The sequence below is a fragment of the Polyodon spathula genome, chromosome 1 (assembly GCF_017654505.1).
Source record: "Polyodon spathula isolate WHYD16114869_AA chromosome 1, ASM1765450v1, whole genome shotgun sequence".
NCBI lineage: Eukaryota > Metazoa > Chordata > Actinopteri > Acipenseriformes > Polyodontidae > Polyodon > Polyodon spathula.
The window spans coordinates 63,146,675-63,260,785 of NC_054534.1; the positions used below are offsets into that span (position 1 = coordinate 63,146,675).

The 114,111-nt window shown below is 36.5% G+C and overlaps 1 protein-coding gene across 1 annotated transcript; it reads left to right on the plus strand.

The window, feature by feature from the left end:
* Positions 1-9,209: 9,209 nt before the first annotated feature.
* Positions 9,210-70,471, plus strand: LOC121320704 (vascular endothelial growth factor C-like). The gene is made up of 7 exons (XM_041259281.1): positions 9,210-9,700; positions 35,978-36,191; positions 38,730-38,920; positions 40,256-40,395; positions 63,613-63,722; positions 66,971-67,298; positions 69,981-70,471. Exons 1-7 carry the CDS (start codon positions 9,584-9,586, stop codon positions 70,096-70,098), a joined length of 1,218 nt encoding a protein of 405 aa, XP_041115215.1. The 5' UTR covers positions 9,210-9,583; the 3' UTR covers positions 70,099-70,471.
* The last annotated feature ends 43,640 nt before the right edge of the window (positions 70,472-114,111 follow it).

The window sequence follows — 114,111 nt, forward strand, 5'->3', positions numbered from 1 at the left end:
GCAATATGTACATACATTCAGTTTGATGGCTCAGTCCCTCTTCAATTCAATACTAGGATACTTTCCATTGAGACTTATTCCCATACAAATGAAATCAGCCATAAGAGTGCATTCATCTTGTTTGTAACGGCTGGAGGGGCACTTGAGGTTTCTCTGGGTTATAGAGGAGCCCAGTGTGAGTAATTTGCTCGGGCAAGGTATCAATAGCTTGTAGGTCAAAAGTCAGGATAGGCCATGACCCAAAAACATACAATTTCATCCCTTAAGTTTAGTTCTATAGACCTTTCTTCTTATGTTTTTTGGTTCTTATTTCCTCCTTCTGCTGCAAGCTATACTGTAGCAGAAGCATTTATACTGACTTGTTTCAAGGGTACTGAAAATGCAAATGCTATTGTAAGTTTTCTCTATACAAGGTTATAAGCTAAGTTTCTTTTTTTTATAAATGCATCATTTCCATAAATAAACAAATAAATCTTGTCACATAAAATAATACATTCCTGAGATATTATAAAGAGATTAAAACAGAAAGTTGATGGAAATCTGGCCTGATTGGTATTTTGAAGGGGAAAGCTGGGTCTTAATAAAAGACTATCTTAAGGATAAAATATCTCAACCATAAATTCAGAGAAAGTTAAATGTGTCCATAATTTACTACTTTTCTATTTCTATTGAGAAAAAAAAAAAAAAAAAAAAAAAAAAAGTATATGACTTGTTATTCATCTATAATTTAAAAAACTATAAAACTTTGCTTCATTTAGTTCTGAAGATTTATTTTTTGCATCCATTAGGAAAAGCCCACAATTATTTCCATTGTATCACACAGCATTTACCAAACAAATGTAGTAAATCTATTGTTTTTAATTTGACAAATGATAAAACCAAGAATAAAGCTTTGCTATGTAATGCAATACTTTGCTTTACGTGACCACAAAACATTTGATTTAAACAAGATTGTACAGAATCTAGTAGAGCATGCATATGTACTGTAAAGTACCAAAAAACAAACTGAACAGTCCACTGAATCAAGTAGAGAAGCTGGTTTGGGTGCCACAGCTTGATTCATTGTCATACTTGTATGGATGGAGAATCTGCTACTGTGATCCTCCTACTCCTTGGAAGGGCACATTGTAAGGGCTTGAGATCACAGGGACCAACAGGTGAAAGCTGATTCTGTTCATCAATAACATAACACAAACACATAGACATGGATTCAAACAGAACTTTGCTGTTATCAAGACAAACTTACCATTTGTTTTGTTTTTGTCATGTAATTTTGTGTTTCATAGTGTTAAAATGTATCAAAAGAATACATAATTGCATTTTTTGCATCACATACATCACTTACAAAACTGAATACAGTAATTACTATAACTATGAAAAAGGTCACATAGGGTCTATTGAAATGACCTGATAGTAGAATACTAACTATGGGTAATTATGTGGTCAGTACGGAGGACTAGAACCAATTTCAATGAACCAAATACCTCCTGATATTCTACAGATAGGTTTTAAAGATGTTCTCAATTGCAAACACAGAGTAACAGCTTTATGACCCCTTCAGATCTGTGAAGCATGGGTATAGGTTGATTAAATCAGCCCCTAAGTGTTGGTCTAACTTGTCACTTAAGGTCTGAGCCACCTGATCGATAAGTGGGATTGAAGTGATGAAGTAACATTTGAAGTGACAATTACAAAATATATATATATATATATCTATATCTATATCTATATATATATATATATGAAGAAAGTTCCATTGATATTTCAATAGGTACATCTTCAAGATAGAGGCTGCTTATTATAAATCTGCTTATGTATTTTCCTGTTAGGTCGTGTTACAGGTTTTGCTGCATTAATTCTGTAGTTTTTTTTTTTTTTCCTTCATTGTGGTGTGTTTGTAAAGGTATATTGATTTAATCTCCTAGAGAGGTTTAATGTACATGCTGTAGAGGATTATGGAGTTCAGCCAGTAGGATCATGAGTTTTCAGGCAGTTTCAGGTCATTGAGTTATGATTTATTGTTTAGACTGAACAAACCACTTTTAAAATTGAACTGCATGCTATGAGCAGGTGTAATTCCCCAAAGACATCCCTTTCTAAACCCAGCAGATGCTAACATTTAAAGACATGGTATCAGATCACATCATCTCAGATCCCCTCAGGGCAAACAAACAAACAAAAAAAAAAAACTGTTCCTCTGTACAGTCCTGTAAAGTAGCTCTGTGTATCTTAATTACGTTATTTACAGTGTGCATATGAATGGGACTTGTATGGAAAAAAATAATAATCCCCTGAATCCCCTTCCTTCTGCAGTATGAAAAATAACCTTAAATCGTGCAACTAACACTGAACATCAATACTTAATAGTAATCTTTAAAGGGTACATAAGGACCTTTTTTATTTTATTGTGTTACATGTTCCCATGTGTTGCTACAACTGTTTACTTAAGGTGTGTGTATTGTTTTTATTACATTTTGACCACTTATTTAAACATTTACATTGCATTCCCTACCTTAAGATGGCTTCCCATGTACCTGCATGGATCTTTCCGAACTACATTTCCCATCATCCTCCTGCTCACTGGTAAATCCATCTGAGTTACATATGTGAGCAGGAGGATGATGGGAAAAGTAGTTCTGAGAGTACATGGGAAGTCATTCTGAGGCAGGGAGTGTAATGTAAAAGTTTAAAAAAGTGGTAAAAATGTAATAATAATATATATTAAAAAAAAACAATACAGACACCTTATGGAAACAGTTATAGCAATACATGGGAACATGCAACACAATAAAAAAGGGTCCTTATGGACCCTTTAAGAAATCTACACACATATATCTATATATCTTTATACCTATACCATATATATCTATATATCTATATATATATATATATATCTATATATAGATATATCTATAGATAGTTATTAATATATATTATATATATATATATATATATATATATATATATATATATATATATATATATATATATATATATATATATATAACAAATATGACATCTAATGAAATATACAGTTGGATCAGAAATTTAGTTAATTTAGAGTTAAATATTTCAACAAGAATCATTACAAGATATCTTGTCAAACTTTGTCAAATTTTATTCAGGTAAGGTATTTTGTTACTACTACAGCCCGTGTTGTTAATAAATAAATAAATAAATAAATAAAATCAACTTGAACTGTAACTGTCAAAGTGAACACATACGGCATAGTACTGCTTTCCAGAAATGCAGCTATGTTTGATTTATCCATGTCTTTTTTTTTTTTTTTTTTTTTTTTTGCAGTAACCAACATTGATTTATTCAACACTGTTGTGTCTGTCAAAGTCTGCACAGATGCTTAGGAAAATGTATTCTTAGCAGGAGACATTTTGGCAGGCTGGGGGGTAAAGCTTCCTGGGAAAATTGTATTGAAGTGTCTTCAAAACAAGATTAGCCTTCACCACAAGATCTTTGCTGAAACAAGACTGAACTGAGATGTTTTAAAGCTGACAGGACTCCATGAATTCCATTTTTAACTAGGCAAATGATTCTGAGAGCAGAGGCTATGGTCCTTTGGTGCCCTTTTATTGTTGCAGAGTTCCATCGGGGCAATTCTTATGTGGGAACAAGCTGTGCATACATCTTCAGACAACTAAGAGGTTGGGGTCCAATGGTTTTAGATTCTGTAAGAGCCCTCATAGAAATTCCTATAGGCTTCTTCCTTCAGTTGCAGGATTGACTCAAAACACTTTTGGTTAATACCATGTGGCACTTGATCCTTGTCATTTGTTTCGAGTTTGCTGAGGTAGGAGCACTACTTATTCAGCAAGCAAGCTCAGTCATCTGAGAGAATTAAGTGAAGAATTAACCCACTTTACAAATGAGTAACTTTTCTATTGCATTGTTAGGAAAGCTGACCATCACGTCGAGGTACTGCAAATCTCTGAAGAACGGCTGCATCCATAAACTGCCTGTAGTTATTTAAGAATGTATGTATAATACAGTTATTTTGTTTGGCAGGAATGGGCTAGTTTAACAGCTAATTAACTATTTTGAAACCTTTTTGGAGGCTACAAGTTACCCAGGCCTGATTGTTCCAATCATGATCTTAATTTCGTAATTGGACCAACTTGATACTTGGGTCTCTTTAATCACAGACACATTCACTACTGAATCTATATATATACATATATTTAGTAATTATTTTTAGCAAGATATAAATGTCACCAATAAACTATTTATTTATATTTTCTGAATATAAATGGAGAGTGTTTTAATAAAAAAACAAAATAAATGCTATTTCATTTTTACATGAATTGGAAGTAGTGTAACCTAATAAATGATCTTAAAGAAGGCTTTTTTGCATTAGTGAGCTCAAAACATTGTCACCAGTAGTAGTATCCAACACATGTGTTTAATCTAAATTAGTAATGTATGACTGTCAGTGTATATTCCTATCAAGCATTTCCCATACAGGGGTTTTATCCAACCCGCTTAAATGATTCAAATGCTTGGATGTGGGAGCATGCCTTGAGATATTGCACGGGTTATTGGATAAGGGTTAGCCACTTCACATGAAAATATGTAATTATATCAGAAAGTCAGAGATGTTCATATGAACAACATAATGACAAAATGATATTAGCTTGAAAGAAGGTCATGAACTTTTAATAAAATCAGACATTAAATTAGCCTTTAGACCTTAGAACTCTACCCTTGTAATAAAGATTGTCTGCATGATTTCTTGATGCAGATCCACATAAAATACATTGTAATAATATGAAGATTTCTAGCAGAAAATGTTTTTTTTTTTTTTTTTTTTTTACATGATGACCCCACATATAAAAATATATAAAATACTGTATATTTTTGGCAGTGTATATAGTGATTATATTAAAGAGACAACTTCCCAATGTTTCGGTATGTTTAACATACCTTTGTCAAGGGAAAGTGTGTTTGAAAACATTGGAGGTATTTATAAGCTTTTGATATGGTAAACACACGTTTATTTCTATTTAAATATAATGTCATTGTGGTGCCATTCACTATATAGCTAATGATGTAACGATCTCCTCTTTCTTTTTATTTAAACCTTCAAGCATGATGGTATCTAGTCTATTGATCTGTTTATTTTTTTATTCTTTTATAGTGTACATTATCTAATTTTATTTTTTTCTAAAACCACAAACTTTAGGTCATCCATTGTGTGTCAGTTCCTTCTAAAGTGTTGAACTATTGTTGAATTTACTGTTTTATTTTTTATAGTTGACAGGTGGTTCTGTATTCTTTTATATAATGATGTACCTGTCTCCCTTACATATTTTATTGTATTATATTTTATGAAAAATATAACATATACAAGGTTGCTATCCTTGCATGATTTATTTATTTTTAATTTAGAGTGGCCAATTGTTATTTTTACTTATTTCCCCCCAATTTTGAATATATTTTGATCCTCACCGCAGCGTTCTCAGGGCATGTGAGTGTCTGCAATCGCAGGAAGAGGGTTCCCGTACACGGGCACAGAAGGTTAGAGGTTTAGGACTTCAGTCTTAAAAGAAAAAATATAAAACAATTAAATGAAATGAATGCCGAAACAATAATAGGATAATAATAAATCAAACTATAAAAAATAACTAAATATGATGAAATGATGCAATATTCAAAAAAAATCTTGAATGTGAAAAAACATGATCACAAACAAAAAAAAATGGAGCTAAATAATGGACAAAAATGATTAAACCGAAAAATTAAAAAAAAAAATGAGTATATATATGGGGATTAAAAAAATGAAAAACAATTAATGAAATTATGGATGTATGGGTAAAAATATGAAATGATAAATAAAAAATTATGAATGGAAGTATGAAAATATGGTGTGTAAATGCAAAATCTCACAAGCCTGAAGTCAGAATTGCTTTTACTCTGAGCAATCAAGAGCAGAGGTGGGGGGGCTACCGATCCCAGGGGAACAGAGATCAGTCCTGCTTTTTATCCACTCTGAATGTGCTCGGTGTCTGGGCAGTAAGGTTCGCTGTTGTGTGATGAGGAGAAGGAATCCCTGCTGGTTTCCCATCCCCCACCCTGGGATCATCAGAGCCAAAGCGACGCTCCCTTCGGAGTCCCCAGCAAAGTTCGGCCTCTTTGCACAGCCCAGACGCAAACTGGCGCCTTCCAAGCTGTGTGACTCATCCTGCGCTTCCAGCGACAGTGCTTTAACTGGATAAGCCAATCAGGGACCCCACATGACAGATTTTTAAAACGGAATATTTACTTTGTTTATTTGAGATTTTAAGTTTTATCTTGATTAATATATTAGCACACTTTACATGTGGTTTACAGGTTTCAATGTCCCTTAATGTATCCATGGTCCCTTTATGTTTACTGTGGACTAAAATGTCAGCCAAATTTGCATCCCTTCTAAAAGCTACAAACGCTGCTTTTGGAAAAAAAAAAATTCATTTTCTCTGAATTATGAAGCATACGTAAATGCTTCCAAACTATTTTTGAAATGTTGGGTAATAATTTAGAATATGTAATTATTAAAGGTACTCTCTTAACTCCATTTTCCCTTTTTATAATCAAGTAGTTCATTCCTATTTAATTTTTCAACTATCAACTTTTCTCAATTCTCTCTCAATAATTTTTTCTTAAAATATCCACTTTTTTAAAGATTTATTTTCAATTCCTTTCTCTATTTTATTATTATTATTTTTTTTTAACATAGCTAGCTAAGCTAGGTAAGCTTTCAACATGTGGCTGCAGCTGCCTTTCAACTAGTCCCGCAACAACACAGGTTGGGTTATCAATTGTGCTAACAATCATTCGCACTAGGTGTTTATCTTTGTGCATTTTTGGGTTACGTCTAACCAAATCTGTTCTTGGATTTTGATACAAACCCTTTTTTATATAATCTATCTGCCAAAATTCTCACTTATTTTATTATGCCATTGTTATTATTACTTTGTACTTCATATGTATTTATATTTTGCAATTCAGTCCCTACTGCTTTTATATAATTACCTTTGTTCATTACAATCACCCCAGAACCTTTATTTGCTGGTCTTATAATGACACTGTCATCCTATATCATTTAGCACTTCTTCTTCATGCTTAGTTAAATTTAGTTTACCTTTGCTTATGCCTGTTACTATTTCATTTCCAACTACTTCAATATACTTGTCTAACTATTTGTTTCTTCCCTCAGGAGGAGTCCAATGGTGCTTTTCTTTAAATTTTTGTACTGAAGACCATTGACTTAAAAAATATTTCATAAGCACTTACATTTGTTTTTCATTTACTAGTAAGAAATTAATTCAAACTGAAAATGTTCAGTGAGAGGTGATTGAAAAAAAGAATATTGATTTCTAGACTGTCAAAGCAGTGTACTTCATTTTTTATTATGAAACATAGCAGCATTAGTAGCTCCCCTGTAGTGTGTGTCTGCCTATGCAATTTCCTTGTCTGCAGACATGCAGCTGTGGATAAGTGAAAGAGTACCGTAACTACTTTTTTAACTTTTTTTTTTGGTCATTCCAACATTCCACTCATTTATGCAGCCAGTATGATGGCCTACCATGTTTGAAGATCCACAAACTTGATGCACCAACCAGAGACACCAAACATTAACACTCATGGGGTTTCCATTCAGGGCAATTTACATGTGAAATGGCGATGCGCGTGCACGTTTGGGAGAAAAAAAAACGGCCAAAGAGAGGGATAGGGTAAATATCATTTACTTGCGTAAATGACAAAAAACCTGCATGGAAACCTGCATTTCCACAGTTCTGTGCAATAATAATAACCTTTATTTTTATATAGCACCTTTCAAAGAGGACCACCAACACAAAGCGCTAGTATTAAAGCAGCTGTCTGAGAATGCCCTTGCTGTAAAAACTACACTAAAGTTAAACACGAAGAGCAAGTGAGCTGCTTACTAAATGTCTTTAACTGAATTCTCCTGCTTTTGATCCCAGCTATTTCCAAAGACAACGCGTGCAGGAACGAGCAAGGAGGTGCTGTTTGGGAGAAAAGGGACGGTCCTGCAGAGCAATGCTTTTTCTGGCACAGATATGTATGTGCTGCAGTGCCTCTGAACAAGGGAGTTGACAAATACAGTGATGAACTTGTATGCACCCCAAACATGTTGCCAACTACCCTGTACTCAGCTGAGTATCCCTAACCTGACGGTTTTCAGCCATGGTGATCTGCAATACCTGTGTGTTGGTCAGTTTCATTTTATACCTCTCATTTAATTTTTTATAAATGAGTCATAAGATAAATTAGTTGAAATGGATTCAATACTAACGACATGCCACCCAGCCAGTGACATTTAAAAACCAGTTTGGGCAAGAACGCTATTAACCAACCAGGCATGAGGTATTTTGCTTTATTGCAGCAGCATAGATTCAGTCGTGTACCAGTCCTCTGCGCATGCAAACCAAATTTTCACAGAATTTTACTATTAATCTTCAAAAACAGCATGAGTACTCCTCCAATGTTGCTTATTCTGTGGAGCAGTGATGGTGAAATATTTTTGCACTGTCCATCCTCAAATCAACATCTCAGTGGCATTCATTATTGCTATTGAATTAAATAACAACAACAATAATAGTAGGAACAGTTCTAAAAGGGTATATTAATTACGTATTCTCAATAATAAAAGCTATGGTTTGCTGCCATTTTGTTATAAGTATTTTAGAAGTATGCTAGCTTTAAAATATGTGTTTATCTACAGTAGTTAGGCGCTGTACTACACCAGCTTTGTATGTACAATATCATTATTCCAAAATCCTGACATTAACATGGTTCAGACTTACATTGTAAGAGTGCAGAGCACATCCTTTATGATTTGAAACTGAAACACAAACAAACAACAAAAACCAACAGCAAAAAACAACCCAGACTCAAAACTGTTTTTGTTTCATATTTTTGTAACCGCATGGGGTTTGTATAAGAAGCCTCCCGGAGAAGGCGCACGTGTCCCAACTCATATTTCTTTCCAAAAGTTCCCGATTTATATAAATAGTAGCAGATCAGCTTTTAGTAACACTCCGGACACACAGAGAGAGAGAGAGAGAGAGAGAGAGAGAGAGAGAGAGAGAGAGAGAGAGAGAGAGAGAGAGAGAGAGGAGAGAGAGAGAGAGAGAGAGAGAGAGAGAGAGAGAGGGAGGGAGAGGGGGGGGGGGAGCGAGAGAGAGAAAGTAGCTCCTGAAACCAGGGGGAGGAGAAGGCGGCTGGGGACACAGTAAATTGCAATAAACATGCCATTCCCCTCTCTGTGGATTTTAACGTGATGTGAAGTTTCAATAAACTGGATCTCCGGTATTGTTCCAGTGGAAGTTTCTCTTCACTACAACGCGTGAAAACTTATAAAGTTAACGTGTATTTCTTGTACAGAAACCATCGACACTACTTGCATTTTGAAATCAGCGCCGATTATTAAAAGAATATATCGGAGGCTTCCATGCATTTTAAACTAGCCAGGAGAACACTTGCAACCTCGAATTATCAAAACCAAGTGAACTTTTATTGAAAGGATATTCCCCAGACTGACTTTATCTCGGATTGTCTAGAGTATAAAATGCACTTACTGGAATTATCTCTTTTGCTGATCTTTGCTATATTGCTCCATAGAGACTCTGCTTTTGAATCAGGTCATGATTACTATGATTATGAACAAGATCAAGCGGATACAAAGGTAGGTTGAAAGTCGCGATATTGACGACTATACATGTATCTATTATTATTATTATTATTATTATTATTATTATTATTATTATTATTATTATTATTATTTGTCAATAAATATGCCTCTGCCTAACGGACGGATCAATAGATTCATATTAAAAATGTCATGTTCAGCTGGATGCATTTATTTGGGAAATGTGTTGTCAGTGTATCGTTTATGTGATACATTATTTTTAAGCGGTACAGAAAGTTTAAGTATTGTGTTACCAAAGTTCTATCTAGTATTATATTAAAATGTCCATATTTTAGTGCAGACAATTTTGGAACATGTAAAATCAATTGAATTGTACCAACGGGCATTTAGAACACTGGATTGCCATACTTTACTCAGTACCGTAGTTGACTGGTGATATTACAATATATGGTACATTGTCAAAATGGACACTGCCAGAAAGTGGTACGCTGGCAGATTGAATGTGTCATGTCAGATTTTGGTGCACGTGCAATCAATTGGTCTTTTGATATCGTCAAAAACAGGTACATTTACCGTAAATTATATACATTATTTTTATGCAAATTTAAACTGGAAACAGACAACCAAATTCTGTAAAATAATAATAATATTAATAATAATAATAATAATAAATAATAATAATAATAATAATAAACAAATCAGGAAGTACAAGACAAAATGAGACGTCACAGCGAAGTTGAACAGCTAAAAACAAATGCACATGTCCCAATATATTGCATATGATACATATTTGCATACTATTTTGTTAATGGTGGAAAAATATCATAAATTACATTTTAAAAGATGTAAAAGACCAAAAACAGCAGTACCAGATTTGAAGAGGCATTTTCCGACACACCGGCAAAAAATATTTATTACGTGCTGGGGGACTAAAAGGACACGTGCCTTAAAGTTCTACATGGGTTTGCCATCATGCTGGCTTCATGGACTCTTTGCAGTGATTACTGAGTACAGTAGTTAATCATACTTTACACGTATGTTCCAAGCGATATTAGGGGCATGATGTACAAACAACTGTAGCATATCAATGTCAAACGGGAGTGGAGTTTCAGCAGATCTTAAAAAAACGTGAGGCACAGTAAAAAGAGAAGGGGGGATTGTCAGGTGTCAGCGGGTCAAAACCAGGCAAAACCTGAATGTGGGGGAGTTTGGAGTACCAGTATGTGGTAGACAAGAAAGTGTAAAATAATGACTAACATGTTTCTGTTTAAGGTAGTTATTTGGTTACTGTAGTTATTAGATAGCAGATTTTTAGGAGTCTGATCCACTCCATACATTAAAGAAAACAAGGAATTACCTTTTTTGAAGTAGTTAACTACACGGAAGTGTTATTCTTTTTTTTTTTTGTAATTCACAATTGCAATTCATTGAAATAGCGTTTAGCATATAAACCTTACCCTCAATACGTTCCTCTCCGAACTGAAGAGGTAAAGTAAATCTTGTTGAAAGTGCTGCGTTAAACAATATGTATTGCTCATGTATATACTGGTAACAGATAAATGCACTGTAAGTTGTTTTAATTAAATTACTTACCATCATTTGGTAACTGTTGTAATAATGTTTTCTCACCATCCAGGTTTGCATTAGCATAGGGTTAATTCTGTTTATACATGTATAGAGTACAAAGCTATAGCACTCCGTTCTTGGCAAAGGAACCCCAGACATCTCCATTTAACTATTTATGTCTACAGTACAGTTCAGTTCCAGATATTTGTGTTCCCAAATGTTATAAAAAAAGAAAAAAGATTTCCCAACATTCCTAACAAGGTAACATTATTTTGTGGAAGGGAACAATGTAAAAGGTTAACATTGCAAATCTTTCTTGGCTGCATTTGAAAACTGAAGTGATTTTACTGGGCATGATGCTTGGACAAGAACCAGTTTGTAAATTCTTGAAATCAAAGTATGCTGTGAAAAAATTAAAATGACATATATGTATTTCCAAAAATGTTTGCCAAAAAGTCTTACTTGTATGAGTCATGTTTGAACTTTAATAACATTTAAGATTATTATCATCTGCTTGAAAAGCATATAACTGAAAACAGGAGAAAGAGTGAAAGGCCTGTGCTGTGAATATTGGTCATGGTATTTACTGGACAGAGACTCTACTGTTAATTTTGGTTACTTACGTTTGCATGAGTTTGTCGTCATTGGTTGTTTTTTGTTTTTTTAAGTACTGTGAATGTAGGTCATGGTTGTAATACCTTTTGAAGGATATTTTACACATTATTATTATTATTATTATTATTATTATTATTATTATTATTATTATTATTATTATTATTATTATTTTTGTTTATTTAGCAGACGCCTTTAACCAAGGCAACTTACATACGCTGTGTACGAAGGTTATTTTGACTTATCTTTTTACTTATCTTAAAACTGAAACCTAATTTTGATGGTCATTTGTTTGTCTGAGCTATTGAAGGCTTTTGGAACTGCTTTTCTGATTTTGAGGAACATACATTAGAATTTTTTGTGATTCAGTTTGCTTTTTGTTATTTGTGGTACACATGTTAGTAATATCTTAATTGTTGATCAGTCAAAATTGCATCCTCACTGTATATCAATACTTTGCTTTTCATATTTGAATAGTTCTTGGTTACTGATAGTTAATATCACACTATTTGAAATCAGTGTTTTACTGTTAAAATGGGGAACATAGTTACCTCGTACTTCAAGATCAGCTTCCTGGGTTGGGCTATTCCATTTTGTCAAGCAGTATCAAATCAGTTTGTTGTTTCTTCATCTAGTACAGTTGCATCATATTGGATACTGTTCACAAAATGTTGTAAGGATTTTTTTTTTTAATAATTTGGAATGCCCTGTTATTTTACCCCTGAATTTCCCCACAATTTAGAATGTCCAAGTACGGTCCTTCATCATAATAGTTTGCACAGCAGCTCAGGAGAACGTGAATGCCAGTGTGTGCTCCCATGGGAGCTCAAGAGTGGATGTCAGCAAGCAACTGGCCTCTGGAGGACAAAGGCTAGTATAGGGGTCCTCCACCTTTTTTTAATCATGCCCCACTTTAGCAAGTTGTTTTTACTTGGAGCCCTCCCAACCGCTACAATAGTGAGAATTATTAGTCATATATCAGAAATAAACCAGTCACATTGAAGAGACACCCTACACATGATACATTAACATATACAATACTGCCACCTAGCTTTACTAATGCATTTGTTCAGAGCACAAAAATCAAGTCTACTAGTACTACAAAAATACACCTTACCTGTGGTAGTGATGCTGATGTCAGTCAGTGAGAGATTTTGCCTTGTCTGGTACTGTCAATCAGGTCAGTGCGAGGCTCAATGTTTGAAAGGGAGAATCACAGCCTATTTCTGTACTTTGTCTGCAAAGCTGCAAGTTTGAAAAATCCAGCTTTGCACAGGTATGTATAAGAAAATGGTAGGAGCACTTTCACTGCAGCAGTAGACAGCTCTGGGAAGATTGGCTGAACCCACAGAAGTGACGAACGGATCTCGAACCCGGCAAGAGATCCAATCTTCTTGGAAGTAGTCGAACAAAATTATCACATTTAGAGTTTGTAAAATCTAATTTTATTTAGATTTACTGACTCACTGACTAACACTGACAGGTAAACAAAGCAGTGGAGGGAAATACAGAGTGGGGGAACGCAATTACAGCAGGTAAATACAGTAGAAACAGTGGGAATACAGGGCGGGAAACACAAATGCACAGATTGGTACAATATATTACATTTTAAATGTAATTGCGGTTTGAAAAAACAGAATATGGCATATTTTTGGTGAGGCGCTGCAAAAAACAATATCTGCACTGCTGCCCTTGATTAACCTCCCCAGCTAACAGAGATACGAGAAAAACGTGGACACATATTCCAGCCCATTGGCACCTCATTCCTGTCCCACCAAATTAAGATAAACAATTTTCCCCTGCAAACTTATAGTGTTACCCCCCAGGGTACAAAGTGCCATACTCAGCCAGTTGCAAGGGCAGTTGTTCATTCCAGTCCCTGGGTCTCACTTACTGATATACATAGCAGCTTTAAAGCCATGTTTATGGCCACAGTCGTAGGATACACTTTTGCTGACCTCTTAGTCAGCATTTTTACAAAAAAAATGTTAGCCTTCTTAAACTGTAGTACTGTAGTTTGTAATAGATGTGCTCTTTATTGCATTACTAGGACGACTGGCTGAATCAGACAATTGTGCGGTAATCGGGAGAGGTGTGTGACTTGACTCTGCAAACATTTAAAATACATGCTGGTTTGTGTACCATCAAAAGTGGCACGTTGTTTGTTCCTAGTACCTATTCAATGGCATGGTGCAAAAAGACTAATCTGATTTCCCCATGGAAAAGATAATTTCATCAGTGCTCATGCACCGAAATTAGAACGGTCGGGTGCTATATAAGCATTTTCATAACAAGTCGGTAAAGTTCTTAAATTTTTTTCTTACATCAAGGTTCTGCCTATAGAAAAAAGTACTGAAACGGCTTGATTATACAGGTGATGTCAGGGAATTTATTAAATCAATCGCTGCATCTGCTGCAGCAGTGCATAATTTGGAACAGAAATATGTCCAATCATTCCGTTATTGGATGTAATCACAGATATATATCATAAGATCTGTATGTCTGTGGCCATATACAGTAATATCTATAGTATATAACTAATATTTACCCATCCTTGGGATCTGGGATCCCCTGTGCACAAAAAGTTTCAGAATCCTCCACTAGCAGGGCTATAAAAAGAGAAAAAAAAAATATTCAAGAGACCACACAAGCAGTCAAAGCTACATAAGGAGGATTGTAATGTAATGTGTGGTAGTGTCTCTACAGGAAGGAGTCACAGTTAATGCTTCTCACTTGTGATTCTCCATGGTGGCTGCTGTGCCATCCACTGAGAAGATTAAAACTACAGATTGAAAGTTCAAGACCATGGTCCTAATGAAAGTCAAATACCTGCAGGAAGACTGTGTTTAATGTTATGTATACTATTCCTAATTCTGATGTTACTTTAGTGTGCGACTATAGATTGAATCCATTTTTGTGATTTGCTTCACATGTCCTGTTTTTCAGTATGGCTCAGACTTATTTGCAAATCATGACAGTGAAAGAGTTGGAGCTTTTGTAATTTTTTACAGCATGCCAAGAGTTTTTTGAAATGTTAAACAAAATCCACAGACTCAGTCCAAGAGAGGCTTTAGGTGAGCCCTTAAGGTTTGTGTTCTTTACAACAATGAAAATATTGAAGGAATTATCTTTACAATGGAAATGTTTGCATTTCAGTACATTGTAAGAAACAGACAAATAAGGTGTGATACAAGAGCACTGAAACATTGTGACAGTGGGACTCAACAAAGAGTTCAGTCCCAGTCCTGTTTTTAAAGGAATGCTGGCACGGACTGCATTAATTGAGATGTAATAAGAAACTCAATTAACAGGGTAGACTAACTGAAGATGGTATTAAAACCCCACAATGCATCAGTAAAGGCACATGGTTTGGGTGGAAACATGTTTCCTCCTGTGTTTAAAGTTTCCGTGATTCTGGTTTCTGAAGTAAGTCTGTCGCTTGTTACAACACTTTGTACTTAGAAACATGTTGGTTAATGCAGCCACTACTTTGAGGGATGAGATAATTGCAAGGGCACCCACAGTTATGCTGCTTGTCAAGTCACTGAAATTTTTCTGCTTTCCATTGATTGTTGCTGAATAATTGCACACCACTCTTAAAAGGCTTATGTATGTCTAGTCAAGTCACATGTGGGAAACCTTCCAATTCTCCAATTTGTTGGTCAACCTGTGTAATGAAATAACATTTCAACTAATATAATCAGCAGGTTTTAAGAGAGATGTCTGCAGAGGAATGGTGTGCTAAGCTATCAATTAATCTTACAAAATAACACTTTGGCTCATTGATTTCTTATTAGAAAACCACACACAACTACAACCACAATCCAAGATGGCACACAGATTATTTCAGTTAAAGTGCCAGAAGATGGCAAACATCCAAATCTGGTCTGGATCCTATTAGCAGTAAAGACTTGACATTAAGGGGATGTGGAAGACTGTTCCTCTGATTTGACAACAATATCCAGCACTTTATGGATTATAAAAAACATATATGTTTAAAAAAATCTGACATATTAAGTGAATATACATAAATGCACAAAGAAAACAAACAAACATACCAATGCAGTATAGCACAGCTACACTGTTCTGCTAAAAAAATTGGTTGGATTACCTTATCCAATGACCTGATCAAATTAATCTTTAGTAGCTTCATTTGAATTGTGCTGTTAAGCAAAGCGTTGTGAAATCTCAGTTTTTAGTTTTAAAACCAAGCATTGTATTCAGTTAAGGCTGCAGTCAAAGTAATTCTTCTGAAAGTTGTATGGAGCAGGCCCAGGTGTGGGGTTTTGAGATCTGTCGTGTAGGAAAAAAAAAAAAAAACACAAAAAAAAAACAAAAGTATTGTTCACGACGACCTAAGGCATGGTGTACGGATTCCGTACCACATCATGGATCATTATTATTGTGTTACTTGTTTTACAATGTGGGCAATAATCCTTACACTATCAGAGCACTAGAGCGGCCATTTTGAAAATATCTTTGAAACGACGGACATTAAGGTTAGAAGTGTACACTATATTTTTATACTTACTTTTCCAGATATTTACTCCCTGATAGACGCCCTCTTTCTCTTATCGCTGAATGGTTACACAGTGTAAAGTAACAGTTCCTCATTCATTGACTGCTGTAGAGTGCAATGCACACATACAGTGCCTATAGTGCCCTTTGGGTTACAACCTGAAATCTTGATGCATTTAAATGGGATTTTTTATTCCTTTGATTTACACAACCTACTCAACACTTTGAAGAGGCAAGATAATTTTTATTGTGAAACAACAGTTGATAAAAAAAAAAGAAAATGAAATGAAATGTCTTGGTTAGATAAGTTAAATCGTCTGTTCAATTGCAAATCAATAAATCATCACATTGTGGATTATCTGTTCTGAATTGATAATATTAGCAACACAATGATTGTTAGTACTTTTTAATTTTTTTATTTAGTATATTTGTGAATAAATAAGTCATTGTACATCTGTAAAATGATGATTCATAAGAAAACAGTACCTAGAACAAAATAATTGTTGTTTATACTCCAGGAGTAAATTGGTAAAAATGCAAATTTAACTGGAGATTGCAAGCTGTATTACAGTATGGCATGCACAGAATTTCACTTCCTGGCATGCTGCAATATAAGCTGTGCTAGCCCCACCACCACATGGAAACGGTTCATTTACTATTTTCAATGAAAAGGATGTATGGCTAATGACTATGCTGTGGTCATGATTTTTTTTTTTTTTTTTTTTTTTTGAGATAACGTAGTAGTCTTTTTTTGTATGATATTTAATGTCCCAACTGGAATGAAACCAGATATTTAGGGAGTGAAATGAGAGAGAATTAGCAGAGGTTTTTTGAATTTGAAAGAAGGTAAAAATTGCAATAGACATGACTTTAGCCCTTGTTAAAGATAAGCAAGGAGTCTGAATGGATTTCAATCAAAAATGTATGATGGTATCAGAACAACATTTACCAAATAATTGTATATGGTATTCAATCATATATGACAGCAGGGCTGGTTTGTTTCATCGTGCCGCTTGAGGCAAAGCCTAGTATGGCACCCTTATATCAGTCAGGTAATCATTATTTTATTTATTTTTCAGCTTGTATTGTGCAATCGCTCTGTGTGCTTGTATATAACCTGGTTTCTTCTTTGAAAAATTGTACAAACCATGTACGGATTTTAAGAATTGGGTTTCCCACGGTATATGGGTTTTTGAAAGAACTGTTTCATAATTTCAGTTCCATCATCATTTTAAACAGTAATGTGAAATTAAATGTACTGGTTGAAAATTAATGTCTTGGCAAAAGTATTAACGCTCCTTTGATATTGCAGACTGGCTTTTTCTTGCTTGACGTCTATCATACAGAAGAACACAATACTATAGGGAAATAGCCAACCAAAAACGGTAGGTTGTGGGGCAGATACTAATGTTAGAATAAGCAAAACAGACCTTTTACAAAAGGATATAGGCTGGCTTTTTAACTTGGCAAACATTATGGATTGCAGTTTAACATTAATCTGTGCTGTTTTGTTGGGTAACACAAGTTTATCTAAGGTGAAAAACAGAACTATTTACACAACAATATTAAAAGAACACACTGTCAATGTACCGTACGTTTTGAAAATACAAACTTGTACAAAACCATAGCAGAAAGGGCAACACAGACTTTGTCACTCCACAACTATCTACTTTTCTTTCTTAAGAGTAAGCAAATATTATTAAACATGAAGGCAGCAAACATCGTTGGTATGCGCAGCAAGTACACAAACACGCAATACAGTATTTCACAAGTTTTTCATTACTATTATTAATATAGTTCTCAGTTGTAATTGAGATACGGAAATGGATCTGTTTAATAATCCTTATTAGAGAGTAGAAAAAATCAGAGGGAAACACCGGAAACCAGAAACCCTACACACCTGTCTGTTAAATGCATTGGTGATGGTGGGAGTCTGTAAACCTGAACTGTCTCAGCCTCCTGGTGAGCACAGAGCCGTCTGGCCACCCTAATAACAATTTATATAGGTAAGTAGGAACATTTAAATGTGACAGTAGCTTAGCTAGTCAGTAAAAACAAAAAACAAAAAATTGTTTTTACTGCTGAATTCAGCGCATGTCCAGGTTACATTTAAATAGTATTACATGTATATTTATAGATCAGTAATAGTGCTAGTGTGATAGGCAAAATTCTGATTACATTTTTTTTATAGAATCGGAATTGAAGATATTTTATTAACATTGGCATTTACTGTCAAAAACCGTAAATCTGCATAAATTAAAATTATTAACTTACCAAATTCTTGTCCTACCGTTTTTCAGCTTACTTTTTTTAACTTCGCACCTCCGTTATGGATGACGTAAGCCAGTCATAAAGCAATTTTCTCTGGGCTATAGAATGTGATAATAGATAGAATAAAGTAAATGTATTATCGATCACTCCATACTATGTGATAGAGTGTGTCTGGATAGGATTATTTGGTGCGATGCCAGTTATCCTGGTGCTACCGTAAACGTGACAGGAGCAGTACGTACCACATAATGTAGATTCCTTGCTTTAGTTAGCTGAAGTTGTCGCATTTATCAAGGCCTTCCTTGGGGCCTGTACGACAGCCAATGTTACAACCTACCCCAGAGGGCAGAATACCTTACAATACCACAAATCAAAAAAAAAAATCCAACCGAGAAGATGAATCATGTGAAATGAATAATAGTTCTGTCTAGGTTTAGGCATAACATTCAGCTGTTAACCTGGGAAAAATGAAGTCATTGCGAGGACTGTAAGAAGTGGGCTCATGTGACACATAACGGTATTTTTCAATGCTCAACTTCGTTTGTGTTATCCTTTAAAGATTATCCATCTTTACCCTTTCCCTTTGATCCACACACAGGGAAGAATGTAAAAAACAAATCAGTAAAGTGAGTGAAATTGGGGATGGGGGCTGGTTGAGTTAAAATTCTAACATATAACACTTGGAAACTTATAAAACTATAAACTGTTACCATTCCAGTCTTATAGTGCTCCTTGTTAACTACAGCAATCTTAAAACCAAGCAAAATGGGATGATTTACGGTTAATCTTGCAGTTCATAAAATCTGGATATATTGCATCTTCAAATTTTTGATTGAGTAAAAGCGAGTCTGAGAATATCATTGTTGATTACCAGGCAGAAGAGCTGAGTTTTATGTGACTTTAGATAGTCTTAAAATAAGCAGGCTATGTATAAAGGGTATAGTAAGGATGGATGCATGGATTGAAGTCTGGTGGTGTTCGACACTGTAGCTCTTAGGTGGCTGCATGGTTGGTCTTTAGCGTGAAAAGAAGCGGCCGGTTGATGGCTGGCTATTCTAAATTGGGAGAAAATGATAAAAATGATAAAAAACAAAATTGCTGGCTACTAAATTAAAAAATAAAGTAATAATAATAATAATAATTAGGGAGTGGCACATTGATATTCGGGCAGTTTTAAAGTTCTGGAGTTTATTTTAAACAAAATAAAATAACTACATTTTTCCTTATTTAAACCAAGCCAAAGAACTGTAAGGCAACAGGTGGAATATACAATATATTTGGATAAACCCATTAACTCTCTTTCTACCATGGAGTCTTCCTTCCGTCTCAAAATAAGCATCCAAGCCTTTTATGGTGTTCTACTCAATAGGAAAAATACTTAAGCGTCCTGTTGAAGATATGCAATATGACTCAGGACAAATGCTTCAACAGTTGGCACTGTAGTTTAATTGCTCTTCCATATCAAATAGGAATGCAGTTTGATGTCTTAATGCTCCATTCTTCCCTTGTATACTGCTTTCAATATAAATGTATAGTACAAGGTCAGTAGTGGTTACTAAGGCTTTAGTCCAAAACAACAAATTAAGTTTAATTATGATTTCAATGTATGGGTAATTTACTATAAATTCATAACACAACAATATCAAGAATGGAAACAAATGTTAGTTATTTATTGGAATCGTAATAACATGGTGTTATATATGGAGGGGACTGTGCTTTAAGAGTACCAGTGTTATACTGTAGGGTAAGTATGGACTGTATTCTATTAACTGCTATGATGATTCATGTTGCTGCTGATTATTTATCATCACTGAGAGAAAAGCAAATCAAGTTGTTTTTGTGAGTCACTCAATTCTAACACAAACCCTCTAAAATCTGTCTAAAACACAAACCCTCTAAATCTAAAATGAGAGTAAGCATTTTTGGTCGATGCATTCGATTTCTTGATGTTTTATCTAAAGTACATTCCTTCACCCTTCATGTCAAGTTTTCTTGTAAAAAAAAATCACGTCTGCAATCACAAGTTACATAACAAATGGGCTAACTGCCAAACAGAGTGCAATCCCCCAGCAGGAATAACATTGACTGTAAGTGAGGCAGTTAAGTGTCAGATCTAAATACCACCATCATATAAATCATTCAAATAATAATCTACCTGGGCTCATAGAAATATAAACTAGAGAGACTTTCAGTGTAACTTGGGACCATATTCATAATCATCAAGCCAGTTAAGTTATATTATGTTCCTTGACTACCATCATCTCTTCAGGATACATCACAACTGTTTATATGTCCTGTTAGTTTAATCTCAACTGTCTTTCCCTTGGACACATCGCATTTTCCATTCTACTGCATGTCTGTGAGGCATGGAAAAAAAAAAAAAGTTTATCCAAAAACAAGCTTGCTCATTATGCAGGCAGAGTAAGCCAGGAAAGCAAAACACATGTTTTTATTTATTTATTTTTTTTTTTTTTGGTGAACATTTGGTACAATTTGTGTGGATGTCTGTGGTTTCTAGACTCCTTAACAGTGTTTTGTTTTTGTTTTTGTTTTTGTTAGTTTAATCCTATAATTTGTATACCTGGGCAGAATAACATATTCCACTTTTTTCACCTCGTAATATGTTGTGTACTCTGTAAAACAGTGAATATGCTTCCCTGTTAATGAGGAAATAACAAAGCATGTTCTGTTCATGGTGCTCAAGCTGTGACATTAATGTTGCTCCTTAAACTAATAAAAGTGCAGTCACTTCTAAAACAGGGAAGCAGGAGCTGTGGACACAAAAGGGTAGTCTGAGAGTGTATCTGTCTTTGGGACTGTAATGTGATACCTGGATTACATTTATTAGATTTAACCACTAATCCCTTTATAAATAAAGTGTATACTTATCCTGTGTTGAAATAACATGCTTTGGCTGAGTTTTTATCTCCCTACACATTTTTACCCTGAAATGCATTGTTTATCTTAAGGTTGTGGTGGCTGATTAAAGTATTTAGACTTTTAAAGCATAATTTAGTGGCTGCCCTGCCATTGTTTTTAGTTGTTTTATAGAATTTATCTGTAAGACTGTGGAAGCCCTGTCTGTAAATAGTGTTTGTTTTAGCTGGAGTGTATAAATAAAGATGTATTATTTTGAATATGTTTGCCAAAATCCATGTGTTGACTATGGCCATTTTCAGATTGGATAATTAGGTGCTAATTGGGAATGGCCACATGTATAAAAAGGGAACTAAATTATTTGTTTGGGCAGAGGAGTCAGTGAAGGTTAATGCCCAGCCTGAACAAAGCATGAAAGTAAGATACAGCACACCTTGATATCATTGAGTGGGGGTTTGAGTTGTCTTTTGATTTGTTGTGTTTTGTTTAGCCATTTTAGTTTGGTCCTTGTACCTTGTTCATTTGTTTATTTATATATATATATTATATATATATATATATATATATATATATATATATATATATATATATATATATATATATATATATATATATATATATAAATTTGTTATATTATATATATATATATATATATATATATATATTATAAATAAATTATATATAATATATTAGATATCCTATACGAATAATCTTCATTCCACCTTGTGAATAGGTGGTTCGATCAAACTCAAAATAAAAAGTTTATCTTAAACGATTTTAATAAAATTTTCTAGAATATTTTTTCACTTGGAAGTTGTGGTGTAGGATGTGTAGATAAATGAAAAAAATATATATTTTAATGCATTTTAATTCTAGGCTATAAGGCAACAAAAGGTGAAAATTTGAAAGGGGGTGTAGACCTGGCAAAATTTTGAAAGATTTGCGAGAGGGCGAGTGTAGCGCTCTCTCTCTCCTCTCTCTCTCTCTCTCTCTCTCTCTCTCTCTCTCTCTCTCTATATATATCTATATATATATATATATATATATATATATATATATATATATATATATATATATATATAATAACTATATAAACCATAAATCTTGTATCAAGTCTTTTGACTAGTCATTCCTTTGACACTGGCCAGAGCAACTTGTCTACCCATGAAAATGTGTTGTTAGCATAACAACAGCCATTCTTTACATCTAATCAGAAGCATGTCATTGGCACCTAACTTCTTACATAGAGTTTATCAGCACTCCATGAAATGTTAAAACACAATCCCTCTTATAGTACAGTAGGTTTGTGTTAATTCATTTCCATTAGTCTGAATATATACTTTGAAGTCATTACTGCAGTTTGAGAATGACTTGTAAATTAAATCTGAGACACTCTTTGGATCATATTACTGTTAGGAATGTAATTAAACATCCCTATAAGGGGAGCTTGTATAAATTATAAAGTGTTCCACTGCCGGCTCCACACTGCCCACTGCTAACACCTCTACAACTGCTAATATCTCATAAACCACTGCATTGTCAAAGCCAGAATCCAGTTGAGGTAGTGACTTCATACTAGAAAGATTTTATAAACCTTACATGCTAAACGTGTTGCTGACTACTTGTGGCAAAGTGGCTGGTGAAGGGGAACAGGTGTAGCGGTGATGCGATGCAGGAGTGACAGGCAGACAACGATATCCAGTGAAAAAATACTTTTATTTGTAATCCAGGTCTGGTGACCGTAAAATAATAAATCCCCGGCTATACACAACAATGTGTAAAGTGCAGGGATAACAGAAACAGGGCACAGTCCCAAACAAAAACAAACACACTGTCACCAGTCCTGGGTGAGTGCAGTCGTGCTGGTGGTGAGTGCAAACACGGGTATTTCGTGACAGTAGTGTAGTGGTGATCCGGATAGTGCTGACCCTCGGCGACAGCTCCGGAGGTGTGCTTTAACTGTCTGGTGGTGCAAAACACAGACAATTAACAGACAAAACACAACACAAAACATGTAACACGTCTTTTTTCTTTTATTAATGAGAGCTCCCCTCTTGGTCCTTCTCTCCCCAGGCGTTTACCCAAACGAAGGAAAAGATCAGCGTTAACCTGGCCCCTATATGTTATCCCGCATGACATCTAGGTAAACGGTTGCAGCTGCCTTATTGCTTGCAGCTGCTTCTCATTTACCTTTCAGGTAAATACGGTCTTACAACAGAGTCTTGCTTCTTTCCAGGCTGACCGACTTCCCGGTCCCAGAAACGAACTGTCAGGCCAGCCCTTCCAGATACTTCTCATCCCGTTTATAGCGTCGTCACCGGGAGGGAGGGAGATTTTTCACCAGAACTCATTATCTTTCTGTCACACTACGATATCTACCCATTTCACACAGACGAGTTATGACGGCTCAGAACTGGTACTGATGTAGCATTTTGGTCTGTGTGAATTGTGATGTTGTTTGGTTTCCGTTGCCATGAAAACGATCTGTTGACTGACAGGTTTTAATGTTGAATTCACATGATCCCATTGGCTGTGTGAAAGGGTTGTGACGATATTGTACCGGGATAGATTACTCAATTCCATGCTGTGTAAATGGGTATTTTAAATAATTTTTTTAACGCCTCTGACACGGCTTAGTAGCAGCATTTCTGTATGAAAGGGGTATTAAAATACCATATTAAGGTCAATGTGACTTTTTTCTGATGTGTCGAGAAGGTACGCTTGAGTTGAGTTAATGTTTGTTTACAGTACATTCGCCTTTGATTATGCCCCCACTAGATTGCAACAGTTGGCTGATTTTTCGCTTCCTTGATTGTTCAAACAAAATTCTAAAATGTTTAACAGCTGTAATTTTCTGCACAGAGGCAATTTTACAATGCAAGCTCATCAATGCCAAACGCTGCGTCCACAGCGTTAAATTTTTAGTGGCATTTGGCATTTAGAAATGCATAAACGTGGTTGCCATCACTTTTTCTACGTTGTTTACTGTCCAAAAGTACAGTTCATTATATGCAGCAAAAATCTGCTTGTGTACCAGATTTTTACCTAATAATCAAGTCTGTTTTAACCACAACAATTTGAATGCATTGTAAACAGAATTATCTTTAAATGAAAATGTTTGTAAAGGAAGATGCCAAGTTTAATGAAAGCCTAATATGGTCAGATGAAACCAAAAGGAATGTGTTCAACTAGGAAGGCATAATTTATAAGCAGAGTTCAAGCAGACGAGGTAAGAGAAAACTGTAAAGCAGGAATTATTTTATTCTGTTATTATTAAATTATTCTGTTTTGTCCTCTGAAGAGAAACATATGTAATCACCCCATATGATACTGCCTTGAGCGGCAACAGGTTATTTTTTGGCGACCAAAATAATGTGTTCCAATCTTTTCAAAGGTGTTAAAAAAAAAAATGTTAAAATCTGTGTGACGCCCCTGTGTGTATTTGTGTTATTTTGTATTTCTATTTGTTGTATTATTATTTATAATGTACTGTTTGGTGTATTAAAAAAAACCCACAAAAACCCCACAATTTTTATTATTGTTATTGTTTACTGCCTGGGTTAAAATGCCCCATCAAGATAAAGATGTAAGAATACGTCGTTAACCACGAGTGATTATTGACAAACTGGCTGTTGACCAAGCATATGAGAAACCCCATGCCGAATGTGGTCAGGGGGATAAACTAGGTAATTGATAGCTAGTTAATCCCTCGGTCGCAATATAAAAACAAGCTGCTTTAGCTGAAGAGTATTGAGTGTATGTTCAGAGGCGGAATGAGATATGAGTTGTAAGACAAGAGAGTCAAGAGGAGAAAGCAATTGCTACCCATGCTGGTTTACACCAGCACAATACTTGTTTTTGTTTCGTGTCTGTGTTGTCTGTTTGTTTTATTTTGAGTGTGGTGTTTGTTTCTGTTTTGTTCAAACCTTTAATTAAAGCGCTTACCTCGCAATCCTGTGTGTCAATTCTCTTCCTAGTCTGACATCACCACAAAACCATCTTGCCACAATCTGCTCTTGCTTTTGTGATTGATTGATTGATTGATTTATTTATTTAAATTATCTGGCAAGCGTTATTTATATGGAACCAGTCTACTTTCTTTAGATATTGCATACATTTAATCTGCTGCTTCTTGCATAGCTTTAGTAAGGTGGACAGCATGGAACTTGAATAATCCATAACATGCAAGAATTCCTCTGTCTGGGATGCCTTGTCTGATGTTGCTGTTCAAGTCTGTTAGTCCAGTTATGACGTAGACTGGTAGACCTTTCCTCTAGTTAGGAAACTGAACATTGACCAGACAGAGAGCAGCTGTATGTTTCATACTTCCTTCCTGATGGGCTTCTATGGTGTGGAGATGAGAGATGATTAAATCTCCCAAATTATGTTTCAAGGCGATATAATGTAAAGATTTTATTAAAGCTAATATTGGTAATATTCAGGAAATTCATAACCCAAGTGTCACAAAGACAGCTGTGGTGGGTGACGTCAGACCAGAACCAGGAACCAACACAGAATAAACAGAGAGACATGGAGTTTTGGTGAAGTTGAGCGCTTTCTTGTGCTCAGCATTTAATAATTAAACAGCAGAAAATAAAAGGTTGCAAGACAAACAAAACACAGGACACGGCACTGGTAGCCAAAACAAAGATATGAAACAAAATTGATTAACACTTAAATAAACAGTGAACTCATAGACAAACAAACACGGTGAGTCAAAAGAGTTATTTACTTTCCTATTATAACCTCTGTCTGCAATCCCATTCTCCACTCACCGAACACACAACCCAGAGTGAGTGAAAACATGCTGCTTTTATGCAGCTGTACTGAGACTCGACTGCTAATCAGTCATTCAATTGGAGTCTTGTTACAACTGCACGTGAATTAATAAAAGTGCAATTCCTCGCCACACCAAGTCACAGTTGCATAAATTAATTCATGTTTAGATTATTTAAGATTTTAGTGATTTTAGTAAATCGTTATTTTCAATATTGTATCCCGGTTTTTCGGAATGGTTAAGAAACTGTTCATGAGAATTTTGAAATCTGCAGCAACACTTCATTTTCTACCACTTTCAACACCTCCACAAGGACAATGCTAGTTTTTTGCACTGTGTGAGCACTATGGCAACCCAAAGTACATCATAGGATCAGTAGTCCTAAAACATCAGTAAAATACAGGACAAAGGGTGGTAATCTGGGTGCAAGTTAATATAATTCCCAATATCCTTAATACTCAGCTGTTCTAACTGAAGCAATTCATTTAATTTGCACAAACAGGAAATTAGTGTTACATGCATTTGTATTATAAGAAGTAATTTACAATAAACTACTGCACAATTTGGCTGGGACCATGTAGAAAATGTATAGCTATCAGGAAATTAGTTCAATTCGAGTTTGTTCTAATGAGAATTGACTATTATATATATATATATATATATATATATATATATATATATATATATATATATATATTATATAAAACATTCTTAAGGTATACTGTATTATAAACCTGCTTGTTTATAACTCACTGGTAAAGACTGCCACTCTCCAATTAAGTATGTATGTACATTTGTTTAGACATACACTAAAATACTAAAATATAGGGATGCAAGTCAGATTTGACTGTTTTTTTTTTAGTTTTATTTTAATTAGATTGCCCATTACTTTCCCCCTGATTCTCTCCCTAATGTAGAATGTCCCACTAAATTCCCTCGCTGCAGCAATTCCCCACACAGCTCAGGAGATCTGAAGGTTAAGTGTGTGTCCTCTGATCCCACGACCAAGCCAATTTCTTCATTTACATATAGTAACTCGAGAGCGGATATCAGCGAGTTACTGACCGTCTTTCACTTGGTACCTAGCAGGTATCGACCACTAAAGTGCGATGAGGAGAAACAGTCCCTGCTGAGTGCCAGATCCAATACGATGCTCCTTCCAGAATCCCCGGCGGAGAGCAGCATCTTCGCATAGTCAGGGCACGAACCTGCGCTCCCCTGACTGTATGACTCACCCTGCACACCACACAGTCGTGCTTCTATAAAACGGTCCTGCTCACAGATGTTTGTCCGCATTATCCCATTTGTTGGTTTTGCAGCTTCTTTACTGCTTATTCCAGTTTCACAGTGGGGCGGGACCTCAGCTAACACTTGATCTTCTTTCAATACTTGTATTTGGCTGTTTTACTCAGTTTAGCTTCATTATTTTTTATTAAGTCTACACTGAGTAATTTAACAGATGCAACAGACTGAACAACCTTTTTTTTTGTTTAACTCAAAAACTTCCAGCATCAGCTTTTCAGGTCTTAATGCATGTCTGCATTTTTTAACAAAAGGTTTAGGTTAGGGTGTTCACCAGTACTAGCACCAGCACTTTCATCAACAAACCTAAAAAGAACACAGCCCTAGACATCTCAATACCCATACGTATGAAGCAGCAGTTATCCCTACTGAGGACAGCGGGCAAGTCTTGTCATTAATTTCGATTTATGTTCCAATATTAAAAATATTAAGGGATGTCAGTATTAACCATCTACATGCAGCAGTGTGTGTGATGATCTCCTGAAAATGCCAATGGCTTATTACTGAGACTGCTGACTCTTCTTTATTGTACTGTACAAAAAGAAATTGGTTTCTGTTTCCGTTTATTCATTTTTTGGTCTTGTTCAGTTGGGAATTTTATGCAAATGTCGGTTTCAATAACGGTTGCACATCTGTACTAAAATAAAATGGTTTAATAGTTTGAATGTCTTTCTTGTCTTTAACTTGCACATAATGACCTGCATGGCTCAAGTTGTGTAATAGTCCCTTCAGGCTTTGGGACCAATACAGTACCCTGTCTAGTAAATGACTTATATGTCAGCTATTAACATTTAAGTGCTGTCAGCAAGACTGGTCCATTATCAGAGTTAATTATATTTTTTAAAAGAAATGTGTATTAAGGTTATATTTTGGACTGTATTGCTTAGTCTGCTTGAATTTCCTGTGGAAAATGGACCACTCTGCTTAAAATGTAATTGGCTGAACCAATCATGTAAAGCATTTTGTATTGTATAGCTCTTACTTTTTAATAATCAAAAACAATGTAAGAAATTATTGTTGTTACAAGTTTAAAACACTGTTGGTTCTGGTTGGTGATAGCATTTTGTTCTGCCATTGATCCCATAAATGGAATCTTCTAGACGGTAATCACTAAATTACATAAGATGCACTTCATATTTGGCTTTAGGTCTGTAAACATGTCATCTCCTTCACTTTTTGTTATCCTCTGCCAGAGACGGTTTGCTTTCTAAATGTTAACGCAATATGTCTCATAGTAACCCCGCCAAAACACAAGCATTCTGCATCAGTCCTTCCATGTCAGTTGGCATGAAAATATGCATTTTGTGTAACTTATTTACAGGTGTTTTTACAATGTATTGTGGTAACATTCTTCTGTACATTCAAGAGGCACAGGATAGCAGGCAAACAAATAAGTAGGAAACCACAGCTAAAAATAGATTACAGTCGTTTTGATTACAACATAAATGTGTGAGAATGTTTTTTTTTTTTTTTTAAGGATTTCCTTCAATTGAAGAGAAAGGTCAGATATAGGTGATATACCTTCCTTTCACGTGATTAAATAGTCTTTGTTCTTTCCATGAAGTACAGTGAAATATATTTCTTGATGTAAGCTCAACGGTCAACTTCAGAGTACATGTAATATTTGTTGTTCTTGTGATGTGAACTCACCTAACTGTTTACATTTTCCTTTGAGCACTGTGTGCAATGTAATGAACTCCTAACACTGGGAATGTAAGGGTTGATTAACTTGTAACACTGGGTTAAGGTTGTGACCCCTCTGCAATTGGCTGGAGGTTGTGAGAAGTGGCTTTTTGTTTGAACATACATGTAGTACAGTCAAGAAGGACAATTATTTAGCATTTACATCTGAGCATGTGAAACCTAGATGGTGGGCCAGATTCACAAAGCTTTTACTTGTGAGTTATGTGAATGAATGAAAACATGTATGATATCCATGGAAACAATTCTGTACTTCGAAACATGTTTGCGTTTTGTTTTTTTTTTTTGTTTTTTTTTAATTTTTAACCTGCATAAGCAATTAATAAAGAATACAATTAAGAGATGAAGAAATTCCAACATCAGTTCTGAGTTGTTGATAGAGTATCGGACATCTGAAACGCTAACAGTAACTATTGTAAAATCCGTATTCCCTTTTACAATGTCATCCTTTTTGCTTTGTTATTTCAACATAAATATACTTCTACCATGTTTACATGAACCACACAACTCGGGAACGTTTTTCACTAACTCCAGTCGACTCAAGTTGGCTGGCCATGGAAACGAGGTATTGTTAAGCAGATTTTGTTTTACCATTACATAGTTAAATCAATGTAATTTTTTAATATGTTTTAACTTTTTTCCATAGTAACACAGATCTATATGATACCTTTTTTTCTGTCCCAAAATATTTATTTAGTTATACTGTATATTAGTGTATTTGAAACTACAACATGCGTTCTCACCTGCTCTGTATACACTTGTCCCATTGATGTACAAGTGCCTGTAAAAAGGTTTGAATGTACCAGCACCACAGAACAGGTTTTGATCTTCATCAGTCCTTTAACCACCATGTCATTCATGCTTAAGCTTACAGTGTTATTTGGAAAAGTAAACAATGATGAAGAAGGGGATTGTTGTCGCAGTACAAAGTTCACATTTTAACTATGGCAATTAGTGGGTAGTGATTATGAATATTTTCCTTCTTTTCATGACTGACCAAATAATCATGCTACAATTCCTTATTGTACTGTTGACAAATTCTTTAGAAATGAATTATATATATATAAAAATTATTATATATATATATATATATATATATATATATATATATATATATATATATATATATATTATATTATTTTTTTTTTTTTTTTTTTTTTAAAATAAAGAAAACATTGCCTTAAAAGGATGTTCACTAAACACTTCTGATTTAAGTTTTGAGTAACTTAGTTTGTGGTTGGACTGAAAGGAAACCTTCAAGAGTATTATTGGGTAAAAACAATAAAAGAACAAGTAAACATGGGAATAGGAAACAAGCTATGTGTGAATGTGTTTATAAATCTGAGTTATCTATTGTTCCTGGTAGGAAACAGACTATGGATGTTATCTCAGGAATAGAATAAACACAGACATACATGTTCTCAATACAATAAAGCAAATATGTTATTTGTTTTTCTTTTTACAAGACTTCATGCTTCCTGAACAAACAAAAATAAATAATGTTGGTGGGGGTATGTGTTTCCGTTGTTAAATATGTTTAGAATATACAGTGCTGCACATGTGTATCCCTGAAGTAAAACTCAGACTGTAGATTTGAGATGACTGTGTAGTAAATTCTAATGGATGTAAATGAAGTTACACATTTTAAAATATTCTCCTATGTAAATGGTATCTTGCAATTCATAATATGGGGGTTATGTGTTTACGACTGTGTTTGTACTTAATCCTTACTGTACATTTTAACTTTCTGTCTCTCTGCCTGTATATTACACTAAGTTTTTACATATACCTAGAAAAGCCAGTTCTGTACATTTGTAAGCTAACCTGAATATCATAATCTGGGTGTATACTGCATGAAGGCATCTGGCTGGCTGCCTGTACTCTGTGTGAAACCTACATTTATATGTGTCCATACTGTACAGTTAATTTGAGGTCACGGGGATATGCTTTTTTTGTGTTACTGATGGCTCTAATTAATAATCCCTGTTAGATGATCTTGTGTGAAAAACTAACCTTAGAAAAAGCAAAGCAGGTTTAATGCCATTACGCACCAGACATGAGTTTTCAAGATACTTTTGCAGCAACAAGACCATAAATACCTGAAGTGACACAGACGTGATGTGCCACATCTGTAAAACTATAAAAAATTGCTATTGGCAAGACTGATCAAGACAGGTACATACTCGTCAACATTCTGAGTGTCTTCTTTGGCAGTATTTCAAACATATATAGCAACATCTCATGCATACCAGGCTTATCCATTGCCTTCAAAATGGACTACCATGTATTACCATTCACATCTGTAACTTTATAATTGCAATGATCTTTGTTAAAGCTCTGGGTATTTTTTCACAGAAAGTATTATTTTTTCTTCTGTCATTTTGGATACTTCTTCACCCTGCTGACCCATGTGCATTGAAGCTGTTCTCTGATTTGATCAATTCCTGAGTTGACGTGTGAAGAAATTGCAAAAACTAGGATTTATTTCACATTGCTCCAGTGTCGTCTGTAGTGTGAAAGAAATAAATGTGTAATGTCGCTGCACATTTTCACTTGTTGCATCGAGTCTGCTGTGTAGGGGCCTGTGGAAGGGGTGTGGGTAATTCACTGACCAGGAGACAGACAGGTGTATTTGGAAACACCACACAGGTGCCCAGTTTTATTTTAGACCGGTTCTTATTTCTCTCCGGCAGAGGGCACTGTTGACCGTGGGCTGCCTATCAACGATGATAGACAGCACCACGGAAATACCACAGCTGGTACACGAACAGCAAATGCACTCGCAGGTGCTCAAAGAAATAATAATGAAAACAGAAGGCGAAAAGAACAAGGGAAAATAAAACAGTAATAAAACTACAAATAAAAGGTGCTGCACTTGGCAGCGTTATCCCGGTCGCCGCTACCCGCACGACCCGGATCACCGTCCTACTCTGTCGGCTATCTAGCCTGCTCTTTTACAATACGCCGGGGTCTGCCCAAGGGTTCCCCGCTCTCTCTCTTTCTCGCTGTGAATTTCTTTTCTCCCGGCTGATTCCCGGTCCTGAATCAAAGCGTCCGCACTCTTGGTGTGTCTAAGTGGGCAGACCTGAGGAAACAACAGAGCGTTATTTTATAGGACCAACAATCACCCAAGACCCGCCTCCCAGCCATTCAGAGAGGGGGAAAGTCCACACACACCCTTTCCCACCTCCCCGTGTCATTGCCATGACTCACTGTTGGGCGACTGCCGCCCTCTTCCTGCAGCCCGTGAACACGCCAGCAGAGTCAGCACAGATCTCTCCCTGTTACAGGGCCTTTATAATTGCTTAATTTGAGTCAATTATTCAAAATCCACTTACCAAGTTTTGAAAATCACTCTCCATGTTTACGAAGGTTTTAAACAACTAACAGCATTTTCAGAGCAATATGTAGGTAGGTCTAGGCTAAACCTGCTGTTTGGATATAAAAAAAGGATCATGTCTAGTTTTACCATCTAGGGACACAGATATTTATGTGGTTTCAAGACCTGAGAGGAAGAAAAATTACTTGAGTAATGCAGCAGCTGTTGGCCTAAAAAGTCAAAAAATATATTATGCAAAACATATTCATTAATCATAACCAGTGATGAAAATGCATCTCATGTTAAGGAAACAAATGTTTGTTATTTTACACTGCACAGTCTCTGCATTTTCCTTCCAGTAAATCACCTGCTATAGCAACAATTTCCAAAGAAATAAAGTCAGTTACAAAGACATTTCAGCTATTTCGTTCTTCAGTGATATAGCACCGTGCTGCTCATACAACACACTTTACGCAAAATAAAATAAAATAAATAAATAAAGCACTTGGAGTTGGGACAAAGCAGGTGATTCACTACAGTTTTCTTTAAACCAATTGTTGTTCATTGTTCTTCATTTTTAAATGAAAAACATAGCCATTGTGTAACCACTATATGGCACTCTGGGGTGTGTGTTGTTGTGGGCTATTGCCACTTGTCAGCCGGCGGAGGACACAATACAGCTGACGAGTGGCAATATACCACAACAACACACACCCTATCGTGTTATATGGCTCTATTAAAAAACAATTATTGTATATCATCATATTGTTTTACTTTTTGAAACTGACAAATTCTTCAGTGCAATATATTTCTTATTACTGGTAGTAAGAATTTTTTATTTGATAAACTAAAGAAATGTAAATGCTATGATTAGTAGATTTTGGGGTTACATGGCTAATTATGCGTACTAAATCAGTGGAGATAAGCACGTTTCCAGGAGTTATTTTATTGACATCCCTGGAGTCGTAAACATTATCTTTTGAGTTTTATCACTCTGCAGTCAGTCATGAGGGCAACTGGGCATGCTTCCTGGAATGTTCCAGACAAAAGAGTATCGGTTTCCATCAGCAGCCGCTGACAGTCTGTATAACAGCCGTCATGTTTTCACACTGAGAATGAGTGTCCCAAAGGGGCTGCATGTTGCACATTCACACTACAGTGCTTGTGTTTAATACTAATTCCCAGACCTGCTAAAATTCTACTTAGCTTTTCAAATAAACAGGATTTTGACTGGTCCTAATTGAAGGAGAATTAGATGTTAAAATGCTGTGTAGACAGAATCAAGATAAAATTAGTACTATGATTAATAGCCGTACACAGATAAAATTACAGTCAGTATTGCATTAAGACAACCAGAAGAAAGTGCAGCTCAGTTATTGAAGAATTCAATACCCACCCATTATTACATAAAGTAATGTGACTATTATATTGTTAATTAGTAGGAGCAGTAGCTGGAAAAGAGGTTAAATATTGACCTTTTTCAAAATAACTCCCAGACCTTGCACTGAAAGAGGAATGTCAATTGAATACAGGACGAGGAACATCCAAGTTAAGCAGGCCTGCAAGGTACAGGTCAGGCTGTAGGTGTTGGAGTTGTTTTGATGGCAGATGAGTTACGTTTTGACACCAGGCATAAAAAATAAAAATAAATAAAAAAAACGAATGAAAGGAAATATTTGAATCTAAATGTACATACAGTATATTGAACAACTTGCAGCAGAGTTAAAAAGATCAAGCATCAGAATTTCAGAAACAGTGCTGTGTTCTTTCTTATAAATAGGCAAAACTATATTCTAAGAGAGATGATTTGTAAAATCTGTTTGATATATTTATTAAGTTATACTATATAGAAGATTACAACTACCCAGTGATATCAGAATGTGGACAGAAAGAGACAGTATGATAGACCATACATATGTTTTTTTTTTTGTTTGTTTTTTTTTGTAGAGTATTATTTTAATCAATATTGAATATTTTCCTAGGTTGAATACAATACCTTTATAAAAGACACTATATAATGGTGTGACCTCTCAGTAAAATAATATGTTTTCTATTCAAGAATTAATTTATTATGTTGCACCTTTTCTCACCTGCCACTTTTTCTTGTTAATGTAATGTTGGGATTTTACATTTCCAGACAAGACCAAACAATGCGCCATATATTAAAAGAATACATTCAGCAAGTAATTACAAATGACTGGCATTGTCCATTTACAGAAGAAGAAGAAGAAGAAGAATCTTTGGGTCAGATGGTTCATTATTCCTTTGAAAACTCTCTTTTGCATTATTTTCTTGCACTGCAAGTCATTGATTATATAAAAAACAAAAATGTAATTTATGGCACCATCCCAGTATAAAATACATTCAGTATAATAATATAAAAGGCATGCATACATTATGCACATACAGGAACTGGTGATTTCCTTATTAGTACTCAATTAATGCAAGTGTGCATTACTATTTAAAAGCTCAAGTCACTCAGAGGTCTACCAGGATACGTGTCTACAACTAGACAGAATGAAAACAGCTGTGGATGTGGTTAAGTTGGAAGGAAACAGGGGAAGCTGATATACATCAGTAGATAGACTGCAAGATTGTTTAGGAAGAAACCATTAATTTGTAAGAAAAACAAGCAGAATGGACTGAAGTTTGAGAGAGGCAGAACACAGATAAGTCATCCATCCTGAGCAGTAAAATATGGACTGATGATAGAAAATTATATGCAAATAGTATTCTGATCAGGGACTACAATGAGAACTGAGTTATGGTAATAATATTGTTTTTCCAAACTTGAATAAACAAGGATAACAGAATGGGGAGAACTATTTGCCATTTACTTTCTCTGCTAGCCAGTTATTTGTTTTATATACCTACCTCTTTATATAAAGGAAATCTCAGTTCAGTTTCTTTATCAGTTTGCAGATGTTTCTGTATCATCCCAGATGACATTGTCAGCTTTTTCTCTCTCTCAGCAGTAACTGTTTTTTTTTTTTTTTTTTTAACTGAAGAGATGTTATTAATACACACACGTTTTGTTATGTAAATGAGTAGAAAGATATGAAGGTAAACCTTTAATCAGGTTATCCTATTCACACTACCTACATCTTGTTTTGAACATTTGGTTGTGAATTAAGTTAATGGCAAACGTGTAATTTCAACACATGTTTATAGCACATTATTATGGTATTGTGGATAGGGAAGAGAAATAAGGAGAATACAGAAAGGCCTCTTTCTATGCAGAATTACACATTTCCAAGGCTGGTTGTGTTTTAATTAAAAAAATTGATCATCAGTACAATATTCAAAATTTCACAGACTCCTCATCTCTGCTGACGATTTAATTAACTGATCTCCTGTGTTTCTTTGCTAGGACTATCCAGAACCAGAGCTAGAAGAACAGTTGCGGTCTGTATCCAGTGTGGATGAACTCATGAAAATAGTCTACCCAAAATATTGGAATATGTTAAGATGTCAGTCAAAGAAAGGCGGACATCTGCAAGACAGAGAAAAAGCTGCCTCCGACGCAAGGACTGAGGAACCCTTAGTATTTGCAGCAGCATTTTACAATCTTGACATTTTAAAAAGTAAGTTTATTGTAAGATGAGGAGATAATTAGACTAATTTTATTTCAGAACTGCAAAAGAACATTTTTCACTTATTGGAGCATATGCAACTAGCAGATTTCCCTCTATGGTGTACAGAACCATTTATCATATATGTTTCTGTTCTATATGATAACCATTCCTGGTTTTTATATGTAAAATGAACAACATAAAAAGCAAAAGATTACCATCTGAAAGATGTGTACTCCCTGCTGTTATCAGGAGAAACGCTGCTGAAATTTGAAACATTTCCCAACAAAATGACATCAGTGGCCAATATTGTTTATTTTCCAAGCCAAACAATCAGATCTCAGAATTACAGTAAAAGAGACCCTGATTACTGATCCTACTGCCTGCCTAGTGCCAAAGCCATTATGAGATTTAAAAGTGAAGTGTTGTAATTAAACAATACACAATGAACTCTAACCTTATATCCCAGCTATTTTAGTAAGCGAGGAAAGGTCTACAACTAAAAAGATACTGTAATGGGATATTGAAGATCTTTGAGTATTTTACTACAAATGTTGCCTTCTAGAGGAAAAGGGGGGACATGGTTATAGTATTTTTATTTGTTTCTTCTCATGTTACATATATATATATATATATATATATATATATATATATATATATATATATATATATACACACACACACACAGTACCAGTCAAAAGTTTGAGTACACCTGCTTGAAACCAGGTTTTTCACGATTACCTATGCTTTTAACTGTATAAACGTGTCTATAAACACTTAATATTTCATTATATGATATGTGTACTTATATAAGCTGATAATTATAAGTGAATTGCATTCAAAAATTTAATTTTTAAATGAAAATGTAAATCTTGTCAATTTCAATGAAATGGTCAACCAAAGCAAGGAGATTTCAGTCTGAAGCCCAAGTCAGTTAAAAGTCTGAAATGTGTATAACACGGTGTTAGAACACTGGCCTAAGTATAAAATTGTCTTTGTTGGTTGTTCTTTGAGTTAACTAGCATGTTACCTAGTTAACCTTTTGTCACCAATTATTGTTAACAGGTGAGGGTCCATGATTACTATAAATATAGGTAGCATAGGCACAAGTTTGTCATTCCTGAATGTAAGGGAGCAGAAATAGCAAAATACGCTCAGTTAAGCAAAGAAAAAAGACGCCTGTAATTACTTTAAGAAATGAAGATTAATCTTTAAGATAAATTGCAAGAACTTTGCAGGGTCTGTAACTGCTGTGGCCAAGACCATCAAACGATTTGAAGAAACTGGCACTCATGAGGACCAAACATTGTCAGACAGGCCGAGGGTGACCTCAGAATCAGAGAACAATTTCATTCGAGTCACAAGTCTGCGAAACCGACGATTAACTGCCCCTGAAATACAAGCTCAGCTAAATGCTACTAGAAGTACAGATGTTTTAACATCAACTGCTCAGAGGAGATTGCGCGAAGCTGGCCTAACTGGAAGAATTGCTGCAAAGAAACCATTGTTAAGAGTGCAGAATAAACGGAAGAGACTTGCCTGGGCCAAAAAAGTCCATGGCAAACTCAACCAGCATGGCTATCATACCATATTTCAGAGGCATGCCATTCCATCAGGATTACGGCTAGTTGGGCTGTCCTTCATTCTTCAGGAAGATAATGACCCCAAACACACCTCAAAGTTGTGCAAGAACTATCTGGCGAAGAAGGAAAGTGAAGGACAACTCAATTTAATGACCTGGCCTGCCCAGTCTCCAGACCTCAATCCCATAGAACTTGTATGGGACGAACTGGACAGAAGAGTCAAGCAAAGCTACTCACAAGTGCCATCTCTGGGAACTGCTGCAGAAGAGCTGGGAAGACATGTCGGGTGATTTCCTGCTGAAACTTTTTAACCGAATGCCTCGTGTTTGTGAGGCTGTTATTAAGGCATAAGGTGGCTATTTTGAGGAATCCAAGATTTAGAGACAATTTTCAATTTTCTTGAACATTGCTTTGATACTCCTTATGTTTCGTTTTGTATATTGTAACATGTGGTTTGATTTTCAAGTATTTACAGAAACGTATACGACGTAAAACATTGTCAACTATATAAAAAACCTAGTTTCCAGCAAGAGTACTCAAACTTATAGAATGTACTTTTTAAATTTGAAACTGTTTTTGTAAACTATACTAAACTGTCCCACCAGCACACTCAGATCTAGTTCATTTTTACTGCGGCTGTTGCAGTGGTCTGTTCCTATAATATTGACTGCAATAACAGTTAATACTCGAAGAAAAGTGGAAAAATCACTTTATAATAAGGGACGTTTACATTACATTAGAAAATAATTAATTAAATTATGATAATGCTTGCATGTACATTGTTTGTTGTTTACTGCACATATATAATAGCATATTTTAAAACCAAATCATGTGCCCGTTACGTAGTCATATATATATATATATATATATATATATATATATATATATATATATATATATATATATATATAGCACTATTGTATTTCAACTTATTCTTCTGTCTGATTTTTCAAAATGCATTTGACAGGTATTGATACTGAGTGGAGAAAGACCCAGTGCATGCCACGAGAGGTTTGTTTAGATGTGGGAAAAGAGTTTGGGGCAGCAACAAACACCTTCTTTAAACCACCCTGCGTGTCTGTCTACAGATGTGGGGGCTGCTGCAACAACGAAGGACTTCAGTGCATGAACATTAGTACATCTTATATCAGTAAAACAGTAAGTTGTTACTAAAATTAAAACAGTATTCTAAAACTTCACGCATGAATTGTGCCCTCTTCATTCCTTTGGAACCTAGAGTTCTTGTTTTGTCCTTTATCTAACCTATCTTAGGAGTTCAAAAAGTGTAAATGCTGTTTGTTTTGAGCCCAGAGATAATTACAGTACAGCATGTTGCGAACGAACGGAAGCCAATTCATTTTTTTTCTTTTCATGCAAATTAATTAAATTGGTGCCTACATTGTATAAATGAGAAACTCATATGTGCTGTATACATAAAGGGCTATAAATTAGCCTGTGAAGGGAAGAGTTACTCCCAGTAAATTAGGTGGTGTCAGTTCCTAGGTCATGTTGTTAGGTCAAGCCATCTTGTTGCTACTTGATCATTATCAGTGACAAGAGTTTTAGTTTGAATATTTATAGTCGGGACGGTGTGTCAATGCTAAGTTTTTATGTCTATAAAACTGAGTTGATCTGTAATTCTATGGCTGTGTAGTAAAAGGCAAAGGGTCAACAAGATTGGTTTTAATGACCATTGTGAATTGTATAACAGTGCGTGAAGTAACAGCCTTTTCAGTTAAGAACTCTAATAAATAATAGATGGAAATCTCTTGAGTAAATTCTTCCAAATACAAATTGTATGGGCCTTTAAGTAATATATTGATATATACTTACTGTAACTGTTGAACTGAAATTGGTTATTGATAAAATGTGAATGTTTTTGACAAGTCATTGGAGTCAATATAGTCAATAGTCACTTTTTATAATGTGAAAAGTGCAATTTAATGCAAACCTTTATTTCTTATTGACAAAAATGTATGTTTGCAAAATGAGTAACAAAAACTGAAAAGGTTCACTTATCAATATGGGGTTATTGGATCTTGTGCATGAAAGCATAATTAATTAGGATACTCACAGTAACATGGAGTAACTTCATAACAGTAAATGGGAGAAAATAATGCCATAATATCTTTAGACCCATATTCCCAAGGCTTGAAATACTTTTAGGAATTTATTCTTGAATGAGTTGCTAATTAAAGTAATGCTGCTGTCTTGAACACATTTATATAATCACTTGTGGTTGACACAGCTATGTGGGCTCAGGCAAACAGTTTATTTAAACAAAAATGACACGATAAAGAAATTACTATGCTCAGCCATTGCTAGCAGTGTTGTTTTCAAACACACTTTGTATTAGACTAAACAGCATTGATTAAATAAACTAATTTTTTGAGAGTCATGGTGTTTGCAGACAGTTATGTTCCACAAGAATGTCAAATTATGGTTCTGTTTTTAGTCATGTCATTGATTTTGTCCTATTTTGTCCTCTTCTAGTTGTTTGAAATTACAGTACCACTGTCTCAGGGACCAAAACCAGTGACAGTGAGCTTTGCCAATCATACATCTTGCCGCTGCTTGTCCAAACTGGATGTTTATAGACATGTCCACTCAATCATTAGACGGTCTCTACCAGAGTAAGTTTCTGAATCTTTCATTTGATGTTGTTATTCTGTTTTTATTTCTCAAACAAGTAACTGTTTGTTTATTTATTTTTGAGAATGAATGAATTCTCAGTTTAAAAATATATAACCATAACTCTAAAAGCTGAAGATTGTAGCTGTCTGTGTTTTAATTCCAACACTGCAGAATTTATAGACTTTTTCAGTTCTACTGCATTTCCATGAAAGGCCATATGCAACTTTGAAAAAGAAAGATTAATACTTATTTGTTGTAACCTGGTGTCAATCTCCCTGAACCCGAAGTCATTGCATTTAGGTTGTGGTTTGCTTTAATAGTTTCCTTTACATTGAACATGTGTATATAATTAAATAAGATACAAAACAGAACAGTATTTCTGTAGGTTTTACGGCAGATCGAGGCCTTGTATTCAGATATTTTTGAAGCCTTAGAAATGGAATGCAGACAGTGAGGTACTAATTGTTGCTTAACTTGCCTGAAGCAACCATAATAAATAAGGGAATAGCTAAACGGAGGCCAATTTACATGTTTAAATTTACATTTCTTTTTTATTAAAATTGAGATTCCCATTATGATGTATGGGCAGTGTTGTGGAAGTTACAGTTACAAATAGTTATTTCTCAGCATAGTTTACATTTTACAGATAATATTTTCTTCGGTTTGGTTAGGCTGCAGCTCGACACATTTTTTGATTAACTGTTTTCCATGTTCTAGCAAGATGATACAAAAAGCGCGTTCACGTGACATGTCAGGTCTTGCAATATTAGAGCACTTTCTGATTTGCATGTTATTCATTAGCCATAGTTCTTTTTCTTTTGTACATTAACTGTAAGTTATTTTTTTTCTGCCTGAATAAGGAATCATTACAGTTTCAAGTTATTGATTATCCTTCCTATTTAAAAAAAAAAAAAAGAACCAGAAGGGTAACTGCCCCCAACCACTTCTAAATGTGCAGAGTGAGAGGAGTCAATCCCATTCCAGAATTAAACCTTGGATAAGGAGGAATTTCCTATAAAAGGGCAGTTGACATTTTGCATTCTTAGTGCCCCAGTGGGGCAGTTATGAAGACATCTGTCTACCAGAAACTTGAATAGGTTTAACAGAAGTCATTTTGTCCAGTGGGACCTGGTCCTTTGACAGCGTGCCAAGATATGATTGATAGATATATACATTTTCTTAAAGTGTTTACTAATATATTTGCCTATGTGAGGTTTTGGTGTTGAGTGCAATACTTTCTTGAAAACCAATTAGTGAATCAGTTGTATTCCTACTGTTATGTATTTATTGCCATACTATTGCAAAGGTTGCTGATTACATGTGTATTTTGGATTTGACATTTTGCAAAGTGCAATTTTTTTATTGTGTTGTCATGCTTACAGAGTAAGTTTATAAAAGCACTTACTTCCTTGTGAGGATATATCATTTAATGTTTGTTAATTTAGTGCAGACATGTACAGTGAACTTCCTGTTACACTGTTGTTACAGGTTATGATAATGGAGAAATTCAAGCCAAGATCTTAATGAGCTTTCCATCTTGTACCATATTTCCATGAACCACATGAATAGAAGAGATTTGTTTAAAGATAATCGAAAATAATGTTATTATGACCACATTTATCAGGGGACAAATAATTATTTCAATTTACACCAACTAAAATAAGGTTGTGCAACAAACAGTTTCATACCTATATTCTCGATCGCCTTCTTATATCATTCTTTTCTTTGTCATCTGCACAATCCTTTCTCTTCGCTTCTGTTTTCTCCAGTTTGTAATATGTTTGCGTTAAAAAAAAAACACACACATTCAAGGTTAGCTATATTAAAAAGAGTTTCTATTTTTGTCATCAAAGTGGTCTTGACCTTTAACTTAAGTATTTTTGGGGGAAATCAGTAGTATTTCCTGCCCAACTCATGTAATAACTAGGGTAACTCGGAAAAGCATAGAAGTGCTACCTTTTTCACCAACTAGAGCTGTCCACTAACTCGAGTTGTGGGAGAATACAGGCCAATTTGAGTTGACTCGAGTTGGCTGTCCATGGAAACGAGGTATTGGACATCCAACTGTCATTGTTTTACCAATTCTATATACATTTTTGTCCACCTGTTTGAGCTGACAGTTCCTGCTTCAAGCATTTCTTAACAAGGTATTATATTATCGGTTGCAGGTTGTGAATTAATAGAGCAATGACAAAAGCTGTAGCATCATTCAATAAAGCAATTAACTTAACAATACTTGCATTTAATTAAAATATTTTAATTAAATTACACAATAGTTTTATTTTTTTTAAATCGTTACTTTTTCTTTCTTTCTTTGTTTGTCTATGGGCATGAAAAGCACTTCTAAAACTTCTGTTGTATTTTCTGTGTTTGTTCAGAGCTAGTTTTTATCTGATAGATTACACAGCATCATAAAGGCAGAACTGTTGCCTTTCACAGTGTAAATGTTAGGTTTTGAATCTATAGAAATAAAAATGCATTTGCCGTGAAACTTGTTTTGTTAAAACTGTATACAGTATTTCATTTAGAGTATTAAAGGCAATCAATAGTGTGTACAACCAATTTCTGTTTCTCATCTAATCTGAGTCCCAGGACATTTTGATTTATATTATTTATTTCAAAAGCTATGCCACAGATTAGTGAAAAAAAGATAAATGTGCTGTGTGTTAAAACTGAACACTATGTTGTCAAGGGCTTTTATACATTAGATAAAACATTGGCTAATAGAAAACTGAGGGACACTTGTAACACTTCAGGGACATTTCTGTATGTCTTGGAAGTATTTTTATTTTAAGAGCAAGGATAATCGTTGTTATCTTGACATTGTGTTCCTAAACAGGTTTTATAAACAGATGGCCAAACTGTAGTGATCTTCAGCCACAAATCGTTTCCCTTGTCACCATAGTGTATGCTAATAAAGTAGATCCTTCTGATTAAAACTGGCATTTACACAATTGTATTGGTAAGTTAAAATGTCTGTGGAATCCCTTTATAAATACTTCCTCAATGTTTTATTCATTTGCATTTCATTCCGAAAAAAATCATTACTGTCAAGATGATTTGCAATAAGAGAAATTTTGGGAAAATGTATCTCTCATGAGGTTTTAGAAATTCACTATGTGAAAAAAGCAGTGTTCTTTAGACAGTAACATGCATTTGGTGTTTTGTTTTGTTGTTATTTATCAGGAGCGTCTGTGGGAATTTAATGAACCTGCCTTATCTTAACTTACCTTAACGTCTTCTACTCGTCTCTAAAACTTTTTGTTCTTATTTTGCTCCCCACATTTGACCTCCTTGCATGCACAAGTTCTTCTTGACTGCACACATCTGTAGCCTTTGTTGTTTTCTAAAGGACAAGTAACATTGTTCACACATTCCTGAGACATTTTTAAAGGCCCCCTAACCGACTGTCACTGATTTTACAACATCCTGTCATGTTCAATCTGCAAAAAATTTCCTTAACAGTAACACTCTATTGTTGCCAAAACCATTACTGTAATATAACAGTTCTTGGGCGCTTGCGACAGGGTGCACGTTGCCAAGGAGACTCAGAGACCAGGAAGCTGTAGTTAAGCGCTCATACATGCATATTTATTTACATTACTCAAAAGAAACACATAGTACAGTCCACCACAACATTCCTTCACCAACACAATTCTAACACCCATATCACCCTATGCATACACCTGTGGCTGGAGTCTTAATTAGTGGAGCCTTATTCAATAGACGGCTCCAGCCATATTCCCATGTGTGTTTGCAGGGAGGATTTTAACTCCCTCCCTGCCACCCAGTACTCCCCACATATACACACTCGTGCACTGGCAGACCTTTCATCCTGCCGTGCTGCCACAGTGCTGTATAGGGACATTGGATAGGGTTATTACTATATTTGATGGGCTTGACAAACATCATCTCTTCCATCTTCACTAAGAAAGCCTGGGTTAATATGGACATATGGCTCCAGTCTTATCATAAGGGAAGATAACTTTGTAGCTGTCCAAAAAGGTGGATGGCTTTTCTCCAGGTTATATGCTATGCTAACTATGGCAGATTTATCAACTTTTTGAAAAAGTTTTAATTTCTTTTTTGATCATATAACTGGTATTTTTCCTGGCAATTGTAATAATTTTAAACTAAATAAAGAATATGAAATATCCTGATTAGAAGTCATGAATTTGATGTTGGTATGTGTTTTAAAATTGTGCATATTTCGTAGAAACCAGCATCAGTCTTCATAGGTTTCACCAAAAAAAAAAAAAAATAAAAAAAAAAAAAAATAAACAAGGCTACATCTTTTTGTTTTTCATCATCTATTGGATAAGATAAACTGTTAAATAATAATGTGATTTAAGCTAATGTAAAATCCACATAGTATCCAAAATAATAAAATAAGGAGGAAGGCTTTCAAAAATCCAGACTTTGCACAGCCTGTTGAACTGTTTTTGTTTTTTGTTTTATTTTATACATTAAATACCAATACTTAATTTTACATAAAACTATAAATCAACTTTAAAGTTTAACTTTAGAGTTATAAAAGATCTTGTGAAAGAAGAATTGAGCTGCAAATAAACAAGAGAAAAAAACCCCAAAGAAAATAAAGGACTTTAAGCTGCTCCAGATATGTCATACGCCATGATGGGTCTTGGAAGTTGTATTTACTTTCTGTACTTCCTCTGTAATCCCTGATGGACATTCCTACATATTGTACATTGCAGCTTGTATTCTACAAAGTCATGTTGATCACTCGCATGAATTAGAAGCTGTGTTTAAAGATAAGCCCCTTCAGCATAATAACCAGAAAATAGCTTGAGAGAGTTCACCCTAAGCGAAGACACCTATGTGAGATTGGATTTGAAGATAAAATGGTGATTTGGAGATTATAGGCGCATGATTGAATCAAGATTGCTTGTAAACCAAGCAGTACTGCTGCTGAAGGCATCCAGAATTTCCAGGGAGTTAACAAAAAACTACCACTGGTAGTAATGCATATCTTAAATCCTGCTGTAACAAGAAATGGGATTGTAAGTCTAGTCCTTGAAAGACAGAAAAAGACTAGAGTAAATGGCGCTGAAACATTTCAAAGATAACCTTGTTGATGTTTTTTTTTTTTTATATAGCTTTTTTTTTTATCAAAGATTATTGCAACAAGAAAAACAATTTGAGAGGTTATTCTGAACTTTAAAAACAATCTAAGAATATGTTGCATGTTTGTTAAAACTGCCTTAATTTACTACATTTTTTGGATGGTTTAGTGTTTCTTTTTTTTTTTTTTTTTTTTTACTTCAAAGAGAAATCTCTGTTTTGGTTGGAACAGGGAGCCCTGTTAATTGTGTGTGTACTTGTTTTTCAAAATGCTTACTGTTCCACTTTGATAGATTACAGAGCATTGAAAAAAATGTGTTTTCTTTAAAGATTAGTTTAATGCAGTAACAATTCACAAAATAATTATGCCTTCTATAAAACCAAAGTAGTAAAATGTGTATCAGATTGCTGGCATATCTTTACATTTAAACTCAATAATTGCATTATTAGAAGTTTGTTTTGCTGAGTGTAGTTTTGAGACATAAATAAACTACGGTATTCCTTTGAATTTAAGATACACTTTTTAAACAATTTTTTCTTCTCAAAAAAGACGTGCATCTTAAATGCGGGCATAGCGCGTATATTAAAATCGCCAAAAAAAGACATGCCTGTCTGAGAGCACAAACAGGAATGTGACTGACTGCCAAGAACAGAAGAACAAAAACAGTACTGCCCGATCTCAAATCACGTGTGACATACAGGCAGCCACTTATAAAGAAGCATCAGATGCTGTAATGAGAGAGAGAGAGAGAGAGAGAGAGAGAGAGACTTTTAAGATCCTTTATTTAAATATTCCAAATAAAATCCATTAAAATTCAAATAAAGGTAAAACACAACAAAAGTTAAGATTCCTACTGCTTCAGCAAAATTTAAAAAATCCTAAAATACATCGTGTTCTCCTTAAAAACAGATTTTAAACAAAATAAAAGGATCATTAAAAAATCAATATTAAACAGTGTTTTTTTCTTTGTTGAAAACAGATAAAAGCCAAAAAAAAAGCCACTGTAAAACAAAAATTAAATAAAATTAGAACAAAAACTGGAGCTCCCCCTCCTCACTCACAGCACACAAGGCGTCTCCCACACACCACCTCTCCTGAAAGTCCTCCAGGTTACTGACCAGTTTAAAATACTCAAACTCTACTCTGATCTGGCTGACCACGAGCACCCTGAACTGAACCACTAAACTGGTCAGTCCAGAACCAGAGAGTTGATTTTTCCTTGTCTTTAAAATAGCCAATTTTGCCTGTCCAATTAAAAAATTAATAAGAACACACCTGTTTTTCATTTTAAAACTGTATAGAACCCCAAAAATAAAAAGCTCCTTACTAAAAACGACCCCTAAATTATTCAGGATTCCCTGCAGTAAATTAAAAAGTGGCCGCAGCCTCTCACACTCACTGTAGGCATGAAAGAGAGTTTCCTCTGCTGAGCAAAAAGCGCACTGCTCACTGATGCTGGGGTCCACTCTATGGAGAAACCTGCCTGTGGACACAATGCAGTGTAGAATCTTCCACTGCAGGTCCCCCACTCTCTTGGCGAGAGGCGGCTTGTACAGCACCCTCCACACCGGCCTGTGCCCCTCCTCTACAGCCAAGTAAGCTCGCCACTTAGAGTCTACCAGACCCCTTAGCCTACTATACTCTGTGGCTTTAACACACAATTTGTATATATGTTTTCCATTCATTGTGTGAAAGATAATTTCCTCCACATTCTGCAATTTAAGCAAAGTCCCTCCATTCTCTCCACCGCCCTCACCTTCCTCACCTACTGCTGGTGACACGATCATCCCTGGAAATAAGGAAAGCTGTCTCTGCTCTGTGCCTCTGGACAACTCCTCCCTCAGGACTGCCTTGAGCCGCGGGGAGAGGCAGCCCCTCAACTCACCCATCAGTCTTTCTGCAAGCCTCTCTGAGTGCCAGCCTAGCTGTGCAGTTAGCTGGGAGGCAGTTAGCCAGCAGGAGAGCTCAAGGTTTAACAGGTGGACCATCCTGGTTACACCTGCTTTTAAAAAACTGGCACAGAGCGTCATCGACTGGAGGAACTTAACTGGAAAGAGTGGATTAAAAAATAGGGGCTCCTCAAACAGGTCCTGCCCTGTCAAGGACTCCACATCCCTCTCCACCCTCACCAGCTGCCAGGCTTTTAAAATACTTTGATAAAAAGGAGGAAGTCCTGCTTTACTAAAACTGGTGTTCTCAATTAAAAACAGGTGTTTTCCTAACCCCAGCCCCCCAAATCTATTGAGAAGGAAACAGGCCAGCCTCTTCCAATGAGCCTCCTCCTCAGTGTACAGGAGTCTCTGAACCGCCTGCAGTCTGAAGGCTGCCACCCTGCTGGCAATGCTGACTAGCCCCTGCCCCCCCTCATCACTAGGGAGGTAGAGGACTGCCGGCCTCAAACTGTGTCTCCCGCTCCAAAAGAACTCCAGCAACACTCTCTGGATCTCCTTCACCAGGCCCTGGGGTGGGTCCAGGCATACCAGCTTGTGCCACAAGCTAGAGGCCACCAGATTATTAATAACAAGCACCCGGCCCTTGAAGGACAGTTGAGCCAGCAGTCCCTTCCACCTCTGCAGCCGCCCCCTCACCCTGTCCAACAAACCCTCCCAGTTCTTTTTCATGTAGTTTTCTGTTCCGAGGTGCACCCCCAACACTTTAATACCTGTTCTGTTCCATTTCAGCCCCTCAGGCAGGAAAGGAGGGGTGCCCTCATCCCAGCTGCCTGACAGGAAGGTGTCACATTTTGCCCAGTTTACTCATTTAGAGTCTGCTGCAGCGCTTGGACATCTGCATCCCCACTCACAAACACAGTCACATCGTCTGCGTAGGCAGACACCTTCACTGTGGCAGAGGAGGGTGTGGAGGGCGAGGAGGGCACTGTCCATCCAGCTAGCCTGACCCTCAGCAGGTGCAGCAGGGGCTCTATAACCAGTGAATACAGCATACCAGACAGGGCACAGCCCTGCCTTATACCCCTGCACACTGGGAAGGGCTGACTCAGCCCATTGTTGATCTTTAAAATACTAAAAATGTTGGAATATAAAAGCCGAATATAAGAAATAAAACCAGGACCGAACCCGAAGGCTTCCAGTGTATGAAAGAGATAGGTGTGGTCGACTCTGTCGAAAGCCTTCTCTTGATCCAGGGAGACCATTCCTACATTAAAATCACAAATATCACTTACAGTTAAAAAATCTCTAATAAAAAACAAGTTATCAAAAATAGAGCGACCCGGTATACAATATGTTTGATCCATATGTATTACAGTTCCAATAACACTTTTTAATCTATTAGCGATTGTTTTGGATAAAATCTTTAAATCAGAACATAAAATTGACACAGGTCTCCAATTTTTAAGCTGGCATAGGTCTCCCTTCTTGGGCAGCAGTGTAACCACCGCCCTACGGCAGCTAAGAGGCAGTTCCTTGTGGCTGAGGCTCTCTCTCAGAACCTGGAGCAAATCCTCCCCCATTATATCCCAGAAATTATTATAAAATTCTGCTGGCAGTCCATCGATCCCGGGAACCTTTCCGCTGGAGAGCTGCTTGACAGCGGCGGTCATCTCCTGGTGGGTCAGCGGTGCGTCCAGCTGAATCTGCTCCTTCTCACTGAGGCTGGGTAACCCCTGGAGCAGCCGCTCAGTGTCCTCTATGTTGCACAGTTCTTTATTATAAAGTTCCTTGTAAAAACGCACCGCCTCTCTGCTGATTTCCTCCCGGGTGTGCAGTTCTTTCCCACCAGGAGTCCTGATACAACACAGCTGTCTACTGTCCGCTCTCTTCCTCTCCAGGTTGAAGAAGAAACTAGTGGGGGCATCCATGTCTCTCAACTCCATGAATCTGGAACGCACAATCGCCCCCTTCACTCTTTCCTTCAGCAAGCTCCCCAGCGCGATTTTCTGCTCTTTTAGGTTCTCCAGGGTCTGTTCTTTAAATTCTGAATTTAAACTTTCCTCTAGGAGGAGGATTTTGGACTCCAGTTCTCTCACGGCTGTGTTCAGTGACCTGGTTGCATTTATAGTATATTGTTGACAAAAACATTTAATTTGTATTTTGCCAATGTCCCACCACTGTCTTAAATCTTTACATTGTGCTTTTTCTTTTTTCCAAATTATCCAAAAAAGTTTGAATTGTTGCTTAAATTTTACATCTTGTAATAATTTTACATTGAAATGCCAGTAAGATGCTCTGTGGGGTTCTGATTGAATTATTACTGTAATTAATAGACAGTGGTGGTCAGAGAGACTACTGGGGATGAGTCTTGCTTTGATAAATTTATTTAAATCGTTTTTAGAAGTATAAAACCGGTCTAGTCTTGCTCAATATACACAGTCTGTGTGATACTGAGACCAGGTGTATTGTCTTGAACTGGGGTGCAGGCATCTCCATATGTCAACCAGGTCACTGGACTCTAACAATGCAGCCAACTCTCTGGAGGACTGAGGGTGTGGTTCATCATTATTTCTATCAATATTAAAATTAACAGTACAATTAAAATCTCCTCCTACTACCACCACATCATTATTGTTAATTTTTAAAAAGAGCTTGCTTTAATTTCTTAAAAAATAAAATTCGTTCCCCCCCTCTATTGGGGGCATAAATATTAAAAAAAACATACACTGTACTGCCCAGCCTAGCTCTTACTTTTAAAATCCTCCCTTTCTCGATTTCATCCATATCTAGTAAAACTGCCCCCAGGCTGGGTTTAAAAAGCACGGCTACTCCTGCACTAGTACTAGCACCGTGACTCATCACGCACAGCCCCTTCCACTCCGCTCACCACGCCTCCTCATTCTCCTGATCCGAGTGCGTTTCCTGCAGAAACACCACCCCCGCTTGCTTCTGCTCTAAAAACTCGACTAGCTGCGCCCTCTGAAAAGACTGTCTGCAGCCGTTTAGATTAAAAGAAATAAAAACACACCTTTCCATCATAGCTAAAAAAAACTAACACACTAAAACAAGTAATAAAAGAAGTTTCATAAAATACAGCCATTTTTAAACAAGAGATTTTGAACCACTTTTAAGGTCCTTTTTAATTTTCCGAACAATTTTTTTTAATCTATAACGTTTTGGCTGATCAAATTCTTCTATTGTGACTTTCCTTGTTATAACGTGAGCGGAGTGGAGAAATAACCTTAGATCATTGAAAAAGCTTGCTATTTCTACTCCCCTTTTCCCTTTTGTTTCTATCATAAAATCATTTACCTGCTCAAGCGTGTATAACTTTTTCTTACTGACGGGTTGGCTATCAGGGTTGTCTGAGATAAGCGAAGAGTCAGAGAGCTCCCCCTCCATCTCATCCGCGCTGTCCTCTCGCTCAGCCCCGAGAATCCGCTCCTCCGCAGCTCCCTTCGACTCCTCGACACCGGTCTCTGCCACAGCCGTCACTATTTCAGGCGGCTGAGATTCAGCTAGCGGAGAGTCTTGCACCGCGCCCGGCTCACCCTGCGCTGTGCTCTCTTCCTCTGCGTTGGGAGGGACTGACGCCCCGCCTGGAGCCCGCAGTCGCCCTATCTGCACAGGTTCGGAGTTCTGCACTGGCTGCGCTCTGCCATCCGGCAGCTCTGCAGCCTTCCGTTGAAATCGTGTCTTTTTCGCTACTACCTTGAATGATTCTTCACCATTCTCAGTAGTAGCGGTATTATCCTCCGAACCCGTCAGTGACAGGCTGCGGCTGGGTCTCTTTGTGCGAGGCCGTGGTGTTGGTGGTTCTGCTCCGGTTTCCTTCTGGATCGCCCCCTCCTCGGTCAGCACGGGCTCGCTCTGCGGCTGCGGTGCAGGAGCCGACTCTTCCTCCCGCTCACCCCCAACACCCCCGACTTCCTCCTCGCCAGCATCGCCCTGATCCTGCCCTGTCTCTGCTGTAGCCTCCTTTCTCGGGCAGGCTTTCCTCTGGTGTCCCTGTTTTCCACAGTAAAAACACCTCATCGTTTCGGAACTGACAAACACCACACAATTCATCCCTTCCACGTTAAAATTCCAGGCAACATTAATGACTTGATTAGGATCATTTAGTAAGACAAACGCCTGCCTTCTAAATGACATGACGTGCCTAACACTGTTATTTTTGCACCCCAGCGGGATTCCCTTAATCGGGGACACCAGTTTACCAAAACGAGCTAAATTCTTTTCTAATTGCTCATTTTTTAAAAACGGAGGCACATTAGAAATAATAACTTTCGTAACCGGGGTTACTAGAGGGGAAACCTGAACAAATTCACCTTTCACTGTAAATCCTTCCTCTACCAGCTTGTGTACCAGAGACACCTCCACTAAAAATATTACCAGCGCTTTATTCATTCTTGACGCCGACATAATATTCTCAAACCCCACCACCTCTCCTACTGCCAGCAGGCACTCCTCCACCGAAACCCCGGGGTCAGGCAGGCAACGGACCCCGTGTCGGCGGGTGAGAGCCCCCAGCCCTCCTGAACGAGACCCCATAACGGGATCTCCAAACACCCTACAAACAAACAAACAAACACACACACACCACTAACCTACGAACAAACAAACACACAAAAAAAAAAACAACTAAGTAACTATGAAACACAAATAAATAAATAAATAAATAAATATAGATATATAGATAAATAAATAAAGTTTTAAATTTTCCGGTCCTACCGCACTGGCGTTCCACCTCTCTGCAAGCCCTTCCCTCAATCCTCCACGAGAGAGAGAGAGAGAGAGAGAGAGAGAGAGAGAGAGAGAGAGAGAGAGAGAATTTATTTGCACTTTATTTGCAGTAAAATTATCAGATTAAAGAAAATCCCCCAAAAATGTTATTAGTATCCACAATTTTTTTTTTCCATTTCATCTCCCGCCTTCTTTTTCTAACAAAATAAAACAAACAAAAAAAAAATCCAAACACATCAGTCATTACAGGTTAATGATCAGTTCTTCTTGATATATTTCACAAAAGGCACAATTTGTACACCAAAGCATCTCAAGCATGTCCTGGTTATGCATTAGCTTGTAGTATTTAAAAGCTAATGTTTAGATCTAATAATTGATTGATTAATCTTGTCTGTCTGAGTGCAGTATTAAAAAACAGTGCGTGAAAAACAAATCTTGAAAAATGGCAGAGGGTACTTGCTGGAAAGTATTAAAAGGGTATTACATTTATTTTGCAGCATTTTGTATATGTAACAATCTCGTCAGTGTGGCCAAATCAAAATAGGGAGACTGGATCCGAAAACGACGGTGCCACAAACAAGAAGCAGTGGTGAAGTCACAAAACTGAGTCACGCTCTGTCCCTCCCACCTAGGGTATAATTTTATATAGTATATATATATATATATATATATATATATATATATATATATATATATATATATATATATAATATAATATAATATATATATATATATATATTTTTATTTTAAATAAACTGGTTTTGAAATAATTTACTTTTTACCAAAAATGGTTAAAACTAAAGAGTACAGCAATGATCTAAAAATGGCAGCGAAACAACTAAACGAAAAAGGAGTACCTACCAGAAAAATAGCATAACGACTTGGTTTAACAAAAACCACTATGTGGGCTATTATTGACAAATACAGAAAAGGAACTACTGCATCTAGCTCCAGGTGTGGAAGACCAAGAAAGATTTGTTCAAAATCTGGAAGAATCGTTCGAGCAGCCTGGCAAAATCCTTGGATTACTGCAAAAGACTTGACACAAGAATTGAGAGAAGATGGTCAAGAAGTTCACAAGCAAACAATTTAACGATACCTTAACAAGATGAGTGTACATGGGTGCAGAAAACCAAGGTGCAAACCTTTGTTAAAAACAAAGCACAAAAGAAAGTTTTCCACTGAGTACCTGAAGAAGCCTGGTGACCAAATTTTATGGTCAGACTAATCCAAAATATAACTTTTGTTTCACCAAGAAAGCAACAATATGTTTGGAGGAAGAGGGGAGAAGAATTTAAAGAAAAGTTAATCATGTCTGGTGTTAAACAGGGTGGAGATTTTGTGATGGTATGGGCTTGTTTTTCTTGCTCAGGCACTGGTGACCTTTGTACTATAGAAGGATCAATGAATGCTGCAAAATATGAAGAAATGTTGTGCTCTCATTTGTTACCCAGTGCAAGAAGGTTTATTGGATGGAAGTTTGTATTTCAGCAGGATAATGACCCTAAGCATTCTGCGAAGTCTATAAAGACATTTATGAAAAAAGTAAGATTACAGTTATGGATTGGCCATCTCAGTCCCCAGACTTGAATCCCATCAATATGTTGTGGATTGACTTTAAGGCTGCTGTTGCAAAACGAGAAACAAAGTCATTTGCAGAACTCAAAACTGTATGTGTTGAAGAATGGGCAACAAACTTCTTTCAAAATACAAAAAAAGACTGCAAGCTGTGAAGGAAGGAAAGGGTGGGCACACCAAAGTACTAATGTAAGGATGCCCAAATACTTTTGTCAAAGTATGAAATCAGTTTTTGCATGTTATTTTTAATTTTATGCACATTATGTAATAATTTGTTGTTTTATTATAAAGCTGAATCTCTACTTTTAATTTATATCTTTCAACAGAACAACTTAAAATGAAAGAAATCACTATCTTTGTGTTTTTTCAGAGGTTTTTTTTAGCTACCCAAATACTTTTGCATACAAATAAGCACACCATTTAAAACTTTAAACCAAAATAATCCCAAACTTGGGATCGCCATCTTTTTTAATTTAGGTGCAAGTCCAGTTGCTTTATCCTGTGTAAAGTGTGTCAGTGGAAGGGCTGCCCCGAGCACACACTCACTTTCCACTTGACCCTACTACGGGTTAACCCCTTGTTTTTAACTCTGAATTTACTTACTTGATATTTCAAAGCAGATCACTGCTAGAAAATCCTTTTGTTTGGTTGCATAGTAATAAAACCACAAAATTGCAAATGAATTCATGTTTAACCCCATTTTAATTCAAATCACACAAGGTCTTAAATTAAACAGAGTGCTATTGATGGCAATGTGACTAGATCATTATCGCGATTATCAAATGGTTCGTTTTTTTTTTTTTTTATCATAATCTACTGTATTTGAAAATCAATACGATAAGTAGTATCGTAGCAATACAGTATCAAAAATACCATAGTAAATGATAATCCCAACCACCCTAGTCATGGCTAGTGCTAAGAGATCTCATTCATCAATCTCTCTGAAAGAAAAGCTTTATATTATCAGCAGAAACTGGATAGCACAACTTTACAATTGATTTATTTAATACAGTACTTTTTTTTTTTATACTGTACTGTATCTAAGTTACTTTAAAATAATACATTAAAATATATAATACTTATTTATTTTTCACTTCCAAATGTTCAAAATTTGTCAAATACAGTTTTGTCCCTTTTTCTACAAAACGTTCTTCTAAATTAATCGAATATGCTTTATACGTGCTGCCATTTCTAACAATAGATCCCTTTTCCCCGTATGCATTGAAATAAAGTCATTGTTGGTTATAACATACCTAGCTTATAATGTGCCATCTTTCTGGTCTGAATGTGGTACATTATATTAGTTTTACTGTATATATACAGTACACACACAATCCAAGAAAATACTGCACAGCAAAATAGTTCAAGTTGTGTTTTGTTTATGGCTGTAAACAACACATTTTTATTTCAGGATTTAAAAGAAAACCTTAATTTCCTTTCCTGTAAGTCTAAAACACCCATAATTCACAACACAACCCTGCAGATTTTAAAAGTTTGAAACCAGAACGCAAAATAGTTAATGACACATAAAAAGCCATAATTGCTACTCATTACTTATATTATTTATAAACTTTCTTACTGGCAGTACACATGTTAGCAATCAGAAAATGACATTTGTGTAATACAGAAGTGAGCATTGTTCAAAAACATTCCTACTAGTTTTCAGAAATACATTTAAACCTTCCTAAGCCCATAACATAGAACTGTTTTTTAAAAAAAAATGTGAGTATATCCACAGACAACTCCAGCTCCTGCTGTTCATATTCTGCCTAAATAAACACCAATCAAAATTATTTGCAACATCATGGGGTCTAATTGTATAATTAAAATAGCCATTATTTTTGTAAACCATATTTATCACAAACCTACTTTCATTTTTTATTCTATATATTAGCCAATAATTCATCAAGGGAGATAAAGACAGGAGTAATACAGAGTATACTAGATCCACCTCATGGATGATGCCCCCAGCTTTGCTTCAAAATTAGAAAGTTTCATAACTTTAATTGCAGGGAAAGCTCTAAGACAGTGGTATCCGTTAGAGTGGTTCCCATAGGGTTGGACCCCAGTACTGCAGAAAACAGACTGGTAACACTACTGCAGTGATCCTGCAGTGCTGCATTAAGTGTACACAGGAATTACAACTGATAAGAATCTTTTCTGCCAGCTGTTCCAAAGTCGTTATTGGTCCAATGTTAATGTAAACAGGATATATAAGCGACACCTGTACAAAACTGCTAGTATTCTACGAGTACTGTACATTAAAATATAATTTTTGTAGTTTCTTTACAGTATATCTTAGGGTATTACTCCATTTCTTCAAGGAGGTCTTTTCCTAGGCTGCTGAGGGGTGGATTAAGCTCAGGTAGCTGCAGTGTGATGATAATCAGTGGATTCTGCTTCTGATAAAAGACACATGACAGAAAGATATCTTGCCATTCCTGTGAGCCCACCTCTCCTGACATGAGGTAACCTCTCACCTCATACCCTCATGTCACTCTTATCATAAATAATCCAGGCCCCAGTTAAGACCTGATCTTAACCTGGCTGACACTGTACAGCAGCAATGTTGTTATTTAACTAAGCACCAACATAGCTGGTTATGTCAGGGTAAGGCAATTTCATTTTTCAACAATTAGTAGTTTGTGAGAACAATAGTATAATTCCAATGCAGCGTTTTTTTTTCCTCCATAATAACTAGATATTACATTAAATGCATTGTAAAAAAATATTGTCTTAAAATATATATTTTTTAAAAGTGTGTGTGTGTGTATATATATATATACACACACACACACACACACAAAATATATATATATATATATATATATATATATATATATATATATATATATATATATATATATATATAAACACAACGCATGTGAGAATATATTTTCATAGATAAAACCATGTCATTTATGCTTAGCAAAAAATAACATGCGTTATGTGTGTCATAGCAAAAAACAACATCTGTGTGGGTTAGTCACAATAGAAATACATTTTGTTTCTTAGGCATATCTAATTTATGTGTAATGTAGTTCTTTTTCTTAAAACACAGTACGAAAAGTTAAATGTTTACAAAGATGTATCATTCACTTCAAACATTTTAAACCTGATCGAGACCCTTACAGTACAAATAGAAGCCATCAAAATAAAAATAGTGGAGTAATTGAGTCAATTCAGAATGATGCCAAACCAATGAACGACAAACTGGCAAATAGTACAGCTCCGAAAATAGACAGCACACATAGCAATCACAGTGGGGCAGAGCAACTAGACTACAAAATAAATGTCTTTATATACATAATTCTGGCCTGGGTAAGCAAAACCATCAGTGTGTACATGACATGTTGCCTCTTCAACCGCTGCAGCTCAACTGAGCTTCAAAATATTCAATTTCCGCGACCCCACCCCAGGAAACAAAGAACCAATGAAATGAAAGTTCCTTCCTACAACCAATAGTAAGACAATGACGTACCAAAAAAAATTGCTGCAGACTGCCGAAGGATAGAACGTAGTCCCAATTTAAACTGAAGAACTAACAAAAAAAAATATAAGAAATAATACATAAAGCAACTCAATAGAAGTGTTTAAATGTAATATGCCATGGCCCAACTGAAAATATCTCATTTATTTTCACTCGTTAGCCTGACATTTTCGACCTCGCTTTGCCACTCATGAAGTTGAAGAGGCCAAGGATTAGACTTAAAATAAATTTGATACTTTCAGTTCACCATGACATATCCTCCCTCTCTCTCTCTCTCTCTCTCTCTCTCTCTCTCTCTCTCTCTCTCTCTCTGTCTCTCCATATATATATATATATATATATATATATATATATATATATATATATATATATAATTTTTTTTCCTCTTAGTGTGGAGTATGGTGTGTTGATAAGTGGACAAAAATCCTCATTTAAATGCACGAAATTCTGAGGCACTGACACAACAAAATGTGAAAAAAAAGTTCAAGGGGGTGTAGACTTTCTATAGGCACTGTATACATATGTATATGTATATGACAGTACAATTCAAGAACACTAAGAGCACTACATTCATGGATAACTAGGATCCAAGAGGATACGCATCAATCACTAGCAATGCAGCTCGCTATTTTAATAATTAGCTACAACATTTTGGCTTCTTCCTTCTTCAATAGCACTGTAGAAATATGGGACCTGATACTCAAATAGTTTGTGAATTTGAACGGAGTTGCAGGGAAAATGTTCATAACACAAGGCTGTGGAAATGAATATATTTCTAAATGAATCTAAACAAGAACTGAATCACAACTCAGACTGCACCTAGCTGATGCAGTGAATTTGCATACATGGTAATGTCAAGTTACGAGTGGGCGTAAACAGTTACTCCACATCTGGGATTAGCATTTTTCTCTGTGCTTAATATCCTTGTACCAGTTTTCTTTTTGTAACACAAAGGTCCAAAAAATTGTTAGGATTATGGAAGTAAAGCAGTAGCGTCCATGCTTTCAGTTTTCTAAACAGATGATTGTGACCTTAGCTGCCAGGCTTGCTGGGAAAGAATCACCAACATCTGTCAAACTTGCATTGCATGGAAACGGTCTTTTCACTCAACTCGGGTAGACTATCAACAGGGGCTCAGGAGGAATGCGGGAGAATCCTGATCAGCTTAGATTGCCAGTCAATACGTGCTCATGGAAATGAGGTAGAAGTGGTCAGAAGAATAGAAAGGGCAACTTTACTGAAAAGGAGATTATAATAATAGCTGACAGTGTCTTAGAAAATGAAGACAAATTGTTTGGAAAGGGAACAACTAAAAAAATCCAAAGGGTGAGCAAAATAAGATATGGCACGGAACAATGTGAAATTTATTAAAAACAATGCCATGCAATTACTCTGTCTCTCTAGTGTACATCTTAAAAAATAGTTAGCATTATATGAGTTTTCACATTTTGTAATACGTTCAAATCTCTGGACCAAGACAAAATTGTGTGAACAGTGCACTAAATCAGTGAGAAATGTCTAATTATATCACACAGTTAAACACGTATCAACTCATATAATAATAAAATGTATTTTAAATGTATAGGAGAGTAATTGTCTTGTACAGTTTTTAACTGTTTAGTGCCCTAGAGCACATCTCTTTAGCAGGGAAAAGGTGTCCCAAACAATTCCCATAGAGACTGTGAAAGGTATAGAAGGTATGTGAAGGGTATTGTGTGTACGTGTATTTATTAGTGCTGTTAATTAAACGCAGTTAACTTCTGCGATTAACACATTATTAATTGCTTTAACGGGCGTTAATTGCAATCCTCTGTCTTTACCCTTTTAGCATTCTGTAATTCATTCCCTGTGACACCATTTTAATATACAGTACACAAGCGCATGCAGTACAATGAGTGCAGTTGGTGTTTGCATAGAAAGTTATAGTCCATGAGCCAAAACTGAGAAAGCCCTTATTACGTTGGCTGCACCCCCCTCCCCAAACCTCCCCTCACCCCATCAGACTAAAGTTTTTTGGTATCATTTTGTTTCTTAATATGTGTAGATTATATTTCTGCTTCTTGCCAGCTGAATAATTGTCCATTTAGATGCAAAACAAACTGTTTTTGCATTAGACAATAGAATGCCGTCATTGCAGATAATCAAATCAACGCATTAACTTGCGCTGCTTAAATATAAATATACTACAGAAAGTTGTATTTAAATAGTTTTATTATTTCTTGATGTTTACTTTTTTTTTTAATTATTTTTGTATTAATACATCAGGCTTTTATCAGCATCTAGTTTGTTTGAGTGCTGCTCCGATTACTTCCTGATTTCCCCTGGTCACAGAGGAGCAGGGAAATGTGTGCAAGAAAAAATAAATAAAAAAAATCCTGCTTTGCAATAAGTGTCTCTTTCTATCACAGCTGATCTCAGGCAGTGATATGCGATGTAACAGAAGAACATAGCATCACCTGTTTTATACAGAATGTTCTTCTCATTACTGAAATTTCACTTCTATTGCAGGTATTTTTAAAAAATGCATACGTATATATTTACATATCAGTGAATAAAAACATTTCTTGTATATTAATGCTGACAGTCTATACATTACCGAGACCTGAAAACTTCAATTCATCTCACCCTGCCAAATACATTGTCTCCAAAATAAATAATATAGTCATGTGTGTGTGTGTGTGTATGTTTATATATACAGTTTTTAATGTGGTTTAAATTACATTACTATTAGTAATCGCAAGATTAATCATGAATCATTTTTTTTAATCGCTTGATAGCTCTAGTATTTATTATTGCTTACTAATAGTAGGCTTCCTGTCCAAAGTGTGGTTCTTTATATGTGCAGCACCAAGTTACCACACACTATACCTTTTTCTTACATTATTTCTCTAAAGCAAGTCCTATGAATGCATCCCATCAGGCCCCTCTGCTATAATAGTATTATTGATGCTGTGTATTACCATTTAAAAACCAGAGCTTAAGCTACTTTAACCAGCCTACAAATATGCAGAATATGTGACCTACATAACAGCTATAGAAGTGGTTTCAGTCAAGAATCAGCGATTTGTAAAAGCAAAAAACTGTAGTTTTAAATGTTTGGTGAGTAAAGGTGGTTGTAATAACACTATGTAACACAATTTTTGTTCCTGGGTAGTAAGTGTTACTTCCTAATTGCTTATGCCTCAAAAGTATAGAAAATGGCTATTATTCCCCACAAACTTTGTTTTTGTGACCAGGACAGTGATATTTCAAAATATCACTATTTCCAATGGGAAAACGGGCAAATGTGTGTCTTTTTGTTCACATAAAGTCAGAAAAAAACAACATATGAATCCAAATTAACATGTATTTATACTAAAGTAATACAAGGAAATGACTACAAAAGATTTAGAAGTGAGTAGTTTTTCGAGATTTACAGTTATACTGTAAATTTACAGTATAATCGTAATTCTCAAAACTACTCACTTCTAAATCTTTTCAAGCTGTCAAAGTATGTGTAAGTAAATATATGTATATTAAACATTAGCTGCCATTAGGAAACATATGCAGTAAATAATCTAATCTGATGATCAAAAAACTAAGTTAAAAATGTTAAACACAGTTTGTGTTATAGTATTACTGCTTTATAATTGAGTTGCTGTAGCTCTAAGAGAGCTATGCTATGTGCCGCAGTGCTTGCTGGGACGGTGGAGGAGTTATGGTTGTAGTACAGGCATGTAGTCAGTGTGTTACCTTGGCAGCTTCTAACTTGCAAGAATATAAGTTAATATTCCTTGGTCTAATTGGAAAATACATAATCAAGTTATTGTATATCCGGGAGACTCAAGAATAAAAGTTGCCTGGACTGGTTTCATAAACGTCTGGATATGTTTTTCTTTCATCGATTGGCTGGCTACAATAGCTTTATGTTAATACTTTGTATTGCTTGTAATTGTCTTTTAATACCATTTCATTTCACGAGCAAACAGGTATGATGAATTGATTAATCAACTAATAGATTGGATGATGAATTGATCAATAGAAAATGTCAAGATTAAAACCCCTAATTATGATATAATGTAAAAAAAAAGTATAGTGCTCCCCTTTTAATGCTGTAGTAGGGAGCCATAGTTAAGAGACTGTGCTGTTTGTGTTCTGCCTTATAACGAGAATACTAGTGTTAGTGTAATGGCATTATAGGGCAAATGGGAGCCATGACTGTACCACCTTATAACCTGTGCAGCAGTATAACGGGCTGCCTTATAAGCAAAGTATTACTATTCATCTATGCACAATTAATCATTACATCCTAGCTTTAAATACATGTATCCATAAGCTAGTGTATTTATTAACTGCAACCTATAACATCATTGAGATGTTTAATAGTCTCAGAGGTTTATTTAGCCTGTTACCAGTTTGTATATGTATTTGGAAATCCTGATCATAGCCTAAAAAACAGTCAGCAAAGAAATAAAACCCATTGGTATTCACACAAGCCATGACAGGGTGTACATTTTATTGTTAAATTGATATTAAGAATGGCATTTCTCCACCCCTGTCATTTTCAAGCTTATGCATGTTTTATTCCTGCTAAATGCAGCCTGGTTCTTGGATTAAGTTACTGATATTATTTTGTAGTTTTTTTTTGTTTTTTTTTCTTATACCCTGCAGACAGCAGAATTAATGAGTGGTGAATCAAACACATTGTATTTCCAGCAAGGGCTGTGTCATTTGTCAGAACAGAAAGGAATATATCACATCATTTTACCGATAATGGTATTTTGTTCTAACAAGGCTTTGTGCTTATAACACTGTATTCAAATGAGTAATGTGCCTTGGCATATACTTTGTAAATATATATATATAGACTTCCTCAGTTAGTAAGCGTGACAGACATATTCAGGAATTCATACTTTAATTAAGTAAAATAACTTCTCGGCCAAACTATGTCAGATGAGCCAATAATTGATTTAGGTTCTTATGTTGTTGAGGTTCGTGAGATACAGACCCTTGAAAAATGTTATTTTTACACCCAAAATTATTGTAACCCATATCAGAGGTGCCATTTCTCTTAATGCCACAGTGGATGTTTTGTTTTTGTTCACAAAACATGAATCTTCTTCTTCTTCTTCTTCTTCTTCTTCTTCTTCTTCTTCTTCTTCTTCTTCTTCTTCTTCTTCACTTTCAATTGCCTCTGGCATTTACACCAACTGAGCTTTGAAGATTGAGATAGAACACTTAACATATCATCATTAATTGTGCAGTGTACAGACACAATTTCAAACCCGGTTGGCCACTGTTTGAAAAGGCTACTGAGTTCAAATACTGAATTTACAGGATGCACAGCTTGTTAAATTGTAGTTTCTTTGAATTGCAGCTATTGCTCAATTCTTGTTTAACAAGTTAGTAAAGCTTTCACTGTGTTGCTGCTTAAAGGAATGACAAGCCATATGTATTTTATAAACATCACAGACCATAAGTGTTTGAAGAGCATGTATACAGCAGAAATACCAATTTAGGAATATGGGGAACATTAGTTAATGAAAAGTGCTTCTGTTTTGGTAGATTGAGGGTATGGTTTCTTTTAGAAGATGCCATTGTGCTGGAGTATTTGCCCTAAAGCAGGTCATTTCCAGTATTGTCAGTCTAGATGGGATCTCATTTTTTTTAAGTGAGGATTGTAGCATGTTTCATAATGTGCCTTATCATACAGTACACAGGCCCCCAAAAAGTTATTCAAAGAAACAATAATACTAGACCATGGAAACTACTGCGCTAAAGTATTGACCTTAAAATGGGAGACACTGCATTCCCAGTATTGCCAGGTTTCACAATCTCTGTATTAGCATATACATTCGTCCTAAAGGTTATTCAAAGAAACAATAGTGCAAATTAAAGTAAATTGAACCACGCTTGTCTTATTGTCATCAAACGCAGGCCTGCAAAATGAGTGATACCTACTGTAAATGAAACAAATTTTAAAGCTGATAAGAAGAACTGCAAGTTTTTTTTTTTTGTTTTGTTTGTTTGTCCAGCATTATCGTGTTGCTGTGTGTCAATAAGGTCATTGTTTTTTCATGTTTAATTAAGCAATAGGACTCCCGCCTGCTTGTCCACCGTGTAATGCCCTCTAATCTTGGTTTTAAAGTGAGTTTTTTTTAAAGATGTAGATTCTGAAGGTTCTGATGTCATCTACTTGATTGGTGGATGAGGTTTCTAATTGAAATGCCATACTAATTAAATGTATTGTTCCTTATGTCTGCACATGAATACTTACACTGCACACAAATACTTAAAATACTCATTTAAGCTTATAGAAGTGTCATTTAAGGCTTTCTAAACTTTCCAAAAGTATTGTTTATTTTGAAAACATAAACTTTTTGATGGGGTTTTCCAGCACTGGTTTACTTATATAAATTACAGCTGACTTTCGAAACAATTTCCCTTACAGCTGTCATGCTGCAAACAAGACCTGTCCTAAGAATCACCTCTGGAATAATCACATATGTAGATGTGTGAAGCAGCATGACTTCACTTTTCCTTCCCAGTATCCAGGATCCTGTAAGTATAATAATTAAATTTTTTTCTCACTTTAGCAAACATAAGCCTGGATGCAGGATCGTTCAGTGTCTTTGGGTTTAAGTATCTGGAACTTGTCAGTTGAGCTAAACACTTGCAGATGTAAATACTGTCTTCATCAGAATAATTTAAAGAGGGGTCCGTTGTGGAGACCTAACATCTCTAACAATGCCTTTGTAAAATACCAGATTGGACCTACTGTTACTTAACGCATTAATTGAATTGACCCCACTATGTGAAGGTTTTTTTTCTTTCTTCTTCTTTATTCTTATTTCATCATTATTTAAAAAATGTGTTCAAAGACATCACAATTTTCCTTTACATGATCTATGTGTAATATTACAGAAATTACATCTACAAAGAATGTTTACAGCCAGCATGATCATAGCCCTGCTCCTATTATTTGCACAAAGCAATAGTTAAAGCAGCTGTGAAGTAGTTGTGTAAATGTTTGCAGGACATGCTATTTGACACCTACAGTGATTTAACCCCAGGGTGCCATCTGCCAGACCTCACATCTTGAGCAGTAAGTTAACAGCCCCACAGTCTGTTATTCAACCAGCAACATTTGAGCAGCATTGCAGAGCACCAATTACATACACCCATTATAAATACATGTTATAAAATAGCTAAGCTAAGGAACTGGATTCAAACCCAAGTGTATGCCATGTAGTTCCAGATGTCAGTCTAGTGTTTTCTCCTCTACATTGTGACAAATTACTCAGTATAAATTACACTAAATTACTTTAGATAACATGAGGTAAATTCTGTTAGCTATAAACCTAATAATAGTATTTATTGATATCATCACTTGGCAGGATTGACAAGGAAGAATGTGGATGGATATTGGCAACAGACTGTTGCAAAAGTGAAATAAAATATTTTTGTGTTTATTGTTAAGGTGATAAACCTAGCGGTTTATAAGTCACTGTGTCATGATTTTGCCTCAGCTAACATTTTTTCGGATCACTACTTTGAAGCACTTTGTAAGCACATTTGCTGAACTGTAATTTAATCTTGCTAGCATTTCCAAACGTATTTCCCTTTAATAGTTCTGCAGGGGGCTTATTTGCTGCCAAATAGTTTGGTGCTGTTATCAGCCATGTTCTATAATACATAGAGATAATGTTTTGCAACAAGAAAACACATTGGAAATGTGTCTAGAGTTCATCTCATTGCAAAAGTACTTTATTGTATATTGCAAATACTTTTAACATTGCGAATTGCAACATCATTAACATGTGGTAAGATCATTTATTGAAATAAGTATGTGATTAATTAATAAGAGCATGTATTTTTAAACATATTTTAAATAATGGCATGGTTTAGATAAATAAAATAGGTCCCTTTTGAGTACCAAGGATATACAAATCTAACAGGTAACAGTACATTACTTTAGTGTATTTCTTTTTTTTATTTTATTTAGTAGTCGCCAATTATTATTTTCTGACAATTTAGAATATCCAATTATTATTTTTAAGCTTGACTCACCACTACCACCCCTGCACTGACTCGGGAGCAGCGAAGACGAACACACGCTGTCCTCCAAAGCATGTGCCGTCAGCTTATTTTCACCCTGCTGACTCACCATGCAGCCACCTCAGAGCTACAGCGTTGGAGGACATCGCAGCTCTGGGCAGCTTAGAGGCAAGCCCGCAGGCGCCCAGCAAGACTACAGGGGTCGCTGGTGCACGATGAGCCGAGGACACCCTGGCCAACCTAAACCCTCCCACCTCCGGGCGGTCCTCAGCCAATTGTGTGCCGGCCCCTGGAAACTCCCGTCCATGAACCGGTGACTTCCAGGCTATAGGGCGCATCCTGCTCTCCATGCTGAGTGCCTTTACTGGGTGTGCCTCTCGGGAGCCCCTACTTTAATGTATATCTATATGTTAAAATATATATATGAGGAGGGTCCTGTTTTTAGTAATTTAAAACAGGGGTATCTTTCTGTCACCATTTAACTGTAAGACAGTATAAACAGAAATAATGATAGATTATCACAGTCCTAGACGTAGTCCTGGTTTTAATTTCTCGGATTTGTTGATAACATTATAATGTGCTAGAAAACTAAACAATGAGGCCTGGCCATATTGAATCTGCTCTAAGCATGTTTTACAGCAGATAATCAATTGACAGTAACATAGTAACTTGGTTAAGGTGTATTACTGGTTAGGTATAAGAGTAATCAGTCCAGAACATATTTATCACAAGCTTTTCCTATGGGAATTGTTTTGAACTCTCTTGAAGACTGTAGGGGTGCCTGTAATCTTTTATGACCTGGATGGTATCCCAGTTTTTAACACTATAAAAGATAATATAAAATATCCAGAAATATTCCAGAAGATGGATTTTAACTTAAAGCAACACAAAGGGACAATAAAACAGCTGTCAGGGCTCATAGGGATATAAGATTTCAAAGAATTAAGTCTAATACATTATAATCTTATTTAAGTATTCAGTTATATATTAGAAAACACATAAAGTAATATTATTTTAAACACAATGGTCGTAACAGCTATGGCACCTTCATTTAGTGTGAGTAATAAGAGACCCATGTGAACTCCTTAATTGGTAGAATGTAGGGTTAGAGTACCATAGCAATTCAATGGAAATTATAATTACTGTGAAAAGTCTTCACAGTAATTAGTAAATGACCTCATGTAACATTTACTGAGACAAAAGCACTGCCTGTATATAGCTGATAAATTCAATTTATTAGTATTGTAAAACAGGCATTAAAGAGTAGTTGTCCAGCTGGCATTAGACCCGAATGTACAAGTAGGGATAAAGAGAGTCTCAATTTTTGGAGTAGAAGACAAGTAAAGGAAGTGTTCACAGTGCAACTTAAATGTAATTTAGCTAAGAGCAGTTAATACTAAAATACTGCACCTTACCATGTGTTAAAGTATTGCCTTCATAAAAATACTACAGACAGAGATAACTGGTGAGGCATATCTCCATTTAAAAAAGTGGTTTTCTGGCTAAAGATTTGAAATCTCATTGTGTTTTAAGGTTTGCTTGGATGACATTTTTGAAGTTTTTGAAGTTCACAAAATATAGGTTTCCATGTGTGGTCTGGCTCAGACGATGTTTGAATTAATCGCCAAGTTTGGTTCATTTCCACACAGTTTTGTTGCAGTTTCAATGTTATTTATAGCTGCTGTTTGAAATGTCAATTTTAAGTAGAAGAAAAAGAAGATTCACTCATACTGTTCTTTTCTTGCTTTCAGATGCATTTGATGGAGTCAATGATATTTGTGAACCAAATAAAGAGCTAGATGACGAGACTTGCCAGTGTGTCTGTAAGGGAGGCTTGAAGCCATCCAGCTGTGGACCCAACAGAGTACTGGATAGAGATTCCTGCCAATGTGTGTGCAGACTACTTCCAACATCATGTGGACCCAGTAAAGTTTTTGATAAAGACACATGCCAGTGTGTTTGTTCAAAAGTCTGCCCAAGAAATCAGCCGCTGAATCCTGAGAAATGTACCTGTGAATGTACAGAATCACCAAATAGATGCTTTTTGAGAGGAAGAAGGTTTCAACACCAGACATGCAGGTAATACAATTTTTATGTATTGTTACCCCATCTAAACCTCAATCACTTAAGTATGGGGTCAACTGGGGTTGTAATACTAGTATCCTGGCAACATAAATTGGCTTCAGCTGGGTCAAAATGAAAATGAAAAATGTTTTAGGCACTACTTGTTTTATTATAATAAAGAATGTCAGTCACTGTTGTCGCTTGGGTAAGGTTCTCTCCTCCCCACCCCAGGTTTAATCTTTCCCCTCATACAGTTGTCCTCCACTGGACATACATGCTGCATTGTAATAAATCAGTACTAGATGGTATGATTAGAATTTTTTCCAGGGTACATTGCATGATACCAAAAGTAGTATTGCTCTCTAAAGGTTTTTATTCATTGACAACACTTAACTTATTGTGAGCTCATGTTTATGTCACTCATATAATATGGAAACAAAATCCAAGTTACCTACTCACACATCATAAACACCAGTCTTTTAAGTCCCTTTTAATGATGTTTTAGCCTATTCACACTTCTTTAATGATGCATAATTAACACATGATGAAAATATGCATATTTAACTCACAGTAGAACAAGAGCATGTCATTATATATTTATAATGTAGTTCCACATGAATTTAAAACTGTGTAAAATACCTTTAGTGTTTATGTAAACCTAAAAAGTAGGACAATTAAATTTTCAGAGCTTTGCTGACTTGTGTTTGCCAAACCATGCATTCAAGCAACCCTGTGCCAAACATGTATGGTGCTATCCTTGTGGAGCAGTTAGCAGTTGAACTACAATATGAAAACATCTGTATTTGTTCAAGGCCAGTGGTGATGTTTTTGTTTTTATGGACTTGATACAGTTTAAAAAAGAAACAGACATCCAATGCACATCACGGCATGAGTACATTTACCAACTGCAGCTTTTAAAGTTCTCAACCAAGTTATAACCTGCATTCATTTTTTTTTTTTTTTTTTTTTTTGCTGCCAAATATAATTTTATATACAGACTAGTATTTTGGCTGTCCATCTTCCGCTAGAGGCTTGACTATATCATGAGGTTGACAGAAATCAGGTGAAATGCCAAAATGGTATATAATCATTCACAACACATTATGTTTATGAAGTTAAGCTAATTTTTATAGTTCTCCTAATATAAGACTAAGAACTGAATGTTTTATAAAATTATCAACATGAGACAATTGAAGAATATTTTAAATGGTGTAAACTGAAATACACAATGTTGTACTCTGGTTTATCTACAGAATACTCTGTGAACTGTATTAACTCTCCTGAACCAAATATATATGCGTGTATGTCTGTGTGTGTGAATGGCAAATGAACCAAAAAAAAAAAAAAAAAAAAAGTAAGCAATACAAAGAAATGATGTACAGTATAAAGGGAAGTACTGTTTTAGCAAACATTTAATTTTATTTTGTTTTCATTGTATAAGTAGTTAAAATAAGTAGATAAGTGCACCAAAGGCAAAGGTTATATAACTGCAAACCAGCTTGGCTCTTTTGTATGGTTTTTGTGCCCTTTGTACTGTTGCTATTTCATTTTAATGTGAGAGATTCATCATTTTCGTATATCCTATAAACTGTAAGATTAGATATGTATGTTGAGGAGGTTCACTTTTGTTGCAACTAAATTAATCTAATAATAAAATGCAATTACAATTATCCAACAAGTACTCTGTTTATGGCTTTATTGCCAAAAGTATAATTTCATAGTATTTCATCACTAAATAAGACAATTTGCCACAGTAAGAGGTTGTGGTTTGACATTTATGTTGTGGGAATATTTATTCATGACTGATTATATAATGCTTGTGATCAAGTAACAGTGCTCCCAGGTCATACCTGGCATCTTCCTGCTTATTGAATGCAGATGGACATAATTCATTTAGCCAGTCTATCCTTTTATGAAAGAAAAACAGAGGGGATAGTCCAATGGAAATACCTGGCTTTTTATCTATGTAAACTCCATATAATAGTCTGAAGCAGGGTAAGACATGTGTCATCCTGCAGCCACTCCCCCACTCGAAAAAAGAATGTCTGTAGTAACTCCTATGCTTTGATAAACTTGCGCTGAGAAGCATTTTATAATATATTTAATAAAGTTGTTGCATATGTGTATAAGGGCTGGCATAGCCATGGTATTAGAACATGTTTAACAGAATTGGACAAGGACTAACACCCGCAAAACACTATCAATAGGGTTTGGGGCCAGTAGGTTTGATTTGTCAGTTCCGCAGCAGATCTGTCCATTAAAGACCTATAGCATTATTTATTTTTAAAATGTTACCATCATAAAACTACCAAGTAAAACAACATCTGCTGGAGGCAAAACCAGCCCTGTGGTGATCTCAACCTCATTTGCATCTTCTCAGTTCAGTTGCTTACTATAAATTTATGTATAAAATACATAGTATCATAGGTTAACAACTGCCTTCCCTTGTCACCAAGGAAAACAACCCCTAAGTGTTATTTTACATCTACAGTATGGCATATTTGTATGCTTTAGGGAATTTTACTTAAAGGTTTAATTTTGTTACCACTGTGTTTTTGCTTACTGTAGAAAACACTGTACCTTTCTAGGTTATTTTATTTGAAAGATATGCCTTCAAGATGTTTTATAAACAAGGACAAATATTGGGTTAAGAGCAGTCTTCATTCTTTTTATATATATTTCTGTTTTTTTCCACAGTTGCTACAGCCCACCTTGCGAAGGTCGAAGAAAGCGCTGCGAGGCAAGATTTTACTTCAGTGAGGAGGTTTGCCGCTGTGTACCAACGTTCTGGAGAAGACCAGCATACATAGATTAAATATATCTGAATAATAAATATACCAAGAACAGTTATATGCAAAATGACATGTTGAAATGTGCACTGCTTCAATATACCTGTGCACCAAAGATCACCAAGGGCTAAGAGGACACAGGCACATTGTGCATTTCCATTAACTTTGGCCTTCAAGTAGAGAACTTACAAAGGACTCATAGTTCTCAGGCAGTGACCAAATGGCCTAGGTTTTCCTTTTTTGTGATTATTTTTTTTCAGATAATGACTATAATTTATTGCCACTAAAAAGTCTGCAGCAATTTTGTTCATAGCAATTGCAATAGTAAAAAAAAACACTGTGATCAATATTTTTGTATCATGTGAAGTATCTTTAAAATAAATATAACGTTGTATTGTACACTGTTAAGCTGTGTATCAGTCAACACAATCATAAGACTACAAATGAAGACAAAAAAGTGCAGTACTCTTGGCAGGTGGAAACCAAGCGTTGTGGTGAATCTCTTCTATTGGTCTATGTCAAAGAATCTACCAAACTGTTATGATAATACTATGCCAGGCTGTATATAGAGTACTTCAAGAGCAGGCTCGTTACTGCAGATTTCTTCATTAAAATCAATACAATTATGGTCAGAGGGAAGTACCGCTGTCAGAAATGCCCTTATTTTCTTCGAGGTTAGGTCAGATGGGCAATCCTTAAGTGACAACCAAATAACAAGTCCTGCAAAAGCTTTAGCATTTTGCCATTATGCTGTTCAGTAGCTAAGATAAGAACTGCTCTTGAAATGGTTAAATTATTACCATAACAAACACTTGTTTTTATACAAGGTGTTTGTTAAATTGTTTTATTGGCTAGGCACTTTACAGAGTTGTTAGCTTCATGATAAACTTAGTAGCTACTTGTGTATCAAATCCAGATTGTTTTCATATTTTGTTATTTTCATATGTGCATGTGTTGTTATTGTGGGTTTAAAATCAGTTCCTACCACTTGATAGCTTTATCATAGTCCCTGCTCTCTGTGTCCTTGTGGAGTTGAACTGTTTTTTAATGTGTTTTTCAGCTTTAGTTGTAACACATTGCAACATATTTGCTTGTGCTTTTAAAGCATGTTACTTTACAGCAAAACAACTTACCAAAGTAACAGTAACATTTCCTGTTGCAAGTCAGTTCAGTCACAAAAGGCTAGACTTTCATAAGTGGCTGATGGTACAGTAGTGTAGGTGCTGATATGGCAGGTGCATCTGTATTTAACTGTAATAAATACTGATGTTTTAAAAAAAACAGTCACAAAAGTGATTACACCGTGGCAAACAACCCAAAGTACAAGGTCTGCTATTTCATCAACAAAATGAGATACTGATGCAGGCTCACACAGGTAGGTCTTGTTTTTCATATCTATTGAAATTAAATATGTGAGTGATTATAAATCACTGTTTTGGGGCTCCAGAGTGTCGCATCTAGTAAAGACGCTTCGCTTGGAGTACAGGATGCGCCCTGTACCCTGCAGATCGCAGGTTCAAATCCAGGCTATGTCACTGCCAACCGTGGCCTCTTGGGCAGGGAGGGCTTAGGTCAGCAGGGGAATCCATGGTTCACCGTGCACCAGCGACCCCTGTGGCCAATAGGGCGCCTGTGGTTCTGCATGGAGCCACCAGATCTGTGTTGTCCTCCAGCACTTTAGGTCTTGTGGCCTCGCTGTGGATCCGCAGTGTGAAAAATGACGGATTGGCAGTTTCGGAGGACGAGTGCTCCAGCCTCCGTTTCCCGAGTCGCCGGGGGGTTGCAGCGGTGAACCGGGATGCAAATAACAATTGGGCATTCCAAATTCGGGAGAAAACTGGGGTAAAAAAAAACATCGGCCATGACTAAATTTAAAAATAAATAATCATTATTTTTCATTTTGGTAAAACAACAAGAAAAATTAACCAAATAACCTAGGGATAACAGAGCTCACTCTGCTACATACATGTTTTGTAGTCTAATGTGTTCTTTGTAAAAATGTCAAATGCATATCTTGATGACAGAATTTTCTACATTGAAGGTAAACCCCATTTATGTGATGTTGAAGAAATACAATTTTAGTAGAAGGTACCAAATTTCAGACAAAAAATAATAAAAAAAAAAAAAAAAAAAACTATTTAAGAGTGTTCAGGAATACACACAACCCAGCAAATATCAACTGAAAGTAAGGCTTTATACTGTAAACACTACAGCCTGTTCAGCAACACTAAGTTAGAGTTACTTAAGTCTGGCTTTAATTACATAGCCAGTGCAGTTTTTATATGACTGCATACTGTTCTGGTTTGCTTTAAAAGACATTTATCAGTTCCTCTTTAACATGGTATGGAAAGAATCTCAGCTTTCTCTGTTAGGTGGTAGACCATTTCAGCAGTGATTTAATTTCAGCTTCCAGGAGGAGGTAGAGCAATGTATTATCCCTATAATGTATGTTGTACGGTACTCTCGGGGCTAGACCTCAGGGTTACTATATATGAAATAACAGCTGCTGGAAAAGACCATTACACTTTAAGTGTTATCTTGGGAGCTACTTCAGACTTGGACCTTTTGAATAGAATGTATAGACTATTAAAATACAATGTAGGAGTTTGAAGACACATTAAATTCAAAGAAGGAAGAAAACATGCAACCAAGGAAACTCACATTTGATGAATTTTGTGTATATTTTTAAACATGAAATAAAAGCTTAATGTTTCTGGTTTCTACAGTTTGGCTATAATCATAACATTTATACAATGTCTGTTTCATAATTTATTTTGCTTCTAATACTGCCTCCACAGAAATTGCTTCAACTTCAAAGACCATGCTAAACCTGGCCCCTATGTTGCAGTACAGCTGATATTACAAAGAAGTATCACATCTGTGTGGTCCAATCAACAGCTATTACTACAATCACTCAGATTATAGTACTTGTATTACCTGAGTTAATTCAAAAGTCTGGGAACCCACAGGGTGGCTCATCCCTCTAAAATGCTTTTACTCAGCTGCATTGAGAGACTTTGCTGTCATGGCTGGCTGCTCCGTAAATCAACTGATCGTAATCTGTAGTGGAAGATGCTATAAAACAGTTGAGGCACCATAGGCTGTAGAAGTTTAGACAAGGTGTGTACAGTGCTCCCCCTTTATAACGTTGTAGTTGGGAGCCATAGTTAAAAGTGCTATTTGTGTTCCGCTCAGGGCCAGATTAACCTATACGCAAATTTCGCTATAGCGTAGGGCCCCCAGCAGAATTGGGTCTCCCCGTGAGGTCACCGTTTGTTTGGGACATTTTACAAAAACTGCATGCGGGCGGACAGGCCCACATACACAGGAAGAGAAGCACACAGCTGGCTTCTGATTAATTTTGTTCTTTTATGATGACATATTTTTATTACAACATACCTGCTCTGTCTGTCACGCAAGCAGCTTCATGCTAATGTACAATACCAACGGCCACACACCCTCTACCTCCTGGGAAATGTTTATAAATGTTCTTTTTTCATTTGGGATTGGAATTTTAGAAAGAAAAAAAAGGCAGGTAAAGGTAAATGTGTACAATGCGGGAAGCTGAAGTAAATTCAAACGGTTCAAGTCCACAGTGTTTGTTTCTCTCGCTACAAAAGCAAACCCAATAAAGAAGTAAAGACATCAAAGTGATTCCCTTTTTTTGTTAAACTACATTGTTTAGTTCTATTGAATGCAATGCTACTACTGGTCCATAGAAGGAATCTACGAACAGGTTTGGAAAACTGTGATATATATATATATATATATATATATATATATATATATATATATATATATATATATATATATACAGTACTGTGCAAAAGTTTTAGGCAGGTGTGAAAAAATGCTGTAAAGTAAGAATGCTTTCAAAAATAGACATGTTAATAGTTTTATCAATTAACAAAATGCAAAGTGAGTGAACAGAAGAAAAATCTACATCAAATCAATATTTGGTGTGACCACCCTTTGCCTTCAAAACTGCATCAATTCTTCTAGGTACACTTGCACACAGTTTTTGAAGGAACTCGGCAGGTAGGTTGGCCCTAACATCTTGCAGAACTAATCACAGTTCTTTTGTGGATTTAGGCAGCCTCAGTTGCTTCTCTATCTTCATGTAATCCCAGACAGACTCGATGATGTTGAGATCAGGGCTCTGTGGAGGCCATACCATCACTTCCAGGACTCTTAGGCTGAAGATAGTTCTTAATGACTTTCGCTGTATGTTTGGGGTCGTTGTCATCCTGCAGAAAAAATTTGGGGTCAATCAGATGCCTCCCTGATGGTATTCCATGATGGATAAGTATCTGCCTGTAATTCTCAGCATTGAGGAGACCATTAATTCTGAGCAAATCCCCAACTCCATTTGCAGAAATGCAGCCCCAATCTTGCAAGGAACCTCCACCATGCTTCACTATTACTCATTCGTGTACCTCTCTCCAGCCCTACAGCTAACAAACTGCCTTCTGCTACAGCCAAATATTTCATATTTTGACTCATCAGTCCAGAGCACCTGTCGCCATTTTTCTGCACTACAGTTCCTGTGTTTTCGTGCATAGTTGAGTCGCTTGGCCTTGTTTCCAAGTCAGAGGTATGGCTTTTTGGCCGAACATCTTCCATGAAGGCCACTTCTGACCAGACTTCTCCAGACAGTAGATGGGTGTACCAGGGTCCCAATGTTTTCTGCCAATTCTGAGCTGATGGCATTGCTGCACATCTTCCGATTGCTAAGGGAAGTAAGCATGATGTGTCTTTCATCTGCTGCAGTAAGTTTCCTTGGCCGACCACTGCGTCTACGGTCCTCAACGTTGCCCGTTTCTTTGTGCTTCTTCAAAGGAGCTTAGACAGCACATCTGGAAACCCCTGTCTGCCTTGAAATTTCTGCCTGGGAGAGACCTTGCTGATGCAGTATAACTACCTTGTGTCTTGTTGCTGTGCTCAGTATTGCCATGGTGTATGACTTGACAGTAAACTGTCTTCAGCACCCTCACCTTGTTAGCTGAGTTTGTGTGTTCCTCACCCTGTTTTATTCCTCCTACACAGCTGTTTCTGTTTCAGTTAATGATTGTGTTTCAACCTACATATTGAATTGATGATTATTAGCACCTGTTGGTATAATTGTTTTATCATACACCTGACAACATGTCTATTTTTGAAAGCATTCTTACTTTACAGCATTTTTTCACACCTGCCTAAAACTTTTGCATAGTACTGCATATATACATGGTATATATATATAAAATAAAGCCATCCACAGTTTCACAAGCCTCATGCCCAGCTATGATTAGAAAAGAAAAAGGCCTACATAAAGAGTTCAGATAAGTTATCTAATTCAATTCAAAGACTTGGTTTGGTACTGAAAAAATGCATACATTGAAAATAAATTAAAAGTTAGGAAATATCTTGCAATTAACAGGTTCCTACAATGTCGTGTATGGTGTACTCACCTATTTTAAACTTTGCATATGATTTGTATCAAATTAGCTTTATGCTGGACGTGTTTTATCTGAAAATCTCATAGGCAGCTCAAAGCAACCTACAAACACATGAGTGACTCTCAACGGGGCTGACAGGCCACCCTTTGTTGTATGAACTATCCTTAAGAGTGCAGAAAATATAAACTGTGTTCACAGCGCTGTATTGGGGCAAAACCACGGAAATAAGAACAATATAGGCTATTTAATAACTACAGACAGATGATGTTTCTCACATTTTTATATGGCAGGTCCACAATCGGGAGAATATATATTTTTCCTCCATAATGAATTATACAGTGCAATGCCAATCACATTGAATAGAAAAGCTTTTTAAAAAAATGCAATTCTCAAGTCTGTAAAGCATAAAAGTGCCTAATTTTGAACTGGAAAATGAGTGGTTACCATGCACAGGCATGATGGAACAGTGGAATTGGTTCGCTCCGCTCCATTCACACTCTCTGTCCCCAATAACACTTTTTGTCATAATATGCATAGGGACCCCAAAATATGAGTTAGCATAGGGCCACCACTTCCTTTAATCCAGCCCTGGTCTCAGAATAATAGAAAGCTGTATGTTATATGAAACACTGCAACAAACTTACAATTGAAAATCCATTTTTGGAGGGCTTTTCTGGGACTAAAATGTATTAACATCTGTGCCTACGACCAATATTTTGCAGCTAGTCCCCACTATTTGTAATGCTGATTAAGTAAAGTAAACCAGTCACAATATATTCAAATGCTACATGTCTTCTGCATTTTGTTGATGAGTGCTTTCTAACACTGTACCATCAGGCAAAACAAAAATTCGCCTTTCATATTTGCTATGAAATGTGCTAAAAATGGCAAACCGTGAAAATAGTTAATAAATGTTAAGTTTTAATTTAAGTGTTTCCACCAGTTTTGACAAAAGTTGTTGTGAAAAAGAAAGAAATATAAGAACTAAACCACATTTAACACATTTTTTATGAATGTAACTGTATTATGTATATTGTTACTGTATCATATACAGCTCCCCCTATGGTTCAACAGAAATTCAAGGCAGACTGGTACAACAGATTTAATAACATTGACATGTATTTCAACAGTTACATACCTAGCCCTGACAAGCTATAACGGAGCTAACAAACCTACATTGAGAAATGCAAATTTGAGGAGATCTGTAATCAACCTTCCCTGTTTATATAAAGTTTTGAAAAGTTCACAGAAATGGTTTGAGAATGCTGGCTTTTGCTTTTCTGAATTTGAGTCAGGTGGAGTGCTAGTGGCACATTTTTGGAACAAAGGTGGAGTTAAATTAATTAATGTAACTAGCTATACATGGTTTCAGATATGGTTTCAATATGTATTAGGATAAATAAATTTGCATTCAGAGTTTATATACAATTTTTTTTTTTTTTCTAATTGTCATTATTAAAAAAAAAAAAAAAATGTAGAAACATGTAGGAAAATTAACTGCTAAGTACTTTCAACACAGATTTTCACTGTGGTGCATATTCCAAAGGCAGGGGAAGGGTTGTGTGACAGGAGTACAACAGCCCCAATGTTGTTTTATTATTGTTGTCATTATTTAAATGTATTTTGTATGATAGTTGGTGTGGTTTTGGGTTGGCAGGGAAGCAGACCATTTTCTTCCCTGCCAAAAAGAACACATGCAGCATGTGGCCATCTTCAAATTGGTTAATTGTTTGCCAATTTGAGGACGGCCAGAATAAAAAGTGTAGCAGCTGAGCACTGCAGGAGTGAAAGAGAGTTAAAAGGAACGGGAGAGTGAGAGACAGAGCCATCACAAAGTAAGATAAACAGCATTCCGGCCCATATTTATTTTATTTTCCATGTTCTGTTTTGTTTGTTTGGCCATCCTACCTTTTTATTTGTGTGTTCATGCCTTGTTATTTTGGATTATTTATTTAATAATTGTGAGCACACTGGCGACTCATCCTGCAGTACTGTTGTGTCTATTTCCTGGTCTGACGTCACCCACCAGTTTGACAACAAATTGGTGAAGAGAAAAATAATTGCATTGGAAAACTACACTCCTTGCCCACTTTTTCCACCATGTCCTCCTATCCATAGACAGCAGCTTCACATTATCTTTTTGGTAACACTGCTGACATCAATTTCCCTTACAAATCTTTCTTGGGAGTTGCCTTTTAAACCGAGGCACCACACCTCTGCAGGAAAAGTTAAGACCTGCCAATTGTTCCCTCACAGTCCTTCAAGGGAATATAAACATCACCCTTTTCCTCTCATGTTCCTCCAGCAAGTACTGTTCCCAGAGGGGTTTCCTGGGTATAGCTCTGTATAAGCAAACACAAAATGTAACACTGATGCGTAGCAAGGTGCTTGTTATCATTTTGTAATGCCATCAAGTTGTTACAGTTATAATAGTAGATAAAACCTATTTTTTATGTTAGGATGTGTGGTTGCTTAAAACACTAAGTCAAATATCATTTTTGAAGTGTATTTGGATTTAATTTATTTAGTATGCTTTGGTTCTGACATGTTTCTATGCATAGGCATGTATTTAATAAATATTGTAAGTGGGTTTACATTAAATACATTGTTAAGAGGAAATACTATTTATCCATGCTTAGTTTACATGGATCTGAACATTTCTCTTAGACGACATAGTCCAATCATTAACAAGATGCCCTATAGAAAGACAATAAACCATGTATATGTTTTTATTATTATTGTTGGCATTTTAGGAATAGTCTTCCAGCACCATACTATTTTCAAAGGAGTTCAGTTGATAAGATGATATGACTTAAACATTTTACAATAGCAATATTTTGTTCATGTTACTTGGTTGAAAAGCACCACCTTTTTTTTTGGACTTATGCAGTCATGCACATCAATTCTTTATGAATATAGTCTTACATACACAGTATCTTTAAGATGCTTCTGATGTTTACTTAGCTTTCTGGTATCAGCAAGTTATAAAGTCAGTCTGGTTTGTAATGTCTTGTGCAAAAACTCTTTCATATTTTACTAAATAACAAGGGATATTGTTCTTGTTTTATATACCACTGCATTGAGGTTTTTTTATTTTTTTATATACAGTTTGTAGTTAGGGGAATTGAAGTTACACATTTGTTTATTGTGTTCATCTAAAATAAAAAAAAAATAGATTGTCATTCATTAGCACAAACTAAACACAACACAGGAACCTAACTATAAAACAGGACAGCTAAACTGTTTAATTGTAACACAAAACAAAATAAACAGATTTAACACAACCTTTTTTTTTTCTTTACGGTTGAACACATTCCCAACCAGGCTCTTCACGCTTCAGCAACCCAGAACAGACTGGCTACACTCCTTCTAAACCCTGCACCTGGCTATAATTTGCAATCATAGCCAGGTGCAGGTGATAATTTCCCAATTGGAGGCTTGTCAGCCCCATGGCCTTCTAGGAACTATAGTACTGTGCTCCCCAGGACTACACTTTCTCTGCCCCCTGTTTCACAATATACTGATATCAATTAAACATTATAAGTATATGCACCACAAACTAGGTATAAATCAACAGTATAATGAAAGGGGCATTTAAAAGCAGACCATTACAAATAGGTCTTGTGTGTTTCATTTAACTGCCTTTCAAGTGCACATTACCTATATTGTTATCAGATTAATTTAGCTAACAGCCAGAACAAGCATAACTGCTGAGGGCTTGGTATTTGTTTAAACTGTGGGAAAGGAAACTATTAGGTAGTAATGTAGAATTAATCTAAGAGCAAGAAAAGGAGGATGTGGACTTTGGCATCAAGAAAAGTGTTGTTTTCTACATCCAAGCAGTGTTGTAATCGAGTCACAAAAATTGTGACAAATCGAGTCAAGTCACAGAGGGTAAAGACTTGAGTCGCATGAAGTCGAGACTTTAACGTGCCAAGCTCAAGTTGAGTCGAGTAGAGTCACAAAGTTTGCTCAAGACAGCTATCTGGCTTGAGTCAATACGAGTCATTAGTTTTGACAGTTCGAGACATTTTGATTTAATCAGATTCATTTTACAGGAGATTAGCAATCTACAAGTGAAAAAAAATAACATTTCAATTAAAAACTCAAAATTGAGATGCACAATAATGTGGTCATACATAATTCATGATTGCTTGGCGTATTTATAAGCAGGTTTTCTTATTGACTATACAGAGGCCCTTTTACCTATGCTCAATTAGGTTGGATTTACAGTAATGGACACCACAAAACAAAATAATGCATTTAACCATTTTCACTTTTTCTCAACAGTGAAACATCCTGATAGTTTTTTTTTTTTTTTTTTTTTTTCCCCAGGCACCTTAACAAAATAAAAGGAAACTTGGTGGCATTTAATTTTATATTTGATATAAAGATTTTGCTTCTAGGACTTAACATAGCCGTTACAAAGGAAAACAGTCCAAGTAAAGCAACTGAGGCAATACTGTGTCCACAATCCAGTGGGGCAGTTGTTGCTTTGAGAGAGCTTCACCAAGGGTCCTTTCACCACAGGAAGTGAAGAGCAGGTCAGACTGATGTTCTCGGTGAAAGAGGGTGCCTTGCGTCTGACTGAGGAGATCCATGGCTAGGGCGTCAACGCCTAGTGGACCTCCGCAGCGGTGGAGGGAGAACCACAGGGGACAATGAGTTGTCTCTGCCGAAGCAAAGAGATAGACTTTGGCTTCCCCGAAGCGATCCCAAATGAGCTGCACCACATGAGGGTGGAGATGACATTCTGGTAGGTGAGGACCCTCCCTCAAGAGGAGGAATGTCACCCAGTTCACCACTCCGGGGAGTGTATCCCAGAGGGATACTAAATGCTTCTGTGCCCAGATCAACATGTCTGTTCTGGAGCACAGGAAGGAAATGCTAAAGAGCAAGGTGTCTGCTCAGAGCTCCAGCGTATTTATGTGCAGGGATGTCCAGCGGCCTATCCAGGACCCGCTGACTCCTCTGCATGCCCAGACCACACCCCAACCCAATTTGGATGTGTCTGTCATCACCATTTGATGGCTGTTTATCACTCCCACCACTACACCTTCAAACAGGTGGGAGGTTTGTCTCCACCAGCGTATGGCTTCCCAAAGCAAGACGCCGTCAGCCGACCCAGCTTCTCCGCACCTTCCAAGGAAGCGAGCACCGCTTGCTTCAGCAAACTCGGCACTGAGGCCAGATGATCCCAGGAAGAGTGTACCTCCTCCATGAAATCCCAGAATGCTGGGAAGGGCTGAGGGCGGGGAGCAACAGCCTGCGTCCTGAACACAAGCCAGCATGGCTCATCCCCTGTCGACCAAGGGACTTGTAAGAAGTTTGCAGCACGTCCCATCAGAGCTGTCATGGAGTGCGAAAATTGGAGTGCACTAGCCTTCAAGCTGGGCTCTGCTTCGGTAGAGGGCGTAGGATCCTCTCCTTCCTCCATCTCGTTGGGGAAGGAGTCCTCATTCCAGGAGGCAGCTATCGAGAGCATGTCCTCCTTCTCTGCCATCCATGCAGGTGAATCCAGTTGACTCTGAACTCCCCTGTGGGAGACGGGCTGGTACTGACGGAGCTGCAGCAGGAATAGCGGCAGTCTACTGCTGCACCAACAACTCCAGGATCTGGGTTAGCTGTGCCTTAAGGTCAATTATGTCCCTTGCCTGCTTCAAGTGCTTGACCAGGTGCTATGCACACGAGACACCAAAGTACCTTGCGCACCGGGGCACCGAAGTACCAAGGGCTGAGCATGCAGCAAGGTACAGAAGCACCAGGGGGCAGCTAATGCATCGGTGCCTACCCTCGTATAGTCAGCCATCTGATCAGCATGCAGCATGAACCAGGGGAGACACACAGACAGAAGCCATGGCCGACAAGAACACAAAGTGGTGGGTGGGTGGTCCGAGAAAGCCGGCAAGGTCTACTTGAATGTGAGGCAGGCTAGAACACAGCCCCAGTGGAGAAACTGACTTGTTGTTTCTTTATTTTATTTTTTTTTGCAGCGCAGCAAAAATTCAAGCACAGACACAGGCAAAGCAGAGTTGTTTGAGATGGTCAACACACAGGTGGATGCACAACAACAGCACACAATTATTTATTTTCACCCAAGCTGCATGAACGACAGCCGGCAGAGTCACTCAACGACGGGGACAAGCCGAGCCCAGGCGGAAGAATTGTGTTCTCTGAGGGTGTAGGCTTAAAGACAACACACGCACACACCAAAACTGCACAGGCAGTCACTCTCATGTGACAGACAGTAAAGCAGGCTGTGAAGAAGAAAGAAAGATAGAAGACGCTCAAAATGGAGCGGCTGATTTCACGAGAGCGGCAAGCCAGCTCTCAGCACAAATGCAAGGGAACTGCATTCGACTCAGAAGAGCTCTTTCAAAAACACACTCGGTTTAGTGACACAGAAGAGTACATTACCAAAGGTGTGAGGCAAAAGAGGAAATGAGCTCAGCGGAGCGACTACTTATTTCCTCGGCAGGCAGAACCGAGAATGTCACTCCACAGAGGGGCCTATCGGCAGCTCTGACATAAAATGCTCAGCGAATACCTACCTATGGCACCCAAAAGTATTGGATGGTGGTCATCTTCGAATTGAAAGGGAACAATGCAGTTCCATCCTCAACCTCCTTTCATCTGGCAATGTTGATTATGTTATTCACAGAATAACACTTTTTTTTTTTTTTTTTTTTTTTGTAAATATGTACTTGTGGTTGTTCTGGGATGCCTCAGAATAATTTCAATTTTTCAGCAGCATTCATGAACAATTTTTATACAAATTTTACAAATATTTATGTCATCACGAGGACCGTACCCTCTGTACTGTACTCTGTGCTGGTTAGACTTCAACATGTTGAGGTGTATGTTTAATGCTAGATCTGAGTATATGCTTAAAGCTAGATTTGAGCACCAATGCTACAGGTTATTGTAACAGGATCATTACATAAAAAATCCACAAAATGCAGTTTCATTTTAAAACAAAAGGCCACACACAGAAGTTTTAAAACTACATTAAGATTTCAGTTAATAAGACTCAGGGACATGGTACTTTTCCTAATATTCTCAGTACAAAACAATTACTTTCTGTCTGTAGCCAAGCATTTAAACTTTTCTTGACATTGTCTAGGTTTACTGTTACAAGTAATTATATATATATTTGGAAACTAGTATGATTCTAGGCTACTCGCATCACAGATCAAGAATGCTATGTGACCATGGGTGGTCTGAAATCAGGACTACATTAATACAGTATCAGTTTGGGTTCCTCATCACTAAATACTATTCATGAATAATAGTGAGAAATGGCTCAGTTACTGTTTATCTAGTTTTTTGGAGCTCAACACATTTTAGCGGTTGTTGTTCATTATGAAGAGTATATGCTTTATATGTTAAAGCTGGTTTCTGTACTGCTGAATAATCAGTTTATATTTTCAAACCACACAATACAATGCAGTTTAAGAAACTTGTGGTTTACCACAGTATGATAAGGCTGTGTTCACACTGGGTCTGTTTAGTGGGTTAGGTCCGCACTCAGTACGACTTGGTACTTTTGGTGTGAAGTGTGAACAACAAAGTCCATTTAGCAAACAAACTGAATCTGGTTGGCTTGCTAAACCTCAATGTAAGCAACTGCTGCACATAGGAAACAAACTATACAAGGTAACCTGACTCAGAAGTAACCATTTTGTGCGTAGTTTAGTACATATTCTGAGGAAACAGTAAAGCAAAAAACAAACTATCTCAGGGAACTACATTAGGGTTACCACACATCCCGGGAAAACTGGAATTGTCCCAGTTTTCAGCCATCATTTTTTTTCTCGGTTGGAAATAGTAAAATTGTTAAATCGTCCCAGTTTTGCTAGTACCAAACTGTATCAGTGTGCTTAGAAAGTTAACAGTTAACAATGTATTAGGTTGTGTTAGCACCATTTAGAAACCAAATAAAACAATATTTTGGATTATTTGTTTAATAATTCTGATTATGGGTATGTCACTTGTTTAAAGGGTAATAGTGGATCTATTTTTTTTCTAATCTGTCTTTTTGTACAGTTAATGTGTTTTGAATCGATCAAAATAGAAAAATAATAAGAGTTGTTATGATCTGCAATAAACAGATCTGATGTTAACTAAAACATTCTGATTGTGTTATTATATACTGTTATTTTAACTGCTTCAGAGTTGCTATGGTGTGAGTAAGTTGAATAAATAAAAAAAAGCGTCCAAGCAGTTTTTCACTCTGGAAATCTGGTAACCCTAAACTACATGGACAGTGCGAGAAACTGAAGGTCGGATAGAAATTTGATTAGACACCAAAATCCAAGCTGAACTGGACAGTTCTTTCTCCCACAGCAATATACTATTAAAACCAGAGCAATATAGTGCATCAATTTTTCAAGATGCCTTGCACGACATTGAAAACATCCGGTTCACAGACCGTGTAAATGAACTGAGCGCACGAGCAAACTGCATCATGAACACAAACGAACTTGGTCCTGAAAAAAGTTGGAAAAAGACCAAGAAAACAAACTTTGGCTTGCATCCAAATGAACTTGGTCTCTTTGCTTGCAGGTAAGTGTGAACAGCAAGAAAACTGATGCATTATTTCAAACTAAATGAAATAGACTGAGTCAGTCTGAAATGGACCCAGTGTGAATGCAGCCTAAGGTTTAAGTTCTATTTATTCAAGTACCAAAACAATGTTGATTTAGCTGTTCTGAAGTAAAAATAATCACAGTATACAAAATTACTAATGTTTTATAATGCATTGCAAGCACACTTCTGAGCTCATTTGTACTAGTTTTCATTACACTCTCCCCTACACTTCCTTACCAAGGCTGTGATAGGATGATAATTGGTTTTACTTAGTTACAACAAATAAATCTATACACTGATCTAATTATTGTAATTATTATTTACACTAACACTTTTTTTGCACTGTGTCTTGTTAAACTATGTCATTTATAGGGCTTTTTTTTTTTTTTTAAATATCTCATCTCATAACTTAAAAAAACTTTTTAGAATTCCAAAATACAAAGCCTCGAATATTTTATATCTGTAATGTCTGTAATGTCATTTGAATGAATCATTTAGCGTTGGACAGTAATTTGTGAGTCAGCAGTTTCTTTGAATATTCTGAACAGAGTAACTGTACGGACTGTAATTGGTGCAGATAACACAAAATATAGTATTTTTAATGATCATAAATATATATATATATATATATATATATATATATATATATATATATATATATATATATATATATATATGATATATATAGTTAGTTTATCTCAATGGGTAAAACACAAAACACAAAAGTCTTGTAAAGTTAAAATTAAGTAAACAACTTTTTATAGTAACAATGTTCCTGTCTACTTTAATTGGTTTTGTACATATTTGTACTATAAATAAAGGTTTCAGCCTCATTCTCAAATACTGTAAGCACATTCTTAAAAGCTATTCTATCCCTTTGTAGTTAACTTTTTTTTTATAACTGAAGAAATAATTTGAACAAAAATCACAATTGCCTATAAATACACTACCCACACTGGCAAAAGTAATATAATTAATACCGTAATATTTTTAATATAATGCACATTCTTTGTATTGCGTGCACCCAGTACACTGTACATACAACTGAAGAGTGTATAGTTTGTTATGTCTTTCTTAAAACATGCTTCTATGGTATTCCTTTAGGACAAAGCTTATAGACTTGTATACAGTATCTTTGAGAATATGAGCAGTCTAAAAAAACAAAAACTATGTAAAAAAATGTGTCAAAGTGTGTCAAGAGGATCATTACTTGGCCAAAAAAGAGAATTAAACCTATTTTATATAAATGTTTGGAATACAAATGATTGGGATCCTGCAGCTTATGTAAAATATGATTAGCATGGTAAAAGTTCAAGATTAGTCTAACTCCATTCTGTCCCATAAAAGATGTGGTACTCTGAATTAGGGGTGAATCGATATACAAGTTTTGTGGTTTAACATGGTCTAGGTATTAATAGCTTTCCTGTTATGCTATCGAAATTATGGGATACATTGGTTAATGCTACAATCATGTACCTATGAATAAAGTGAAGGAAAAGGTCATTTTCATATGAACACCTTTTTATTCAACGTCCTGCACAAAACAAGGTACAGTGCTACTCAACTTTCTCACCAAGCCTCACTTGAACATTCCATCCACTGTGACCATCACTGCTGTTTTGCCTATGGTGTTGCTATATGTATTTTATTTACCCTGTGCCAAAAAGAAATAACTCCTCTCTGCTCTTAAATGATAACCTGTATTAGTAAATGTCTGAGTTTCAAGCAGTATGACCAATAATTTCCAGTTTGAGTTTTAAGCAGTATGACCTTATTCTGTTTACCATCAACGGAACAAAGCACTTTTTTTCTATATATAAGTTACAATTTTTTTAGCACACAAACTGCAGTACTACGTTGTTTTGAGCAAAGGATAGATCTTTATAATAGAGTAATACATAATGTGGCAGCATAACATATAGGGCTGGTTTCACAGACTTTGATTAGCAGTAAACGTGGACTACTTTACCTAAATTAACATTAGGTAGTCCAAGATTAGTCCTAATCAGAGTCTGTGAAACCAGCTAATATTGTACAACTTTACTATGCTGTTAGCTTTTTGTCATAGTAAAATAAAAAACAACAAACTTTAAAGCATTCCATGAAAGGAAGTGTGATTTTTGCCTGTGTTGTTTTTGTGAATTACAGCAATTTAAGTCATTTACAAAAGTATGTTTCCATTTTTATTAAGCCTTCGTTTTATAACTTGCATGCTGTCTGTACTGAATAACGTGATATTAAAGTTATCAATGCGGAATAATTGGTCTTTTCGTTTTACCCTGAAAAGTAGGTTTCTTGCTAAGGGCTGCCAAGGGCAACACTACATTGACTATTGTATCAGTCTTGGCAGTCACCACTCAGGAAAATAGTTTTTTTTTTTTTTTTTTTTTTTTTTTTGTTAAACGGAGAACAAATGCTCCACCCGGTCATTCAGCATTGTTATATTATATTATGTCACATTTAGAGCACCTCTGACATTACGAGTCCAATTGTTAATTAAAATCGAGCATATTTATCTATTCAGGGATACCAAGATATTTAGTGAGCAAGAAGTTTGAGTGTATCCGGCAACAAACTTCCCATTCCCAGTTGTACTGCTTTCCTAGAAATTAGAACATTTCTGTGTGCAAAATATGTGTAATTAATTAATAAAGATATACAATTAAAGATAAACTGTCAGTTAATCATTACAGAACATTCACTTATGTTAGAGAGAGTTGCATGATTAAGGGTAATTACACAAAATAAAATAAAAGCTACAATCTTTATTTCAATCTTTTGGTTTTAAACTTTGACAATTGTGAATCCAAAAAAGTTTGCAACATTTTCTAATCCAATTTATATCAACCCCTCTAGGTCTTAATAAAATTTTTTCAATCCCTGCATATCTAAAACTGGAGATATGATGCCCCAGCTCTAAAAAAAATGTCTAGACACAGGGCTTTTCTAAGCTTGCCAATGAATTGTGTTTCTGTGTTCTGTGATTCGTTCTTTTAAGCTCAGTTCAGTTTCACCAATGTAGGCTTTTCCAAAGACAGCTTATCATATAAATCACATTAGTTGTATGACAATTAATGAAACTATGAATTCATTTTATTTATTTATTTGTAGGGTGATTAACAAGTGTTGTATTCCGAGTATATTGGCATTGAACACAGTTTCTGCATCTTTAAATACCTGCTAGTGACAGCTCTTTTATAAGTAAAAAGAGGGGTCTCTTGATAAACATCTGTGATATGAGGATAAGATTATAAAATTGTGACAGAAATACAATGATTCTTAGTAGTAGTAAATCTCCCTCCCGACCTGTGAGGACGCTAAGTAGTGAGAACAGAGTTCCGTAGATGGGCTGGCATCATAGTTCTTTCCCAGGGTTCAAAGGAAGTCAGCCAGCTAGAAAGGAGGCAGGACTCCATTGCATTAATGCATTGACCTGGAAGGGTAACAAAATGACAGCCGCTGATTGGAGAGGTGGTTTCACTTGTTTACCAAGGGGTCATGTGTAACGGCATAAAAGGGGACGGAGAAATACAATCTGTTCCTTTGTTTTGGTTTGTGTTTTGAACCTAGAAGGACTGTAAGAGACCCTGTGAAATAACAGTATAGTGAGTGTTTTGTTTGTTTGTTTGTAATTTGTCTTGTTTGTGAATTACAAAACGGCTAACACAATTCCGGAGTTATTGCCATGGGCCAGCGCAAAGCGGGAACAGCAGCACACCAACTGTCACTAATAAACTGTATCACCCACAACAAGCACTACTGCACGCATCTGGACTGGTGAATGTTGGTATTATTGTGGGGCAGATATTGCGTTTATTATTTGGGATTGTAACCCGTTGTTATTTACTCCGTACAATACACGTTGTGTATTCCCGGGGTCTTATTATTTGGTCGCCAGACCTGGATATAATAAAATCTGTTTCCAACTGGATTCTAACTCTGTGTCTTTTTAATCACGTACTGCATCACTCCTGCACCTCTATTCACTCAACCACTTTGCCACAAAAATGTACCAATGTTTTGAAATCGTCTGTTTGGTCTATTCAATTTCAGGAGTATAAGTAGCGCAATAGATTAGAGGTGGTTGTGGTGATCTTTTGTGGAGTCATTCAGTTCTAGTTCACTTTCTTTTCAGCTTCTAATAACCATTTGTCATTAGAACCTCTTTTATAAACATTTCTGTAAGTGAATATTTGTATTAATAGCGCTGGGGCGTGCATTTATTAAACAAAACAAAATAAAAAACACTGCTCACAGAGCAAAATAAAAAGATCAAACAAAAACAAGTCTCAAACACAAAACAAAAATGGGCATTCGTCTTCTCAGACCAAAAACAACTTTATACAGCACCCAGCAAGACTCAACTCACTCCTTTCCAATACACACTCTAATGGAGCTTCTAGATCCCTTTTTATATCCCAAATAGCATCAATCTAATTTGGGAACAGCCACATTCTCACACAAACCAAATATCATTTACAAGCAGGGCTCTGCTCTGCCACACACACGTACAGGCATATGAAATAAAATGTTTTCAAAAAATGTACACAAAAAAAAGTTTAAAAGATTAAAAAATATTTTATTTTCAGGACGTTTCTGGCAAAAGCCCTTCAGCTGCTTAAAAAGAAAAGTAAACACAGGGCAGTAAATTTGTTGTTGTTCAAGAATTGCAATTATACAAAAATTCTGTGGGTGGTGTCATGATTATTCCCAGAGGTTCCAAAGTTCCCAGTTTGAAGATAAACTCTTGTTCCTTTTCTTTCCGAGCAACATTTGTTCCATAGCATTGATTGATCACACAGACTAATGTCTTCAGCAGTGTGATCATCACTGTTTAAGTGATGGGCTACTGGAAATGCAGTGGTATTAATGCAAATGCTTCTTAAATGTTCTACAAACTGGTCTGCTAAATGCCTTTAAGTTTCCCCAATATACAATTTGTTGCATTTCTTGCAGATAATGCAGTAGACTATTCCTTTAGAGGTACATGTAAAATGTTCATGAATGTTGAATGAAGATTTAATGCCTATAATCTCTGTTTCAGAATGAATGTATTTACAAGTTTACTGTACTGTGTTTACTTTTCTTTGTAAAACGACCTGAAAATAAAATATTTTTTTAATCTTTTAAACCTTTTGTGTACATTTTTAAAAAACCTTTTCTTTCATATGCCTTCAATTTTGTGCACTGCAGTTATATTATTATAGGAAATATTATTTTATTTATTTAAAAAAATGTCTTTCTTAGAATAAACTGATTGAGAAACAGTTCTTAATTGCAACAGACTGTATGACTTAACCATAAATACACATGTATAAAGATGGTCACGTTGTCTGTGTGTAAGTGGGAGGTGCCTCTTCTAGACTACTCCAATAAAATAACAGATTAGCAAAGTCATTGATAATTGATCAAAGTCATGATTGTTCTGATTTGTCAAAAGATATCATATGGGTTTATGACATTTAATCTCTTGAGGCACAAGCAGGCATTCAGTGAAGCACCCACAAGATTCTACATCATCCCAAAAATAACAGTAGAAAATAAACAACGAAAAGCACAGTGTACAATTTGTATCGCACCAGTGCCACTAAAAGTGGCACAACTTCTATTTTATGGTTTAGAAAGCTTGACAAACACCCATATATTTTATTTTAAAATGTTGAACTATAATGTAGTGCCTGATGATATTGTCATGTCTCTCTTATTTTAGCAAGGTGTGTCCACAAGTAATGTTCTGTTGTTATTAATTTAGCAGATGTATTTTTGCCTAATAGAATAAGCGAGCCAATTGATTTTACAAAAGCTTGTTGGTTTGGCCAAAGTAAAAATGATCAAGTCATGAAGACTTGAAGGAAAGGGTGTGGTCTGAACTGACAATAGAATTTCAGTTAGTTGCATAAGAAAAGTAATGGCTCATATTTGTTGAATATACACTCGTCCTATTTCTGTATGCAAGAAACCCCATGAGTAAAAACCATTGAGCTACATGACCGTGAAGGGGTATGTATTTTGGATATGTGCCCAAGGTCTGGTATTCTAGTTGTTCAAACCCATCAAAATTTATTTTGCTATGCCAATTTAGAAAATGTAAATGGACGAAATGAATGGTGAGGGTTGGGACTCAAAAGACACAGATCTATAAAACTATTAAAATTGCTAGTGACTAAATTATGATCAAGACTGATTCATATTCGTCAACATGATATGGAAATTATGAGTTGTTGTGCAAAAAATAGGATTGAGTCCTTTATTTTGTGTTGCCCCCTACGTCGCCTGTCGTGTCAGCTGTGGTGTGAAAGATACTTATCAACAGTAAGGGTCTTTAAATTTTATCACATCATGTCTGGTGTGCAGGGACCTTACGGCCTGCAATTTCCTGGGCAGGTGGTTGTTATGTGGCCTAATATACAGTTCAGAAAAATAATTGTGGGGTGTTTGAAAAGAAAATTACTAGCTAATGTTACAGTAACTTGTATTATTTGAAGCCTCAGTTCTTATATTTATTTAATTATCAGCTGTATTGCTAAAAAATTATATTATTGGAATTTAACAGTAAGGTGCTGTTTAAATGACTGTTGCAAGAGAAAATGAAAATGTTACCCCTGCATTAGCTGCATTAGCTGATCAAGGAAATATGTAATACATTTCCACTTGAAATTTTAAAATTTTAAAAATTAGTTTTAATTTAAAAAAAAAAAAAACACTTAAACAGCTTACCGTTACATCCTGCACTTTACATTTTAAGCTTAATTAGTCATGGCCATTCCTTGCTTTTAGTAACTCTCTTCTCCAACACTGAAACTGTTGATTAAAATCTAAGGAATGTATTTTAGTATGAATGCATTCGTTTCAAGCCAGTGGACCCAATCTTTTAATCATTTGTCCCTGTATTTTTCTAAAAGAAACAATAAAACTAGACCAGATGGCTAAAATAACGGATTTTCAAGAACTTATTTGGTTCGGTTGACAAATCAAGAAAATGTAAACAATGTGTAGTCAGAAAAAAAAAATCTGATCTCATTATAGGGTGAAAAAGTTGTACTGGAATGGAGTAGTACTGGTATGGGGGAAGGCAGGAGATTGAATATTCTGATAATGCAAATCATGCAGGGTTTTTTTATATGTATTTATTTTTTATAGTAAAGTAACTGTGTTATATTACTTGACCTTTTCTTTAGGTCATATAGATACATTTGTCCAATGAAAATAATTAAAATGTATTACTAATTTAGGTGTATGAAATTTGTTAGAATGAGATAATTTTAGCAGATGATTATTTATTAGCCACATATCTGGCTGTGGTCAGTTATTATCCTCTGTGTGGTGCTGAGCTGGAGCTATGACTAGGAATAGGACAAAATAACAAACAACGAGACAGTAGGTCTTGGAGAGGATTTTGCAGTCAGTGCCAGTGAGACATGTTAGAATTATCAGGGTAGATTTTCAGAGGCGACAGATACATAATACATTCACATTACAATTGGCCCATGGCCTTATCCGTTGGAGCTCGATAGCCGCCCCTATGCTGGCCGAGTTGAGATGAATGCAATACAGTGATTAAGAATGGCTCGGCCAGCGGGCAGGACAAGTGGCACTTGGGGCCACCTTTCCCCTAGACAAGACATGCTGCAGGGTGGAGGCAGGGAAGAGGAGGACCAAACAAAGAAACGACAGGGGTTTGTGGGCAGAGAGACCTATTTAACTGGTCAAACTAATAAGGTATGAGATTAAATACATGGAGAGTATCATAAATGAACAGGTGAGATATTTATCTAATAACAAAACAAACTTGTCTCAATTAACACAGTCATTACTAAATGAATAACAAATTCCTTATTTACTTTTCTTTCTTTTTTCATTTTTCTGAGGCTGCATCTGGCTGCCTTTTGGGCAAAGAATTCATCTGACGCGTTTATTTTGACTGTAGTGGGTTTGTCAGCTCCCTTTCCTTCTGCAGCGGGAGAGGTGGGCACTGCACTTTGAGTTACAAGGTTTAAAACCTCGACGAAACGCATCACTTAACCGTTGATCTGCATACATTGTAATATGCAAAAGTATTTTACATAGATGGCTAGCTGACTAATGTCTAAGTATTTGAAAATCACTCCCTTCTCTTGACGTCTAACTCCGATGCTAACAAGTGAGAGAGGCTGGGCGTCGATGCCACGAATAGTAAACTTAGACGTCGAGGAACGTCATTCATTCAAATAATTTTTGAAAATCTCGACGAAAATGTAGCCGTCTAAGAAGACGTGTAACTTTAGACGTTTAACTAAAATTTAGTAACCTTTGAAGATCTACCCCATCACGTCTAGGATACAGTAAAAAAAAAAAAAAAAAACAGGTGCACTTTAACCACTCCAGCTCTTTGCATTAGAGCAGTGCATGTCAGCAACCTTTCCCCTGGTTGAAATACTAGAAGTAATAAAGGGATTGACACTGGCCCAGGTTCTTGAACAAAACTTTAAGATGAACATTTATCCTATGTACATATATATCTAGAGCTTCTGGTTTGGGGTTTTTATTTTTGATCACATAATGTCCCTTTAAACATATTTTGAGCGGATTCACTTTCTTAACCAAACACGAATTACCAAAGGAAGTTATTTTTTTCTACCCTCATATCTTGATTGAATTAACAAATGACGTGCATTGATCTCACCTGATTCTGTCTGAACCTGCATTTCGTTCTGGCTCTAATCGCCAAATTCAGCTTATTAATTCCCACTGCATTAGTTTCTAGTCAAGTGTCTCTAATTTAAACAATCTAGTATTCAGTTAAGGCTTAACAACTATTAATTAAGGTTTGAAGGGAGGGAGAGAGATGGAAAATAAAAACTGAAAACTAGAAGGCATATATATATATATATATATATATATATATATATATATATATATATATATATATATATATATATATATATATATATATAAATCAGCAATAGCGAGGAAACTATATATGTGTGTTTTTTTGTTCTTGACAATTGGTCACTACACCAGGATTTTTCAAACTAACCGCACAAAAATCTGTCGTTCTGAACATAACAAACAATCGTAGGAGCGATACGAAACGTTATCATCCCAAAGTTTACTGGTCACCTTAACGAATGTTTCTCCACGGGACATCTTTGAGAGATCCAGTAATTCCAATGTTTCCAGAAAGAACAGCTGCTTTGAGCCTTGTCTAAATCTCATAAGATTTTTCTTTGAATTAAATTCAAAAGGAATTACTGGTATTCATACTGTTTACAAATAAGATTAAGCCTTCAACAAAAAAGACAATCCTAAGGGAAGATAAACTTTTTGTTTCCATGTTTGATATAGTTTCATTCATTTACTTATTCGGATGGGTTCTCATCCAACTAGTGACCTCTACACATTGCATAACAGTAATAGGCAGTATTACCACTGGAAAGTTGTGTAATGGAAAACTGAACCCCCCTTCATTATGAATAAAGTGAAGACTTCAGAGCTGTAGGGTCAAGTGTTAGAGCTTTATTATAAGTTCAAAAGTTTGTAACTTACACCACACGTGGGCCTTGTTTAGTTAATCACCAGTTATTCAATATGCCAGCATCTCCGAAACATTTTTAGGACACACTAAATTGGTCTGTTAAGTTATGTCCCCTGTGCCAATAACAGTCTAAGAGAAAAAATCAATCAATAACAAAAATAATATCAGCCCACATTGTAAAATGACCATCTGGATAACAATACTACTGCACAGTTCAATGAAATATTAATTTTGTTTAAAATAATTAGTGTAAAGGACAGTCATACACTGTGCTGAAAAAAATCCATGATGGGGTAGAGAATAGTACATATTTTAAAGATATACCTGTGGTAAAGTGGTTAGTAGTGTGCAGGTGTAGTGACACAGTGCTCAAACAACGACAATAAAACAATATTCACGGTCCAAACAGTTATTTTACTTGTTGTCAAGGTTGGCATTGTCAAACAATAATGAAGTTAACTACACAGCAATGTGTAATTGCACATATAAACAAAACAGGGTTTCAGTCCCAAAATAATAATACAATTATACAAGCATGGCTCCACGTCCTTTTTCACGGTGCTCCAATGCTGGAGGTGAATACACAATTATTGGTGACTAGTACAGTATTTGGAATCTGGGTTTAATGCTGGCTGGAACAGCGACAGCTCCCAGTTATTAGCCATCTACTAAATAGAAATAAACAGTGGTTAACAAAACAAACACAAACATTTATGGTTTTGTTTTACATGGTTTCCTTTACAGGTACTTGCAAGAGCCAAAACAAAGGAACAGATTGCAACGTCACATCCCCTGAAATACCTTTAGTCACGCCTCCTCCCGTAGCTAGTTCAATCACATCTCCTCCAATCCATGACTGACACATTGCTTACCGTACTAGGGCAATGACTTATGGTATTGTGACTCCGCCCCTTTCCTTGATGGCCTGCTTCTGACTGACCCTGGGATGAACTGTCAAACTGTCCAGTACAAGGCACACTGTTCCTATTATATGGTGACCTCACAGGTCATGATGGAGATTGTTGACTAGGATTCATTCGCTCTCTGTCACATATCCCACCACTCAGAGTAGAGCCAAAGGAACTCTCAGCTGAATCTATTTTCCCCATTACACTCCACTCCCAGGAAAAGTAATCCACATTTTGGTGATCTATCCCTGCACGGTGTGCCATAAAATACAGGAAGGGTTGCAGCAGCAGATAACATTGAGTTATTCAGGCGTTGCTATCCTTCATCATCCTTAAACATTTGAATGGGGCGTGGTCAGTGATGAGATTGAATGAATGTCATCATTCATCCTCCACACCGACGTTTACGGGACAGTCTACTCCTGCTGGGACAAGACTGTCCCCAGACCAACATCCTAAATGTCGGTGTGGAGGATGAATTCCTTATCAAAATCTGGTGTGATAAGGGTAGGGCCTTGGCAAAGTCGTTGCTTAATGGTATCAAATGCGCTCTGACATTCTCCTGTCCATTTAATTGATTTTGGTGCACTTTTCTTAGTGAGGTTTATTATAGTTTTGACCACTGTGGCATACTCAAGGATAAATTGTCGGTAATTACCGGCCGCCCCCAAGAAAGACCTCACCTGGGACTTGGTTTCTGGGATTGTCACGTCCATCAAAGTCTGGAATTTGGTAGTGACGGGTTTGAGCTGCTAATGTCTCATAATGAATCCCAAATATTGTGTTTCTACATTGGCAAAGATGGTCTCACCAGGTGGAGCTGTAAATCACAACATCATCAACATATGCTGCTGCATACTCATGATGTGGGCATAAGACCTGGTCCATTTGTCTCTGAAAGGCAGCAGGTGCACCATGTAGCCCAAATGTTTTCTCACATGATCTGTGGGTTAAGGGGATCTGCCAGTATGACCTTTGTCAAGTCCAACATCGAGATGAACTTTGCCATTCCCAGTCTGTGGAGGAACTCGTTGCCCTGAGCCATGGGGTAGGCATTGAACTTGGCAATAGCGTTTACCTTACGGAAATCAATGCAGAAGCAATTGGTGCCGTCCTTTTTGGCGACTATCACAATTGGACTGCACCACCTGCTCCTGGAAGGCTCAATCACCCCAAGTTTGAGCATCGCCTGCACCTCTTTGTTAATACCACTTTGTCGACTTTTCAGGATCCGGTAAGGTCTCTCTCGAACTTTGGGACCTGGTGGAGTGATAATGTCATATTCAACAAGGTTAGTTCTGCCAACCACTTAAGAAAAAACATCCTTGAACTCCTCAATTAACTTACGCAGATTTCTCTGATGATCTGAAAGTAATTGTTCCCCCATCGGAATGTTCTGAGTGCTATGGGTTTCAATACAGGGTCCAAAATCATCATCTTCCTCGTCTGGGGCTATAAATAAGGCCTCACTTGCCTGCCACAGCTTCAATAAAGTATATGGTAAATTTCCCACTCATTATGGCGATCAGGCTGCCGAATTTCATAATATATATAGCCTGAATCACCTCATATGACCCCTCCCATTTAGCATACAGTTTGGATTCTGATGTGGGAAGAAACAGCATTATCTTGTCTCCTGGTCAAAAGGTCAGAATACGTGCATTTTGGCTGCAATGCTGCTGTTGCTGGCGCTGAGCTGATTTTAGATTGTCCTGGGTCAAACGACTGACCAAATCTAGTTGAGCATGGAGTGTGCATAATGGAGGGAGCAAGATCAGAAACACAGAGAAAAAGGAGAATGGACAGGAGTTGGATCTGTCGGTAGCTGGATGTAGGATTTGGTCAATGGTCTTAAAGAGAACATTGGGTTTACCATCCCCCATAGTTATGTTTTCAGAGAAGTATTTCACCCTAGCCGCAGCAAGCATACGCCTATAGCTTGCGAGATGGTCGGTCCAGATCTCTCTGTGAACCGTTAGTCCAGATGACCTCCACTTGCGCTCGACCTTGTGGCAGGCAGATTTAAGCAGTCGAAGTTCGAGGGTGTACCATGAGCAGTTTTGATCTTTCTTGATGGTTCTGGCTGTAAGCAGGGCAACAGTGTCAATGATATGAGTAAGGGTGGCATTGTAGGGGGTCACCACATCATCAACAGAGAATGGGAGAGTACCAGTTAGAGGGCATGCAGACACATTCTGAGAGTTTCAGAAGATTCAGCAAATTCTTGGGATGGAAGGAGACAACAGTATCAATAGTGGAGGAAGGAGCAGAGAGATTAATATTAGCAGTGATTAAGAAATGGTCAGAGAGAGACTTCTGAGACAGAGAGATTGTGGACATCAAGGCCCCTGGTGAAGAGCAGATCCAGGGTGTATCCTCGGGTGTGAGTGGGGACGTTGACAGATTGAGAAAGTCCAAGAGAGTCCAGAAGTGTGTTGAGGTCGGTCACTAGTGGGGAGGAAGGCCAGTCAACATGTTGAAGTTACCATAGAGTAGAGTCAGACGAGGGAGAGGAATTCTGAAAACTTGGCAATAAAAGAAGAGTTGTTCTTAGGTGGACGGTAGATAACAGCAATTGTAAGGGACATGGGAGAGAAGAGCTTGACGACAAGATTTTCAAATGAAGAAAAGACAGGCAAAGAAAGAACTGAGGAAGTGAGCACAGAATTTCCAATAACAGCAGTGCCCCCGCCTCGGACCAGTGAGGCAAAGTTTATCAAAGCAGGAATAGCCCTTTGGGGTGGCTAGATGCAGCGAGTGCATGTCGTTTACAGATTCCCAGATTTCAGCTAGAGAAGATTCAGATTGGTATTGATTATAAGTTCGCTGTGAAACAGATTCATCAGTCAGAGAGCGAGAATTGAAAAAAGGAGATTTTCAAGTTTGTAGCATGCAACGTAGGGGGAGAAGAAGTTAATATGGGTATGTGCAGCAGTGTTCATTTTGGGAGTGGAGAACAAGTGAGCCCGCTTTGTCCAGAGGATCCAGATGTTAGACGGCAAAGTAGGAATGAGGCCTCTAGTAGCCATTGGGATGAATTTGGAAAAGATCCTCACTCCATCTGTCCTTGCTCGGACTGCCACAGCTCAGACTGCCCTTGGACTTGTGGCCCTTACACTGCCACAGCTCAGAATGTCCTTGGTCGTGTAGCCCTTAGACTGCCACAGCTTAGGCTGCCCTTGGTCACGTGGCCCTTAGACAGCTGGCGCTTAGAACGGCTGGCGTTCTAAGACACTGCTTGCAAATTTATACTATCCTGTCGGCCTGGAGCCATATACTTAACACTAAATTTTCATTAACCTCACAAATTAAACATGCCCCAAACACAGTTTGGATAACTTAATTCCTTTTTTTTTATTTAAGTGCAGGCTACTTACCTAAGCAAGCAACGATTCTAACAAATAAACTACAATCCACTTATCTATTTCAATGCAGATTCAAACAGCAATGCGAATTCCAGCCAGAGGAAGAAGCAGATACCGTATGTGTTTGCAGATTATTCTCTCAAAACTAAGGAATTGCAAGGTTATGGCTCTCAGTATGTATGCAAGACACCACAGAACTCACACACACGCTCCCTAGTCAGAGGACAATAGAAAGCTAATTGCTGTTTACTTTATACGAAATTTGCATCAACCTCACAATTAAACAGGCCCCATTTATATAAAAATACATAAATCATAAAACACAAATGCAAAATAACACAAATGAGAGACATAGGGGCAGAGAGGGAGACCCTGTTCTAAAAATAAAGAAACAATCATATACAGGTCGCCTCGCCCTGTTACACAAACATTAACACAATTTTGGCTTGACAAATTTTCCAAAACAGCAAAGATGCTTTTATAGAGAACTGCCATGGGAACATTGTATGATATCAACAGCCATCTTAAGACAATCATTATGTGAAATGTACTTATTTAGCTATGCCTTAATGAACGGTCACTTTTTTAAAGGAATGAGTGAATATACCGGTACATCTGCCAGTTACATATACAAAATATAGCATGCTATTTTTTTACTAAAGTCATCTCTTTGATGGAGCAAAAAAATCATCAGCTAGAGGCTTTGAGCAATCTACCAAAATCCAAGTGACCTGTGTAAACTCCAGGCTATAGTTTACCTTATAAAGTAGATACTGTTTGTGTACTGTAAAAATTTAAAAACTTAGCGGTAACCACATAAACCTAATTACATCTTATTACATATTACATACAGGCCATTCACTGATATCTTCAATCAAGGAGAAATGTTCTGCATTAACAGAGTTGCAGCTGGATGGCAGATTTCCAGTTTTCAAAGAATGCTAGCGAACAAGAAGAAATAAAGAAAAAGAAAGAAAAGAAATATAAACAGTGAAGGGTGTTCTGAATCATTGCTCTGTAGTATCAGGTAGCTTTTGTTTTGATTTTTTAAATGTGATAAAACTATTTGACAGATGCAAAAAGCATATTGTTGCCATTCACATTCAAAAAGCCGAGATGGCATGACTCAGAATTTCCATGGAAAACATATATTTGTATTGGAACGTATTAAGCTAATCATGAAAGTCAAGGAACAAAGGAACAAAAACAAAATTAAGGATGCTTATTGAAGGTCAAATATGCCTGCATTCTCAAACAAGACATGTGCAAGCCTTAATTTTGCTGGGTTTTGCCAACCAAGCATTATGATCACATTGGAAACCATTGGCTAAAAATAGATTCAAAAGGTAATGGTAATAGTAATATTGCATGCAAGTTCAGATTTCATTCATTAATGAAAAATTGTAAAAGCAGAACATATACATCATATAATATATATATATATATATATATATTAATATATATATATATATTATATATATATATATAGATATATTATATATATATATATATATATATATATATATATATATATATATATATATATATATATATATATATATATATATATTTTGTGGCCTTCAGGGATTCAGCTATACTCAAATGTTAAATAACTCCCCTCCACCATTTCTGCAGCACATTGAGGGGCAACAATATTTATTGGGACAGAAGGGCAAACCTAAGCCAAATAAAATGAATTCTCCTAACAGCTGCCTCATAAACTTCCATCTATTGGCAGAATATATTTATACTGATACAACGTGTGTTATAACACTGGTATGGAATTTAGGTCAATGTTCAACTATGTGTGCAGACGTTTGGCATTGAAGGAGCTACTGACAAGAGGACAGCCTATGCTCAAAATAGTCAATTCATATCTGTAGTTTGCTTTCTTAATGTTTTATTGCGTTGTCTTAGTTCATTAGAAAGCCCTTACAAGCGATGGGTTTAAGGCAGAATATTCTAGGGCTCTTACTGAGGGGACAGCTTGCTCAGATTTAAAGCAAGAAGACCTTCGTCTGTAGATCTGAAATGCTGATGTTAATACAGGCCTAACACAGCTCTAAAACATGTGAAATATCATGAGAGCCTTCACATGAAATCTCAAAAAACTGTCCCCTTCTCTTGTTACATTTTAAAATACTTATACAGAACGGGTAAATAAATGTTGCTTATCAGCCTAAGCTAGATAAAGCAAACTAATTTTAGTCTGCCTAACTCAGTGGGAGTGCAAAGGACAATACAGTACTCCCTGTGGATCAGCAAAAATTCAAACATTGCAATCCTTATGGCACTGTGTTTACTGGGAGAACTAATGTGGAAACTCAAATCCCACCCAAAAAAAAAAAAAACAGTGTGAATACCTTTTACAAGTGAGACAGAATATTCCTGAGGGAACAGTTATGACTGCTATGTGGTAAAAGATACTTGGATATTTAGTTTCAAAGACATACTCTGAGAAATATTAATAACAGATTCTAATAAATCTTATTATCATCATGGGTGGCATGCTTTTTGAACATTTTGAGGATATCTATTTCAGTTAATGAAATGCGCATATAATGGTTATAATTTGGCTATGGCTGTGCTGTGTCTGTAACGTTATCCCATTATGTGAGCTGTATACATGCCCAGACCACTGCTACTCCACCAACTGCAATTTGCTTAAAAACTCTTTTGAAAAGTGCATTCTAGATACCTGTTTTTCTCAAAGTTTTACAATCAGTTAAACAATCAGTTAAACAAATATATGTTATCTTGATACTATATACAGCAGCAAGTGGTCAAAAATGCTATGCATATTTGAGGTCAGGGGAAAAAACAAAAGTGTAAAAAAAAAAAAAAAAAGTCTGTAAATAATTTAATAAAGGGTTGCAACCGACGTTTCTTAAAGATAAGGATGTACAAAAAAATATATATATATATATATATATATATATATATATATATATATATATATATAATATATATATATATATATTTGTATGGGGCACTGCTCTTTTATACCCGACTGAACAGGAAGGAAACAAAGTCAAGTGTCTGACCTTCAGATTACAAGATAATATCTCACAGCAATAGACATTTTCACACTGCATATCACATCACCAAACCCATTAGTTAAGATCATACCTTTTTCCTGCAATAGAATTGTAGACAGATCTATGCCCTTTGTTTTAATGTGTGTTGTGTGTGAAAATCGTTAAGATAAATGACTTTAGATTATTTTTCAGATCCCAACCAACACAATGCATAAAATGCATCACAACCCTCAATTACAGGATATCCTATTTAAAGAGAATTAGAAACAGAATGGAAAACTTATTAACAATTATTTAATCTTTTTTTTAGAACTGAAACAATAAAAAAAAAAAAAAAAATGTAATTAGCCTTGTTGTTTGCATTGCGGTTTGCATAATGAGTTTAGTAATTCACAATAATGCTTCTCATTTGTACTGTAATGACGAGAGTGATATTTTCATTAGACATACTGGTCAACAATTATTTCTGAAATATTTCTTACTTACAATTATTTTGCTGTACTGTATGCACTGCTACTGCATTTTGTAAGTGTGTGTAAGTCTGCCATGTGCCATGCTGCTGGTGATGCACGACAATTGAACTGACCACACTTTCACATATGCCTCCATTACTAGAAAGTGATGTTAATTCTGGTTTTGAGCGCATATCTGACCACCTCCCAATCCTACACAGATGGTATCTGTAGAGACATGCTTTCAAGAGGCAAATGATAGGCAATACATTTAACTGAACTCAGTATTTGGCCTCTTGAATGAGAACATGTGGAATGTCTTTTCAATACTACATCTCCCATGATACTCATACAGGATTTAATCATCACATTCAGCTTTTACTGTTTAATAAATACAATTAAAAACACAAACGTGCTATCTTTCTTGCACCTTTATTATCAGGGCAAGGAAAACAAACAAACCAAACAATAAAAACAGAAAAATAACAGATTGTAGTGGCAGAACAGGGGGAACACAAATTAAGATAATAACACTTAAACCCAGGAAGCAGAGTCATTTTCAATCAAACAACTTGACCAACTCCTATGTAACTCCCACAACTTCTAAGGAACACTTCTGCTTTGCCTGCTTCTCTTTCTCTCTCACAGTTTTTATGCAATTACCAATCAGCCCAACTAGTTACTCGCCAGTTAACCAAGGAAGTCTCCTAAAGACTTAACCCTTGTGATTTTAGCATGGAACCTTAACCTTCTTATGCCAAGACCTCTCTACCAGGCATCTGGGCTTGTTTAGCTGATTTAGCCCCCAAAACTTTTAGACAGAGACATAGAGGAAAGCAACTAAAATCAGCAACACATATTAATAGTATTTATCAGGAGAAAAGGTCCTTTATCTTGATGGGATTCAAGTCTGGGGACTGAGATGACCAATCCATAATCGTAATCTTCCTTTTTTCAGAAATTCCTTTGTAGACTTCACAGAATGCTTAGGGTCATTATCCTGCTGGAATACAAACTTCTGTCCAATAAGCCTTCTAACACTGGGTAAAAAATGAGAGTTCAAAATGTATTGATATTTTGCAGCACTCATTGATCCTTCTACAATACACAGGTCACCAGTGCCTGAGGAAGAAAAACAAGCCCATACCATCCCAACTTCCACCATTTTTAACACTGGACATGATGAACTTTTCTTTAAATTCTTCTCCTCTCTTCAAACATATTGTAGCTTTCTTAGTGAAAAAAAAAGTTATATTCTGGATTCATCTGACCATAAAATTTGGTTCAAAGAACAAAGTTCAGCATTATAATGACTGACTGTTTGGCCCAGGATCTCACCTTCTGGACCGATAGGAGCCACCCTCATTTAAGGTCACCAATGCCAGGTGATGGTGGACCAGTGACCCTCAGTAGGTTGATACAGTTGCAGAGGCGGTAGGAAGGTGGAGGAGAAAGACTTGCAGAGCAAGTAGTGGAAGGTGAGTCTGGACTATTTAGGTCAAGGAACCAATATCATTAGCATTAACTCCAATCACTTTCTTTTGTGTGTTGTTTTTAACAAAGGTTTACATCTTGGTTTTCTTGTTAAGTTGAGGTTGATGCTGTTTTTCATAGCGTGTATGAAGTGATCATTGACTTAAAAAAGTGTTCAACCAGTAAGTTTATAACATAATTGCATGGAGGTTTTCTTCTTCCACATATAGTGGAAGTGTAACTTTCACTGTTTTGATTTTATTATTTGTTGATTTAGTATGGAAAAGAAAATCTAACTATACAAAATGGCATTTGCACATTGTACCATTTCAAATATTTTGTATGACCTTGTTTAACATCTAAAACAGCCCTTAGATGGATTTTTTTTTTTACATTTACTTTATACCGTTGAACCAGTATAATTACTCCCTCAGACTAGGAAATAGATACATGTTTGGTCTTCCATTCTTTCACCTTGTCTTTTAAGTCAGAAACTGATGCTGGGCGCCACTTGTTAACTTTATCTTTAAAGCTACTCAATAGAGTTGGAGTCTGTTACCTGGGGCAGGTATTTAAGTAATTAGATTTTTTTTTTTTTTTTTTGGAAGGTGAACTTTGGATCTTTGTCTTGCTGAAATGTATAATTGAGTATACAAGCTTCTTTGCTGGCATAATCTTGTTGTATTGCTGTATGTCCCTGTAGGATTCCTTCAATGATGCTTATATTCTATAATGGTACAACACTACGTTGCTTAAACTTACCTGTAGTGATTTGTCCTGTCAGACTTATTTGTGTGCTTCATCCTCCTCCCCATCTCTCTTCCTTTCAGACCTTCTCATCTGTCCCACGTAGGGCTTTGCACACCATTGTATCTCAGCTACATTCTATACCAGTGGTCCTCAAAGTAACTTGGACACGGGCATAAATTAATCTTACTTGGCTGTTTACGGGCACTATTGCATATGTTCTTATTTTACAGCCATATATATATATAAGAGTTTTAGTGGGAGTTATTCTTGGCTCACTCTGATAAGGCCAAGTCTCAGGCAGTAACTGTGCGTGCTGCGCTTATTCTTTACATAATTTATATAAAATACGCAATGGAAATATTTTTAAATAGCACATTTACACAGATAATAACAAATAAACAAAAATAAAAGAGGATAGATGGTGTCTCGCTTTGTTTCAGTTTGGCAAATTTGTCAACACTTAAAGATTTTAAAGATTGCTCATCTCCAGTACAATTATTCAGAGAAAGTGGATTCTTAACTAAATCTTCTATGATGTTTCCCTTGTCTGGTGAAACTAAAAAATATAGAGAGATAGAGAATTAAATTATAGATACTGAAATGTATTATTTTTCTCAATAAGACTCTGTGAAATTAAGTGCTTACCCGGTATATTAACACCCCGTCTCTGTTCATGATTTATTGGACAGCTGTCAGATCTTTTACTTTCCCATTGGCTTCACTCGCCAATAATTTTCATGCAGAATACCGTGAACAGCCTCTGCTTGCTTATGATTGGACAGCTGCTTAAAACTTGGCAGATATTTGACTCTCCTATTAGTTACACTTACTGACAGTACCTGCAACTGAAACAGACAGTTTATGTCCCACCCAGCTAACTTATGATTGGGTTACCACAGAGAAAATGCAGATATTCAATTGGTTGATTGTATTGCAGAGGCCCTTCAGGAAAAAAAAAAAAAGTACATACAGGCACAGCATAAGTGAACAGCACTGTCAACAGACTGCTGTGATGCTTTTGCTGAAAAACGTGTTTAAAGCTTTATTTATTTTTCCACGCTACAACCCGCTAGAAATGTGTTCACAACCCATAATTTAAGAACAGCTGCCGTGGGTATGATGGCCTGGCTTCGCGGGCACGAATTTGCCTACAGGCACCACTTTGATAATAATGTATATATACAGTCACAGTCAAAAGTATTTGGGCAGTTACAAGAAATGAGAAAACCACAAAGAAAGTGATTTCAATAATTTCTAATTGTTCTATCGAAATATATAAATCAAAGAGGCAGCTTTATTACATAACATGCATAAAATTAAAAATAACACACAAAAACTAATTTCATACTTTTTCAAAAATATGTGGCACCCTTATTTTAGTATTTTGTGTGCCCACCCTTAATGTTCTTTACAGCTACAGTCTTTTTTTGTATTTTGAAACCAGTTCCTGGCATATTTACAGAGACATTTTTGCCCATTCTTCTACACACACAGCTTTGAGTTCTACAATTGACTTTGGTTTCCTTTTTGCAACAGCAGCCTTCAAGTCAATCCACAACATTCTGATGGAATTCAAGTCTGGGAACTGAGATGGCCAATCCATAACTGTAATCTTCCTTTTTTTCCAGAAATGTCTTTGTAGACTTCGTAGAATGCTTAGGGTCATTGTCCTGCTGGAAAACAAACCCCTGTAGAATAAGCCTTCTAGCACTGGGAACATTTCTCTAGTGCTGTGTAACATGCGATTCTGCAGTAAATAATTCTCAAAAGCAGTGTTTTATTTATTTATTTATTAATATCTGAAGACAACAATAGGATAGCGAGTTGTGTGCAGCAGAACAGACTTGATGCTACATTAAATCCAACGATGAACTGTGAGTAGAATGTTACTCTGATAAAAAAAAAAAGTTGAATCCTAAATAACATGTATTATTATTATTATTATTATTATTATTATTATTATTATTATTATTATTATTATTATTATTAATAAACAATGTAATGTAATTACCTTGTGTAATGTGTGTTTATCTTGCATATCTGCATTGGTTGCAGGTGTATTCGGTGGCATTTTGAAACAGGAAGTTTACTGTGTCTTCTTTTGTAAAGTAATAAATTCAAGTTTGACTGAATTTTGTAATCAGATATATTTGACATATTTCTGTTTTTGATAGAATGAACAGTTTAAGTTGTGCTGCATTTCTAAGCAGTGTATGCTTAAAATAAGACTTGCAAAAGACTGTATTATGCCACTAAAGATCTGCAATTTCATACAACAAAGTTATGCTAGGACATAGATTCATATTACAGCACCATTGCTAGTCCTTCTGTCATGCACCTGTGTGTCACAATTTACCATACATATATGGCCTGAAATCCAAACGGTTTGCACACCGCGCAGAGGGGTATGTGTGTCGCAAATGGCCGTTGTGCCGAAATTGTGCCAAGTTGCCATATTCAAAACGTCCTTTTGCGCATCACAATCCATTCTGCGCTGTGCAGAAATAAAATGTATGCATCGCACAATATGGGGGGAGTGGCCGACAATATGCGTGATCCTGATATATTCGAAGGTATGCGCCAAGCACAAAACCAGGTTTGTGACGGGCAGAATAAGGATTGTAAAATGTGTTAACTCTGCGCACACTACCATTCCAGCACTGACTACAAACAGGCAACAATGGGAAGCGTGGGTAGCATGCAGCGTGTCTGTCGACATGTGGATGTGAATGATGCAAGGCACACCAAGCAACAGCAACCCCAGCATAGGCGAAGATATGCTGAAAGGGTTTACTCTTAAATTGCAATAACGATATCTGGGTCCCCCCCCCCCCCCCCCCCCCCATCCCCATCCCATCCATCCGCACACATCGAATGGGCGGATCAGTTATGTGTTTTATCACTGTATTGATATGATGGACAGCGGTAGTGTGTTTACATATACAGTTATATGTGTTCTTCACTGCGCCACAGGCAAATTGGCATCCAACATGTACCATCAAAGTATGGAAATGAAGACTGAGAGAAGGATGAAGAGGGGAGGGGGGGGGTCCTGCCTGTTACCTTTGCTGTGTGTTGCCACACATCTGTAAATTAATTGTATAAATACGTCATACACCCATCTTGTGGCCCATTGCTTTATTTGGCTATTCCATAGGTTGCTGTGCATTACAGGTGAGGGGTGGGCAGCTGCAGTTAAAGTTTTCCTAAAATCAGACCGGTGATACGATCAACCAATCAAAGACCTGTATTTTCTCTGCAGCAGTCCAATCATAAGTTAGCTGAGGCGGGACAAACAGTTCTGTTAACTGTAATGTCTGGCCGTTTTTATGCAGCTGTCCAGTTTGTTGAATGTTGGTGTTGCTAATTGTACAGAGACTGTTCATTTATTGAGAAATCATAGTAGGCTACAATTAACATTTTAGGAGTGTATGTAGAATTAATTATGATTCTTACAAAAAAATGGATTTCTCTTGTGTTTTCTGCAGAGAGTTGTATGTTGTTCATCTTAACTGATGATGGCTGTCTGTGATTGCTTGTATTGCCTTGCCCCTTCCACTGTGTGTTAAGGGGTTAGGAGGGAATGCAGTTAGGGTTACAAAAAAAAAAAAAAAAAAAACTTTCCCTACTTTTGTCATTTTAATATCAACCCCAACTAATGCATTAACAAAGTTTTTTGCAAATAACGTCCTTCCTTTTTAAGAATATATTTATAGTTAGAAAGCCTCTACATTCTATTATAGAGCACTAAAAGTAAAAGTGTCTATATTTGTAATCTTGATTAAACACGCCACAGGTGTATATATTGTGACAAACCGGGGTAAGTTTGCCACCTGCAGGATCTTTGACACTGCCTTTTTGTGTAAGTAGAACACTGGACCACAGATATATTTCAACAGGACGAGGCCTGTATATTTATTTTCACAAAATAAATCAAACAAAACAAAAGCCTAACTCCAGTAAGGAGTACTACCTAAACTAATCAAAAAGTTAATATTATATATATTATATATATATATTCCGTTCAAGAAAAATGAATAAAGAGAAAAGGACCGCAAAATGGGAGCAGCAGCGTATATTGATGATGTGGTAATTTACAGTTCCACCGGGTGAGAGCATTTGGCTGGGGTTACAGCCACCCTTCAGTATCTAAGGGAAGTCAGGCGTTTGCCAAGACAGAAACATCTGGGATTTTTAATGGGAAATGGAAGGGTGAAACCCATTGTCACCAAAATCCAGGCTTTGGTTGATGCGGTGATCCCCAAAACCAAGACTCAGGTGAGGTCACTACTGGGATTAGTTGGTTATTACCACCATTTTATCCCCGAGTATGCCACAGTGGTTACCCCTTTAATAGACCTCACCAAAAAGAGTACTCCAAGTTTAATTAAGTGGTCAGTTGAGTGTCAGGGGGCGTTTGATACTATTAAGCATAAACTTTGCCAGGCCCCCACTCTTATCACATTTGATTTCACCAAGAGATTCATCCTCCACACCGATGCATCGGATGTGGGTTTGGGGGCTGTCTTGTCCAAAAAGGTAGACGGAGTAGATCAGAGTAGACCACTCTGTGGTCAAAAAAAAGTGTTTGGCCTTAATTGGGCTACTCAGTCTTTACGATATTGCCAGCTGGGACATTCGTTTGATCTTTTCACAGACCACACCCCACTCAAGTGGTTAAGCACAATGAAGGACAGCAATGCCCAGATAACTTGTGGTATCTGGCATTGCAACCCTTTATGTGCCACATGGTACATCGTGTGGGGAAATACCATCAAAATGCAGATTATTTTTCCCGGAAGTGGAGAGTAATGGGAAAGATAGATTCAGCTGAGTGTTCCTTCAGCTCCACTCTGAGCGGTGGGATATGTGACAGAAATACAATGATTCTTGGTTGTAAATCTACCTTCTGATCTGTGAGGGCGCAAAGCAGCGAGAACAGACTTCCCTGGACGGCCTACCTGACAGTTATTTCCCAGGGTTCAAGGGAAGATGGACAGCTAGAAAGGGGCTGGGACTCTGTTGCATTAACGCATTGACCCGGAAGGGCAGTGACGTGGCAGCTGCAGATTGGAGAGACGGTTGCACTTGTTTACCAAGGGGTCACGTGTGACGGCATAAAAAGAGATGGAGAAACGCAATCTGTTCCTTCGCTTTGGTTTATGTTATTGAACCGAGAAGGACTGTGAGAGACCCCATGAGAAACAGTTTCATGAGTGTTGTGTTTTGTTTGTTTGTAATCTTTTTTGTAAATTACGAAATGGCTAACATGATTCCAGAGTATTCACCAAGGGCTAGCACAAAGCTGGAAAAGCACCACACCAACTATCACTAATAAACTGTATCACCCACCACGAGCACTACTGCATGCACCCAGGACTGATGAAAGTGTAAGTATTTTTGTGGGGTGGAGATACAGTATATTGTTAATTATTTGGGATTGCAACCATGTTGTTATTTACCCAGTGCAGTACACATTGTTGTGTATTGCCAGGGGATTATTGTTTGGTCACCAGACCTGGATAAAAGAAATAAAAAAACATTTCCAAACCGGATTACATTTATCTCTGTCTGCTTCATTAACACACTGCATCACTCCTGCACCTGTATCCATTTGGCCACTTTGCCACAGTACCATAAAGCATTCTTCGGTAAAGCCGACACCATATTATCAACAGATAACCATTTTGTCGATCAGCCTTTCTCTGATTTTAGACCTCTTTTAAGTGCATTTTCAGCAGATTTGTGAGCCAATGCCTGTGGACTCTGCACATCCACAGCACATTCTACCTCCCTCTCTCCAAATACAATCATGATACAGCATCACAGAATTTAAGATAAACATTCCACATGGACTATTGATCACAATAATCAAATCTATTCTTCCTTGCAGCATTTTCTAAAGCCAACAGTTTTATTTTATTCATAACATCCAGATTGCAGTATAATAGCACTTTCACTGTGAAAGTCATGTATTTTCAAATCAATTTTCCTTTGGAAGGTTAATATTTCATTTGATGTGAGCTGTCAGTCAGGTATGGAAACCATGTCCGATTTAGCAATGTTTCAGTCAAAGCAGCCTTCTACCTTGTAATGGACAATACACTCATAGACCACTCCTGATCAAATCAATAGGTTTTTCAGTGTCCTCAGAGCAATATTATGCTACATCTCTCCCAAAAGCAGCCTTATCTTTGGCTACATCTAACTCGCCAAAACACTTAAAGACCAACATCAACATCCTATCAAAATTCCGGTTATCAGACAGTTGTGCAACAATCTCCTCCAATCCCAAGGAGGCACTTTATGCAGCTTAAATGTGCTCATATCTCACAATGAGTTTCTTTTCACTCACTCCAGTTATGATCTCCACTTTAGCAGCTCTTTACTCTCTATAGCAGGCCACTGGACACTGCTGGCGGCAGTCCACTGCACACTGTTACAGATCACTGCTTCAGCAGATCTCTACTCTCAAGATCCCACCTCCATCCACTGTCATTCTCTTTCTACCCAAATTAGCTACAATATTATAAAAGGTCACCTGATTTCAGCAGTTGGTTCTTGCAGCAGCTCTAGCACCTTTCCAAGTTCCACAATACCAGCACCTAGTATTCCTGTGAGCTCTCCTCTCTTCAACCTTCTTCAATCAGCTAGAAATTACATGTCTGCTGCCCTAGCTTCATTAACAAGATTACCTACTTTACAGGCTGGTCTTCTTTCTCCTCCTTCTGCGCAAAAAAAATAAAATAAAAATTCAGCCAGTTCCATTTATTCAAGACTGGATATTAACCTTTATCATCCATACACAAGATATTCTATACCTCTCCACTTCTTCAATCAATTCTTACATCTCTGGAATTCAGTTCTACTACCGTCATATGTCAGATGTCCTCTCCAATCCTTCTGGCCACTCCAACAATCTGCCTGATGCTCCATGGGAGATATAAGAGCTCTGCTCCTACTTCCCCATTTCAACCCCTTTGACGATCTCCTAATGGAAATCATGTGCGTAACTGTTTTCTTTGGATTCCTCAGATGTTCAGAATATACAGTCCCATCTCTTTCCAGCTTCCCATCTCTCGGCATTCGTTCCAGCGAAATCTCCTCAGTTTCTTAATTATGCTCTGCATCTCTTTACATGAAGCTCACTTCCCCGACCTCTATGGCCGCCGCCAGCCACGCCTCCGCCAAGGGGGGAGGGTTCTCACTGCTTGATTCAGAGTGGACTCCCAGCCACACACTCTATTCTTTAGCCACTCCTGCTCCTTATCTTCCTGGAACTGAGTCTGGGCTCTATTTCCAGCTCCCTCTTCTGTCATTCCTTTTCTAGGTTCTTCAGTGCAAGAGCCTATTCCTCCTACAGAGTATATATGTCAGCTCTGCTGAGTCAATCTATCTTATGTGTTTTCTGGTTCCCGAGGTTGCTGAACAGCCAGCATCAAGGTCCTCAAGGTCATCAAGCTCCCTCTCCTCTGGCCAAGAAGGTTCCCGTCAGTCAGGAACCTCTTTCCTTTCCTATCCTATCCCCTGAGGCCATTCCTCAACTACCTCTCCAAGTAAGGACGTTTCACTCCAGCCCCGGGAAATGCCATGGTTTACTAAAGATACATGATTTTCAAAAAAAAAAACTGAAAACAAAATGTCTGCCTCACGGACAAAGATTTTTTTTTTCTGACAAACAAAGATTAGACCCTCATGAAAAATAATATTTTGTTGTGAGGCCAATTTCTTTTTCGAGATCAAACATCTAACTATAAGAGCTGTACTGAGCATGCTCAGAACCACAATTTAAAACCCCTATAACTCAGGAACACATTGATATTTTTACAATAATTTTTACTGTACTTATTTATAATAAGGTGGATCCTATATGGGTGTAAGTATTAGTTTGGCATATAAAGCACAAAGAGTCTTACAAGAGATTATACATTCTTTAAAAACTGCCCATGCACAACTGTACATATTACCCCTGTTTTGGCCTCTTCACATTGGCTCCTTGTGCAGTATATAATTGATTTTAAGATTTTACTTTCAACTTAGAAGGCCCTGAATGGATTAGCACCTAGTTATTTGCAGGAGTTACTGACCCCGTATCTTCCTAACCGCACACTGAGATCAAAGGATGCGGGGCTGCTTGTTATTCCTAGGGTCAAGAAAAGCAACACGGGAAGTAGGGCTTTTTCTTGTAGAGCTCCTAAATTATGGAATGCTCTGCCTTCGTCTGTCAGGGAAGCCGGAACTGTTACAGTTTTCAAATTAAGACTAAAAACACACTTTTATAAAACAGCTTTTTTTTAAAATCTTAGTTAGTTTTAATATAACTTTTATATTGCTGCTTTTATTATGTGTATACTGTTATTTAAATGATCTGATTGTGGCAGTTGTATGTGTGATATGCTATAAAAATGTATTGTGGTTTGTTCTTTTTTTCCCTGCTATGTACTGTACAGTGCTTTGCAATACTTTTGTATAAAACGCACAATGTAAATGCAATACAAAAATAAAATAAATAAATACATTATTAATGTGCATTTCCCAAGGTATACCATAGCTGTATATAACTCAGCTAATCAGATGTCCATTCTTGAATAGCTTCAATGTTTAATTCAATTTTTGGGAGTGTTTTTTTAGGATACAGTATTCATTAGTCCTAATAATCAAAGGACAGATTTTAAGTCTAATGTTAAAACATGTTAAATACATCCTATGGATAGACACTTTCCCTCCAGCATGTTATTGGATAGTTGTATCCAGTACTTCGATGGTGGTGTGTGAAGTATATATCCATGTTGTTGGGACTATAAATCTCCCACAGGGGGGTAATCAGCATGACTTCAAGAATAATGATTTACTAACATTTAACCGAAAAATAAATCCATTCAGGCTTTTTCAAGCAATACCACAGTCACAGGATTTGATATAAATGGAAATGGGGAAAAAGTCAGCAAGACATTTTTTATCAGTTGCTCACCAAAATCTAATAAGCACACTTTTGCAGTATATGAAGAGCAATTACATTTGACACATATCTAGTTCTTACACACTGAAGCTGAAAGACCTATTTAGGTTCCATGGTCAGGATTGTGACTTCCATTCAGCCAACCTCTAAGACAGACTGCCATACTGGACCATAGGTCAAGGCTAAGGTCACCCAACAAATTTCAAATGAGTGTATGTTGAATTCCTAAAATGTTTAGTAGTTTACTTAGCGACACAGAAACATGAGCACCATCACAGAGAAATGTACTTTGCTTATATAAATTCTACTGTACACTGTTATTTTTCACCTTGAACAGTTTGTAATCACAATTTACAAGATTTACAAAACTATGTTCATGTCTAATGTACATTTCAGTATCCATTACTTTTGAAAAACCATTAATTAAAAAAATGTAAATGATCTAAGGTGACAATGCTGATCTTGGGGCAGAGGACTAACCGAACGAATATTCCCAATGCTTTAAATCAAGCATTAAATTAGGCTGCCAGTGCAGAAGGTCATATTGTCTCGACTTGTTGATGAATACCAAAACCCTAGCATTAGACTCATAAATGACAAGTAAAAGCTCTGAAATTTAAGAAAATAATTGACAGAGTTAAAGAAACTACAACTACTTTCTTGGCTAACATTATAGTAAAAAAAAAAAAAAATACTCAGCAGTTTTCAGCATGTTTTTGGCCACAATAGTAAATCCTCAAAGCATCTAAACATGTATAATTAAGAAGATATGAGGTTATGAAACCCAAACCAGTTAAATTGTTTTTATATTTCACTCCAAATCGTTGTTAGCAAACCAATTACAATTTTAAATGAATAAACTTAAGACTTTTTACAACCCTGTGGAAGCGTGGTGGGCAATTCACTGGCACACATGGGAGACAAGGTTCCTTTGCAACACCGCACTGCTACCCAGTTTTATTTTATTTTTTCTTTAGTTTCTCTTTAGCCTGCAGAGGGCGCTGTTGTCTGTGGCTTGGATACCAGCAACGGTACTCAGGACCACAGGGTTACCAACATAGGTGTACACCAGCGCCCAACAGAATATTGAAAACAAAAGGCAAAAGAAAAAGGGAAAATAAAACAGTAATAAAACTACAAAATAAAGGTGTTGCACTTAACAGCATTATGATTACCATCGTTATCCGTACAGCTTGGGTCTCCATCCTACGCTCACCTGTTCCAGCAACCTTTTTCCCCGCTACTAAAAATTCCTTTTCTTTTTAATTAACTGTTTGTAACTCCCGTTACAAAGCCCCAAACTTACATTTCTGAATTGTTTATTTTTGGTTTGTTAGAGTAACATTTTCCTTTGCATTTTTCCTTTCTCAATAAAATATGCTAATGATGACAACTAGGAGTAAAGAGCATTGAGAATCCAATCAAATGTGATCTAAACATATTTAAAAACTAGAAACATCATTAATTCAGCATGTTGCTTTAACATTGTTCCTGGATCAATATTGTGCCTGCCAGCAAATGGATTGGGTCCTCCTTTGATGCTACTTTCACTA

Bases quoted from the DNA above. Each gene is read 5' to 3' on its own strand.
- LOC121320704 (XM_041259281.1), top strand. From the start codon at position 9,584: ATGCACTTACTGGAATTATCTCTTTTGCTGATCTTTGCTATATTGCTC. The intron at 9,701-35,977 runs GTAGGTTGAAAG...TTTCTTTGCTAG, and splicing joins AAGATCAAGCGGATACAAAG to GACTATCCAGAACCAGAGCT. The intron at 40,396-63,612 runs GTAAGTTTCTGA...TTTCCCTTACAG, and splicing joins ATTAGACGGTCTCTACCAGA to CTGTCATGCTGCAAACAAGA.